The sequence below is a fragment of the Megascapheus bottae genome, chromosome 17 (genome assembly GCF_031878675.1).
Source record: "Megascapheus bottae isolate mThoBot1 chromosome 17, mThoBot2.hap1, whole genome shotgun sequence".
Classification (NCBI taxonomy): Eukaryota; Metazoa; Chordata; class Mammalia; order Rodentia; family Geomyidae; genus Megascapheus; species Megascapheus bottae.
In genome coordinates this window covers 26,584,710-26,727,353 of record NC_143525.1, presented here as the reverse complement: position 1 = coordinate 26,727,353, position 142,644 = coordinate 26,584,710, and the positions used below count along the sequence as shown (strand labels likewise).

The window sequence follows — 142,644 nt, the reverse complement described above, 5'->3', positions numbered from 1 at the left end:
GTCCTTGGGCTTTCTTAAGGCTAGCACTCTACCATTTGAGCCACAGCATCACTTCCAGCTTTTCTATGTATGTGATATTGAGGAATTGAACCTGGGTCTTCATGCATGCTAGGCAAGCACTCTACCACTAGGCCAAACTCCCAGTCCCTCTCATGAACTTTCTTGCCCAGGCTGCCTTTGAACTATGATCCTCATATCTAAGCCTCCTGAATAGCTAGGAATACATGCATGAGCCACAGTGTCTGGCTCCCACTTTATTCTTCACTGTACTCCCAGAAACTTTGAAGCAGTGACTTACTACTTTTAACTCTTCACACTATAACTAAAACACACTATTCTCTAGGGATGGATATATATATATATATATATATATATACAGAGAGAGAGAGAGAGAGAGAGAGAGAGAGAGAGAGAGAGAGAGAGAGAGAGAGAGAGAGAGTGTGTGTGTGTGAGATTCAGTTTTCTGAGAAAGGCCTCATTGTAGCTCAGTCCAACTTTGGTCTCAAGATTTCCTCTGAATGATAAGATTACAGTTATACACCACCAAACCTGGCTTATATCACTTGTTTTTGTTTGCTTGTTTTTGCCAGTTCTGGGGCTTGAACTCTGGGCCTGGGTGCTGTCCCTGAGCTTCCTTTTGCTCAAGGCTAGCACTCTTCCACTTAAGCCACAGAGCCACTTCTGGCTTTTTCTGTTTATGAGGTACTGAGAAATCAACCCAGGGCTTCATGCATGCTAGGCAAGCACTCTACCACTAAGCCATATTCCCAGCCTCTGCACATCAGTTTTAATTTCCTAACAACATTAACTTTATAGACCATCAGGAAACAGGGGAGTATAAAACTAGACTAGGTCCCAGTCCCCAAGAAAATAGCAAAGGACTATGTTTTCCTTTCTTGTAATTCTGAACAGAAACTAATAATAATAAAAATAATAACAATTTCAAGGGACACTGCTATATTAGGACTCTACAACATTATTCTGAGTGTCACAGTTGAAAAACACCCTGGGAAAGTAAGTCCCAGAGCCTCTTATCTACAATTAAGTTAGGTCTACCAACCAAAAAGTGGACTGTGGCTCAAGTGTAGAGCCCTAGCCTTGAACAATAAAGCTCAGGCACTAAATTCAAGCCTCAAGTCAGCACAACATCCATCCACTAACCCCCCCCCAAAAAAAAAACGCAGACCATATAGTTGGCACACATGATACCCTACACATATATGTGAAGCAAATTAAGTTAAAGATTGACAACTTCAGTTCATTTCCTACATTAGGTATTCTGGTCAAAATACATGAGGAATCAAAAAACCATTTGTTTGCTAAGTAACTCTTTGGGGAGGAGGGGCCTAGAGATTGAAACCAAAGACTCTTACATGTAAACATGAATTCTATCAGTGAGCTCCTACCCTGCAGCCTAACTAACTTCCTAATACAACTATTGAAGTTTTAGCTGACGCTGTCTCATGCGTCAGAGTTAACTTGGATATCAACTCTTACCTGGCACTCTCCACATTTCTCTAATGGAATTACTTAATCTTTTCTTGTTGCTCTAGCCACAGTGACCTCCTCCTTCCTGCCTCTTCAAGTCTGCCACATGCCTTAAGAGCTTTGCTCTTGCTGTTGTTTCTCAGTCAGTGTGGATTGTTCTTCCACCTCAAGTATAGACACTGAAGGAATGGCACCTCGTTCAGGCCTTTTTTCTTTTAAGAAAACGATCATGTTCTGCTTCTGGAACACCGAATTCCTCCTCCACAGATTTTCCCCTCCTCGATCCTGGCCCTCCTCCATAAATTCGACTTTCCCCCTCTAGTTCTGCCGGGCCTGCTCCGCAGTCCTTCCCACTCCTTCCCCCTCGGGAGCCTTCCCGCTTCAGCTTCAGTCGTCCCCTCAACGCCTGAGCACACGCTCGCTCCGGGGTCTCTCCTTCAATGCCAGCCTCCACTCTCGCCGCCAGCTCCGCCCACCAGCCCACCCCGCACACACGGCCCCAGGAAGCCCGCTCCGGACCCCCAAGTCGACACCTCACGGGCCCCAAATCTGACGGGGACGCCTGGGCTAACCCATTCAAGATGGCACCCTGCACAGCGACAGAGGCTAAGTCACCTACCCCTCCGGCGGAGATTCCCGCTCGACAACGACGGGCCTGACAGGGGGCTCGTTCAACTCCAAAACAGTGATCCCCGCAGCGCCCAGCTCTTAGAAACGCAGAAGCTACGCTCCCAGCGCGCCGCCATCTTGCAGCGCCGTCTGGTCTCGTGATTGGACTAGTCACTCTCGCGTGACCTCTAGCTTAGGGAAGGCGGGACGTAGCGGGGTGTTATCGCGATAACTGGAGTTTGCCCAGGCTTTGGCAGACCGGAAGGTGTGGGTGTGGCGTCTCGCCTAGTGCTGGTCCCTGTGGTACAGTCACAGTCTCCTCTGCAAGCTGCTGGAGAACCTGGCTTTTCACTGGGTTATTGTTGTTATTGTTTTGTTCTAGGATTTCTAGGCCCCCATCCTGACTTAGTAAATCACCTGTTTTGTGATTGAGGTGGGGGACGGGGAGGTGGGCATTTTAGGAGGAGGAGGAGGAAGAGAGACTTGGGTTTGATGCGGGCAATTAATGCTTGTCTGCAACAGGTCTCTTTATGCCATTCCACCTTTGATCATCACAGGTCAAACTGTAATGTGGAAAGTGGAAAAGGTTGTAATGTGCTGAATGTACTGTTGAAATTGTGGGACTAAGAACTGCTTAGAGCTTCCCCCCACCCCCATTTACCCGGACTTAAGACCCTTCCCCTGCCATTGTTTACCCAGACTAAGTCTGTAGAGGCATCTAGAAACGTCTTGTTATGAGTTGAATATACTGATTAAATTAACCCTGTAACCTATAGATAAAGAAGTATGGAAGTTATAGTTGTGGAGCCACCCCCCCTCCCCCAACATACTTGCTGGACTTACACAAAAACTTCTAAGACAAAAGGGCTCGCATGAGGTTGGGAGTTTAACCTGAGTTCAAGCCCCAGGACTGACAAAAAAGGGGGGAGGGGGCTCATGTGTAAGCTTCTACACATCAGGCTGCCCAACCTTGGGGTATAGTCCTGTCATGTCAGCTCCTGCCTTGCTCAATAAACTTCCCAATCGTGTTCTGAGTGGTCCAGAAAACAATCGTGTTGTGAGGTCTAGAAAGCAAACTTGTTACAGACGAACTGAAGATGTCAGGCCATTTATTCATTTGTTCTGGGTGTTTTCTGTTTGGTGCTAGTTCTAGGGCTTATGACACAGACTTATTCCTTAGCTATTTTCCTTAAGTTTGGCACTCTGGTACTTGAGCCACATCTTTTTGCTAATTGCTTGGAGTTAAGAACTTCAAGAACAGACGCTTGTAGTTTGGCTTAGTGGTAGAGTGCTTGCCTTGCATTCACGAGGACCTGGGTTCAATTCCTTGGTATCACATACATAGAAAAAAAAAATCCAGAAGTGGTGCCATGGCTCAAGAGGTAAATCTCTAGCCTGGGGGAAAAAAAAAAAAAAACCTAAGGGCAGTGCTCAGACCCTAAGCCCATTATAACAGCTGAGATTTGAAAATTAATGACTTCCAAAGGCTAACAGCTAGGGCTGGGGATGTAGCTCAGACTTGAGTACTTGCCTAGCATGCTGATGTGGGGATTCCATCTCCCCCACACTATAGGACTTCCCTCCCAAAGGCACACAACCAATAAGCTAGAACTAAGGGTTTCATGCATGCTAAGCAAGTACTTTACTACTATGCCCCTCAGCATACATCTTATGCAGAATCTGTATCCCAAGAAAAACTGATGTGCTTTAAGGTGTTACCCAACAAACCACCATCATAAAACCTATGAATTGACACAAGAACTATTTTATGTACTCATAGTTATGTAATCTGGGCTGTGATTAGTCCACTATTTGCTGTCCTTTTCAATGACTCTAGGACGTAAGTAGGGAGCTGCCTCAGCTGAAAGCCAAGTGCTGGTCTCCTTGTATTCCCAAGTCCAAACTCTGTGTAACTTTTCTTCGCAATCTCCCAAGAGGGCATCCAGACTTTTGACATGTTGACTTAAAGCTTCCAAAAGGGCAAAAGTGAAAGTCACTAAGCCTTTAAGTTGTATGCCAAGAACTGACACTTCCACCATATTCTGTAGGTAAAAGCAAGTCAAAGGGCCAATCTAGATAAAAGGGAATAGTTCCAAGATACCTTTCAGTTTGTAAAGGCATGGTTCTGTGGGGCCACCAATGTAACATAAGGAAATTGTGTTTATTCCTTTTAATTTTTCTTTCCTTTGGTACTGGGGGAGCTTTTCTAGTTTTTAAGAATTTTTTAATGATTTTTGGTAATACTATTGAAGTATGTGTGTACATATATATATATTTTTTTTTCCACTCCTGGGGCTTGCACTCAGGGCCTGAGCATTGTCCTTGGGCTTTCTCAAGGCTAGCACTCTACCACGTGAGCCACAGTAACACTTCTGTGTATGCAGTACCGAGGATCGAACCCCAGTCTTCGTGCATGCTAAGGCAAGCACTCTACCACTAGTCCATGCTCCGGTCCTATTTTTTTTATTATTGTTGTTTTTGCTAGTCATGGGGCTTGAACTCATATCCTGGCAAAAGCATCATTGCACTTTTTTTTTCTATGTATGTGGTACCGAGGAATCAAATCTGGGTCTTTGTGCATGCTAGGCAAGCACTCTACCACTAGGCCAAAATCCTGGCTCCTGACATTGAGCTTTTTTATAATTATTATTATTATTATTTTTTTTGCCAGTCCTGGGCTTGAGCTCAGGACATGAACCCTGTCCTTGGACTTTCTCAAGGCTAGAGCAAAACCACTTGAACCTCAACACCACTTCTGGCTTTTTTTCTATGTATGTGGTACCGAGGAATTGAACCCGGGCCTTCGTGCATGCTAGGCAAGCACTCTACCACTAGGCCAAACTCCCGGCCCCTAGAATTATTTTTTAATTATTTTTTTTGCCAGTCCTAGAGCTTGACCTCAGGGCCTGAGCACTGTCCTTGAGCTTTTCCTCAGGGTTAGCATTCTGCCACTTGAGCCACAGCACCACTTGTGACTTTTTCTATGTATGTGGTACCGAGGAATCAAACCTGGGTCTTCATGCATGCTAGGCACGCACTCTACCACTAGGCCAAACTCCCAGTCCCACAGTATCTCTTTTTAAAAAGCCCATCAATAGCTCAAAATACTGTAGTACCAAAAATAATCATAAAGGACCGAGAATTTGGCCTAGTGGTAGTGTGATTGCCTAGCATGCACAAAGACCCAGGTTCAATTCTTAGGTACCACATACATAGAAAAAAGCCGGAAGTCATGCTGAAGCTCAGGTGGTAGAGCTCTAGCCTTGAGAAAGCCAAGGACAGTGCTCAGGCCCTGAGTTACAGCCCTAGGACTGACCCCACCCCCAAAAAAATCATAAAGATCAGTTATATCTAATCCTAGAACTTTCAAGAACCCAAGATCAAGTCAAATGATAGAGAAATCAGAATAATTACGAAGTTTGTATCTAAATATACATGTCTAGCAGGGTTTGGTAGCTCATGCCTGTAATCCTAGCTACTCAGGAGGCTGAGATCTGAGGATCACAGCTCAAAGCTAGCCCGGACACTAAAGTCCATGAAACTCATCTCCAATTAACCACTAGAAAACCAGAAGTGGCACTCTGGCTCCACGGGTAAGGCAGTAGTCTTGATCTGAAGAGCTCAGTGACAGTCCCCAGGCCCAGAGTTCAAGCCCCACAACTGACAAAAACAAACAAACACATATGTGTAGTGCTCCAACAGTCAAGATCCTGGAGTAGAAATCTAAAAGTAAATCATCCAACTGGTCTAAGCAGGCTCTAAAATACTGTTATATACAAGTTGCCAGGACAACTCAGAAAACTGAAGCCCATAAATTCACAATGGAAAAGCCAACCAACCAGGCATGTCCATTTTTACAGTACTAGGCTCAAACTAAGCTGGAAATGCTGAATTTGTAGAATGGCTTAAGTAGCCTGTTCAATTTTATGTTTATGAAAGTTACAAGTAAAATGAGTCTTTAGCCCCCAGGCCTAAAGTCCAGTTCTAGGTCCAGCCACTCAACCCATATGCCAAATAGATGAGGTCAAAGACAGAGAAAGGAGAAATTCATCCCAGGGTAGCATGGCAAAATGGCTGCACATTTCAGCCATAGGTATAGATACCAGTCTCATATTAGGAAGAATCTGGGACAGGAAGTTAAAACTCAGGCCTGTGGCCTGCTTGACCATTTTCTGTCTTTTGTCTCTGTAGAAGGTGACCTTGAAGTTTTCCACTGGAGATGAAGAGCAAGAACCAGTGGCCTGGAGTGTAGTCTCTTGAGCTATTGACTGATAAGATATCCTGACCTGAGGGTTTACTCTCCTCTCAAGATATTTATTGTTGAATTTTGTTTTTCCTGGATCCTAAGGTGATTGTAAAGTGAGGACAGCAGAGAATAGGTCAGATCAAAGAACACAAATACAAAAGGGTTTCAGATGTCCAGAGTTTAGTCAATTCACAGGCCTAGCAAATGTAACTTTGTTATTTAGGTTTTTTTTTTTTAATAATCATAAGCTTAACTCTGCAAACAAGCTAGACTTGGTGGAGAATTAGGAAAACATGGAACCCAAAGAAACACGCAGTGAGAGCACAAAGTTACAGGATATTGCAAGCAGATAGGGTGGAAAAATGCTCCCTTGAGCTGCAGAAGGAATGGTCTGATGGTTATGATAAATCAAGGCCAATGTGTGTCAGAGTGGTCCATGGTCAGTCAGAGTGACTTTTTTGCCAGTCTGGACTTGAACTCAGGGCCTGAGTACTGTTCCTGGGCTTTCTCAAGGCTAGAGCTCTACACTTGAGCCACAGCACCACTTCTGGCTTTTTTAATGTATGTGGTACCAAGGAATCAAATCAGGGCCTTCATGCATGCTAGGCAAACACTCTACCACTAGGCCACGCTCCCTGCCCAATGGTGACCTTCTTGTTGGTCTTGCCATTCCTGCACCCAAAGCCCACACCTGTACTCCTACCTACTCAGGAGGCTGAGATCTGAGCATCACATTTTGAAGCCAGCCTGGGTAGGGAAGACCATGAGACACTTCAATTAACTACAAAAAAAAAAGGCACTATCCTGAACAACAAGAACAAAAAACGTCATAGAATGCTAGGCTTGAGAAAGCCCAAGGATAATGCTCAGGCCCTGAGTTCAAGCCCCAGGACTGGGAAAAACAAAAACAAAAATGTCTGGGACCCAAGTCGAGTTCAAGCACTAGGACCAGGATGAGAGAGACAGAAACAGAGAGAGCTAGCTCCACACTGCTGGTGGCTCACTCTTATAATCCTAGTTACTCTTAAAGCTGAGATCTGAGGACTGTGGTTCAATGCCGTCTCATCTGGAAAGTCCATGAGACTTATCTCCAATTAATCACTAGAGAACCAAAATGGCTCTGTGGATCAAAGTAGTAAAGCCCTAGTCTTGAAGGGAAAAAAAAGCTCAGAGACAGCACTCAATTCTAGGCCCTGAGTTCAAGCCCCAAGATCAAAAACAGGAACTAGGGAAGGAGGGAGAGAGAGTAGGAGAGGGAGGGAGGGGGAAGAGCTAGGAACCAATGAAGATGCTAAACATCTCTTCCTCTGGGCTGATCATCCAGCAGGCGTTGACAATGGCAATATCATAGAACAAGAAGTAGATGACATCACAGAGGTCATGCCATTCCCCTCACAATATTTGTAGCTGTAATCTGGCCGCTGTCTCAGTGCCTCATTCTATCAGCAGTAGGGACCAGCAGGTTCTGGGTTTGGCTGTGGAGCCTGGGTACACTTCCTGCACTTGGAAGGGTCAAGGCCTTCTTGGCCGATCCATCTGCGTGGGTGGCTGCTGGATGCCCTTTCTGCTCCTGCTGTTGAGTGAGCCTTAGCTGAGGTGCAAGGTTGATGCAAACCTAGGAGGTTGATCTCTTTGACTAATCTCAAAACAGCAACCCACTCAGTCAGGTGCAAGGTAGTCATTTAGCCTGTTAAAATATTTCAGGTGATGGAGGAAGCCAGGAAACTCATGCCAGTGTCACTCTAGCTGGGTTATATAAAGGGAATAACCTTAGGCTTTAAATCACTCCTGGAGTAAAAACACCAAGCAGAGCAATTCACCTACCAAAGCATCAGAATCCTCTGCAGGTGCCTGTTGGCCCAAAAGTAGCCATTGAGTCCTGCAGCTCCTATGAACAGCACTTATCTGGGAGGGAGCCCTGTGGCAGAGCAGCTGGTGTGTGTGTGGAGGGGTGCAAGCATGTGGACAGGTGGGCTGGGCAGTGAGGGAGGTGCCAGGTATTCTACAAGCCCTCAGGGGACATAGTACTACAGCAGACCTCTGACATTGAGGTTGATCTGGTGGCAGGTGCCACCTGACTCTCAACCAGACACTGAGACTGACATGAACAGGGAGAGAGACAACTTATTTGCTTTGATAATTGATTTTTCACTATCAAGGTTTATAGAATAATCTAAACAAAGTCCTTCATAGTAACTATCCAGCAAACACTTCTGAATGTTTTTATGATTTGTGTTTTATTTCCCAATTAAAAAGAACCTCATGTTTTTCTAATTATAAAAAAATCAATTTGGGGGCTGGGAGTTTAGCCTAGCATGCATGAAGACCTAGGTTTCATTCCTCAGTACCACATATAGAGAAAAGCCAGAATTGGTGCTGTGGCTCAAGTGGTAGAGTGCTAACCTTGAGGAAAAGCCCAAGGACAGTGCTCAGGCCCTGAGTTCAGTTCCCAGGACTGGCAAAAATAATTAATTTGTAGCTGGGTGAGGTAGCTCATGCCTATAATCCTAGCTACTTAGGAGGCTGAGATCTAAGGATCCAGGTTCAAAATCAGCCTAGGCATGAAAGTCCGTAAGAATCATATCTCCAATTAATCACTAGAAAATGGGAAGTGGGCCTATGGTTCAAGGGGAAGGGCAGTAACCTTGAGCTGAAGAGATTAGGGACAGCTCCCAAGCCTAGAGTTCAAGCCCCAGGACCCACAATTAAACAAATAAAATATACACAATACCAGAAACTGAAAATCAACATTTTTATTTATTTTGGTTGTTTTGGGGCTTGAATTCTGGGTCTGGGTGCTGTCACTGAGCTCTTCAGTTCAAGGCTAGCACTCTACCACTTGAGCCACAGCACCACTTCCTAAATTACTGAGACAGTCTTACAATCATCCTCAGCCTCTCAAGTGTTAGGCTTACGAGTATGCAGCACCGTTCCTTGCTTGACATGCTTTTTGTTTTTGGCTGTCCAGAGACTTGAACTCAGGGCCTGAGCACTGTCCTTGTGCTTTTCCAAGGCTAAAAGTCTACCACTTAAGCCACAGCACCACTTCAGCTTTTTCTATGTATGTAGTACCAAGGAATCAAACCTAGGTGTTTGTGAATGCTAGGCAAGCACTCTACCACTAGGCCAAACTCCTGGCCCCTTGAAATGCTCTTTACAAAGATTCAGTGAGGGGCTGGTAGAGTGCTTGCCTAGCATGCACGAAGACCCGGGTTCGATTTCTCAGTACCCCACATACATAGCAAAAAGCTGGAAGTGGTGCTGAGGCTCAAGTGGTAGAGCTCTAGCCTTGAGAAAGTCCAAGGACAGTGCTCAGGCCCTGAGCCTCAAGCCCAGGACTGGCAAAAAAACAACAAACAAACAAAAAAACCAAAGATTCAGTGGAAGTTAATATCTAATAATAATGACACAAAGGTACTTTTACTAATTGCATAGTGTTCCACTGGAAAGATGTACCATTAGATAGCTTCCCAGGCCACTAATGGCAGGCAGCTATTTTCATTTTTTTTCTTATAAACAATGTTGGATTGCATACTTTATATACACTGATTTTATAATTTAGGAACATTCCTTTATCCCTGGTAGGAGCAGAAGGAAGGAAAGGGAAAAAAAGGGGACTTGTTCTTCACAGAGGATCTGGTGGAAAGATGTCTCACCCTACATAGAGATGACCTTGGTCTGACTTCCTTGATAGCAGTGCCCAAAGCAGCAGCTCTTAAATCCCAATGTGCATGTCACTTGGGGAACTTGTTCAGCAAATGGTTCCCAAGCAGCATGTAGGGAGTAGGAGTAAATCTGGGGAATTAGGCACCCCATCAGATTCTGACGCAGGTCAGAATCTGGGACATACCTGGCTGTCTGCCACTTTGACTACCCTTAAATAAACATGGCTCACACCTGTAATCTTAGCTACTCAGAAGGCTGAGATCTGAGGATCAATTGAGGTTCAAAGCCAATTTTATGTCCAATTAACCTCCTTGAAAATGGGAAGTAGGGCTTGGCTCAAGGATAGAGCGGTAGCCTTGAGCTGAAGAGCTCAGAGAGAGCACCCAGGCCAAGTTCAAGCCCCATGATCCACACACAAAAAGAAGAAAGAAACCTGGATGTAGAGAGGAAAGGAGACAAATGGTATCTCAGTGGGGGAGGCTGTGGGGAATGATTGAGAGAAAAGTAATTAGGCATCTTCATTTATCCTAGGGGACAAGGATTCAGTATATTTTGGGAGCCCTAGTAACAACTCTACAAGCTGACCTTCATCCAATAAGAAGGTCCAGTGACTGGCACACATAGAAAGACCCAATGGTCAGGAGTTTGGCCTACTGGTAGAGTGCTTTCTTGTCTAGTATGCATGAAGACCTGGGTTCAATTCCGCAGTATCATATACACAGAAAAGTCCAGAAGTGGTGATGTGGCTCAAGTTGTCAAGCTTTAGCCTTAAGGAAAAGCCCAAGGACAGTGCTCAGGCTCTGAGTTCAAGCCCCAGGACTGGCAAAAAAAAAAAAAAGACCCCAGTATTCTCCAATCTATGTCTAAACTGGCATTTCCTCCTCTCCCTTGTGATCAGTAGGGAATTCAGGAGTACATAGAAATGTCTCAGAAAGTTTCCTGGGGTGTTAAAGAAGGTGTGAGCTCAAGCTGGGAATAGGAAAGCTGCCCTGAGGTCACAGCTATGATAGCCAAAGTTAAGAATGTTGCTGGACAGGGCCGGGAGTTTGGCCTAGAGGTAGAGTGCTTACCTAGCATGTACAAAATCCGGTTCATCTCTGCGTACTACATACATAGAAAAAAAGCCAGCAGTGGTGCTGTGGCTCAAGTGGCCTCGAGAAAAACCCAAGCATAGTGCTCAGGCCCTGAGCTCAAGTACAGGACTGGCAAAAAAAAAAAAGGATGTTACTGGAGAGGCAGTACAACAGAACATAATGGGTGGGACAAATATTAGCCCAACTATTCCGTAAAATAATTTAATGCAATTATTGCATTTCAGGATTATACAAGAGAAACCCCTATACATGAGCTCTAGAATATGTAACCATCCAGATGTTCTTTTTTTTCTGTTGTTTTTTTTTTTGGTCTGTTGTGGGACTTGAACTCTTGGCCTGGGCATTGTCCCTGAGCTCTTCAGCTCAAGGCTACCGCCCTACCCCTGAGCCACAGCCCCACTTCCTGTTTTCTAGTGATTAATTGGAGATAAGAGTCTCATGGTCTTTAGTGCCTGGGTTGGCTTTGAACCTCCATCCTCAGATCTCAGCCTCCTGAGTAGCTACAATTAATTGGCGTGAGCTACCGCGCCCTACTAACATCCAGATGTTCTTAGCAGGGTGGATCAAACAGTAAAAATTTGTAAAGGATTCAAATGTACTTGGACTGATCTTTAACTTATGGTTCATTCCAATAATGGAGTACTATGCATGGCACAAATGAATGAAGGATCACATCAAGTGGATGCATAATGGAAGCAAAATGAATGAAAAAAGATTAACAGAGTAAGTTACATGAAAATATTTCACATTAAGAACAAAGCCCAAGAAATAGAAACAAGAGAAAGAAAAAGAACAAAGCAAAACAAACATTTTACTGTCTGGGGACATTGCCATCTAGAAAAGATTGTAGAGCAAATTCAGAATAGTAGTAGAAATGGGAAAATTCGTTTATATGCAAAAATCTAATATCAAAAATATTTTTTTTTTTGCCAGTTGTGGGCTTGAGCTCAGGGCCTGAGCACTGTCCTTAGACTTTCTCAAAGCTAGAGCTCTACCTCTTGAGCCTCAGCACCACTTCCGGCTTTTTTTCTATATGTGGTACCGAGGAATCGAACCCGGGTCTTCATGCATGCTAGGCAAGCACTTTAACCACTAGGCCAAACTCCCGGCCCTCAAAAATATTTTTTAAGAATAGTCAAAATCTAAAGAAATAAAAAGTGAGGAAGGGTCGGGAGTTTGACCTAGGGGTTAAAGTGCTTGCCTAGCATTCACGAAGACCTGGGTTCGATTCCTCGGTACCACATACATATACAAAAAGCCAGAAGTGGTGCTGTGGCTCCAGTGGTAGAGCTCTAGCCTTGAGAAAGCCCAAGGACAGTGCTCAGGCCCTGAGCCCAAGCCCAAGACTGACAAAAAAAAAAAAAAAAAGTGAGGAAGACAGAAATCTCCTAGCTCTTACAGCAGTCTCAGGGAGCACTTATCTCTCCTCTAAAGGCACTAGGGTCCAGGAAGAAAGATTGAGCCTAAGAGGTCAGTGAAGGTTTTAAAACCCATCTTCATCTCCACCCTCCAAAGACTACAGCCCTCTTCTTACCTCTTGCTAGTTTATTGTCACTATGTCATGGCCTGATTTCCTAGCTAAGCTAATGCTTTCTCTAAGGACAACAAGCTTATACTCAGGACTTCCTTTTGTGTGTGTGTGTGTGTGTGATACTGGAATATCACTGGATATTTTGTTTTATTCATTTACTTGCTATTTTTCTGCTGTTACTAGAGCTTAATCTCAGGGCCTGGGCATTGTCCCATTAGCTTTTTTCATTCAAGACTGACACTCTACTACTTGAGTCACAACTCTACTTCTGTTTTTTTAGTGGTTAATGAACTTCTGTCTGGGGTGGCTTTGAACTTTGACCCACAGATTTTAGTCTCCTAAATATCTAGAATTGGTGTCTGGCTCAATGTTTTTTTCTTTTGGTGCCAGCCTTGGGGCTTGAGCTCAGGGCATGGGCACTATCTTTGAGCTTTTTGGATCAAGACTGGCACTCTGTAACTTGAACTACAGTTCCACTTCTGGCTCTTGGGTGATTAGCAGGACATGAGTCTCATGACTTTCCCTGGGCTGGTTTGAACCACAGATCTCAGATCTCAGTCTCCTAACTATCTAGGATTATAAGCATGAGCCACTGGTGTTGGATAATTATTTTAAAGTTATAGTATACAAAATAAGTGGTAAGTTTATCCCTTCCTGTCCTTTCCTTCCCTACCTCTTTTCTGCTAATACTGGGACTTAAGTTCAGGGCCCTCTACTAGGTTTTCCTCCTCCCCTAGGCCTGCCTTCAGTTTTGGAGTTTTGATTGTTACTCATAGATAAGAGTCTGGTAGATGTGTCTACCCCAGCTGCCTTTGAATCCCAGCTGGCTTTGAACCTCCATCCTCAGATCTCAGCCTGCTAATGCCCCAGGTCTAAGCATGTACTTTTTTACTTGGATTTTTTGTTGTTGTTTTTGGTCATGGGGCTTGAGCTCAGGGCCTGAGCACTGTCCTTGGACTTTCTCAAGGCTAGAGCTCTACCACATGGGCCTCAGCACCACTTCTGGCTATTTTCTATGTATGTGGTACTGAGGAATCAAACCCAGGTCTTCATGCATGCTAGGCAAGCACTACCACTAGGCCAAACTCCCAGCCCAGAATGTACATTTTTTTTGAGAGAGAGAGGGTCTGTCATGGGGGCCTGAACTCAGGGCCTGAACTCAAGGCCTGGATGATATCCCTTAGCCCTTTTTGCCCAAGGCTAGCACTCTACCACTTTGAGCCATAGTGCCATTTCCAGTTTTCTGGTGGTTAATTGGAGATAAGAGTCTCACAGACCTTCCTGCACCTGGGATGGTTTTGAACCACGGTCTTGAGATATCAGTCTCCTGAGGATTATAGGGATGAACCAACAACACCCCAGGCATATACTTCTAACAAGTCACTTCTAACAAATGCACCCTAATATGCACTTCTAAGAAGCCATTCTGAGACAGTGATCCCTATGCCACACTTTGAGAATTGATGACTTCAGATTCAAACTACAGGGGTTTCCTGTCTTTCCATGGAACAAGGATTCCTGTTCATGAGCCCATCATTTCTTGGCTCAATTTGTCTATGACCTCATCCACCACTTACCTGCCAGGCAAGAAGAATGAGATAATTGATGACTAACTTAAACTCACCCAGGAGGACAGAGTTATTAAGCAGGGCCTGGAAAAATCCTTGGCTCTTTTTTTTTTTTTTTGCCAGTCCTGGAGCTTGAACTTGAGGGGCCTGAGCACTGTCCTTGGGCTTTCTCAAGGCTACAGCTCTACCACTTGAGCCACAGCAGCACCACTTTTGGCTTTTTCTGTGTATGTGGTACTGAGGAATAGAATACAGGCCTTTGTGCATAATAGGCAAGCATTACCACTAGGACAAACTCTTGGGCCCAAATCCCTGGTCTCTTCTTCCTTCTTTTCTCTGGCCTCTGAAAAACCAGGGATCAAATCACATTGAAATAACACACACATCCCTATTTGAATAGGGACAAATAAAATATATCACACACGGGCCAGGAGTTTGGCCTAGTGGTAGAGTAGTTGCCTAGCATGCACAGAAGACCCAGCTCAGGGACAATGCCCAGGCCCAGGGTTAGGGTGGTAACCTTGAGCTGAATTGATCAAGGACAGTGGTCAGGCTGAACTCAAGCCCCATGACCCACTTTAAAAAAAGCCAAGAAAGGGGCCGGGAGTTTGGCCTAGTGGTTAAAGTGCTTGCCTAGCATGCATGAAGACCCAGGTTCGATTCCTCGGTACCACATACATAGAAAAAAGTCAGAAGTGGTGCTGGGGCTCAAGTGGTAGAGCTCTAGCCTTGAGAAAGTCCAAGGACAGTGCTCAGGCCCTGAGCTCAAGCCCAGGACTGGCAAAAAAAAAAAAAAAAAAAAAAGCCAAGAAAAAGTACAAGTCCTAGTTTTGGCACACACACACACACACAAAGAAGTAAAATGAAGTTTTATAGGAAATTAGAAAAATATATGCAAAAAAATAGAAGAAAAATGTACCTATAGTCTCTCAAAAACAGGCATGTCAAATTTGAAGCCAACATAGACTCCATTGTAAGATCCTGTCTCAAAAGAAAACGATATCAAAAACAAAAAGTGGGGCATATACTACTCATGCCTGTGATCCTAGCTTACTGAGGAGGCTGAGGTCATAGGAGGCTGAGATCTGAGGATTTAAAGCCTAAGAGACTCAAATTAATCTAAATAATTAGCAAAACACAACCAACAGAGTAAAGGAGAGCCTGAGGACCTGAGTTCAAGCCCCAGCTATCTATCTGACTATCTGTCTGTCTGTCTCTCTCTCTCTCTCACATCACACACACACACACACACACACGGAATTTTGAGAAAGATAAAGAATATACCATTGTTGTACCAAATTAGTGTCCTGTTTCATAAATAATGCAAAACAAAACAAAGCATGTGGGCATATATCACTGATGACCTTTGATATACATGGTAGGAAAGACAGCTGTGTCTGATCAAAGACCTGATGTCACTGAGGGAGATGAGGTGAAGTACTAGAAGCTGGGGGTAGAGAGAGTGCTGGAAGGATGCTTTCAAAACAAGAAAGCTACCAAGTGACAGTGTCTGAACAATGGTGGCACTGTGAACAGGACTGGAAGTAATCTCCTGCCCCTCCCCCTTCAGTGGTCAAAGATGGGGAGTTGCTCTGGCACGAGAACTAGTGTCTGCCGGGGACAGACAAATTGGCTGTGTAATTGGCTGACACAATAAAACCTATTATCTATCAGGCTACCAGCAGAAGCATTGTATGTATGTGTGATTTAGACAATTTCTTTAACAGTTTTTCTCATAGTTGGAATTACTGAGTTGATTACTTAAACAATTTTGATGTTAAAAAAGACAGGAAATGGGGCCGGGAGTTTGGCCTAGTGGTAGAGTACTTGCCTAGCATGCACGAAGACCCTGGTTCGATTCCTCGGTACCACATACATAGAAGAAAAAGCTGGAAGTGGTGCTGAGGCTCAAGTGGTAGAGCTCTAGCCTTGAGAAAGTCCAAGGACAGTGTTCAGGCCCTGAGCACAAGCCCAGGACTGGCAAAAAAAGAAAAAAAAAGACAGGAAATGGAAAGAGTTTTAAAAAAGAGAGGTACATAACAAAATGTAAAACAAAATTATTCCCAAACTGATAACTTAGACTTAGCTGATGAAGAATAAACTGGTATAATCTTTTGGCACAGAAGGTAATCAATGTGTATAGAAAAATCTTTGGTCAATCACTTCCACATTAGCAAATTTATTGGAGGGAAATAAGAAAATAATTTGGTAAGTCAGACACTGGTGGCTCAAGCCTATAATCCTTGCTACTCAGGAGGCTGAAATCTAAGGATCATGGTTCAAAGCCAGCCTGGGCAGAAAAGTCCCTGTGAGACTGTATACTCTAATTACCCACTCAAAAACCAGAAGTGGTACTGTGGTGCAAGTGGTCATTAACCCAAAGAGGCTCAAGGACAGTGCCCAGGCCCTGAGTTCAAGCCCTACAACCAACACACAAAAAAAGGAAAATAATTTGGACATATATGCCAAAAAATGAGAAAAGGTATGTTTATAATAGACATAAAAATAGATAGGAGATGGGTGCCAGTGAATCACGCTTGTATAATCCTAGCTACTAAGAGGTTGAAATCTGATGATCAAGGTTCAAAGTCAGCCCGGGCAAAAATTCATGTGACGTACTTCCAGTTAGGTAGCAAAAATTCTGAAGTGTGCCAGGCAGTGGCTCACACCTGTAATCCTAGCTACTTAGGAGGCTGAGATTTGAGGATCAAGGTTGAAAGCCAGCCTGGGCACAAAAGAACTTGAGACTCTTATCTCCAATTAACCTCTAGAAAATGGGAAATGGGGCTTGGCTCGAGGGTAGGGAGGTAGCCTTGAGCTGAAGAGCTCAGGGACAGCGCCCAGGCCAAGTTCAAGCCCCATGACCCACAAAAAAAAATTCTGAAGTGTAAGGTTTTAAGTCAAGTGGTAGAGTGCCAGCCTTGATCAAAAAAGCTAAGGGGCCAGGTGCCAGTATCTCATACCTGTAATCAGAATAGCAGTTTGAAGCCAGCCTAGGCAGGAGAGTCTGAGACTTTTCTTTCCAATTAATCACCAAAAAATTAGAAGTGGAGGTGTGGTTCAAGTGGTAGAGCATTAGGCTTGAGCCTGAGAATCAGCACAAAGAAGCCCCAGTCCTGGAGCTTGAACTCAGGGTCTGAACATTGTCCTTGGGCTTTCTCAAGACTAGAGATCCACCATTTGAGCCACAGCACCACTTCTGGCTTTTTCTATGTATGTGGTACCTAGGAATTAAACCCAGGTCTTCATGCATGCTAGGCAAGCACTCTCTCACTAGGCCAAATTCTCAGCCCACTACTCTCTTTCTTATCCCAAATTATTTCCAATCACATTGTGGAGCAGATTAACAGGCAAAATTAAGAATCCATAATAATACATAACACATTGTTTTGCTATTTTATGCATTGTATTATTCACATCAAGATCCTATGAGCAAGAAAATAGGATTTGTGAACTCCATGGTTCTTTTCATTCCACTCAACTTCAGCCCATCTCTTCCTATGTGGGTAGCTCCAGCATTCTCCTCTCTCCTTTGCCCTCCCCTCATGATTTCTGCTTCTTCCCACAAGCCACATTCCATAATGCCAGACTACTTTAGTCAACATTGTTTCCAAAAATGGTTACCATCATGATGACCCTCTGAGCTTGGTAATTTTCTTAGGAGGTCCTATCCTAACATTTACTCTAGGCAGACCTGGAAACAATTCCCCTGGGATACAAGGTCCCCTGTCCCTCAAGAGCCAAAGTGGCATTTGTGGGACATTTAACAAAGTCCACGGCCAAGTAGTCACTTGGGCTGGGCCATTCACAAACTCTGATAAAGTACTGATAAAGTCTGGTCTTCAACCCTTGGCCTCTAGCCATGGAGGACTCAGCAGAGCTCAGGGTCCAGCTCCCAACTTGGCCACAAGCCTTAGGAGTACAAACTCCTCACCTGAAATATGGACTTGAGAGTTGAGAGTAGATGGGAACAAATGGCAGGGAAGGAGCCCCTGGATTCAGGAGGCATGGTGTGACCACATGTAGTCTTTGACCTATGGGGAGCCTCTCCTTTCCCTTTCCAGTCCAATTTCCTTACCCAGCAAAAAATATTAGGACTGATACCTTGCTGACTGCTTCAGAACTGGAAAGCCATTAGAGATTATTTGTTCAAATCTCATCCTTTGTGGCCCAGAGAGGCCAAGCAACTTGTCCACTGATAATTTAGGACTCTATAAGTTTCAAACCCATTTCCTGATACCTGCCTCAGAGCTCTTGCTTTAATGTAACACTATTTTTCTTATTCACTTTCAGGCATTTTCTTTTTCTTTATATGAATTCATTCTCTCTCTCTCTCTCTGTCTCTCTCTCTGTCTCTCTCTGTCTCTCTCTCTCTGTGTCTCTCTCTTTCTCTCTCTCTGTCTCCCTCTCTCTCTCTCTCTCTCTCTCTCTCTCTCTCTCTCTCTCTCTCTCTCTCTCTCTCTCAGCTGTGCATGGTAGCTCACGTCTGTATCCTAGCTACTCAGGTGGCTGAGATCTGAGGAGCGAGGTTCAAAGCCAGCCTGGGCACTAAAGACCATGAGACTCTTATCTCCAATTAATCACTAGAAAAGGGGAAATGGGGCTGTGGCTCAAGGGGTAGGGCAGTACCCTTGAGCTAAAGAGCTCAGGGACAGCACCCAGGCCCAGAGTTCAAGCCCCATCTCTCTCTCTCTCTCTCTCTCTCTCTCTCTCTCTCTCTCTCTCTCTCTCTCTCTCTCTCTGTGTCTCTCTCTCTCTCTCTGTTTTCTTTCTTTCTCTTTCTTGTTCCAGTACAGGGTGTTGTTCCTTAGCTTTTTCACTTAAAGCTGGTACTCTACCACCAGAGCTACAGCTCTGGCTTTTTGCTGGTTAATTGGAGATAAACATCTGCCTGGTCTGGCTTCAAACTGTGATCCTCAGAGTTCAGCCTCCTGATTATCTAGGAGTATAGGCATTAGCCATTGGTACCTGTTTAGATACTCTTTCTTCATTAGCAAACACTAGTGGGGTTTCATTTAGCATTTCCATTCATTTATTTAACATTTCCATTCATGTATACAGTGTATCTGGATCAATCCCAACCCATTCCATCATTACAAGCTTTTTCTAAAGCAAACTGTCTTATGGTTTGGGTGATTTTACCCTCAAATCAGCAAGGACCTCTGATGTAGAACATCAAAAACAGGAAATGAGAGGTTCAAATCCATTTATATCACACATGAGAATCCAGGCCCAGAAAGCTTCCCCGGAAGGCACGAGGCTAATCAGAGTCAGCACCAGACAGTTCTCAATCCCAGCGGTTTCCATAATGGCCTGCCTAAGCCTTTGGCTGTTCTGGGGACTCCAAAGGCAATAGTTACAAAGAACTTCATAAGCAGCTTGCTCTGTCCCCTCTCCTCCCTATCCCTGCTCTTCCTTCCCTTGCCCTCTGCTCCCCTCCCCTTTCTTCCCCTCTCTCCTTTCTCTTCAGAAAGATAGTCTCTGCAGTTACTTCATGCAAATAAGGTAACATAACTTAAAGGATACATTAACATCCACTCTTCAAAATAATAGATTTGTTCTGGTCTGCTTTTTTTTTTCTTTTTTCTTTTTGCCAGTCCTGGGGCTGGGCACTGTCATTGGATACATTTTGCTCAAGGTTAACACTCTACCACTTGAGCCACAACACCACTTCCAGATTTTCTGTGTGTGGTACCTAGTAATTGAACCCAGGGCTCTATGCATGCTAGCTGAGCACTCTACCACTAGGCTACGATCCCGGTCCCCTAATTTTTTCCTTCCTTCCTCTTTATTTTCGTTCAGTGTCCATGTGATTATAACCTGGAGAGGCAAATGATCAAACTTTAGTGGATGGTGGTCCTTGGGAGAAGAAATTCTAACCTAGGAAGACTGAAAATGGGAGGGAAAATGCCTCCCCTCCTTGAGGAGGGAATGATGACAGGGACCGGAAGTGTAGCTCAGCAGTAAGTCACTTGCTACTACATCCTGGAGTCAATCCTTAGCACTAGGGGAAGGGGATAAATAAAAAAAAAAATAATGACATAGACAGAGTTAATGATATGAAGAAGAAACTGCACTGGGCACGGTGGCTCACGCCTGTAATCCTAGTTACTCAGGAGGCTGTGATCTGAGGATCTTTGTTCAAAGCCAGTCCAGGCACTAAAGTCCCTGAGATTCTTTTTTTTTTTTTTTTTTGCCAGTCGTGGGCTTGGGCTCAGGGCTTGAGCGCTGTCCTTGGACTTTCTCAAGGATAGCACTCTACCACTTGAGCCTCAGCACCACATCCGGCTTTTTTCTTTGTATGTGGTACCGAGGAATCGAACCCAGGTCTCTGTGCATGCTAGGCAAGCACTCTACCACTAAGCTAAACTCCTGGCCCAGTCCCTGAGACTCTTATCTTCAATTAACCACTAGAAAACTAGAAGTGGTGCTGTGGCTCCAGGAGTAAGATGGTAGCTTTTTGCTGAAGAGCTCAGGAACAACACCCAGACTCAGGGATAGGGCGGTAGCCTAGAGCTGAACAGATCAGAGACAGCGCCCAGGCCCAGAGTTCAAGTCCCACAATAGACAGAAAAAAAAAAAAGAAAGAGACAGAGAGAGAGACAGAGAGAGAGAGAGAGAGAGAGAGAGAGAGAGAGAGAGAGAGAGAGAGAGAGAGAGAGAGAGAGAGAGAGAGAGAGGGGGAGAGAAAGGGAGAGAGAGAGAGAGAGAAATTACAAAGTTGTGGATAGTCTGGTTCTCTGCTCCCATATGTTTGAATCTGTAATACTGCCATGATTGACTAACAGTTGCCATTATTTTGCCATTATTTTCAGCTTCAGTCAACTGTGGTTCGCTCTTCCCGGCTTGCCATGACAAGCCACAGAAGCACACAGCAGAGCCTAAGGATCAGAAGGCTCTAAGCAACCCAAGGAGGGGTAAATTCACAGGGCCACCCCAGTGATCCCCACCTAATCTACTGGAGTCAGGGCTCTAGGGCACAGGATGAAACCGCTGGGCAAGTCTTGAAGCCAGAATTTTATTATTTTTTTGCAAGTCCTAGGACTTGAATTCAGGGCCTGGGTACTGTCCCTGAGCTTCTTTTGCTCAAAGCTAGCACTCTACCACTCGAGCCACAGGTCCACTTTTAGTTTCTTTCTCTTTTTTTGTGATTAATTGAAGATAAGAGTCTCAGAGATTTTTCCTGTCTGGGCTGGCTTAGAATGGTGGACCTTATATGTCAGCCTCCTGAGTAAGATTATAGGCATGAGCCACTGGCACCTGGCTATTTTTTTTTTTGCCAGTTCTGGGGACTGAACTCAGGGCCTGAGTACTGTCCTTGGGCATTCCTCAAGGCTAGAGCTCTACCACTTGAGCACAGCACCACTTCCAGCTTTTCTATATATGTGGTACCAAGGAATCAAACCAGATCTTTGTGCATGAAAGGCAAGCACTCTACCACTAGGCCAAACTCCCAGGCCCCTGGCTTTTTTTTGTTTGTTTGTTTTTTGCCAGTCCTGGGCTTGAGCTCAGGGCCTGAGCACTGTCCTTGGACTTTCTCAAGGCTAGCACTCTACCACTTGAGCCTCAGCACCACTTCCGGCTTTTTTTCCTATATGTGGTACCGAGGAATCGAACCCGGTCTTCATGCATGCTAGGCAAGCACTTTAACCACTAGGCCAAACTCCTGGCCCCCCCTTGGCTTTTTTTTTTTCCACTTGAGTCAGGGTTTTATATAACCCAGGCTGACTTTGAAGCACAATCCTCAAACCTCAGCCTTTTCCAAGAGCTGGGATTAAAGGTGTATCACCATATCTGGATCTATTCCTCCTTGGGTAGTCACTTGAGTTACTTCTACCTTTGACTCTTGTGAAATGAATGTGGGTATCCACATACCTATTCAAGTCTCTGTGTTAAGTCTTTTGGGTACACATGCAGAGATGAGATTTTTTCCACAGCAAGTCTATGTTTATTTTGAGGATTCTCCATCCTGCTCTCCATAGCAATAGTACCATTTCCCATCTCCCTCGGCAAAGCAGGAGGCCTGTTTCCTCCATTCACTCTATCACCTTTACTGAGTTGGTTTTGCATTAGCCATCTTGAGAGATGGGAACACTGTTGCTTTCTTGTGTTTTCGAGCTTCTCAGTATGGCACTCCCTCCCTGTTGGGAGCCAGAGTGGAATCAAACTGTACCTTGACTTGCATCAGACGATGGCTTTATTGTCTTATTGTTTTCTGGCCCTATTCTATGTAAATGACCTGAGAATTACCATATGAATGTAACACCTGGAGGTTCCCTGGGTCTGGAGGAGGGAAGAAGCGGGAGTGAAAAATAAACGCGGCAGTCTTTACCTGGACTGCGGACATCCCGGACCCGGTGTGTCTGTCTCTCTTCTATTTCTTCCTAGTCCTTGCCCCCGATTTCAGGAACCCCAATCTGCGAACCCTGGTTTGCTGCCGGTTGGCCCCGGCACCTCCCTTAACTGGCAGACTCTGAGAGCTGAGTTAGCCTCCAGCGCTACCTAAGGCTGCTGTGGTAGAAGTTGAGCTGGACAGGAAGAGAAGTGGAATTTGCCATTTTGCAACCTGGGCCTCAGACATGAGTGATAGCTAATGACACAGCGCTGACAGCCCGAGTTTTGAATAAGGCATTAGCTCAAGTTCTCCATCTGGGCCTCATTCTCTGAAATCAATGGGATCATATCGAAACAGTCTCCTGAGTAGCTGGGATTAAAGGTTATGAGCCATCAGTGCTTGACCGTAAGCTTTAACTTTGTGCAAGTTCCTGTTGTTTTCGGGTTTTCTGATTTACAGGAATAACAGGAAGACAGGTGGTTCTATTCGCACGTATGACATAGAGTTAACCCAAACTGGAACTTCTCTGAGCAAGTGACACATAAGTTGAATTCGTCAGCAATGAAGTGGAAAACATTTCCAAGAAAAAGGGAAAAATCCTGTGCAAAGTCCCCAAGGGTGCAAAAGAGAAACAAGGGCAGAGTGGAGTGGACAAAAAAGCTAGGAGAGAAATAGAAAAAGGAGGTTGGGCAGGTGACCACACAAGGCTTCATACGCCAGCCAAAGCTGCTGGACTTTCTCCCAACAGTAATTACAAGCTATTGAAGAGGCTTCAGTGAAGGAGTTTCTGGATTAAATCCTTGACGAGTTGCTCCAGCCTCCTAGATACACTTGCCATCCCCAGTCCCAGCATATCTTCAAAGTTGGTACCAAATATTGTGTGCCTGTTGATAAACTCTTTGTTGTTGTTGTTTGTTTCTCAGTGTGTATGTGTGTGTAGTGTGTTGTGTTCTTGCTTAGGTTTTGTGTGTGTGTGTGTGCGTGTGTGTGTGTGTGTGCGCATGCATGCACGTGTGTGCACATGTGTGTACTGGTCCTAAGGCATGAACTCAGGGCTTGGACACTGTCCCTGAGCTTCTTTTGCTCAAGGTTAGAGCTACACTTCTTGAGCTATAGTGCCACTTCTGGCTTTTAAAAAATTATTTTATTGTCAGGGTGATGTATAGAGGGGTTATAGTTACATTCCTAAGGAAGTGAGTACATTATTTCTTGAATATTGTTACCCCTTCCCATTTTCCCTCTCCCTACCACCCAAGTTTGTAAAGTTCATTTCCAACATATTGTTTTTTGAACATCCCTGTTATACTTTGTCCTTTTTTTTCCCTTTTATCAGTTCTGGGGCTTGAACTTATGGCCTGAGCACTGTCCTTGTGCTTTCTCTGGGCTAGTGCTCTACCACTTAAGCCATAGCACCATTTCTGGCTTTTTCTATGTATGTGGCACCAAGGAATCAAACCTAGGTCTTCATGCATGTGAGGAAAGCACTCTACCACTAGGCCAAACTCCTGGTCCTGACCTTTTTTTTCATTATTATTATTACTATATATTATTGTCAGGATAATGTATAAAGGGGTTACAGTTACATTCGTTGGGTAGTAGGTGTATTACTTTTTGCACAATGATACTCCTTACTTCCAGCCTTTTCTGTAAGATAAAACTGAAGATAAAAATCTCACAGATTTTTCTTCCCTGGCTAGTTTCAAACTGTGATTCTCAGATCTCAGCCTCCTGAGTAGCTAGGATTACACATGTGAACCACCACCCCGGCTTATTGATTAGTTTTTATGTTCAAGGCAAGTGCTCTATCACTTAAACCACACCTCTGCTTTTGAGTTTCTGCTGGTTAATTGGAGATATGAGCCTCATGGGCTTTCCTTCCCTGAGCTGGCATTGAATTGTGATACACAATTCTCAGCCTCTGTAGTAGCTACAATTGTAGGAGTAAGCCACCAGTGCTTGGCTGTTAAATACTTTGTAAAACCTTTTAGAATTTGTAAAACTTGTTGGGGATTGAATCCAGGGCTTTGCACAGCCTAAGCATGTGCTCTGAGCTACACTTTCAGTTCCAAATATTTTATTGTGGTTAGATATGTTATTTTGCTGTTTTAACTTTTTGTTTTTAAAAACTGTCCTAAGGCTTGGACTAAATGCTAGCGCTCTATCATTTTGAGCCATAGGTCCACTTGCAGTGTGGGGGTGGTTAATTGGAAATAAGAGTCTTAAGGACTTTCCTGCCCCTGCTGGCTGCAAACCATGATCCTAAGGTCTCAGTCTCCAGAGCCACTAAGATTACATGCATGAGCCACTACCATCCAGCTTGTTTTAACTCTTTCTAAGTGTACAGCACAGTGACTCTCGCTTATACTCACAACATTATGCAAGCAGCATCACAGCTTGCAACATGTTTTCGAGACCAGACTTTAGCACTTATCAATCCCTTACCCATGCACATTGGGCTGAACACATCATCAGAGCAGTCACCTTGTGTGATTTCCTAGAAAGTGGGCTGTGGACTATGAGGAGATGACCTAGTCAGAGACAGCTGGGTCAGTCTAAGAAATGTCACACCCCAGCCAGCAGGTCTCAGCCTAAGAAATGTCATACTCTGGCCAGCAGGTCTAGGGAATTGTCAGCTGTCACCAGACAAAACATTTACTGAGCTTACTTAAGGGAAAAAATATCCCTTGAACTGGATCCAGGGTAGAGACTAAAGTTAACTGATCTCTAATTGTTCCCCAAATCTTAGGGAAACATTCTGACTCCATTGTATAACATGGAATGCCAGGAGATGGGAAACTAGTTTGCCTGTGTTTCTTGGCTCAGGACAAACAGTTCCCTGGATACACACAGTGATATGTCCAAGACATGTGATGTCCCAGGATAAACATAGGCATTTTTTTCCTGGAGTGTTTGTTTGAATAGATAAGGAATCATTTACTTTATTTCATTTTATTTATTTTTGTGCTGGTACTGGTGCTTGAACTCAGGGCCTGGGTGCTGTGCTGTCTCTTAGCGTTTTGTTTTGTTTTTTTTTTTTGGCCAGTCCTGGGCTTGAGCTCAGGGCCTGGGCCTAAACTCTGTCCTTGGACTTTCTCAAGGCTACAGCTCTACAACTTGAGCCTCTGCACCACTTCCGGCTTTTTTTTTTTTTAAATATATGTGGTACCGAGGAATCGAACCTGGGTCTTTGTGCATGCTAGGCAAACACTCTACCACTAGGCCAAACCCCCGGCCCCCACTTCTGGCTTTTTTCTATATATGTGGTATTGAGGAATCAAACCTGAGTCTTCATGCATGTGAGGCAAGCACTCTACCACTAGGCCAAACTCCCAGCCCCTGTCTCTTAACTTTTTTCACTTAAGGCTGGCATTCCACCATTTGAGTCACCCCCCCCAGGCTGGCATTTTGGTGATTAATTGCAGGTAACAGTCTCATGGACTTTCCTGCCAAGGCTAGCTCTGAAATGCTCAGCCTCTTTAGTAGCTAGGATTAGAGGTGTAAGGCACCAGTTCTTGGCTGCATTATTTAAGACAAAACAGGCATATATTATGAGACATTAAATATCTTTTTTTTTTTTTGCCAGTCCTGGGCTTGAGCTCAGGGTCTGAGCACTGTCCTTGGACTTTCTCAAGGCTAGAGCTCTACCACTTGAGCCTCAGCACCACTTCCGGCTTTTTCTATATATGTGATACCAAGGAATTGAACCTGGGTCTTCATGCATGCTAGTCAAGCACTTTAACCACTAGGCCAAACCTCCAGCCCTGAGACATTAAATATCTTATGACAAAGTTTAAGGCTAGTGTCAGTGGCTCATGGCTGTCTAATCATAACTACTCAGGAGTCTGATATCCAGAGGATCAAGGTTCATAGTCAAACTGGTCAGAAAAGCCCTTAACACTCAGTCTTCAAACTAATGAAGAAAAAACCCTGGCTGGGAGTATGGATCAAGTGGTAGAGTGAGAGCTAAACAAATAAGCCAAGTAGGTACAATTATCTATGTTTAAACCCTGGTACCGGGCCTAGGGGGCAGGGGAAGAGTTAAGCTTGAGATTTTAGCTAATTGTACAGGCTGCTTTGGACTTCCACATTTCCAGGAATTTGTTGTACATCCATCTCTACTGTCAGGCCAGGAGTTTGGCCTAGTGGTAGAGTGTTTGCCTAGCATGCATGAAGTCCTGGGTTCAATTCCTCGGTACTATATACACAGAAAAGGCTCGAAGTGGTGCTGGGGCTCAAGTGGTAGAGCTCTAGCCTTGAGAAAGGCCAAGTACAGTAGTGCTCAGGCTCTGAGTTCAAGCCCCAGGATTGGCAAAAACCAACCAACAAACAAACTTGCTCTACTGTCGACTGTTGTAATTTGGTATGGTTTAGTGATTATAGACTCCCAAGCCAAACAGCCCAAAATCTAATCCTTGCTCTGACCTTTCTTAGCCATATCCCCATGGGCAAATTTTGTAACCTTGCAATGTCTCAGTTTCCTAATCTGTAAAACAAGAAAGTAATTGTAGGTAACTCACTCAGTTGTTATAAGGTATAACTGTATAATAAACACATGTAAAATCATCAGCACAAGCCAAGGACTTTCACAGAATCAACTGTAGTAGCCATCATAGCATCACTAGAAATAATTCAGACTTTTAGCTTTTCTCAAACCTTTTACATACAAAATAGTGGCTGCCAATTGGGAAGTAACCAAAGAACATAGAAGTATATATACAAATCATGAATGCTTGCATGTCTCCTAATTCACAGTGAGCAGATCAGAGACAAATACATATTGCTGTTAAGCCTGGCAGGGGTGAGGGGGTGGAGGGGTGGGAAGAGTTGTTTCCTCTGAGAGTTGGTAGCTACCAGTTGAGGTTTGAAGCCAGTCTGAGCAGGAAAGCCCTTGTGACTCTTATTTCCAATTAACTACCAAAAAAGCAGAAGGGGAGCTGTGGCTTAAGTGGTAGAGCACTAGCCTTAAGCACAAAAGTTCAGGGACAGCCTGAGCCCTGAATTCAAGTCCCAGTACCAGCACACACACACACACACACACACACACACACACACACACACACACACACACACACACAAATGTTTGTGGTACTGGGGATCAGACCTAGAGTCTCTTATGCTAGCAAGCGGTCTGCTACTAAGTCAATCTCCAGCCCATGTTTTAAAAAAAAAAAAAAGTCCACAGTCATCCACAGGCACCCAGACTGTGGTAAGCCCAGACTGACCACTGTCGTATTTCCACTACCATTCACTTATTGTTTTAGGGCTTTGGCTTTATGATCAACCAGCCTCTTCCAGAAGCCTATGATAGCTATGCTCTTGAAGGCAAATGGATCCAAAGCCACTGCCCACAACCCTCCTCCAGAATCATCTCTACAAAAACCTTGGATAGAGCTCTACGTAAATGATCTTGGCATTTGGGCTTCTGTTTCAAGCTTCTGTCATTTTTGTTTGTTTTTAGTGATAGGATCGTGCCATGTAGGCAGGATGGCCTCAAACTCAAGATCCTCCTTCCTCTCAGCCTCTCAAGGGCTGGGATGACAGGGGAGGTGTCCTTCTTAATTTTGTGAGTCTATATACTTCAGGGCTGGAGGCTGATTGAAGCTCTTAGCTCTTTGATTTCATTTCTCAGTGTTTGCCTCCCCCCCCATTTCCCTATTCTACTTTGATTTCTTCATCTCTAGATCTTCCTCTGGTCCCCTCCTCCAGGCAGCCCATGCTATGCCCCTTACCCAACAAGGGTCATGTGCCCTTCTGCCAATTTACACATCATCCTCTAGACCCTGTTGTAGTTCCAACTGCTCTGTGCCACAATTCTAGTCCAGTTTCTTCCTATCATGCAATGTTAGTATATCAGATATTGAGAACACAAAATGTGCCTATGTCCCCTTATACCTAGGACCTAGTATATAGCACAAGATATTTACTAAACAAAGCCAGGCACCAGTAATCCTAGCTACTGGGAGGCTGAGATCTGAGGATCATGATTTGAAGTCTGTGGGCAGGAAAGTATGTGAGACTCTTATCTCCAATCAACCACCAAGAAGACAGAAGTAGAGCTGTGGCTCAAGTAATAGAGTGTTAGCTTTGAGAAAAAAAAAAAAAAAGCTCAGGGATAGCCCTCAGGCTCTGAGTTCAAGTCTCAGTACAGACATATGCACAAAAAGGTATGTTCAGTATGTTGATGGGTACACTTTCAGACTTTTTGTTACTGTGACAAAATGCCTGACCTAAACAACTTGAAGGAGAAAAGATTTATTTTGGCTCACAGTTTCAGAGGATTCAGTTCATAGTCTTAGGCTCTGTGGTTTCTGGGTTGTGTGAGGCAGAATATCATGGTGGGGGGGTATGTGGTAAAGGCTGCTCACTTTATGGTAGACAGAAAACAGAGAGAGGAAAGCTAGGAAGGAACCAGGAACAAGATACCTCTGCTCCTGGTAACCCACTTTCTCCCTGTCTCCTACATTTCCAGATCTTCCCAAATTATACTCTTTTCTGGGCACCTAAAGAGAATGGGAACCATTCTCTTTTTGGGGGGAGAAGGGAGGGGAAATGGTGGTGGTGGTAGTGGTAATGGTTCATCTCCAGACCATAACAATAGAAATTATAAAGTTGGCTGCAATAATTTTCTGTTTATGCAAATCCTTCCTACAATATAGTTTTGTTGTATCTTCCATCAAGGGATGTTTCCCTTCCTTCTCCTCTTAAAGATGAACTTGGTCATTGGGACAGGCAGAGGCTTGAAAGGCAATTAATGATTCTTTTTGGCTGTGGATGGAACCCTCAGCGGGGTGTATGAACAAGCCTGGGCTAGCCCAATAGAGAGGAAATGAATTTAGCCAGGGTCTGCTTATATCTGATTGGTCAATTACCAGTGATGAAATATTGTTAGACTCCCCAGCCCTGTGCAAGATGCTGGATGATTACAGTCCCATGAACAACTCCAGGGAAAACCAACTAAGAGTCATCTAGATGATACTTCCCAAATTACTGACCCACACCATCATGAGCCAGCCATGAAGTTTGGGGTGGTTTGTGATGTAGCAATAGCTAACTGACAGAAAAGGTTCTTGTTTTGTGAGGTTCTTGGGATAAATCTAACCTGGGTCTTTGCACATACTTAAACAAGTGCTTTTCCACCGAGTTGATTCCTACCTAGGAAGTTATTTACCAAGTGACAGCTCCTTCACCCAGTTTTTCTTCCTCTAGAGAGAGAGAATGTGAACACACATGCGCGTGTCCACGCAGGTACATGCACCTACCTGTTCTGGTCCTGAGGCTTAAACTCAGGGTCTGTGTACTATCTAGCTAGCACTCTGCCACTTGAGCCACAGCTCTGCCTCCAGCTTTTTGGTAGCTAATTGGAGAGTCTCACAGGTTTTCCTGCCAAGGCTGGCTTTGAACTATGATCCTCAGATCTCAACCTTCTGAGTAACTAGGATCACACATGAGAGCTACCGGGGCTCAGTTCCTCTTCCTATCTTATCTTTTGTAGCTAACTTTTGGCCTGTTCAGAATTTTTTTCGTTTTCTTGATATAGCAGAAAATAGATAATTCCTGAAGGAAAAAATTCTTCTTTCCTTTCTTTAGTCTCTCTCTTCTTTCTTTGTCTTTCTCTCTCTCTTTTTCTTTCTTTCTTTCTATCTTTCTCTTTCTTTCTTTCCTTTCTTTTTTTTCTTTTTTTCTCTGTTTGGTATAGTGCTTGAACTCAGAACCTGAGCACTGTTCCTAAGCTTCATTTGCTCAAGGCTAGCACTCTTCCACTTGAGCCACAGCGCCACTTCCAGTTTTTTCTGTTTATGTGGTCATACTGAGGACTTGAACTGAGGGCTTCATACATGATGCTAGGCAAGCACTCTACCACTAAGCCACAATTCCAGCCCAGAAATTTTATTTTTTGGGTGGGGGGGGGTCATGAGGCTTGGACTTGGCCTGGGCGCTGTCCCTGAGCTTTTCAGCTCAAAGGGTACTATCATACCCTTGAACCAAGTCCCACTTCCCATTTTCTAGAAGTTAACTGAAGATAAGAGACTCAGGTCCTTTTGTGCCTGGATTGGCTTTGAACCTTGATTCTCAGATCTTAGCCTCCCGAGTAGCTAGGATTACAGGCGTAAGCCACCGCACTCGGCAGAAAAATGTTTATAAATAAAAATACTGAGTTAAAGTGTAGTTGACATGATTATCTTTCCAATTTCCTCTCTACTTTCTCTTCAGTCAGCTATCCAGTTTGGGCAGTTCCAGGTGTGGGATCTATCTAAGTCTAAATAAATCAAGCAAATAACCAAGTCTATAGGATACCTGGATTTGAATAAGACTCTTATCAACAATTAAGCACCAAAAAGTTAGAAGTGGAGCTGTGGCTCAAATGGAAAAACAGCCTTGAATGAAAAAACTAAGGGACAGCACTCATGCCCTGAAGTCAAACCCCAGAACCAGCACACCCTCAGAAAGTATGAGAAAATCTCAGGCATTGTAGCTCAGGAGAAACCAGGGTACTTAGCAAGCATGAGGCCTTAAATTCTATCTTAGAAAGATAGGGTGGTGTTGGGGGTTGGGAGACATTAACATAAGCAAAAACACTTCTTGTTCACATACTGTTATTGTGATTATGAATCAGAACTCAACTCAAATGCCAGTATTTTCTTAATACAATTTCAGCAATAGTTCAAAATTTCTTGAGAAGTTTACAGTAACATTCTAAACATTTTTTCCAGAAAAGTGAATCTTGAAGGAACGAAAATCTCTGAAAATTTTGGCAAAGAACATCTAACAGGGACTTTGCCTGCCAGATAATTAAGTGTATAAATAATGCAGCCAGGACTAGAACAGTATGCTAAAGCACAGAGACTGACAGGGGAATCAATAGAACAGAAAAGAAAGAGAAGAAATAGACCTAAGAATTTATCAAAGACTATGACGAGATGAAATAGGCGCTGGTGGCTCCTGCCTATCTACTTAGGAGGTTGAGTTATGAGGATCACTATTTGAAGCCAATTGCAGGAAGAAAAATCTATGAAATTCTTATTTCCAATTAATCATTTTTTTTGCCAGTCCTGGGGCTCGAACTCAGGGCCTGAGCACTGTCCTTGGGCTTTTTCCTTAAAGCTAGCACTCTACCACTTGAGCCACAGGGCCACTTCTGGCTTTTTCTATGTATGTGGTACCAAGAAATCAAACCTGGGTCTTGTGCATGCTAGACAAGCACTCTGTCACTAAGCCAAACTCCCGATTAATCTTTTTTTTTTTTGCCAGTCCTGGGCTTGAGCTCAGGGCCTGAGCACTGTCCCTGGACCAGTGCCCAGGCCCAATGTTGGTGTGCACGTGTGCACATCACACACACACACACACACACACACACGGGCACACAGGCACACAGGCACACAGGCACAAAGAGAGGAGGCTACCTTTTATGACTGTGAGAATGAAGAGGCAATGGTGTAAGAAAGATAAAAGTACTATGCCTTCCACAGAAGCTGCCTCCTTAAGGCAGTTATTATTATTTCTACCTTAAGCTACACACAAACTAATGTGCAAAATGAAGCCACAAACATTCTAAAAGGAAAATAAATGAGAGTTATTATGATCATGTAGAGCATAAGGACTTCCTAAATATGTCTCTGAGGGGAGAGAATATGAAGGAAAAGAAAATAATTTCAAAAAAAGCAAAAGATAAGCAAAATCAACCAAACCACAGCACCTTTTAATGCCAAAAATCACTCCATAAACTCAAAATACAAATGGCAAAGTGGGGGAAATATTTGCAGTGTATGTAACAATGTCCTTCGAATCCACATGGAAAAGATAGACAATAGAAAAATGTATCAGGGACAGGAACAAATACACAAGCAGAAAATGATTTAAAGCTGAGTAGTCAGCCATGAGGGAAAAGACTAAGTAAGAGCATGAGGGTCTGAATTCAAGTCCCAATACTTCCCCCCCCCAAAAAAAAAAGAAAGCTGGGAACTTTAAACGGATAAAAAGGTGCTTTCAAAGCATGAAGGGGCTTGTTTGTATCAAGGCTACTGAAAATATTTGAAACTAAGGACAGCATAACATCTGAGTTTCTAGTCTCCCCTTCCTATTCCCTGCTTCATTTATTTTTTGTCTCTACCACTTCCTTTGTCTCTGCATTTTCTTCCTCTCTCTCTCTCTCTCTCTCTCTCTCTCTCTCTCTCTCTCTCTCTCTCTCTCTCTCTCTCTCTCTCTCTCTGTCTTTGTCTCTCCTGAAAGGCTGGGTGCTACTTAGTAGCTTCCAGTCCAGATGTTAACATTTTAGCTGCCTGAATACTACATAAGATGGTTCTCAGTTCAGTCCTGCATTCCCAAAGAAGCAATCTAATGATCAAGTGATGTGCCCATTCTGGTCCATGGTAATGGAGGCAGTCAGTGGTAGCAAAAAATGGTTCCTGAGAGCCACTCCAATGAACTGGGGGTGGGGGGACTACCCAGAGAAAGGAGAGTAATTACTAGGCTGTCTAAATGTCTTAAATTAGACCAAATCAGCTTTTTTGGATTATTTAGTAACAGATCTTTTTTTTTTCTTATTGAAGGTCAGGAATATTCTAAAGGAAAAGTTTTGTGCAATGTGTGTGTGTGTGTGTGTGTGTGTGTGTGTTGTTTTATGGTATGGGTTTGATAGTCCTGGGGCTTGAACTCAGGACCTGGGCACTGTCCTTGGACCCTTTCTACCCACCGCTGGTGATCTACCACTTGAGTCACAGCGCCTCTGTGTATGTGGTAGGTACCGAGGAATTTAACCTAGGGCTTTGTGCATGCTGGATGAGCACTCTACCACTAGGCTCTGCTCCTGGCCCCTGGGTAGGGGGTTTTAGCTCAGTGCCTCTCAATTCCTGGACAGGTGCTTTAACCACTTGATTCCGCCATTTCCCATTTTCTAGTGGTTAATTAGAGATAAGTCTCCCATTTTTTTTTAGTGCCTGGGCTGGCTTTCAACCACAATTCTCAGATCTCAGCTTCCTGAGTAGCTAGGATTACAGGCATGAGCCATCACACCCAGCTTGTGTTGACTGTCTTTTGAGAGTCTCCCTTTATGCCTGGGAAAGATAGCCTAGACATGAACCCTCTATTTGTGCTTCTCTGTGTTGCTGCATGACAAGCATGTGCCACCTTACCCAGTCATTGCTTGAGATGGACTCTTGCAAACTGTTTTTTCCTGGGCTGGCTTGAACCTCATTCCCCTAATTTCTCTATTCCCAGTGGCTAGGATTACAGGTCTGAGCTACTGCTCAGTCATAGCCATTCCATTTCTTTCTCTCTCTCTCTCTTTTTTTTTTTTTTTGCAGGGGGAGCATTATTTTTCAGGTAGATTCTTGCATTTTGCTTAGGGTGGCCTCAGACCATGATCTTTCTATTGTCAACCTCCTGCAGAGCTGGGACCACAGACGCCTACTACCATGCCCGGTTTATTGGCTGAGATGGGGGTCTTGCTAACTTTTGGACTCTGCTGCCCTCATACTTCAGTCTTTCTGATCCCTGCCTCCTGAGTATATGAGTTATGAGTTTATAGGCATAAGCCATCTCATCTGACCTCAGTCTCTTATAAGCTCACCTAAGAGAGTTTCTGTTTCTTATAAACAGTTTTGTTGGTCATATCATGGAGGAGAAAGACATAGCTCAGATATGGCCTATGAGGATTTAAAAAATGCAGTTGTCTTGTGGGCACTAGGTGTCTTATGTTTCATAAAATGTATGAACACCACTTACATGTACAGTGTGAAGAAGAATGAGTGTTAGTCAGACAAAATTACCATTTCTTTTTGTGTGTGTGTGGGGGGGAGCCATGAAGCTTGAACTCTGGGCCTGGGTGCTGTCCCTGAGCTCTTCAGCTTAAGTTTACTGCCCTACCCCTTGAGCCACAGCCCCACTTCTCATTTTCTAGTGGTTAACTGGAGATAAGAGTCTTGAGGTCTTTAGTGCTCCAGCTGGCTTTGAACCTTGATCCACAGATCTCAACCTCCTGAGCAGCTAGGATTATAGGCGTGAGCCACCACCCCCAGCTAGGAAATTGCCATTTCTTTCCAGCTAACGCAAGAGCACGGCGTACAGGACAGAGAAAAACTGGGAAGGAAATAACTGTTCATTTCTTTTTTTTTTTTTTTTCCCCAGTCCTGGGCTTGAGCTCAGGGCCTGAGCACTTTAACCACTAGGCCAAACTCCCGGCCCCAGAACTGTTCATTTCAAACAGATAAGGGTGTCAGATCCAGGAAATGTTTGTACAGTCATGCTTGAGACTCCTTTACCTGTGGATGACAAATTCCAATTCATTGCCAAATATTACTTTGCAAGTTAGATGCTCATAAAATTAGCTGATACATTTGTGGCCATTTTTCTGAAGCACCCTAGAGAAAGCCTGGTTCTCTTTTTTTTTTTTTTGCCAGTCCTGGGCTTGAGCTCAGGGCCTGAGCACTGTCCTTGGACTTTCTCAAGGCTAGAGCTCTACCACTTGAGCCTCAGCACCATTTCTGGCTTTTTTCTATGTATATGGTACTGAGGAATCGAACCTGGGTCTTCATGCATGCTAGGCAAGCACTCTACCACTAGGCCAAATTCCCAGCCCAAGCCTGGTTCTCTTAAAAGCAAAATTTAATGCTGTGGCCTGGCTTTCCCCTTAGCTAAGTCCAGTTTCGGTTTCTCGGCCCTGTCCCTGCCTCTGCCTTAGCTGTAACACATACAACGAATGATGCTCAGAGCCAGAGGGATAATGGAGTCGATTCATGGTTTGAGAAAACAGGGAATTGTCACAGAACAAACACTGGCCCTCCTTTTTGCTGGGGACATTGCCATGTTTAGCTGAAAGCATCTTGTTTGGACTCTTCCAAGCACTGGGTAAGCATCTAAATGAGAGAGGCAATATGGGACTTCCAGGGTTCTCTAGGAGGCTTGAAACAAACTTGAGACACCCTGTAAAGCTGTAGTCTTCCTAAGAAACAGAGCGAGGGAATTCAAATAGCTGTAAATTTCATTACGAAGCCTCATTTTAAAGTCCCAGGACAGGCGTTGCTTTTTTTTTTTTTTTTTTTTTTGCCAGTCCTGGGCTTGAGCTCAGGGCCTGAACACTGTCCTTGGACTTTCTCAAGGCTAGAGCTCTACCACTTGAGCCTCAGCACCACTTCCGGCTTTTTCCTATGTATATGGTACCAAGGAATTGAACCCGGGTCTTCATGCATGCTAGGCAAGCACTCTACCACTAGGCCAAACTCCCAGCCAGGCGCTGCTTTTTATATCAGGATTACCTCTGAGCTTTGTATTCATAGCCATTCTTGTTCATTTGGCTTGAATGTCAGGTGTTAGACTTACATGTATATAGGACTTCCAAAAAAGGTTTTACTTTCTGTATATACACACACACATACACACACACACACATATATGTACACAAATACATATATATACACATAAATGTATATATACATATGTAATTTTAATGTTTCATGTATAAACAATTTTTAACCTTTTTCATTGCAATCTAGGAAATAAAAAATATGGTCAGCATTTTAATTTATAACTTCTGACATGAATGTAGCTTTTTTTGTTTTATTTTTATTTTCCTACCAGTCTTGGGGCTTGAACTCAGGGTCTGGGCACTGTCCTTGGACTTTATTTTGCTCAAGGCTAGCACTCTGACACTTGAGCCATAATGCCACTTCTGGCCTTTTCTTTTTTCTTGCTAGTCTTGGACTCGAACCCAGGTCTTCGTGCAGGCTAGGCAAGCACTCTACCACTAGGCCAAACTCCCAGCCTACTTCTGGCTTTTTCTATGTATGTGTTACTGGGAATCAAACCCAGGGCTTCATGCATGCTAGGCAAGCACTCTACCACTAGGTCAAACTCCTGGCCATACTTGTAGTTTTTGACTTTATGAATGAACCAGGCTTTGTGTCTCTGTCTCTCTCTTCTTCTGAGACAGTCTTGTAATGTAGCCTTGTATGGCCTCAAATTCCTGATCCTCCCTCCTGTCTCATTCTCCAAAGTACCTATCTATGAACCAGTCTGTTGTTGCTGCTGGGCAATTATATTTGTTTTAAAATTTTCATAAACTATTAAGCTCAGAACAGGAAAAAAATAAACAAACAAAAACTTGCCATAACTATGTTTGTATACTTTCTCATTTCCCTAGGGGAAAAATTATATACAGATATATATTTATATTTTTACAAGTGATGTTCCTATCTCGGCCTCTTGTGTGCTGGGACTGTAAGAATATGACTGAATTCTACATTTCTCATAGCTGGAGCAGAAGAGATGAATCCTTTTAATGTTTTTGCTTCATCATGATTTTTCCTCCAGAGTACAATTTAAACTCTCATCAAGTATAAAATTGCTTTTCCCCTTATATTCAACTCTCCAGTTTAATATAATTTCATTAATTAATTACTTTCTTTAGTTAAGTTTCTTGAATTTTCTAGTTAAGTGATAATACAAATCTATACATAACTTAAAAAATCTACAAATAATTATTTTCTTGTTTTGTTTGCTAGATAAGCATGAGCAAAGGTTGCAAGAATTTATAGTAATTCAGTGCTTTTTTTTTTGTGGGTCACAGGGCTTGAACTCAGCCTGGGTGTTGTCCCTGAGCATCTCAGCTCAAGGTTACCACCTTACCCTTGAGCCAAGCCCCACTTCCCCACTAACCCACGTTCTCAGTCTGTGTTGGTTATTTTTAAGATAGGGTCTTAGTTCCTGCTTGAGTATTTGCCTGGGCTGAGATCCATCCCATCTATTTTAGGATTCCTATCATTGCTAGGAGACTTGATGTCAAGCTTTTGGTTGACAAGGGGTCTTTTGACTCCTTTTCTTGGGCTGGCCTTGAAACTTGATTCTAACAAAGTAGCTAGGATTACAGGAGTAAACCACCAGTACCTAATTCACACATTTCTTAATCCAATCAAGTTGACAATTAAAATAAACATCATACAACTGTCGTTTATTTTGCTTCTCTCCCTCCCTCTCTCTCTCTCTCTCTCTCTCTCTCTCTCTCTCTCTCTCTCTCTCTCTCTCTCTTTCTCTCTCTCTCTCTTTCTCTCTCTTTCTTTTTGCCACTGTGGAGTTTGAACACAGGGCCTGGGCACTATCCTTGAACACTACTTTTTGTTCAAGGCTAGCACTGCCCACTTGAGCCACAGTGCCACTTCTGGCTTTTTTTGTGTACGTGGTAACGAGGAATCAAACCTTGGGCTTTGTGCATGCTAGGCAAGTACTCTTTACCACTAGGCCATGCTCCTGGCCCTTGTTTTTTTTTTTTTTTTTTTTTTTAGATAGTTTCATTATTTAAGCCTAGGGTGACCTGGAATTCCTTATGTATTCCAAGTTGGCTTGAAACTCTCCATGCTCCTGCCTTATCCAGAGTGCTGGGATTACACCCTCAGCCCATATTAAACTATTAATAGCGGAACTAATGTGATATTTAGTATGTGCTCCCAACCACTACTGAAGGAGGAAATGGGTGAGTATAGATGATACAAATTAACTACACATTTATAATTGCCAAACCTGGCCATGGGAATATAGGGTTTCATTATTTCATTGTCTACTTTTGTATTTGAAATGTGTTACAATAAAAAGATACAATAACAGTATGTTTTTTTCTTTTTTCTTAAATCTTTAAGATCAAAAAGCAAAGACAATATATATTTATATATGTTAATATATAAGTATATATTTACATATACTTTTTACACATTGATGTATTATTTTTGGCTGGTCCTGGTTGAACTCTGGGCCTGGGTGCTGTCCCTGAGCTTTTGCTCAAGGTGAACACTCGACCACTTGAGCCACAATGTCACTTCTGGTTTTTTGAGTAGATTATTGGAGATGAGTCTCACAGTTTACTGCCCAGCACTCCCTGCCCGCCAGTCACGGAGCACGAACTCAGGGCCTGAACACTGTCCTTGGACTTTCTCAAGGCTAGAGCTCTACCACTTGAGCCACAGCATCACTTCCAGCTTTTTCTGTGTATGTGGTACTGAGGAATCGAACCTGGGTCTTTGGGCATGCTAGGCAAGCACTGTGCCACTAGGCCAAACTCCTGGCCCCGGTGTTTTTTTTGGGGGGGGGAGGGGATCATGGGACTTGAACTGTAGGAATAGGCGCTGTCCCTGAGCTCTTCAGCTCAAGGCACTGCTCTACCCAGTAAGTCAAGGCCCTTCTTCTAGTAGTTAATTGGAGATAAGAGTCTCTCAGTTTTTAGTGCCTTTGAACCTTGATCCTCTGATCTCAGCCTCCCGAGTAGCTAGGATCACAGCCTTTACTCCCAGCTCCATTTTTGTTTTAAACCTAATTTTCAGCTACTAAAACAAAACAAACAAACAAAAAATACACCCCCCCCCCAAATCCCTGCTATTTTCTCAAAAACTTGCTCCATTTGATTTTGACTCCGGTTTTTGATTTTGCCTTCCCATTACTTTTCTCTGCTGGGCTCTTCAGAGAATAACATGACTGATGTGAACCCAGGCAGTGAGGCCTAGAAACCTTCCCCCTTCCTACATTTCTTCCTTTCAGTGCTATTGATTGCCTATGTATCTTGGTCACCAGTTCTTTGGGTATCACTTTTTTTGTTGTTGTTGGTTATAAGGCTTGAATTCTGGGCCCGGGCACTGTCTTTGAGCATTTTTTGTGCGAGGCTAGTGCTTTACCACTGTGATCCTCAGTACCACTTCCAGTTTTCTGGTAGTTAATTGGAGATAAGTGTCTCCATGACATTTTTCTACCTGGTCTGGCTTCAGACTGCAATCCTCTGATCTTAGCTTCTTCAGTAGCTAGGATTACAGGAATGGGCCACCAAGACATGCACCTGGCTCTCTTTCTCTCTCTCTTTTTTTTTTGCCAGTCCTGGGGCTTGAACTCAGGGCCTGGGCACTGTCCTTGGGCTTTCTCAAAGCTAGCATTCTATCACTTGAACCACAGCATCACTTCCAGCTTTTACTGTGTATGTGGTACTAAGGAATCAAACCCAGACCTTCATGCATGCTAGGCAAGCACTGTGCCACTAGGCCATTCTCCCACTCTCCCCTCCCTACCTTTAAAAAAAAAAAATCAGTGTCATCTACAGATTATAAACTATGATCTCAGGAGATTCTTTTTATCACTTAACATAGGGGTTGACCTGAGCAAAGCTCTCAAGTATTTGTTGAATAAATGCATAAAAATATTAGCCATTGGGCCGGAAATGTGGCATCGTGGTAGAGTGCTTGCCTAGCATGCATGAATTCCTGCGTTCAATTCCTTAATACCACATAAACAAAAAAAGCTGGAAGGAGTGCTGAGGCTCAAGTGGTAGAACACTAGCCTTGAGCACAGAAAGGCTCAGAGATAGTGCCCAGGCCCTGAGTTCACACCTCAGGATGGGGGAAAAAAAACTAGCCATTTATAGCTAGGTGCCAGTGTAAACCTATCTTAGGAGGCTGAAATCTGAGGCCCATGATTCAAAGCCACTGGTCAGGAAAGTCCACAAAACTCTGATCTCCAACAAATTTCTCCCCAAAAGCCAGAGTTATGGTTCAAGTGGCTGTAGACTAGCCTTGAAAAAAATAAATAAATAAAACTCATGGGGGGGGGCATGAGTTTGGCCTAGTGGAGGAGTGCTCGGCTAGCATGCACAAAGACCTAAGTTCCATTCCTTGGTACCACATATATAGAAAAAAGCTGGAAGTGGTACTGAGGCTCAAGTGGTAGAGCTCTAGCCTTGAGAAAGTCCAAGGACAGTGCTCAGGCCCTGAGCTCAAGGCCAGGATTGGCAACAAAGCAAAACAGAACAAAACTCATGGATACCCAGGCCCTGAATTCAGGATTGACACACACACACAAAAGTTTGAAATCACTCCCATAAATACTTGTGTATATTCTCCACTAGACATTTCTTTTACCCAACTACATATAGTAATAGGCAGCATGTTTTACTCTGCCTAGTCTATGTGGTGACACAAATTCAACATATCCTTTTGTATTGTTTTTTTTAATATTAACACTCTAAAATCTCTCAATTGAAACCTCTTTGTACAACTAAAGATAAGGAAACAAGAAAACTTCTGTATGATTTCAGATTACCATTGTTTTTTTAAAAAAAACTCTGTACATACAGGCTGAGAGTTTCACTCTGGTAATAGCCTTTAATTTGTTTCTGTGGCCTCAATCTTCATGACACATGAGGCTGTCATGAAGAGTGACTGGTCTAGTTGGATTGCTCTCTTTGACATATCAGTGCTTTGTAGAAAGGCACAGATACAAATTAGTTATGTAAAAAGTCTTTAATGAAGCTAGATGCTAGTGGCTCATGCCTGTAATCCTAGCTACTCAGGAGGCTGAGATCTGAGGATCCTGGTTCAAAGCCAGCTAGGGCACAAAAGTCCCAGAGACTCTTATCTCCAATTAATCACCATAAAACTGGATGTGGCCCTGTGGCTCAAGGGGTAGAGCTATAACGTTGAAGTGGAGAGCTCAGGAACAGCACCCAGGCCCAGCATTCAAGCCCCACAACCAACCAACAAACAAAAAGTCTTTGATGAGTCTCTTGTCTCTTGCCAGTTGGGTCATGGTTAATCTTTTTTTTTTTTCTTTGTGCTGGTTAAACTCCAGACCAGGGCACAGGACCCCGAGGTTTATTTTGCTCAAGGTTAGTGTTCTACCTCTTGAGCCACAGGTCTAGTTATAGCTTTTTGGTAGTTAATTGGAGATAAAAATCTCACATAATGGGTCAGGAGTTTGGCCTAGTGGTCGAGTGCTTGCATAGCATGCATGAAGACTCGGGTTTGATTCCTAGGTACCACATACATAGAAAAAAGCCAGAAATGATGCTGAGGTAGAGCTCTAGCCTTGAGAAAGGTAGAGTGCTTGCATAGCATGCATGAAGACTCGGGTTTGATTCCTAGGTACCACATACATAGAAAAAAGCCAGAAATGATGCTGTGGTAGAGCTCTAGCCTTGAGAAAGTCCAAGGACAGCGCTCAGGCCCTGAGCTCAAGCCCCAGGACTGGCAAAAAAAAAAAAAAAAAAATCCCAAACCCCTGCAAGCTCACATAATTTCCTGTCCTGGCTGGCTTCCCCCTGTAATCTTTAGCATTCAGCCTTCTTCTGAGTAGCTAGGATTATACAGACTTGAGCCACCATGCCCACCTAAGGTTCATTTCCTTTTCTTTTTTGCCAGTCCTAGGGCTTAAACTCAGGGCATGGGCACTGTCCCTGAGCTTCTTTTGTTCAAGACTAGATAGAGCTCTACTACTTGAGCCACAGAATCTCCGGCCTTTTCTGTTTATGTGGTACTGAGGAATCGAACTTGGGGATTCTTGCATGCTAGGCACTCTACCACTGGGCCACATTCCCAGCTTTAGGTTCATCTTTAAATGGGACCTGGATTCATATAATTTGTGCAAAACTTTTCTTCTCATTTGCCACTTTTCTATTGAGTTTGCATGAACAACAAAGTACATTTGCCTGTAGACTGACTACAGAGGTCAGTTCCATTCCCAAAATAATACTTTCACTCTTTTTTTTTTTTTTTTTTTTTTGCCAGTCCTGGGCTTGAGCTCAGGGCCTGAGCACTGTCCTTGGACTTTCTCAAGGCTAGAGCTCTACCACTTGAGCCTCAGCACCACTTCTGGCTTTTTTCTATGTATGTGGTACCGAGGAATCGAACCCGGGTCTTCATGCATGCTAGGCAAGCACTTTAACCACTAGGCCAAACTCCCGGCCAATACTTTCACTCTTGTATTCATTGTAAAGTTTTTTTTTTACCCTGTCAGTCCTGGAGCTTGAGCATTGCCCCTGAGCTCTTCAGCTCAAGGCTATTGCTCTACTCTTTGAGCCACAGCACCACTTCTGTAAACAGGATTTTTTGGTCTGGAGATCGTTGTAGAAAACATTTTGTTCTCTCCCAAACAGCAGTATTTTTGGAGTGTTTCTTCCAGTCAGCTTATTTGCAGAAATGTTTAAAGTAACACTAATTTTACTGCAGCAAATGAAACAAATGTTTCCATTTTGAAAATGTCTGCTGGAAAAATAAAGATTTGCAATTCAAATGAATGGGGAGATTGTTAGATTGGCTCAAAGAAGGCGGATGTTTACTCTTTTTTTCTTCAAGAAACATCATTCAAAATATCCATTATTAATGGATAGATACAGTAGATTTTAAGGCCTTATTATGACTGATAACATAGGTGTTTTAATTCTCCATTTATTTATTTATTTATTTTGCCAGTCTTGGGCTTGAGCTCAGGGCTTGAGCACTGTCCTTGGACTTTCTCAAGGCTAGAGCTCTACCACTTGAGCCTCAGCACCACTTCCAACTTTTTTCTATGTATGTGGTACCATGGAATCGAACCCGGGTCTTTGTGCATGCTAGGCAAGCACTTTAACCACTAGGCCAAACTCCCGGCCCTAATTCTCCATTTATAGTAGACAAATATTTATTGACATGGAATTATAATGGTAGCAACTGAAGGTCAACTGCACCAGTGGCAGCACATTGCTGCAACCAAACTAAGCCTGTAGTCCAGTTTTCTGTTCAAATTATAATCCAGAGAGAAAAATTTTCTACTTTCTCTGAATAGTGTTTACTGTCCTTTGAAAGATGCTATTGAAAGTGAAATCTGATCTTGACATAACGCCACAATTCATATATTTTTTTTGCTAACTATAAGTCAGTGAATTCAAAGTTTATAGAAGTGAGGAATGTTTGTATTAAATTGGCATTTATCAATGTGATTGATTTCTAAGCAATTTTGTTGACTTTTAGAACATTCATTAAGAAATAAATGAGGCCGGGAGTTTGGTCTAGTGGTAGCGTGCTTGCCTAGCATGCACAAAGACAGGGGTTTGATTCCTTGGTTCCACATATATAGAAAAAAGCTGGAAGTGGTACTGTGACTCAAGTGGTAGAGCTCTAGCCTTGAGAAAAGTCCAAGAACAGTACTTAGGCCCTGGGTTCAAGCCCCATGACTGGCAAAAAAAATAAAAAATGAGTCACTCAGCTTATTAAACATTAAGCACCTTGTTATCTAACAGTACTAAATATTTTAAAAGGTAAAAATGAAAGCTAAAATTTTAGAGCAAAGGATATTCTCAGTGATTGTGTATCTGTTGCTTGTTACTGGATGTAATAACACCTGGAAACTCTGTTTCTCTTCTTTTCTTTGTACAGCTCCTGAGGCTTGAACTCAGGGCCTGGGCACTGTCCCTGGCCTTTTTTTTTTTTTGCTCCACCCTGATGCTTTACCATTTGATCCAGAGATCCATATTTGTCTTTTTGGTGATTAATTGGAAATAGTCTCACAGCCATCAGGCACTGTGGCTCAAGCCTGAAATCCTACCGGAGGCTGAGATCTGAGATCAAGGTTCAAAGCCAGCCTGGGCTTTAAATAAAAGGCCCTGAGACTCTTATCTCCAATTAGCCTCTAGAAAATGGGAAGTGGGGCTTGGCTCAAGGGTAGGGTGTTAGCCTTGAGCTGAAGAGCTCAGGGACAGTGCCCAGGCAGAGTTCAAGCTCCATGACCCCCCCCCAAAAAAAAAGTGTTACAGCCTTGCCTTGCCTGCCTAGGCTAGCTTCAAACCTGGATTCTCAAATCTCAACCTCCCGAGGAGCTAGAATTACATTTGTGAGCCACCAGTGCCCTGCTTCATCCTTATTTCTAACTAAACTGTTACAGAAGTATAAAACTTGGACAAGACCTTCCAAAGACAATTTGATCTAGTTACTTGCTTTCTGGAAGGTAAATAATCAATCCCCATACGCTTGTGTTTTGTGCACATGTTCAGGGATAGAGACAATCTTTCCTGATAAAAGGAAATTTGTTTTGGTTCTAGGCAACAGTTTTGTACTTGAGGTACCTGAGAGTATCCACTAATGTGAGATACATTATGATGCAGTATCTTTGTATTCTCACAAAAGCCTTATAAGCTAGTGATTTATTAGAACATTTGGTATAAATTATCATATCATTATTATTAATTGTTTAAGAAATGGGATCTTGATATCATCACCTTTGGGCAGTCTAAGTTTCTTGGATTCTCCTGGCTGACCTTCACAATTATTTGTGATTATGTGCCATCAAGTTTATTCTATACAGAAACCTGGGATAGAATTATGGGTAGTGTTGGGAGTTTGGCCTAGTGGTAGAGTGCTTAACTAGCAAGCACAAAGACTGGGGCTTGATTCCTCAGTACCACCTATACAGAAAAAGCTGGAAGTGGTGCTGTGGCTCAAGAGGTAGAGCTCTAGCCTTGAGAAAGTCCAAGGACAGTGCTTAGACCACAAGTTCAAGCCCGGGGAAGAGGAAGAGAAGAGAGAGAGAGAGAGAGAGAGAGAGAGAGAGAGAGAGAGAGAGAGAGAGAGAGAGAGAGAGAGACACACACACACACACACACACACACACACACACACACAGACTATGGATAATTTCCTCAAGGTCACACCTCTGGCAAGTTGGGTAGCACTATGATTCACACCAAAGACTGACTTTATCTCTGCTGCTTCACAAGAGAATAGGTATGTGAATAAAATCAGTAAACAAACAGAAGCCTTAGCTATGTTTCAGAAATTTTCTTGAAATACAAGTGAATGATGAAGTAATCCTATTCAATATCTCTGGTTAAAACTGTATTCTCTGTATGGCCAGGTACCAGAAGCTCATGCCTGTAATCCTAGCTACTCAGGAGGATGAGATCTGAGGACCACAGCTTGAAGCCAGCTTATGGGACTTTTTTTTTTTTTTTTGCCAGTGCTGGGCTTTGAACTCAGGGCCTGAGCACTGTCCTTGTGTCCTTGGATTTTCTCAAGGCTAGAGCTCTATCATTTGAGCCACAGCACTACTTCTGTTTTTTTTCTAGTTATGTGGTACTGAGGAATCGAACCCAGGCCTTTGTGCATGCTAGGCAAGTACTCTATCACTAAGCCAAACTCCCAGCCCATCCATGGGGCTTTTATCTCCAATTACTCAAAAACTGGAAGTGGTGCTGTGGCTCAAGTGGTTGAGTGCTAGGCTCGGGTACAAAGAGGCTCAGAGACAGCACCTAGTCCGAGTTCAAGCCCTACAGGCCACAAACAACAACAGAAACCTGTTATTCTTTATTGAATTACTCAAGAACCCTAAACCTAGCCTTCCCCCCCCAAAAAAAAAATGCGTCGACGGGACAAAAAACACGAGAAGGGGTATCGATGTGTGAGACGTAATGCACCTACCATCTGGCGAATATAACTGCAATCCCTCTATACACTGCAATAAAATTACAACCCTTACTTTAGCACACTCAACACACACAGCCCTGGGTTGGGGTACACGCTCCAGGTTGTCTTTCGAGGCGTCAGTTTGGAGACCTGGCAGCCTCTGACAGGAGACTAAGGAAAAGAATAGCTGAACCGCATCTACACGCGGGTTCTCCAAGTGAGAAGTCTGGAAAACCTGGGCTACGAAGACAATGACGGCATTCCAGGGGCCTAGTCCCCCCGCTCCTCGGGGGCCGGGCCGGAGCAGCGGCGGTGGTCCTACCGGGGCCTGGGCCGTCGGCCGGGAAAGCCGGAAGAGCGCAGGGAGAGCAGGGCGGGGCGCTCGGTGGAGCCCGAGCGCGTGAGGGCCCACGAGCCAGACGACGGTGCAGGAGAAACCAGGCTCCGGTCAAGGTGACAGCGGCGTGAGAAGCCGCGCCTAGCGCGCACGCACACACGCACACACGCACTCCCGCGGGCGGGCGGGCGGGCTCGGCCGTCCACCCACCTCAGTCGCCCTGGCCGCCGGGCCCCGCTAGGCGGAAGGCAGGGCGACTCCAAGCTGGGGGCCCTGCCCCCGCGCATGCGCAGCAGCCCCTCCTCGCCGCCTCTTTCCCTCTTCCTGGCGGGTCTGGGGCGGCGGCGGCGGCGGCGGCGGCGGCGGCAGCGGCGGCGGCGGCGGCGGCGGCGGCCGCGGCGCGGTGACGTCAGGGCGTTGGGGCAGCTCCTGTGACAGACGGAGCTGGAGCGGCGGGGCGGCGGCGGAGTCCGGCGGCCGAACGTAGCTAGTGAGCGGGCGGAGGAGCAGCGCCCCCGGGGCCTAGGCAGCGAGAGCGAGAGCGAGAGAGAGAGAGCAGGAGGAGAGCGCTCGGGCGCGAGCGAGGATCACCGCGAGCGCCGGGCGAGGGCTCGAGCCCCGGAACGGCCGAAGAGCCCGCCCGCTGCCCTCCCCTCCCCCTCCCCGGGCCCGGGCCCAGCGCGCCATCCTCCCCCTCCCTCTTTCCCTCCCTCCCTCCATCCTCCCTTCCCTCTCCCTCCCCCTCCCCCGCCGGTGGATGGGAGTGAAGGACGGAAGAGGCCCTGCGGAGGCGGCGGTGCAGCGCTCCGGTAAGACGACGCGGTCCGCGCCCTTCCTCCCCTCTGTGTGCTCGGCCGCGTTCGGGTGGCTGGGGGCCCGGCCCGGCGGCCTGACGATGTGGCCGCGCCGGGTCCCCTCCCTCCCATCCTCCCCTCCCCCTGCCGCTGCCGCCGCCGCCTCCTCCTCCTCCTCCTTCTTCTTCTTCTCCTCTCCTCGCTCTCAAAATGGCGGCCGCGACGGCCGTTGAGTGAGTGGCACGGAGGAGGGGGGCCCGGCCGGGGAGGGCGCTGCCCTCGCTGGCGTCCTCCGGCCGGGGATCCGCGGTGCCGGAGCCGCCGCAGCTCCACCCGCGGCCTTCCTTCCCCACCCCTCACGCGGGATCGCCCTCCTCCCGCCGTGACTTAGCAGGAAAAGTATTCCTGGGTGGGAAGGGCGTGGAGACCAGGTCGCGCCGTGATCTTGGGGAAAGGGCTCGGCGCCCTCCTCCGGGGCCGCAGAGGCGAGCTCCGCAGTCCCCACCCTTCCGCGGTGTCGGCTCGGGGCCCGGGCTCCAGCACCCTCACGGCCTTCCGGGCGTTCCGTCTCCCACCTGGCCTTAGGATGAGGTTGACCTGACCGGGGTGCCCCCCCTCCGCGTCCTCCCCAGTGTAGCTTCCTGAGCGGACGGGGCGGCCCGACCCCCCCGATCTGCAGCATCCATCCAGCATGCCGGGCAGGGTTTTTCTTCCTGCCACTGGCTCCTGGGACGGGAGTTGTCTTTGGACGTTGTTCACCCTGAGCTTCGAGGCGCCCCCCTGTTCACCTAATCTCATCTCTCCACTCTTTTTGGGGAAACGCAGTGCTTGTCTCCATTGACCCTTTAGCCTCCCAGGTGAGACATTGCCTTTTGATTCTTCTCAGTCCGAACAAACACCACAGCCGAGAGGAGGAGGCGATTTTCAGTGTCTGGAATAGGAAATCGCTAGGTGCCTGGCTTTATTTGTTATTCTGCCTTTCTTCAGTGACTTAGCAAGAAACTCTTTGGGAGGAGGGCAGGAGATTCTCCTTTGACGTTGGGATGTGGGTCTAATTCATGTCAGCCCTTTGGTTAAGAAATGGTGCTTTTGAAGAGAAGCACCAGATTTGTGGTCTCTTCTCAATGGGCGATGTCATGCCAAGATTCCCCTCCCCCTTTCCTTCAGGAGTAATCGGGAGAAAATAAAGACATTACTGTAATCCCAACTTCTAAACACACAATCCTGAAGAGTCATAACGCTTTAAAGGCAAAACAAAAAAGAAAATGAGCCGTTTTTAGCAGTTCCATTTTTGTTGGAGGTGGGTTGTTTTGTGTGAATTTCTTTTTGAGGCTAGGGTGGAGAGGACCATGGGCCTTTCATACTAGTAATATTGTCATCCCCTTTTACCACCATAGTGTTTGCTTAAATATCTCCCCTATCTCACCCCCTTGAGCAGAACTTGATTACTACTGCAGGAATCAACCCCTTAATCAGGAATATTTCCTACTTTGAGAATGCCTATTTGGATACGATGTATGTGTATTAAAAAACTCTTAAAACATTCAGATTTGGTTTTGAGGCATAAACTAGCTTTTAATCTCTAGTGGGTGTCTTTCCGGACATACTTTTGGAAAATAATTGGCAGTTGCCAGTTGCAGTTTTTATTAAAACAAATGTAATCTGTATTTGGGGGTATTTTATTCTTTCTTGTTCTATTATAAATGATCATTGTTTGGATTGTTCAGAGGTTATTTCCTAAAACAAATTTGAAACTGGTATGTATTTAAATCAGAAAGGAACCGGTTTTTCATATAACATTTCTGCATATGTTTGATTTAATGGAGCAAGCCGTATTTGGGTACATCCTCCCACACCACCTTTTTAAAAAATGGGCTAATATTTGTGGATTCCGAGAACAGCCATTGAGCTGAGAAGATTGGGTGGAGTTAGGGAGCAGAAGCCGTGAAATGCTAGATTGCCCTTTCATAGCATTTTCTCTCCCTTGTATTTTGCAATGTTATTTCATACTAATTAGAGCCAAAACAAAAACATTTCTCTGTAGTAAATCTTAATGTCTCATGTCTTATGTTTTCTACCTTCCCTCCCCCCCCCCCTGCAATATGGGCATTGAGTAATTGGGATTAAAGCAGACAGGCACTTATTGTCTATTTTTGTGTGTGCATATATATGTAAACTACCTATACACAAATTTAAATTCTTGTTAATGTCTTTGGTTGTTCTGGTCTAATAAGTGTAAATTAATAAATGTCAGCAATAATAGACAAGAAATAGTACACTATTTAAAAAATCTAGTAAGAATACAACAGATGTTTTACTTTAGTTCACACTGAAATAGTAATGTTTTTTATTTTTAATAAGCATCAAAGATGAGAAAATAAAGGACAAGGTGATTTGCATTAAAGATTACTTAGTGTTAAAGACCTCAAAAGGGACCTTTTTTTCTGAAACATTATCTCAAGGTAGGGAAGGTCCTTTAATTTGAGCAAGCTTTTTTTTTTTTTTGCGCCAGTCCTGGGGCTTGAACTTAGGGCTTGAGCACTGTTCTGGGTTTTCTCAAGGCTAGAGCTCTACCACTTGAGCCACAGCACCATTTCCAGCTTTTTCTATGTATGTGGTACTGAGGAATTGAACCCCAGTCTTGGTACATGCTAGGCAAGTGCTCTATCGCTAGGCCAAACTGCCGGCAATCATTTTTAAAAGAGTTTTAAAATTGTGTAGTAAATGTGACTTTGAATAGCCTTACAAGTGTTTGTCAATTTATAATTTTACATTTTGTCTTTAATATTATTAGAAAGTTAAAGGTTAAAATAGGAAGGAATGAGTCAGTTGGGAATATTAATTTGCTATATCATGTGTTTGACATATCCCATCCTTACTGTTCATAGTTACAAAAGCAGCATACTGAGTGGTGACTTTTTAGTGACTAGGAGCTTAGGGTAATTTGGTCTGAGTAAGAGACCAATGTATGTGTGGGCATGTTTCTGGCATATATGACAAAATATGACAGAATCTTTTCTTATTTTTTGCCAGTCCTGGGGCTTGAACTCAGGGCCTGAGCACTGTCCTTGGGCTTTTAAAACATTTTTATTTTATTTATTTATTTGTTTGTTTGTTTTCCTTTTTGCTAATCCTGGGGCTTAAACTCGGCCTGCGTACTGTTTTTGGCCTTTCTCAAGGCTAGAGGTCTGCCACTTAAGCCCAGCACCACTTCCAGCTTTTTCTATGTATATGGTACTGAGGAATGGAACCCGGGTCTTTGTGCATTCTAGACAAGCACTCTGCCACTAGGCCATACTCCTAGCCCCATGACAGTCTTTTGCTGAATTTTGAGATCAGCTACTTTATTTTATTTATTTATTTATTTTGCCAGTCCTGGGACTTAAACTCAAGGCCTGAGCACTGTCTTTGGGCTTTCTCAAGGTTAGTGCTCTACCACTTGAGCCACAGCATCACTTTCGGCTATTTCTTTTTTTTTTTTTTTTTGCCAGTCCTGGGTTTGAGCTCAGGGCCTGAGCACTGTCCTTGGACTTTCTCAAGGCTAGAGCTCTACCACTTGAGCCTCAGCACCACTTCCGGCTTTTTTCTATGTATGTGGTACCGAGGAATCGAACCCGGGTCTTCATGCATGCTAGGCAAGCACTTTAACCACTAGTCCAAATTCCCGGCCCTTGGCTATTTCTATATATGTGGTAGCAGGGAATGGAACCCAGGGTTTTGTGCATGATAAATGAGCACTCTACCACTAGGCCACGCTCCTGGCCCCCCACTATAATTTTTTACAATCTCATATTTATAAACTCCTACTGTGACTGGAATGAATTTCATTTCTTACTAGCAATAGCGTTTTGAAATCTATTTTTAAATTGTGTAATTTTCCAGATAAAGTATTTCTGGTGTGGAAGAGATTTGAAGATGGTTTAAGGAAGGAAAGAATTAGTATCTCACAGTGTTTGCCTTTTTAATTTAGAGCATCTTCTTGAATTGTCTATATTAAAGAAAATAATTAGTTCCTTCGGTTATAATCTGTTTGCGTATATGAATATCCAGGGAAAAGTAAGACCTTTTGTTTACATGTGGCTCATATTCAAAATTTGTCACCTTAATAAATAAGCTGAAAATTAGAAATCAGTATTAAGATAGAGCTGTCTTAATAAACAAGCCCAAGGCAAACTATTACAATATATTTTCCAATTCTTTCCATTAAGTTCTAAAGCAGTGAGTCATGCATACTTTTGCCAAAGGAACTTGAGGCTCACTTGGTTTTAAGTGGATCTAGCTTGTGGTATTATCTAAAAGAGAGATTGTCTTTTGATGGAAGTAGTAGGGTGGATGGAGCCTATGAGATTATGGTATATGTGTGTTTGTTGTTTGTTCCTGGGCCTTTGAACTCATGACTTTGACACTGTCTTTGAGTTTTTTGTTTTGTTTTATTTTAGCTTGAGGATAACACTTGAACCACCACAACTCTACTTCCAGTTTTGGGGGTGGTTAATTGGAGATAAGAGTCTCAACCTGCTTTCCCTGATCCTTTGATTTCAGTTACCTGAGTAGCTTGGACCACAGGCATAAGCCATCCATCCATGCTGGACCCCAGACAGATTTTGTAAATGGAGCTTTCTTTGTTATGAAAATATTTAACAATGATGGGTAACTTTTTTTTTTTTTTTTTTTGCCAGTTGTGGAGCATGAACTCAGGGCCTGAGCACTGTCCTTGGACTTCTGTCAAGGTTAGAGCTCTACCCTTGAGCCACAGCACCACTTCCAGTTTTTTCCTGTTTGTGGTGCCAGGGAATCGAACCCAGGTCTTCACACATGGTAGGCAAGCACTCTACCAGTAGGCCAAACTCCCAACCCATGATGGCTAACTTTTGACATTGTTCTTTTGTGAAACAAAAAAAGCCACACAACTACCTCTTGACAGATTGCTTTATTTAAAATAAAACTAATGGTCTACAATACAAATGCTGACATTATTATACTATCCTGAAGATCTTAGCTGTAGAATGAATTCTAGTTGTTGATGATTATTTTGAGAAATTTTTACTTCATGAAGATGTTGTATTATGTAAACTTAATATAGTTAATTATAGTGAAGGCTTTTTGTATTCTGGCATTACTGCTGGTTTGGTGTGATACTTGGCACAGTCATTTAAATGAAACTTTAACTTATGCTAGATATGTAATTTTTATCCTTAATATGGTATTCAGACAGATTTTAATTGATATTTATACTTTATACTCATTGGATTCAGGCCTCATGAAAGCTTACTTTGATTTATTGTTTTTTTGGGTTTTTTTGCCAGTCCTGTGCTCAGGGCCTGAGCACTGTCCTTGGACTTTCTCAAGGCTAAAGCTCTACCACTTGAGCCTCAGCACCACTTCCGGCTTTTTTCTATATGTGATACCAAGGAATTGAACCTGGGTCTTCATGCATGCTAGGCAAGCACTTTAACCACTAGGCCAAACTCCTGGCCCTGATTTATTGTTTTTAAAGGATAAGGATAGTGGTGTTTGGTCGAAACATGTAGCTGCATTTGTCAAGGATACTTTTAGAGTGGTATTGTCTATAAAGTGTTACCATTTAACATTGTCATTAAACATTCCTGTAAAGCCTTGTTAATATCAAGCTTATCCATTTTTATTTGTTCTCTCATTATTTTTTGAGGTAGATTAGTATACTTATGGACGATAAAACAAAAACTCTTAACATTTCTTTTCCTAAGGTCACCTGCTATCTTAGTGGCCAAAACGAAATACAGACACTGAACCATTTGGGTATTGGGTTATATGATAAAATATGCCCTTTTCTTTTTCTTTCTTTCTTTTTTCCTTTTTTTGGGGGGGGGTGGGTCATGGGGTTTGAACTTGGCTTGGATGCTGTCCCTGAGCTCTTCGGCTCAAGGGTACTGCACTACCCTTGAGCCAAGCTCTACTTCCCATTTTCTAGAGGTTAATTGGAGATCAAAGTCTCAGGTCCTTTTTGTGAGTGGGCTGGTTTTGAACCTTGATCCTCAGATCTCAGCCTCCCGAGTAGCTAGGATTACAGGAATGAGCCACCATGCCCGGCCCGGCTTGCCTTTTTTTTTTTTTTTTTTAATGATTTAAGAACTACTTCTTCATCTTTTTCCTCTTCCTCTTCTTTGTCTTTGTCGTCGTCATCGTCTTCTTCTTCTTTCTTCTTCTTCGTTGGGTGTGGGGCTTGAATTCTGGGCCTAAGCACTGTTCCTGAGCTCTTCAGCTTAAGGTTAGTGCTCTAGCACTTGAGTCATAGCACCACTTCCTGTTTTCTTGTGGTTAATTGGAGATGAGCATCTCTTGGACTTTCCTGCTCAGGCTGGCTTTGAACCTTGATCTTCAGATCTCAGCTAGAAGGCTTAACTTATTTTTTTAGTCATGTAAATTGACAGTTATTCATTAAAGTTTTGTGCTTACTATTTTGCATGTGTAAAGCCTTTAGCATTGGAGTAGAACCACAGAAAGTACTTTAAAAGTAGTGATAAGATAAAGATTTTTTTTTTTTTTTGCCAATCCTGGGGACTGAACTCAGGGCCTGAACACTGTCCTTGGGCTTTCCTCAAGGCCAGAGCTCTACCACTTGAGCCACAGAACCACGTATGGCTTTTTCTATGTATATGGTACTGAGGAAATGAACCTGGGTCTTAAGGCATGGTAGGCAAGCACTCTACCACTAGGCCAAACTCGTGGCCCAAGATTGCTTTTGATTAAATACAGATTTATGTGAAAAGAAATTTGCTACAGCTTAATGGTAGAGTGGTTGACTAGCATGAATCCAGGCTTGGGCTCCATGGGAGGTGGGAATTTATTAATTTGTTATTCTGATGTTCTTTGTTAAAGTTGCCATCCATCCAGAGTTAAGGCGGAAAGGAAACTGTTGATACTTCTTCCAGAGATATTACATTGTCCTGGGACCAAAATCAGATTTATACAAAATTCTTACCTGTAAGAAGTGAATTAATCCAACTGGATAATTCTGTGTACTTTTTGTCATTGTTTTTTGTTTGGTTGGTCATGGGGCTTGAACTCAGGGTTTAGGTGCTGACTCTGAGTTCTTTCTCTCTAGGCTAGCATTCATTGTACCACTTAGAGCCACAGCTCCATTTCCAGTTTTTGGGTGGCTAATAGGAATTGAGTCTCAGGAACTTTTTTCTGCCCAGGCTGGTTTCGGATCCTGATCCTCAGATCTCAGCCTCCTGAGTAGCTAGAGTTACAGACGTGAGCCATTGGTACCAGATCAGGGCTTTGAACTCAAAGCCCCAGGGCTGTATCTGAACTCTTTCACCCAAGACTAATTAGTACTCTATGCTCCACTTTCAGATATTGGTGGTTAATTGTAGATAAATATCTCATAGACTCTCATTTTCTGGCTGACTTCGAACCTTACAGGCATGAGCCACTCGTGTCCAACTGCTTGGGTTATTTTTGAACTAGAGTTTTAGGTTTTTTTTTTGTGTGTGTGTGTGTGTGTTTTTTTTGCCAGTTCTGGGCTTGGGCTCAGGGCTTGAGCACTGTCCTTGGGCTTTCTCAAGGCTAGAGCTCTACCACTTGAGCCTCAGCACCACTTCTGGCTTTTTGCTATGTATGTGGGGTACTGAGGAATTAAACCCGGGTCTTCGTGCATGCTAGGCAAGCACTCTACCACTAGGCCAAACTTCCAGCCCCTAGAGTTTTAGTTTTTGTGTAGACTAGTTAATCTAGACCATGAACCTGGTTGTACTTTCTACCTGCTTTTTTCTCTTGAGAGGGTCTTGGCAAACATTTCCTAGGCTAGTCTTAAACCTCAGTCCTCTCCATCTTTGCCTTCCAAGTAGAAATGGGAGCCTATTGGCACTAAACTCATTTTTTTGGGGGGGGTGGCACTCCTGGGGCAGGAACTCAGGCCCAAGCACTGTCCTTAGGCTTTTTTTTCCCCCTCCAAGGCTAGCACTCTACCACTTGAACCACAGCACCACTTCTGGCTTTTCATGTGTATGTGGTACCCAGGAATCGAACCCAGGTCTTTGTGCAACTAGGCAAGCACTTTTGCCACTCCCTGTCGGCTAAACTCATTGTAGAAAGCATTGTAGAAAGTTTGGTGTTTTGTACATTGTGGGTTAATCTAGTTTTAACTTCGTCAAAGAGGGATATGTTTATTTTTGTTTTGGTGGGACTCTGGGGCTTTATAGTCTCTGCCTGAGCATTGACCTTATCTTTTTCACTCAAGGATAGCATTCTATGAGCCACAACTCCACTTCCAGCTTTTTGATGGTTAATTGGAGATAAGAGTTTCACAGACATTCCTGCCTAGGGTTGCTTTGAACTTCAGACCTTAGATCTTATCCTCCTGAGTAGCTAGAAGCATAAGGCACAGGCACCCAGCAATTCTCCTAAATCCTACCTGGAAAACCCATCTTGGGCCTCTTAGGAGGCACATACCTTTTTTTTTTTTTCCTTTTCAGTTTTGAGTGAGCCTTGTGGTCACTCAGCTTCCTTGCTGTGCTAGTGCTCTTCCTTATGAACGATATCTCTAGCTCTAAGGTTTTTTTTCTGGGGGGAGGGGGGGAGGGGGGGGAGGGGAGGGGGAGAGAGTCATGGGGCTTGAACTCTGCCTGGGCCTGGGCGCTGTCCCTGAGCTCTTCAGCTGAAGACTACCACCCTACCCTTGAGCCAAGCCCTACTTCCCATTTTCTAGAGATTAATTGGAGATCAGAGTCTCATGTCATTTTGTACCTGGGCTGCTTTGAATCTTAATCCTCAGATCTCAGCCTCCTGAATAGCTAGAATTACAGGTGTGAGCCACTGAACTCAGCTTCTAATCCTATGTTTTGTTGATCCTTTTAGATGAAGTCTCACTGACTTTTCTGTTCAAGCTGGCTTTTTTTTTTTTGGCCAGTCTTGGGCTTGAGCTCAGGGCCTGAGCACTGTCCTTGGACTTTCTCAAGGCTAGAGCTCTACCACTTGAGTCTCAGCACCACTTCTGGCTTTTTTTTCTATGTATGTGGTACTGAGGAATTGAACCCGGGCCTTCATGCATGCTAGGCAAGCACTTTAACCACTAGGCCAAACTCCTGGCCATCAAGCTGGCTTTGAAGTCTAATCCAGATACCTGCCTCTGAAGTAGCTGGGATTATAGGCAAGAGCCACTGCATCCAGTCTTGGATGTATAGTGTAATACTAGTGTTTCGTATGCATAATGCACACATCTTTGTGTGTGCATGTGGGCAGATACACACACACACACACACACCTATTTCTGTGTCTGTCTCTTTAGCTTCAATGCTGGGATTATAGTCCTAAGCACTAACATTCCTGGCTTCTTTTCTTTCTCCTTTTTTTTTTTTTTCTGCCAGTCCTGGGCTTGTGCTCAGGGCCTGAGCACTGTCCTTGGACTTTCTCAAGGCTAGAGCTCTACCACTTGAGCCTCAGCACCATTTCCGGCTTTTTTCTATGTATGTGGTACCAAGGAATTGAACCCGGGTCTTCATGCATGCTAGGCAAGCACGCTACCACTAGGCCACACTCTCGGCCCTCTTTCTCCTTTTTTTAAAGTAGATCTTCAGTCAGGGCCTCAAGTATGCTAGGCAAGGTCTGTGTGTTTTGCTTTTTCCACTCTAGGCTGGCTTGTATACAAGTTGAACCACATCTACTTTGTTGGTCACTTGGCCATCAGAAAAGTCATGGACTTTTTTGCCCAGGTTGCTTCAAACCTTCATCATATGATGTAGTTTCCTTAGTAGCTAGGCTTACAGGCATGAACCCTCAGACCCCAGGTAGGACTCTAACTTACACACATACACACACACACACAGCTGTGTGCTAGTGGCTCACATCTAGCTACACAGGTAGTTAAGATCTGAGGATCATAGTTCATAGCCAGCCTAGGCAGGAGATTCTTCCCCTGGTCCTGGGGCTTGAACTCAGGGCCTGGGCACTGACCTTGGACACGTTTTACTCAAAGCTAGTGCTTTGCCACTTGAGCCACAGCACCACTTCCATCTTTTTCTGAGTATGTGGTACTGAGGAATTGAACCCAGGGTTTTGTGCGTGCTAGGTGAGCACTCTACCAGTAGGCTACACTCCCAGCCCTTGGCCTGAGATTCTTATCTCTAACTACCAAACACTGGGAAATACAGAAGTGAAGCTGTGACTCAAGTGGTAGAGTACTAGCCTTGAGCAAAGAAGCTCAGAAACAGTGCCCAGGCCTAAGTTAGAGTTCAAGCCCCCGGACAAACACACACACACACACACACACACACACACACTACACATTGCACTTACTGTCCTTGGGCCTTCTTAAGGCTTAGTGCTCTACCATTTGAACCATAGCACCACTTCTGAACCCAGGTTTTCATGCATGGCAAGCACTCTCACCATTAGGCAAAACTCCCAGTCCTGCTGTCAGGTTTTTTTGTTTTGTTTTTTTGCCTGTCCTGGGGCTTGAACTCAGGGCCTGCGCACTGTCCTTGGGTTTTCTCAAAGGTAGAGCTCTAGCTCTTGAGCCACAGCACCCCTTCTGGCTTTTTCTATGTATGTAGTAACCAGGAATCTAATGGGGCCTTTGTGCATGCTAGGCAAGCACTCTACCACTAGGCCAAACTCCTGAACCCCCTGCTATTAGTTTTTGTTTGTTTGTTTGTTTGTTTTTTTGCCAGTCCTGGGCTTGAGCTCAGGGCCTGAGCACTGTCCTTGGACTTTTCTCAAGGCTAGAGCTCTACCACTTGAGCCTCAGCACCATTTCCAGCTTTTTTTTCTATATGTGGTACCGAGGAATCGAACCCGGGTCTTCATGCATGCTAGGCAAGCACTTTAACCACTAGGCCAAACTCCCGGCCCCTGCTATTAGTTTTTGAGACATGCATTCTCAATGTGTAGTGAAGGCTAGACTTACCCTCCTGGAAATTTCTGAGAAATGCTTGTTTATTTATTTTTTGTTTGAAACTGATTTTTGTTACAGAGCCCAGGCTGGCCTTAGACTACCTCTACCTTCTGAATGGTGGGATAACAAGTATGTGCCACAATGCCCAGACTAGAACTTTTTTTTTTTTAAGCAAAGAGATCTGCCTAACATTCAGTTTAACCATATAACTAAAGGCATTAATCCATTAACATAAGTCTTATGCTTTAAAAAAAAAATTAGGGGCCAGGAGTTTCGCCTAGTGGTAGAGTGCTTGCCTAGTATGTACAAAGATCCTAGTTTGATTTCTTGTTACCACGTACATAGAAAAAAACCAGAAGTGGTGCTGTGGCTCAAGTGGTAGAGCCCTAGCCTTGAGAAAACTCAGGCCTAGGAACTGGCCAAAAAAAAAAAAAAAAAAGTTTTTTTTTTTTTTTTTTTAAGAGTGATCTACAGAAAGATTAGTTATTTAAGTAAGGTACTGAGTACTTTTTTTTGTCTAACATTGTTAATCCTCCCTCTTTTTCTCCCACTTGCCTCTCCAAGTTGTAAAGTTCATTTCCAACATAGTGCCTTGTGAGTATCCCTGTTGCATTGATTCACCCTTTGTCCTTTGGCTCACCATTTTATTATTCCCCTTCCCTCCCCCAGATCAGATAAGCATATGTATAAGACACCAGGTACTAAAATAAAAAGCAGTGACAACAGGGGATAACTCAAAAGGAAAAATAAAGAAAAAACAACAACAAAAAAAGTGAAGGGAAAAAAATAGCTTCACACAGTACTTTAAAAACAAACACCTCTTGTTTCCATATCTTGAAGTTCATTTCAATTAGCATCATTTTATATAGATAGATGAACAAAGTGGGTGAGCTATTGTGATCCTCTGCTATCACTGTCCTATACATATACTAATAGAGAAAGCAAGGAGCCCATGGTTCTTTGGGTCTGGCTTACTTCAGTTAATACAGTTTTTCCCCCGTGTCTGTTTCCTTACAAATAGGTCTATGTCGGGCCGGGAGTTTGGCCTAGTGGTAGAGTGCTTGCCTAGCATGCATGAAGACCCAGGTTCGATTCCTCGGTACCCCACATACATAGCAAAAAGCCAGAAGTGGTGCTGAGGCTCAAGTGGTAGAGTGCTACCCTTGAGAAAGTCCAAGGACAGTGCTCAGGCTCTTAGCTCAAGCCCAAGACTGGCAAAAAAAAAAAAAAAAAAAAAAAAACAACAACAACAACAACAAAAAACCAAATAGGTGTATGTCATTCTTTCTGATGGAAGGCTAGAATTCCGTGGGGTCTTACACTTTTCTTTTGAGACAAGATCTCACAGCTATCTTCTCCCTTTTAAAAAGTAATCTTTTTCATTTTAGAATAAGTTTAGATATACCACAAAGTTGTAAAAATGATGTAGAGAAAGTTCCTGAATGTGCTGGGCACAGCGGTCCTCATATCTGAGCTTCCTGAGTAGCTAGGATTGCAGGTGTGAGCCACTGTGCCCAGCCTCCATTCACTTTTTTTTTTTAGATCATGGGGCTTGAACCCTGCCTGGGCACTGTCCCTGAGCTCTTCAGCTCAGGGTGGCTCAAGGCTACCACCCTTCCTTTGAGCCAAGCCCCACTTTCCATTTTTGTGCTGGGCTGATTTTGAACCTTGATCCTCAGCTCTCAGCCTCCTGGGTAGCTAGGATGACAGGAGTGAGCCATCAGCAACGCCCAGCTTCCCCCCAAAAGAAAAAAACATTTGATTGAAATTGAATTGGTTTTTGTTTGCTTATTTATTTTATTTTTTAATTTTTTTGTGGGTCATGGGGCTTGAACTGTGGTCCTGGGTACTGTCCCTGCACTCTTCAGCTCAAGGCTGTTGCCTACCCCTGTAGCTACAACCCTACTCCCATTTTCTAGTGATTAACTGAAGGTAAGAGTCTCAAGTTATGTAGTACCTCGCCTGATTTTGAACCTCAGTCCTCAGATCTCAGCCTCCTTAGGTCCCTATGTAGTCCACGCTATCCTCAAATTTGAGAACTTTCTGACTTAGCCTACCATTGGCTTTTTGTAGATTCTTGATAAAATGATTAAATGAATGGGAGATTCAGTGTGCTTATGTGTTATTTTAAATCTATGCCATGAGTTGTTTATGTACATTGAGCATGAAGTGTTTTACATTATTGCAGATCTTGGGCCAAGAGTTTGGTCTAATTGGTAGAATGCTTGCCTAACATTATTGCAGAGTTTGTCAATTATTCCTACTTAAAGAATTGGAAAGACATTAGCTGAATTGAATCTTGCACATTGAGTAATTGTCTTGGATGTTGGAGAAGGTCATTTTATTTTATTTTATTTTATTTTGATAGGTTGTGGGATCTGAACTCTGAGTCTTGGTGTTATCCTTGAGCTATTTAGTTCAAGGCAAGTGCTCTACCATTTGAGCCACTCTGCCACTTCCTTTATTTTATTTTTTGCTAGTTCTGGGGCTTGAACTTATTTTTTTATTTTTTAATTAACTAATTAATTATTATTTTTTTTTTTTGCCAGTCCGGGGACTTGAGCTCAGGGCCTGGGCACTGTCCTTGTATGTTCTTAAGGCTAGTACTCTTCCTCTTGAGCCACAACACCACTTGCAGGTACCACTTGCACCACTTGAGGTACTAAGGAATTGAACCCAGTGCTTCCTGCATGCTAGGCAAGCGCTCTAACACTGGGTTATCTTTTTTTTTTTTTTTTTGTCAGTCCTGGGCCTTGTACTCAGGGCCTGAGCACTGTCCTTGGGCTTTCTCAAGGCTAATGCTCTACCACTGGAGCCACAGCACCATTTCCAGCTTTTTTCTTTATGTGTGGTGCTGAGGTTCGAACCTCGGTCTTTGTGTGTGCTAGGCAAGCACTCTTACCACTAGGCCAAACTCCCGGCCCCGACTGGGTTATTTTATATAGTTAAAACAGCAACATATTTGGTCACAAAAGCATGAAAAACTGTGGTGTGTATATGGGCCAGATTTTGTAGAGGGCTTTATGTGATAGGCTCCAAAGGTATAGGGACCAAATTGATAATCATCATATATTCTGTATAGCTTGTAGGCAATTTGGGGAGTCATTCAGTAAGTTGAAGCAAAAGTAACATTTTCATCAAATGTGTACTTGGAATAGTGTATGTGATGGCAGTAAAGAATGTAGATTAGGGGCTGGGAGTTTGGCCTGGTGGTAGAGTGCTTGCCTAGCATGCACGAAGACCCGGGTTCGATTCCTGGGTCCCAGAGTTCTAGCCTTGAGAAAGTCCAAGGACAGTGTTCAGGCCCTGAGCTCAAGGCCCAGGACTGGCAAAAAAAAAAAAGAAAAAAAGAAAAAAAAAAGAGTAGATTAGTTTGGAAATAATGATTAATGCTTAAAATGAGACAGTGACAGTGGAGATTGTTTACTAGATAATGATTGAGATGGTAGAATTTTGAATAGTAAGAGTAGAGGAAAAATTTGCGAATTCATATTTGTAGCTTGGGTGACTACATGGAATTGAGAAACTTTTTTTAGAATAGTAGAGAATAAGAAGAGGTGTGTTACTATTACATAAGGCAGTTAGATAAAATTTTCCTGGACCACATGAGGCTTGAACTCTGGGCTAGGCCACTGTCTCTGAGCTCTTCAGCTCAAGGCTACTGCCCTACCCCTTGAGCCACAGCCCCACTTCCCATTTTCTAGAAATCAATTGGAGATAAGAGTTTCACATTCTTTAGTGCCTGGGCTGTCTTTGAACCTTGATCCTCAGATGTCAGCCTCCTGAGTAGCTAGGATTACAGGCATGACCCATGACACCCAACACCCCGGCTAGACCAAAGTTCTTGTCTTTTTATTCCATGTCACTTGTTTGTTTGTTTGTATTTGCATTTGTTTTTTCCAGTACTTTGGACTCAGGGACTTACATTTACTTGTGCTCAGCTGGTGCTCTACCACTAGACCCACAGTCTTTGCTGGTAAATTGAGTTTGTCTGATTGAGTTTATCTGGCTTCAAACCTCAGTTCTTAAATCTCAACACCCTGAGTGGCTAGGATGAGCCATAGGTGCCTAACTGAACTCTTATTTGACTGCAACTTTCGATGTGGTAGGGTATCAAAGTTCTAAGACTGGTAGGGAATAGCTTCACATTTGTGAACCCACCTACTTATAAGGTGAAAGCAAGAGGATCCGAAGTTCAAGGCCAAGTCTGGGGGTGGGAGTGGGGATGGCAATCCTCAGATGTCAGTCTCCGCAGTAGTTAGGATTGCAGGCTTGTTTGTTGCTCATGCAACAAACAAATCTTAGTAAGCTAAGATTGGGAGGATCATGGTTCCAGGCCAGTCCCATAGAAAAAGTTGATAAGAAAAAGCTGGCTGCAAGTATTAATAAATGAACTATGGTTCAGGCTACCACACCTGAGAAAATGCAACCCTATCTCAGAAATAACCAGAGTAAGCCGGAGTGGTGGCACACATCTGTAATCCTAGCTACTCAGGAGGCTGTGATCTGAGGATCATGGTTCAAAGTCAGCCTGGGCACTAAAGTCCATGAGAATCCAATTAACCACTAGGAAACTGGAAGTGGGGCTAGGCTCAAGGGGTAGGGTGGTAGCCTTGACCTGAAGAGCTCAAGGACAGTGCCCAGGCCCAGAGACCCAGCTTAATGACCAACAACAACCCCCCCAAAAAAAAGAAAAGAAAAGAAAGAACCAGAGCTAATAGGACTGAAGTTGTGCCTTAAGAAGTAGAGCTCTTGGGGTGGGAGTTTGGCCTAGTAGTAGAATGCTTGCCTAGCATGCATGAAGACCTGGGTTCTATTCCTCAGTACCACGTTCATAGGAAAAAAAAAAAAAAGCCAGAAGTGATGCGGTGGCTCAAGTGGTAAAGTACTAGTCTTGAGAAAGCTCAAGGACAGTGTTCAGTCCCTGAGCTCAAGCCCAGGAGTGGCCAAAAAACAAAACAAAACAACAACCACGATAAGAGGTGGAGCTCTTATCTGTGGAGTCTGGTTAAACCCAAGTACCATCAAAAGAAAAAAAAAAGTGTTATAGTGTATCTTTACTTTTTGAGAGCAAAGTAAATTTTGATCTCAGTTGTATACTGTCATGTATGCAGTAATTTAGGGATACTAGGTACCTACTGTGTGCTAATTACCGTGAATTTATTTTAGAGCTGCAATGAAGAATATGTCAAAGTTGCAGCTTTGGAAGAATGTTGTTGAGGAGACAATATCACAGCAGATAATTACAATGCAGTGTAAGAAGTGTTAAATATGTGTATTCAGAATACTATGAAATCACAAAAGAGGGAGCTAACTCTGCTTAATTTTTTTTCTGTCAAAGCTTTATAAAAATGGTAAATAAACCTTCAGGTTTTGCTCTTTCTTAGCTGCTGAGAATTTTGCCTCTTCTATTTAAATATCATTGATAAATATTAGGTTGAATCTGTGTAATTGCTGTTACTGGCAGGTTTTTTTGTTTGTTTGTTTGTTTTTTGCCAGTCCTGGGCTTGAGCTCAGGGCCTGAGCACTGTCCTTGGACTTTCTCAAGGCTAGAGCTCTACCACTTGAGCCTCAGCACCACTTCTGGCTTTTTTGTATGTATGTGGTACCAAGGAATCGCACCCGGGTCTTTGTGCATGCTAGGCAAGCACTTTAACCACTAGGCCAAACTCCCAGCCCTGGTTTTTTTTTTTTTTTTTTTTTTTTTTTGGTGCCAGTCCTGGGCTTGAGCTCAGGGCCTGAGCACCGTCCTAGAGCTCTACCACATGAGCCTCAGCACTGGCTTTGTTCTATGTATGTGGTACCGAGGAATTGAACCTGGGTCTTCGTGCATGCTAGGCAAGCACTCTACCACTAGGCCAAACTCCCAGCCAGTTACTAGCAGTTTTACAGGGTACAAACTATAGTATTTTATGTGACAATTTATAGAAAGTAATAAAACTTTTTTATCTTTTGCTAATTTGTTGAATAGTTTATTATTTTTTGGTAAGACTGGGATTTGAACTTAGACCTTTGAACCTAGAGCCTTGTGGTTTGTTAAGCAGACACTACTTTCCTGCTTGGACTTCAGTCTTCATATTTGTGGTCCTTTTTAGGAAGATAATATATATGAAATAATTTTATTGACTATAAAATACCATTAATTATAAAGTATTTTACAAGTGCTTAGAATTGGAAATAATTATTTAAAATTTGCAGAATCTTGTTTTCAGAGTTTGAGTCCCTTCAAACATTTGTTGAATGTGTCTGGCATTATAGTTGGAAGACTCAATTTAGTTTTCCCTCTAAAGAGATCAGTCTTATTTTATAGATGTTTCCAGTTACAATGAATGTGAGAGGTAGCACAGTTTAAAATCAGCAATATTTCAAATTTATGTTAACAGGAATGTTTCCCTAAACTGTGCCAAAGTCCTATATGTAGCAAATAAAAATGGAATTTTGTCTATTTGCCTCATTTCTGTCCTTTTGCCTACTGTTTGAAAATCATCTGTTTAGGAATCAAGTGGTAGACTTTGAGTAGCATGGATGAGGCCGCTGGGCTTTTATCCTAGCACAGATACACATACATCTTGATTTGAATAATAATCCTATGACTTCTTCTTTTCTTCTGGTTCTGGGCTTGAACTTAGTGTCTGGGCATTGTCTGTGGGATTTTTTTTTTTTTTTTCCTTAAAGCTAATACTCTACCACTTGAGCCACAGAAAAGAGTCTCATGGATTTTCCTGCCCACACTGGCTTTAAACCACGATTCTCAGATCTCAGCCTCCTGAGTAGCTAGGATTGCAGGAGTGAGACATGGGATGACTGTGTGACTTTTATTTATTTATTTATTTATTTATTTATTTATTTTTTTGCCAGTCCTGGGCTTGAGCTCAGGGCCTGAGCACTGTCCTTGGACTTTCTCAAGGCTAGAGCTCTACCACTTGAGCCTCAGCACCACTTCCGGCTTTTTTCTATGTATGTGGTACCGAGGAATCGAACCCAGGTCTTCATGCATGCTAGGCAAGCACTTTAACCACTAGGCCAAACTCCGGCCCCTTCTGTGTGACTTTTAATTTGACTATTTTATCTTGAATATATGACCTAGGTTTTAGAACCTGTATCAGTTAATGGTACCTATGAAGGTTATACTTACATGACAACAGTAAGTCTATAAAGAAGGTGGTGCTGGTCTGCCATTTCAGCTGACCAGAAAAATTACCAGGCATGGATTAGAACATCTAGCAATGAAGATTTTGGAATATGGTTCTCTTTTCTAGGGGAGAATAGGTTTCACTTGAGTTCTAGCTTTTGTTTTTCTACTAGTACTGAGGAGTTATTTCCACTATCAATTGAACTTAGGGCCTTTTGATTGCCAGGCATCTCTGCACTTGAGTCACGTACCCAGTCTTCTTCCCCTCTCATTCCCGCCACCCCCAGTTTGTTTTTCAGACAGGTTCTCATTTTTACTCAGGCTGACTTCAGACTGAGATCCTCCTATTTTTACCTCCCAAGTCCCAGACATCTGTGTATTTGATTTATGCTTTAGATTCCTTCCTTCCTTCCTTTCTTTGCTTTTTTTTTTGGGGGGGGGGTGGGTCATGGGGCTTGAACTCAGCCTGGGCACTATCCCTGAGCTAGCTCTTCAGCTCAAGGCTACCACCCTACTCATGAGCCAAACCCCACTTCCCATTTTCTAGAGGTTAATTGGAAATAAGAGTCTCAGGTCCTTTTTGTGGCTTTGAACCTTGATCCTCAGATCTCAGCCTCCTGAGTAGCTAGGATTACAGGTATGAGTCACCGTGCCAGCTTTCTGTCTGTCTGCCCACCCATCTGGGCTTGAACTCAGGCTCTGTCCCTGGACTTTCTCAAGGCTAGAGCTCTACCACTTGAGCCTCAGCATCACTTCTGGCTTTTTTCTATGTATGTGGTACTGAGGAATCAAACCCAGGTCTTCGTGCATGCTAGGCAAGCACTCAACCACTAGGCCAAACTCCCGGCCCCAAGGCTAGTATTCTTCCACTTGAGCCACAGTTGGCTTTTCTGTATATAATAGTGGTACTGAGGAATTGAATCCAGGGCTTTGTGCATTCTAGATCACACTCGTGGTCCAGAGTTCACATTTTCTGATGCTGATGATTTCTGTGTTTTCTTTCCTTTAATACTAGCTATAGTTTGTGTTGCTGACTGTATGGGTCTTCAGTGAGGAAGCCCATTAGAATCACATGGAGAAATTTTTTTTGGGGGGGGGTTGGTCTTGGGACTAAGCCCTTGTGGATGAGGGTGGTCTTCAGTACCTCTTGTAGAGCAGTATTAATGTCCATTACACCTCCAGCAGCAATGCTTTTCCTCAGCCATGGTGGTGGGTTACAGGTAAAGCTGAATCTTGAGCACCCTGGGGCCTCCATGCACCTTGGCAGGGGTGGGGAAAGAGCCATTACTTTTTTCTTTTCTTGAAATGTGAAGATCTGGGTCATCTACTTTGGTTCTGTTTTGTTTTTGAAAATATGATCTTATTGTATATTCCAGGTATGTCTGGAACACCCTGAGATCATTATGTATCAGCTTCCTGGGTGCTGGGATTATAGATATATATCACCTTGCTTGACTGCATCATTTGGTTTTTTTGGACATTTTTGTGTAGATTTTGCTGCTTATGTACTTTTTTTTTTTTTTTTTTTTTTTGCCAGTCCTGGGCTTGAGCTCAGGGCCTGAACCCTGTCCTTGGATTTTCTCAAGCCTAGAGCTCAACCACTTATGCCTCCACACCATTTACAGCTTTTTTCTATGTATATGGTACCGAGAAATCGAACCCGGGTCTTTTTGCATGCTTGTTAGTAAGCACTCTACCACTAGGCCAAACTCCCGGCCTACTTATATACTTTTGATATCATTAACATACTCCGCTGCTTTTTATACTTCTTGTAAATTGATAGTTGGAGTCAGAAACTTAGATTCAGATTATTTTGTGGTTAATATATTTCATAGATAGGGTTTTCTTTCACCTTTACCAAATATATATACAAACTATAATTATATAAGTATATCATGTCTGGTTAGTTGCCTTTTGTTTAGAGAGTGAAACAGTGATATAAAGCTCTTCATATTTGGGGGGCCGGGAGTTTGCCCTAGTGGTAGAGTGCTTGCCTAGCATGCACAAAGACCTGGGTTTGATTCCTCGGTACCACATACATAGCAAAAAGCCAGAAGTGGTGCTGTGGCTCAAGTGGTAGAGCCCTAGCCTTGAGAAAATCCAGGGACAGTGCTCAGGCCCTGAGCTCAAGCCCAGGACTGGCAAAAAAAAAAGAAAAAAAAAAAAAAAAAAACCTCTTCATTTTTGTCAGGCACCAGTAGCTCATACCTGTAATTTGGCATACCTGTCTGTAATCTGAGCTACTCAGGAGTGTGTCTGAGGATTGCTGTACAAAGCCAGCACAGACTGTGATATTGGTCTGTGATATTAGTCTCCCTTGCTCTTCCTAGACCCAGTCAGTATTCAACTGGCTCTTTACATTCTCCATGGCTTGTCTTAAATTGTTTTGGTGTTATTGCCTAAGTGAAAAGTACCACCACTGCTCCATTTTGTTTGTTTTGTTGATCTGTTCTCTTCTGAGCTGGCTTGTTTTGAAAAGACAGACAGGCATGATGGTATAAGCCTGTATTCCTAGCTACCTGCGAGACTGAGAACGGGAAGCTTACAGTTTGAGGCCAGGCTGGGCAAAGAAGTCCAGGAGACTATGGTATTTGGTGTGGAGCTGAATGAGACGATGTATGCCTATCAACCCAGAACTATGAGTCGATTGTGGTCCAGATCTGCACCCAGGCAGGAAATGAGACCCTATCTCAACAATAAACCAGTAAAACATAGGGCTCGACTTGTTGCAGAGTGATAAGAGTGCTTGCCTAGCAGACACCAGACCCTACATTCAAACCCTTGAACCACAAAGAAACAAAACAAGAAAAAAACAACACCCCATTTCCTGGATCAGAATAACTATTCTGTTTATATGTTTGTTGAAAGAATTAATTGTTCACTGTTTTCAGTGATTTATACTTTGCTTAATCCTACTATTCTAGTACATTCATTTTTTTCAGTCATTAATTTTTAAAAATCTGAAATAATGCATAGATTTATGTGTCATGAACTGAGAATGTAGTTTAGTGGTAAAGTGCTTGCCTAGCATACATGACACCCTGGGTTCGATTCCTCGGTACTACATAAACAGATAAAGCTGGAAGTGGTGCTGTGATTCAAATAATAGAGTGCTAATATTGAGCAAGAAAAGTTCAGGAACAGTGTCCAGGCCCTGAGTTCTAGCTGCAGGATTGCCCCCCCCTCAAAAAATTTGGGTATAATCTTCATGCATGGGTCATGCTACTCTCTGTCTTTTTAGCTTTGCTTGTTTGGCTAGAGGTAGCTTCTCCATAATTAAGTTGGACCCTGTACATAGGTACTTTAGTAACTTTACCAAAGCAGGATTTTTGCTATACCCACCTCCTTTTTTTTTTTTTTTTTTTTTTTGCTTTAACTTAGATGGATTAACTCTCCTGTCAGTAGTTTTGTCCCAGACAATAGAAGCTTGTAGGCTGACTTCCATCCTCTGTTCTGTAGAAATCAGGTTTTGAAATTAAGACATTAATTTTTCACAGTTCTAGGGTTTGAATTTAGGACCTTGTACTTGTTAGGCTGGCACTTTATGTAGTTAGCCACACCTTTAATCTTGCTGGTTAATTTTGCGATACAGCCTCACATTCCTTGTATGTATATACACACCTGAGCTTCCATCCATCTGTTTTGATACTTCTCATTATTTCTGACATCATAGGTATATACCACTAGATCCAGCTTCCTTCTATGAAGTCTCCTAGACTTTTTTTTTTTTTTTGTCTGTTGTGGACCTTGGACTCTGGGCATGGATACTGTCCCTGAGCTCTTCATCTAAAGGCTACCATCTTACCCCTGGGCCTGGGTGTTGTCCTTGAGCTCTTCAGTTCAAGGCTACTGCCCTATTCCTTGAGCCACAAGCCCACATGTGGTTTTCTAGTGTTAATTGGAGATAAGAGTATCTTCTTTAGTGCCGAGGCTGGCTTTGAACAGCGATCCTCACATCTCAGCCTCCTGAGTAGCTAGGATTACAGGTGACATGAGCCACTGTGCCCGGCTTTCTTAGACTTTTCTGCCCATACTCATCTGACACTGAACTGACATGGAGATTTTCCTTGTTAGCTTCCCCTGTAGCTTGGGATGACTGGCCGTTGCCATTGCACTCTGATATGTATTGAGAAAGGGGTCTTCGGAGTTTTTCTGCCTGGACTGTTCTTGAACCATTCTCAGCTTCCCAAGTAGCTGGAATTTCAGGCATAAACCACCAGAATCAGCCTAACTTAAGTTTTAATTAGCGTACATTGATAGTACAGAGAGAAACTGGATACTGGTGACTCATGTCTTTAATCCTAGCTACTTGAGGCTGTGATCTGAGGGTAACAGAGCCAAGCCAGCCTAAGCAGAAAAATCTCAGAAACTCTGATCCCCAATTAACCAGAAAATGCCAAACATGAACTAGTGGCTCAAGTGATAGAGAGAGCTAGCTTTAAGCTTAAAAAAAAAATACAAGCAGGAACATGAGACCCTGAGTTCAAACTCCATTACTGGCACCAAAACAAAACAGAACTACAACAGAAATCTCCCTGAACTCAAGAGCTGAAATCTGAGGGATGTGGTTCAAAGCCAGCTTGGTCCTTTACGTCTCTTGTATCCAATTAATGACCAAGAAATTGGATGTGTCACTGTGACTCAAAGAGTAGAAGGCTAGAATTGAGTAAAAGAGCTCAGAGATAGTACCCAGGCCCTGAGTTTCAAGTCCCATGGCTGACAAGAAAAATAATCTACCTAAAAAACATGGTACAAGAGGATTTCATAGATTTGCACAGTGTACTTTGAGCAAATTTACCTAGTCTGTTGTATTTCTGTATCCTCTCATTTCTTTTAAATAATGTTTGGTAGGTTTTATTATGCTGTCTTCATACATACATAACATGCCATTCCCAACTATCAAAGTCAAGGGCAACACATAATATATATGCTCATAAGGGCTGGGAGTTTGGCCTAGTGAGAGTGCTTGCCTAGCATACAAGTAAGCCCGGGGTTTAATTTCTTGGTACCACATGTATAGAAAAGCAAGAAGTGGTGCTGTGGCTCGAGTAGTAGAGCGATAGCCTTGAGGAAAGCCCAAGGACAGTGCTCAGGCCCTGAGTTCAAGCCCCAGGACTGGTGGAAAGAAAGAGAGAGAGTAAGAAAGTAAGTTTAACCCACAGACATGGTTAAACCAATGATTGTCCTGAGGCTAGCTTGTGGGAAATTAAGCAGAAGGACCCATTCCAAGAGACAGATTACCTAGAAGTCAGACAGTACTAAGATAAGAATATACAGGGACCCCCCCTCTCATTTAACAGAATTAATGCCGAAGGTGAGACACTCATAATCCTGTTGTCTTTACTTAGACATAGAAAATGGGGGGCCGGGAGTTTGGCCTAGTGGTTAAAGTACTTGCCTAGCATGCACGAGGACCCTGGTTCGATTCCTCGGTACCACTTACATAGAAAAAAAAAAAAGCCAGAAGTGGTGCTGAGGCTCAAGTGGTAGAGCTCTAGCCTTGAGAAAGTCCAAGGACAATGCTCAGACCCTGAGTTCAAGCCCAGGACTGGCAAAAAAAAAAAAAAAAAAGAAAGAAAGAAAGAAAATGGTCCTTATTTCCTCTATTCATGATGTATCTTGAATTTCATTTCATTTAGGTGCTGATTTTCTATTGCTTTGAATACTCTTTTTGATTGAATTTTGTGTATGTTAGTATTATAAAGTAAGGGATTTGAAGAATGCATTCCTCTCCACCCCCCCCCCCCCCCGGCTTAAATAGTAGTTTCTTATATTGCCCAGGCTGGTCTTGGTCTTGAACTCCTAGTACTCCTGCTCAGCTTCACACATCACTGGGAGTACAGGTGTTTCTCACCATACCTGGTCTTAGGATTTTTTTGGGGGGGTGGGTTCGGATGTGGGACTTGAACTTTGGGCCTGGGCGCTGTCCCCGAGCTCTCCTCAATTCAAGGCTACCACTCTAGCCCTTGCACCACAGTGCCATTTTCAGTTTTCTGGTTGTTAATTGGAGATAAGAGTCTCACGGACTTTGGTGCCTACTCTGGCTTTGAATTGTGATCCTCAGATTTCAGTCTCCCGGTGTGAACCACGGGATCCCAGTCTCTCTCTCTCTCTCTCTCTCTGTCCTCTCTCTCTCTCTCTCTCTCTCTCTCTCTCTCTCTCTCTCTCTCTCTCTCTCTCTCTCTCTCTCTCTCTCTCTTTAATTTTAATTTAAGAATCAGAAACTATATTCCAGGCTGGCCTTAAACTCACAATCTTCCTTAGCCTCCTCAGTGCTAGAACCAGTAGCACCTGACCTCCCTAATTTAGCTCCACTTATGCTTATTTGTTTAATGCCTTTAAAATGTTGTTTAGAAGCTGGGCACTTGTGGTTCATGGCTGTATTCTATATATGTAGTAGGCAGAGATTAAGAGGATTGTGGTCCTAGGCCATCCCAGGATATAACTGCATTCTTATTGCCCTAACTACATGGAAAATGAAAATAGGAAGATCAGGGCCGGGAGTTTAGCCTAGTGGTTAAAGTGCTTACCTAGCATGCACGAAGACCCGGGTTCAATTCCTCGGTACCACATACATAGAAAAAAGCCGGAAGTGGTGCTAAGGCTCAAGTGGTAGAGCTCTAGCCTTGAGAAAGTCCAAGGACAGTGCTCAGGCCCTGAGCTCAAGCCCAGGACTGGCAAAAAAAAAAAAAAGAGGAAGATCACAGTCCAGCCTGGACATTCACCTGAGATTCTATTTGACCATATAAATTGGAAAATAGCTGAGAAAGTAGACCTTACCTCAAGGAACCTACCTCAAGCACTACCTAGCAAGCACAAGGCCCCAAGTTAAACCCTAGTGCTCTACCCCGCACCCCCCCCAAAAGTTAACTTTTTATGATGTTACACATATGTGAAGAAAGGACTCTGAAACTTTAATAGTGTCCAAAAACTACATTAGAGAAGTAGATTATTATCGAAGCATATAAAATCCAGGAGAGAGGAGGAGGAGGGTGTGTGTGTGTGTGTGTGTGTGTGTGTGTGTGTATGTGTGTGTGTGTGTGTGTGTGTGTGTGTGTGTATATGCATGCATGTGTGTGCGTATGCACGAGCGTGTGTGGGGTTTTGACTTGGGGTTTTGACTTTAAGCTTTCTTGCTCATAGTGCTCTACCACTTGAGCCATGCTTCCAATCCATCATTTTGCTGGTTGATTAGAGGTGGACCTTCTGAAACTTCTGCCATGGCTTGCTTTGAACAATAATCCTCCAGGTCTCAGCCTCCTTAATAGCTAGGATTACAGGAGTAAGGCTGATGCCTGGCTTAATTTTTTGCTTTTGAACACATCCTTCTGAGAGTTAAAAAGTGAATTAATCAGCTACTCAGGAGGCTGAGATCTGAGGATCAGGGTTCAAAGCCAAGCACTAAAGACTAAGAGACTCTTATCTCTAATTAATCACTAGAAAACCAGAAGTGGCTCTGTGGCTCAAGCAATAGGGCGGTAGCCTTGAGCTGAAGAGCTCAGGGACAGTGATGAGGCCCAGAGTTCAAGACTCACGACCAAAAAAAAGGGAAAGAAATATTATTAAATCAGTTTTTGCTTAAGTGTACTGATTAAGACTACAGGATTGCTAAGAAGTTTGTCTAAATAAATTCTAGCCACTTAGGTTATTGATCAGTTAACAGTCAACCCTGAAGGTAACATGATTTTTTTTTAGTATAACAGGAGAGAGGTAGGGAGAAGTGGAAGTAGAAATAGAAAATAAGGAAAATCATTTCTGAATAGAGATTAGAGATTTCAAATGGTGATCCTTATTTGTGACCTGAGCTAGGAGAATGCCTTAATTCTTAGACTGCTTGGGGGTGGGTAAAATGGTTAGAGATAATACCTAAACACAGAGCCCATAGAACTTGCCTTTGCCAGGCTGTTATTTTCTAGTTCCATGGCACTTTACCTATTCCCATTCTAGAGTTTATAGTTTTTATCATCCCAAATCCAGAGCCTAAAAATTTTGAACAAATGTCAGATAATTTCTGAAATTTTACTCAGTTGCCTCTCAGGAGTTTTGGACCCTAAAGTAACCTAAGAGTAAGCTGGGCATGATTTTCCTGCTACTTGGAAGAATGAGGATGGCAAGTTACAAGGCTATTTTCAAGCTTGAGTGAGATACTGCCTCAAAAAAAACCATAAAATACAGAGCTGTGAATTTGGTCTAGTGGTGGCATACTTGCCTAGCATGCAAGAAGCCCCTGGTTTGATTTCTCTGTACCACATACATAGGGAGAAAAAAAAAAAAAAAGCCAGAAAGTGATGCTGTGGCTTAAGTGGTAGAGCCCTAGCCTTGAGAAACCCCAAAGACAGTGCTCAGGCCCTGTGTTCAAGCCCCAGGATTGGCAAAAAAAAAAAAAAAAAAAAAAAACCTGTGTATTTTGACATTGATTTTTATAGTAGATAGAAAATGTTATTAGCATCATAGTAAACCTTTTAAATGTATACTGAGAATTTTAAGTCAAATCTTATTTTCTTTTCAGGTGGAATGAACCTTACTTGCTGACTACTTCCTGATTACTGGATTCATTTGCAAAAGAATCATTTCCTCTGTGTGGAAGCCACTTAGTGGCATATTTAATTATAACTCCAAGGATTACAAAGCTTCTTGATTTCCTATAGGAGGGACATACCACTATATCAAATAAGCTTCACATTACAGCCAAAATGGTGCTGTCCCAGAGACAACGAGATGAACTGTAAGTTTCTCTGTTTTGTGTTGTTTACTGTAAGGATAGGGGAGGTGACTGGATGTGTGGGGTAGGGTAGGTACTATGCCATCATAGCTACTCAGAAAGTGGAAGTAGGAGAATTAAAGTTGAGGTAGCCCCGCCTGAGGTTTGGCTCAGGTGATAAGAGTGCATGTTTGTCTAGCAAGTGTGAGGTCCTAAATTCACTACTCAGTACCAGTTGGGAGAGGAGAAAGAGGAAGGAGTAGAGGGCAAAGGACATCAGGTATTGAATTAAAGTACAGGACAGGCTGGGAGCTTGGCTTAGTAGTAGACTGCTTGCTTATCATGCACAAAGCCCTAGATTCAATTCCTTAGTACCACATACACAGGAAAAACTGGAAGTGGTGCTGTGGCTCAAGTGGTAGAGCACTACCCTTGAGGAAAGCCCAAGGACAGTGCCCAGGCCCAGAGTTCAAGCTCCATAACTGACCAAACAAAATAAGAAACTGTTACAGAAACAAAAACAAATGAAGTTAACATTAAATTCAAGAATAATAAGGAACTAGAGGGTGTAGCTCAAGTGATAAAGTGCCATCTTAAGAGTGAAAAAGCAAGGTGAATAAGATGCTCTGAGTTCAAACTAGTATACGCATACTCCCTCTATTCCTCTCTCCCCTCTCCTCCCTCCAACACACACACATGCACACACATGCACACACACACCAGGTAAGAGGCATGGGTCAAATAGTCAAGCATCAGCTGAGCAAGCTCGAGGCCTGAGTTCAAACTGTGGAACCAGCTCCCTTCTGGTGCTACTCAAAAGGAAAGGAGTAACAAGTAGGACACAAAAGATTGTGAAGCCCTGAGTTCAAATTCCAGTACTACCAAAAGAGAAAGCAGAACTATTTTCAGGGTTAGTGAGTGATACAACATAGTGCTAGAGTTGGTGCTCTGCCATTATTGACTCATTTATTGACTCATGCCTTCAGCCCTTGAAAATAGTGACCTTAATACCCATTCTTGTTTCTTTAAAACCTCTTAGAAAATAACTGGGTCCTGGGAGCTCATGTCTGTAATCCTAGCTACTTAGAGGCTTGAGAGCTGAGGATCATGGTTAAGAATCAGCCCAGTCAGGAAAGTCCATGAGACTCACCTGCAGTTAACCACCCGTAAAGCTGAAATTACAGCTGTGGCTCAAGAGGTGATAGTCCTCAGATCTCAGATTCCTTAGTATCTAGGATTACAGGCAGACGAGCAAAAACAAAACAAAACAAAACACAACAAACCAACCGTAGTCAAGCCAGGTTCTAGTAGCTTATGCCTGTAATCCTAGCTAATCAGGAGACTGAGATCTGAGGATTACAGTTCAAAGCTGGCCTGGGCAGGAAAGTCTGAGAATCTTATCTCCACTCGAGAATTAGAAAACAGAAAATAAAGAACTGTGGCTCAAAGTGCTAGCCTTGAGCACAAAGGGGCTCAGTGATGGTGCCTAGGCCCTGAGTTGAAGCCCACAACCAACAACACATACACATACACACACACACACACACACACACACACACACACACACACACACACACTTGATACATTTACATATTCAAATATTCTAATTTGTGGACAAAGATTTATACTACATTGAGTGAAATTACCAGGTTAACTTGTTTTAAAAAATAAGTTTGGGCCTGGGCACCACTCTCTCATACCTCTTATACAGCTACTTGAGAGGCTGAAATCTGAGGATTGTAGTTCAAAACCAGCCTGGGGCAGAAAAGCTTGTGAACATCTTATCTCCAGTTAACCACCCAAAAGCTGTAAGTGGATGGAACTGTGGTTTAAGTGGTTGAGCCCTAATGTTGAATAAAAAAGTTCAGAGACAATGCCCAGGCCCTGAGTTCTAAGTCCCAGGACCAGCACACATACACACAGATGAAGTTGGAAGCTTAGTTAAGTAGTGAATTGGAGGATCTGGGTTTTCTATCCAGTGTCCCCAAAATGGAAAGTTTCAGATACATGATTTTTAGATACAAGGATGCTCAAGATCTAATCTCAAAATGTTGATATTTGGTTTGTCATTACTAGGTCCTAACCACCCCCCAAAGTCCCAGGGCTTGAACTCAGAGCCTGAGCACTGACCCTGAGCCTCTTTGTGCTCAAGGCACTCTACCACTTGAGCACACAGCACCAATTCCAGCGTTTTCCATGTATGTGGTACTGATGAATTGAACCCAGTGCATGCTAGGCAAGCACTGTACCACCAAGCCACATTCCCAGCCTTCATTACTTGGGTTTTTACCACTGAGCCATGACTCCAGTGTTACTAGGGTTTTTTAATTCATAGCCTGATTTGATAGGCATTCTACCATTATCACTTAAGCTATTCTTTTCTAGGAATTGTCATTGTTGTTCTGGTCCAGGGGTTTGAACTCGGAGCATGAGCATTTTTGTGCTCAAGTCTAGTTCTCTATTCCTGGAGCCACAGCCCTACTTCCAGCTATTTTGGTAGTTTATTGGAGATAAAAGTCTTGGACAACAGCCCAGCACAGTGGCTCACAACTGTAACCTTAGCTACTCAGGAAGCTGAGATCTGAGGATCAAGGTTCAAAGCCAGCCCAGGCACTAAGCATAAGACTTTCTTTTCTTTTTTTTTTTGGCCAGTCCTGGGCTTGGGCTCAGGGCATGAGCACTGTCCTTGGTTTTTCTCAAGGCTAGAGCCCTACCACTTGAGCTACAGCACCACTTGTGTCTTTTTTCTGTGTATGTGGTACCAAGGAATCAAACCGAGGTCTTCATGCATGCTAGGCAAGCACTCTACCACTAGGCCAATCTCCTAGCCCTAAACACAAGACCTTCATCTCCAATTCATCACTAAAAAAACAGGAAGTATGGCTGTGATAGGGCGGTAGCCTTGAGCTGAAGAGCTCTGGGAAGTACCCAGGGCCCAGAGTTCAATCCCTATGACCCACAAAAAAAAAAGTGTTGTGGACTTTCCTTCACCAACTGACTTTGAACCTCAGATCTCACCTTATTTAACATTTAGCTATTTTTCAGATAGAATTTACACTTTTTTTTTTTTTGGCCAGTCCTAAGGCTTGTGCTCTATCCCTTGAGCCATAGCACCACTTCTGGCTTTTTCTGTGAATGTGGTAATGAAGAATTGAACCCAGGGCTTCATGCATGCTAGGCAAGCACTCTACCACTAGACCCCACTCCCAGCCCTATACTTTTTGTCCAAATTGGTCTTGCATTACTACCTTAATGCCTTTACCAACCCATTATCTGTAATTACAGGCATATACTACCATGTAACAACTTGTTCTTTGATTTGAGATAAGATCTCACCAACTTTTTTTTTTTTTCCTCCAGTCCGGGGGTTTGAACTCAGGGCCTGGGCACTGTTCCTGAGCTTCTTTTTCTCAAGGCTAGCATTCTACCATGCGAGCCCACAATGCCACTTTCAGTTTTCTGTGTAGGTGGTACTGAGGAATCGAACCCAGGGCTTTTATCCATATTAGGCAAACAGTACCAGTAAGCCACATTCCCAGACCAACTTTGTTGTTTGTGGGGATAGATACTGATGGTTGAAATTAGGGATTTTAGCTTGTTGGATGTAAGGTCTGCTGAAAGTAAACTCCACGCAGTTCAGGAGAAGAGGGTTTATTGCGTGAGGAAAGAGCAGACTCCTGCTGCCCAAGATGGAGTCCGGCGTGCAAGAGAGCTTATGGCAGGGAAGTGAGAGATTATATAGGGGGAGGGGTATAGCCATAGCAGAAGTGGATGTGATCTCAGAGGATGGGGAAATGCCTCAGACTGGGGGACCTCCCACTGCCCCCAGGGTTACATGCCAGTTGCCAGGGTTACAGGTGCTGGGCGGGGATTTCCAGGGTGCAGGGGGAGAGCCAAGGGAATAAGTCATTTCTTCCAGGTGGACCTGTCATTAGGCAGTTACAGTACAATTGAGGCATACCCTCTTTTGGTTGAAGTTAGTTTTAGGCAGGATGTATGTCCATGTAATAAGTTACAATAAGGGAAAATGGAGAAGAGAAACATTCCGTTTCCCTTTAAGGAAGTAAGACTCCTCCTTGTAATTTTTTTTTTTTTTTTGGCCAGTCCTAAGGCTTGAACTCAGGAAGGGCCTAGACCCTGTCCTTGAACTTTCTTAAGGTCTAGCACTCTACCCTTGAAGCCACAGCACCACTTTTGGCTTTTTCTGTGTATATGATATTGAGGAATCGAATGCAGTACTTCTTGCATGCTAGGCAAGCACTGTACCACTAGACCATGCACCTGGTCCCCTTTTTAACATATGTTGTTTTTTTGGGGGGGGGGCAGTCAGTCCTAGGGCTTGTACTGTTAGGCCTGGGCGCTGTCCCTGAGCTCTTCAACTCAAGGCTCCTGCCCTACCCATTGAGACACAGTGCCACTTCCCGTTTTCTAGGGGTTAATTGGGAGATAAGAATCTCGGGGTCCCTGAGTGCTTTGGCTCATGCCTGAATCCTAGCCAGCCCAGTCACAAATGGACCTGAGACTCTTATCCCAAATTAACCTCTAGAAAAAGGGAAGTGTGGCTTGGCTTAATGGTTGTGCTGTAGCCTAAAGGGACAACACCCAGACCCAGGGGTAAGGCAGTAGCCTTGAGCACGGTCTTTACTGCCTGTGCTGGCTTTGAACCCCGATCCTCAGATCTCAGCCTCCTGAGTAGCTAGGGATTATACGCATGAGCCACTATAGCCAGCTCTAACATTCTTTTTTTTGCGGGACTTGAGCTCTTGCCTGGGTGCTGTTCCTGAGCTCTTCAAGGCTACTGCCCTATCCATTGAGAACACAGAGCCACCTCCCGTTTTCCAGTGATTAATTGGAGATAAGAGTCTCATTACTTTGTATTGCCCAGGCTGGCTTTGAACCATAATCCTCAGATCTCAGTGTCCTGAGTAGCTAGGATTACAGGTAGGCCACAGTACCCGCCCGCCCAGCTTCTTTAATATTCTTATATTGAAAATTTTCACCATTTATTGTCTTTCCTTATTTTTTGTTTGTTTGTTTGTTTACTTATTTATTGTTTATTTTTGGTGGGTTATGGGGCTTGAACGGCCTGGGTCCTGTCCCGAGTTCTTCAGCTGAAGGCTACCGCCCTACCCCTGGGCCTGGGGGTTGTCCTTGAGCTCTACAGCTCTAGGCTACCATCTTACCCTTTAGCCAAGCCCTACTTCTGTTTTCTAGAGATTAGAGATAAGAGTCTCAGGTTCTTTTGTGCCAGGCTAGCTTTGAACCTTGATCCTCAGATCTCAGCCTCCTAAGTAGCTAAGGATTACAGGGGTGAGCCACCACACCCAGCATCTTTCCTTATTAAAAATACTAAGATTGGCCGGGAGTTTGGCCTAGTGGTTAAGGTGCTTGCCTAGCATGCACGAAGACCCGGGTTCGATTCCTCGGTACCACATACATAGAAAAAAGCCGGAAGTGGTGCTGAGGCTCAAGTGGTAGAGCTCTAGCCTTGAGAAAGTCCAAGGACAGTGCTCAGGCCCTGAGCTCAAGCCCCCAGGACTGGCAAAAAAAAAAAAAAAATACTAAGATTGTAGTTCTTGCAGTGTGTAACATGCTACACATCCATATCTGCTTATGAACTTCACTGAAAGTTTTGTGGTTATATGTTCAAAAAAACCTCTGTTTTTAGGACTGGAGTCTGGGATAAAAGTAGAATAGAATAGGAACATGAAATATTTGAAGTAATATAAATGATTTGTTTATTCTTGACACTTCCCTTACATCTGCCTAATGATTGTTTTCTACATTTAGAGAAGAAAAGATAATTAAATAGTATATGAAGGCGTTTTGTTTGTTTTTTGTTGTTGTTTTGTGCCAGTATTAGGTTTTTAGCCATACCTACACTTCTAGGTTTTTGCTGGTTAATTGAAGCCTGCAGTCCAGATTGGCCCATCAAGAATCCTTCCTTGTTGGTGGTATATGTTTATGATCCCACCTGCCAGGGAAGCTGTAGGTAGGATAATTGATCATAGTCTGGGGCTGCCATTAGGCAAAAATGAAAGGTCCTAACTAAAAAATAAAGCAAAAAGTCCTTAGAGATGTGGCTCAAGTTGTAGAGTACCTGCCTAAAAAAACCTTGAGCTCAAATGCCAGTACAAATCGCATCACACACACATGCTCACAAACACACCCTAAATAATCAACTATTTTTTATTGTAATTAAAAGAAGGGTTGCATTATATTTACCAGATAGAAGGTGCATTACTTCACAAACATTGATACCCTTTCTCATGACCTATTTTTTTTTTATCATTTGAGACTTAAGGTTCAAAATATTGCAATATTGAGACTTCTTGAAATAAGTTGATTTAGAAGGGTAGGAAGAGTTTCCTATGTTCTGTCAGAGAAGAATGGAAGAATAGAATGTAAAGGTATCTGTCAGTTTAGCTGTTCTATCCTTGAAGTTCTAATACTAATATCTCATTCTATGACAGTACAGTAAGTTTATAATTTGTGGAGGTTTAGCCCATTCTAATAGTTTTAAGGTTGTTGTTGTTTTTTTTTTGCCAGTCTTGAGCTTAGGCTCAGGGCCCTGAGTACTGCCCTTGGGCTTTCTCACCACTTGAGCCATGGCACCACTTCTGTTTTTTGTTTTTTTTTTTTTCTCTATGTACGTGGTACTGAGGAATCGATCCCAGGTCTTTGTGCATGCTAGGCAAGCTCTCTACCACTAGGACAAACTCCAGGCCAGTTTTAAGTTATTTCTAATGTAAAAATGTTTCTTAATAACATTGTTAACATCAGATTATATTCTTTTTTTTTTCTTTTTTTGGTCTTTTTTTTGGGGGGGAGGGGGGCTTGAACTCTGGGCCTGAGGTTGTCCCCAAGCTCTTCAGCTCTACTACTCTACCATGTTGAGCCACAGCACCATGTCTGGCCTATTCTATGTATGTGGAGTCTAGGGATTGAATCTGGGTCTTGGTGCAGTCTAGGCAAGCACTTTACGATTAGGCCAAACTCCCAGCCCCTAGATTATCTCTATTCTTAAATGTGTATACCAAGTTGTAAGAGAAGGGCAAATATAAACAGGAAAAGTGATGGTTACTGTTATTAATTGCTACTTCATTATATAAGTCCTATCTTACTCTATAAGCACCCACCACTTGTTAGGTAAGCAACAACTTAGAAAGTTACAGAAGCATAACACCTACAAGTACAGTTTGGAGATAGAATACTTGCTGATACTTGCCTAGCATACACAAGGGCTTGTGTCTGGTACTTAAGTTCTTGTGCACATGCGCATACACACACATCCATACACATGTGAGTGCATGAAAAAAAGGAAAGAAGAAAAGAGAATAATAAAAAGTTTAAGAACAATATATGATGGATATACTATAATAAGAGCTGAATATTCTAGAGGCATTCTTTCTTGCTATACTTGTATTTTTGAAAGAGAATCTTTGTAGAGTATCTTCAGGCTTAGGAGATTTTAAATAAAATTTTAATTCCTTCAAAGGAGATATACAGTGTTTTTAGGAATTATTTGAATTTATTTTATTTCAGAAATCGAGCTATAGCAGATTATCTTCGTTCAAATGGCTATGAAGAGGCATATTCGGTTTTTAAAAAGGAAGCTGAATTAGACATGGTATGTTTGACATTTTTTATAATTATTCATGGTAAAATTAACAAATGGATTTTACTCAAATGCTAAAAGCTAATAGTCTAGCCACTGGTAAATCTAGTTTGTTATTGTGGTTTACTTTACATTAAATTTGGTTTTCAGACTTTTAGTAATTAGATTCTTAATAATACTTAGGCATAGAGATGCTTCCTGTGGCTTGAAGTGTCATAGTTAAAAAGTCCTTTCCTTTTGTAGAATGAAGAATTAGATAAAAAGTATGCTGGACTTTTGGAAAAAAAATGGACATCTGTTATTAGATTACAAAAGAAGGTGAGTCTCTTTCAAACAGTATTGTGTGTGTGTGTGTGTGTGTGTGTGTGTGTGTGTGTGTGTGTGTGTGTGTGTGTGTGATATTAGGATGCCTGTAAACCCCCAGCCCTCAGGGAGGCTGAGGCGGGAGGAATTTATGATCAACCTCCATTTACACATTGAGACCCTATCTCAGAACTAAAGCAGTTCAATTGTACTGACTTTTCCCAGTTTTTAAATTGGTCGCTCTACTTATTTTATATTTTGGTGATATGTTATATTTTGGTGATATATTTGACTGACTTTTTTCATTTAAGCCAATCAAATGCTTTGCTGATTTAGTGCAGTTTTGTCTGGTATCTAACATATTTAAGTATGAAATAAAAGCAGCTATTAAAGAATGTTAAATATATTATTTCTTAGAATCTTATTTATATTTAACTACATGTTCTTTTTCAAGGTTATGGAATTAGAATCAAAGCTAAATGAAGCAAAAGAAGAATTTACATCAGGTGGTCCTCTTGGTCAGAAACGAGACCCAAAAGAATGGATTCCCCGTCCACCAGAAAAATACGCATTGAGTGGTCACAGGAGTCCAGTCACTCGAGTTATTTTCCATCCTGTGTTCAGTGTCATGGTCTCTGCTTCGGAGGATGCTACAATTAAGGCAAGCCTTTACTAAAAGTAGACTTGATACTCACTAGATGAAAAAATTCAAGATCATGGTAAAGAGAACCCCTGTAGAAGGACAAGGATAAGCTGTTTTAATATTGTAAATTATTTAATTCTGAACCTGGTTATTTAATTCTGAACCAGGTAAGGTGGTATATGCCTATAATCCTAGATACTTTAGAAGCAGAGGTAAGAGGATCATGGGTCCATATGTTATCAAAATAAATGAGTGGAAGGGCTAGAAGCTGTTGTTCAAGTTGTAGAGAACATTGAGAGGACCTAAGTTCAATTCCCATTACCTCAATAACAAAAAAATGCTTGTACTTCATGAGAAGCATGCTGCTAGTATATCTACTGATGAACTCTAAAAAAATGAATTGGTGTGATTACATATATTTCTTTTATATCAGTACTACTATTATTATTATTTTATTATTTTTTTGCCAGTCCTGGGGCTTGAACTCAGGGCCTAAGCACTGTCCCTGGGCTCTCTCAGGCTAAAGTTCTGCCACTTGAGCCACAGCACCACTTCCAGCTTGTATGTGGTACAGAGGAAGTGAACCAGGGGTCTCCATGTATGCTCGGCAAACGCTCTACCACTAGGCCAAACTCCCTGCATCAAGTCTGTGACATTCTTATCTCCAGTTAACTACCAAAAAGTTAGAAGTAGAATTGCTAGCAGATAGTTGCCTGTACCATGACATCAAGCCCAAATAATAAGTAAATAAAATATGAATGCTATTTCAATTTTTAAATGCAAAATGGCATGTGCTTTTGTTACAGCAATTTATAGTTTATAAAATCTTTCCTTGGCAATGTTATGCAGTAGACAGGATATTGAAAATGAACTATACAACTTGTGGTGGGGATGTGAGGGAAAACTGGGATAGAGCAAAGAAAGGGGTTACATTGTCACCCCCGCACCCCTGTACTCACACTGGTATCAGTGACTCACGTCTATAATCCTAACATCCTAATTACTCGTGCAGCTGAGATCTGAGGACCACTGTTTGAAGCCAGCCCAGGCAGAAAAATACATGATTCTAATTTTTTTTTTGGAGGGGCGAGGTGCTTGACCTGAGGGTCTGGGTGCTGTCCCTGAGCATTTCAGTCAAGGATAGTGCTCTACTACTTTGAACGATAGCACCATTTCCAGTTTTTTTTTGTGGTTAATTGGAGATAAAGAGTCCTTGCCTGCCTGGGCTGGCTTTGAACCATGATATTCAGATCTCAGCCTCCTAAGTAGCTAGGATTACAAGAATAAGCCACCAGCACCCAGCCATGAGACTTATTTTATTTTGCTGTTCCTAGGGCTTGAACTCAGGGCCTGGGCATTTGTCCCTGAGCTGCTTTTTGCTCAAGGCTAGCACTGTATTACTTGAGTCACAGAGCCACTTCTGGGGTTTTCTGTTTTTTGTGGCATTGAAGAATCAAACTCAGGGCATGATGCATGCTAGGTAAGCACTGTACCACTAAGCCACATTCCCATCCTGCCACGAGACTCTTACTCCAATAAAGTACTCAGAAAAAGCCAGAAGTGGGCCCAGAGTTTGGCCTAGTGATTGAGTACTTGCCTGGCATGCATGAAGACCCAGGTTTGATTCCTTGGTACCACATCATAGAAAATGCCAGCAGTCGTGCTGTGGCTCAAGTAGTGGAGCTCTAGCCTTGAGAAAGCCCAAGGACAGTACTCAGGCCCTGAGTTAAAAAACAACAACAACAAAAAAAACAAGCCAGAAGTTTCACTGTGGCTCAAGTGGTAGAGCATTTATCTTGAGCACAAAGAGGCTCAGGGACAGTGCTTAAGCCCTGAGTTCAAGTCCAAGGAGTGGCAAAAAAAAACCCAAAATGTTCTCATGCCAGGCACCAGCAGCTCATGCCTATAATCTTAGCTACTCATGAGGCTGAGATCTGAGAATTGTGGTTTGAAGCCAGGCTGTATAGGAAAGTCTGCAAGATTCTTATCTCCAGTGGAAAGTGGCACTGTGATTCAAATTGATAGAGCACTGGCCTTGAGTACAAAAGCTCAGGGACATCTCCCAGACCCTAAGTTCAAGCCCTATGACCCACAAAAAAAGAAATGTACTCATTACCTGACTATGAATTGGTAACTCTACCTCATCTCATCAGCTTATGTCTATCCCCCCCTCTCCCCACCCCACTGCTTTTTCTCCCTGGGTCATGGGGCTTGAAATTCAGGCTCTGGGAGCTCTCCCTGAGCTTTGTTGCTCAAAGCATTCTACCATTTTGAACCACAGTGTCACAATTGCAGATCTCAGTCTCCTGAGTAGCTAGGATTACAGGTGTGAGCTACAAGTGCCTGACTTCTTACATCACTTTTATAATAACATTCTAATGTTAAAAGAAAAAAAAAGAAAACCTTTCTTTGACTAAGATATATGAACTCTACTACTGTCTATTATCAAGGTTTGAAGCCAGAATAGACAGAAAAGTCTGAGACTCTTATCTCCAATTAACTTAAGAAAAAGCCAGAAGTAGAGTTTTGGCTCAAGTGATAGAATACTAGCCTTTAGTATAAAAATAGTTCAGGGATAATTCTCAGTTGGTTAATTGAAGTCCCAGGACCAATAAACAAAAAAGAATTGAGCATTTTAATTTACCATTTCTGCATATAAATTCTTGTCATAGTACTCTAAAACGTGGGGGGGGGGGCGATACTTTATTTGAACTAAAGGTCTCATGTTCTCTTGGCTGGCTTGCTTAGCTAGTGCTCTACCACTCAAGCTATGTCTCCATTCAGACTTTTTGTTGGTTATTTTGGTGATGGAATGTCACAGATTGTTTTCTTCCCTGGTCCAGTCTTGAACCACCAACACTCAGCCATAAAATACTTTTCTTGTTGTTGTTGGTCATGGGACTTGAACTCTGGGCCTAGGTGCTATCTCTGAGCTCTTGAGCTCAAGGCTACCACCTTCCCCATTGAGCCATAACATTACCTCTTGTTTTCTGGTGGTTAATTAGAGGTTAAAAATCTCATGGATTTTTTAGTTTCTGGGCTTGCTTTGAACCTCTATCCTCAGATGTAAGCCACTGCACCCTGCTCATAAAACATTTTTACACTTAAATTTCATTATTTTTATTGGTTGCCTGCCTCAGACTAGGAAAGAACTGAGCCTTGTGGATTTTATGTTAAGTACTTATTGTGGTAGTGGAAGTCTGTTTTAATTAATAAGACACCAGTTTGGGCTAGAGAAACTGTCATCTCATCCATTTATTATTTCAGTTAATTAGTAAGATGTCAGAATGATGGCTGAGTATAAATGTGAAGTGAAAAAGTAACTGTGGTTTGGTATTAATCTGTTTTCTTCCTCTATAGGTGTGGGATTATGAGACTGGAGATTTTGAACGAACTCTTAAGGGACATACAGATTCTGTACAGGACATTTCCTTTGACCACAGTGGCAAGCTTCTGGCTTCGTGTTCTGCAGATATGACCATTAAACTATGGGATTTTCAGGGCTTTGAATGCATCAGAACCATGCACGGTAAGGGGGAGAAGAGAGTGCGTTAGCAGTGATTTCTTGCATTGCAGATGTCCTGCGTCCAACTCTAAATCATTTATCTGCATTGCTAGAGGAACATCTGATGTGTATACATAGTCCATAGATAAGCTAAAGTGGTTGAGAATTGCTTGTATGAAGGTTTAAGTATTATACTGACATAAAATACTTAATTTTCATAAATATTTTTAGTTTTTTGTTGTTGTTGGTGGTGGTGGTTGTAGGACTTGAACTTTGGGCCTAGGTGCTGTCCCTGAGCTCTTCAGCTCACAGACTTTTCAGTGCCTGAGCTGGCTTTGAACCTCAATCCTCAGATCTCAGCCTCCTGAAACTACCCTGTCACCAATTTATCTGAAGGAAGAAATATAGTTATTGAGAATTTCTTCTTTTCATCTATTCAGTTGAGAAACTGAAGTTCAGAGAACATTGGTATTATGAAAACTATAACCCAGGTTTCTTGTCTCACTTCTCTAAGTGTTATACACTCATTGTCAGCTTTTTAGCCAAATCTTGCTGTGGAGACAAGGCAGTATACTTATTTTGGACTAGTCTCTGAAATCAGTTATTTGGGTTCATATTCTTTTTTCTTAGGGCATTAGAAATTTTAAATTCTTTCATCTGTAAAATAAAGGTTGTGGGAGCTAAGTAATAGAGTTTCTTGAGAATAATAATGTGTGGTCATGTTTAAATAATACAAGAGTGATGACTCAATATACAGGTACTCCAGGTCATTGACATGAATTTGGAGATATAAGTATATCTATATAGACACGTAAGTCTAGAATAGGATATATAGTCCATAGATATATATTGTTATGAAGATTGATATGTATCTATGACATACAAAGATTCAGCTTAGTTTTAATTATGTCCTTAAATTTATGTGCCAGTGATTGCATATAAAGATTTTTTCTTAAATACTTGTTTGTAGAACATGACATTTGAAGTACAATGTAAAAACTCAGTTTTAATATAAAAAAGAGCATATGGTCATGATAATATATATACTTAAATCATTTTGGTATGTAGATGTTCATAAAATAAGGGTGTTCTTTTTTTTTTTCTTTTTTTTGTGGGTTATAGGGTTTGAACTCTGGGCCTGGGTACTGTCCCTGAGTTCTTCAGCTCAAGGCTATCCCCCTACACCTTGAGCCACAGCCCCACTTCTCTTTTTCTAGTGATTAATTGGAGATAAAAGTCTCACAGTCTTTAGTGCCCAGGCTGGCTTTGAACCTTGATCCTTAGATCTCAGCCTCCTTAATAGTTAGGATTACAAACGTGAGCCACCACACCCTGCTGGGTGTTTGTTCTTAAGCATAATGGAATAGGACTATTGAAATTTTGTGTAAGGATCATAAACTTTATTAGTAATTTTAAAAATACAATTACCAGAAGGGTATAATTGGAATAGTGTGTCTCCCCCTAAATTAAATGCAATAGAGAAGTTCACTCAATTCTAGGCATTTTGGTAAATCTATTGTTTATGTTTATTTCTTTCTAACCATTATCTATTCCTTAAAAAAAAAAGGTAAGGGGTCAAGAGTTTTTGGCCTAGTGGGCCTAGTGGTAGAGTGATTGCCTACCATGCGTAAAGACTCGCATGGTTTGATTCCTTGGTACCACATGCATAGAAAAAAGCTGGAAGTGATGCTGTAGCTCAAGTGGTAGAGCTCTAGCCTTGAGAAAGCCCAAGGACAGTACTCGGGCCCTGGGTTCAAGCCCCAGGACTGGAGTATGCGGTGTGTGGGGGGGTGATATTTATTTAGTTAGTCCCAGTGGTTTGTGCCTCTAATCCAAACTATTGAGGACTTGGAGATTGGGAGGATCTTGGATGAAAGCCAGCCTGGATAATAGTTGATGGGGCTCTACTTCAGAAGTAAGTTGGTGGTGTGTGCCTATGGAATTAGCTATTGAGAAGTATAGGTAGGAGGATTGGCTAAAAGTATAAGACTGGCTGGGAGTTGGCCTAGTGGTGGAGTGATTGCCTACCATGTGTGAAGACTTGGGTTTGATTCCTTGGTGCCTCAAACAGAAAAGGCTTGGAATGGTGCTGTTGCTAAAGTGGTAGAGCTCTATCCTTGAAAAAGACAAGGACAGTGCCCAGGCCCTGAGTTCATGCCCCAGGATTGGCAAAAAAAACAAGCCTGAGACCATATCTAAAGAAAAGTTAAAAATAAGAGCAGGCATGGTTCAAATGTAGAGTACCTCTTGGCAAGTACATGACCCTGAGCTTCAGGCTCCACACACGCGCGCACACACACACACACACACGGGGGGGGGGGGCGGTGCCACATGTTTGTAATTTTTTTTTTTTTTTTTTTGTCATACATGGGACTTGAAAACCCTTGGCCTGGGTCCTGTCCCTGAGCTCTTCAAGGCTACTGCCATACCCTTGAACTAAGCCCCACTTCCCATTTTCTAGAGGTTAATTGGAGATAAGAGTCTCAGGTCCTTTTGTGGCCAGGCTGGCTTTGAACCTTGATCTTCAGATCTCAGCCTCCTGAGTAGCTAGGATTACAGATGTGAGCCACCTCGCCTGGCTCAGCTGTAATTTAAATGTATATATATAGCATACCTAATTAGACATGTGAACCAAGTTTATGACCTTCCTTTTTTGAGTAGTTATTGACATTTGAACTGGGGTTCTATTAAGTAGGCAAGCATTCTGTTCCCAAGCATTGCCTCCAGGTGTGTCCCCTGTCCTTTTGTTTTTTGTTTGGTTTTGGGTTTTTTGTTTTTGTTTGGTTTTGTTGTTTTTTGTTTTTGTTTTTGTTTTTGTTTTTTACTTGCTGGTCCTATGGCTTGAATTAAGGGCATGAGTGATGTTCCTGAGCTTTTTGGCTAAAGGCTAACACTCTACCACTTGAGCTGTAGTTCCACTTTTAGCTTTTTCATGGAATTGACTGCCTGGTCTGTCTTTAACCTCAGTCCTCAGGTCTCAGCCTCCTGGTTAGCTAGGATTACAAGTATGAGCCACTGGTACCCAGCTGCACTGGTTATTTTGAGATCAGGTTTCATTTTACGATGGGCTAACCCTTCTACCTCTTCCATCTCCCTACTCTGTATGCTCCGTTGTAGCTATGATGACAGGGGTTCCATCTGTTGGTGAGAAGGGGATTGTGTGTATTCCCAGTATGGAACCATAATCTTGCTTGTTTCAACCTCCTAAGTAGCTAGGTTTACAGGTATGAGTCACCAGTATCCTGCTGAAATGATGCATTTTCTAAATCTCCATAAGCATAACAGCATAAAGATAATTCTCGAGCACTACTTTATATTTTACTTTATTTTTTTCAACTACTGTTTTAGAGAACCAAATCTTTTCCTGACTGCTGTTTTTCTGTATGTTGTATACACTCAAGCATATTAAGCATATATTTTTTTTTACATTGTCACTTTTTTTTGCACATTCTGGGGCCTGAACTCAGGGCCTGGGTGCTGAGTTTTTGTGTTTAAGGCTAGTATTCTACCAGCTGAGACACAGCTGTAAGTTAAAAGTCTCAGGTTTGTCTGCCCAGGCTAGCTTTGAACTGTGATCCTCACATCTTACTTAGCCTTCTGAGTAGGATTGTAGGTGTAAACTACTAGCACACAGCCAGTCTTACTTTTTAGCCTTGGCTAGCCTTAGAAACAGGATCCTTTGATCAAGATTTTGTCTCAGTCCTTACAGGGTACAAGCACATCTGTCTGATCACAATTTTTTTTTTTTTTTTTTTTTGCCAGTCCTGGGCTTGGGCTCAGGGCTTGAGCACTGTCCTTTGGCTTTCTCAAGGCTGGAGCTCTACCACTTGAGCCTCAGCACCACTTCCGGCTTTTTGCTATGTATGTGGGGTACCGAGGAATTGAACCCGGGTCTTTGTGCATGCTAGGCAAGCACTCTACCACTAGGCCAAACTCCCAGCCCCTGATCACAAATTTTTTTATTGATTCTGTGAATTGTATCCTGTAAGTCTTATTTCTTATCATTTGTAATCAATTTCTGAACTTTTTTGTGTAAATCTTACCAAACTTTCTTTAAAACTCAGTGAATGAAGAACTTGATGTGGCCAGGCACCAGTGGCTCACACATATAATCCTAGTTACTCAAAGGCCAGGATCTGAGTCAAGATTCAGCAAAAAGCTGGAAGCAGAGCCTTAGCTCAAGTGGTAGAGAGCCAACTTTGAGCTCGAGGAAAGCACTTAAGTCTTAGGACCTGAACATACAAAAAAGTATTTGCTGTGGCCTTTTAAAATACCATAGAAAAATCCATGATGAAGTCAAATTATCCTTGGTGGTATATTGCTGAATATATTACTGTGTTTTGTGTTTTAGGCCATGACCACAATGTCTCTTCAGTAGCCATCATGCCTAATGGAGATCATATAGTGTCTGCCTCACGGGATAAAACTATAAAAATGTGGGAAGTGCAAACTGGGTAAGTTTACTTTAAGAGGCATCAGCTAAAAAGAAATTTAAAAACAAAACTGTATTCTTGATGGTTAGTGATTTTTTTTTTTTTTTAGCTTAATCTAGAATGCTCATCATGACAGTCGTTGTTCTGTTAATGTTATGTACTTTGAAAGTAAGTTTAAAGGCTGGAAGCATGTGAGTTAAGAGATAGAACACTTGTCTAACCCTCAAGTCAATCAAAAAACAGTGGCTTTTTAGTTCCTAGCACTACCCCTCCTCCCCAAAAAAACAAATTCCTCCTGCCCTCCCCAAATCCATTAAGTAATCTTTCTGTGGGTTTACATTAAAATGCACCATTTGTGTTACTATGTCCCTGTTATGCTGAGCTTAGAATTATACATAGTAGTTATAGAAAAACTTTGACTGGTTTAGCCCAGGTTAGTAAACATATTGTTTTTCCAGAATCCCTAGAAACATTTTAAAGCATTTTATTACTCTGTATTTTGCATTCTCCGATTTTATTGGTTTGTTTAGCTCTGACCCCTGTCAGCCTGTATTATCTGGTATTTTACTTTCTGTCCTATGTTTATCCTTATTAATCAAGGTATTACATTTATTCTGTTGACTTAGGTATGATTTGTCTAACTTGATAGTATTCTCTTAATGCACAGCTATTTTTGTGTCACTAATGAAAAGTATCCTGATGATTGTCACTCACAATGTAAATTATTACTTACGTTGACAGCTACTGTGTGAAGACATTTACAGGACACAGAGAATGGGTACGTATGGTGCGGCCAAATCAGGATGGCACTCTGATAGCCAGCTGTTCCAATGACCAGACTGTGCGTGTGTGGGTCGTAGCAACAAAGGAATGCAAGGCTGAGCTCCGAGAACACGAGCATGTGGTGGAATGCATTTCCTGGGCTCCAGAAAGTTCATATTCTTCCATCTCTGACGCAACAGGATCTGAGGTATTATATAATATACATGACATTTCATGATTTAGTTGCTGGAATAAATCTTAGAGCCTTACATAATGTTTGTTTTTAAATTTTTATTATGTATATAATATAAATTTATTTTTGTGTATGTGTGGGGGTCATGGGACTTGAACTCAGCCTGGGCGCTGTCCCTGAGCTCTTCAGCTCAAGGCTACCACCCTGCCCTTGAGCCACAGCCCCTTTTCTAGTAATTAATTGGAGATAAGAGTCTCACAGTCTTTAGTGCCAGGGCTGGCTTTGTCTTTGAACTGTGATCCTTAGATCTCAGACTCCTGAGTAGCTAGGATTACAGGCATGAACCATCACACCTTGCTGGACTTCTATTTATTTATTTATTTATTTTTTTTTTTGCCAGTCCTGGGCTTGAGCAGTGTCCTTGGACTTTCTCAAGGCTAGAGCTCTACCACTTGAGCCTCAGCACCACCTCTGGCTTTTTTTCTATATATGTGGTACCAAGGAATCGAACCCGGGTCTTCGTGCATGCTAGGCAAGCACTTTAACCATTAGGCCAAACTCCCAGCCCCAAGGACTTCTATTTTTTAGCCAGTGATTATTATTGCCATGAGATGAGATTCTATTTGATGGGTGTTGAGGCTGAGGATTCTCTTGAATGAAAGTGATCATTTGAAGCCAAGCATTGTGGCACATAGTTGTAATTTCAGCATACATCAATCAGAGCAGAAAAATCTTGAGTTTAAGGCCAGTCTCTGCTATACAGCAAGACTTTGTCTCAAAACAAATAGCCAAAAAATTACAGAATATTTCATTAAAAGGTATATGAATCAGAATGATGATCCATATAAGTGTGAATATAAAGATGATTATGTATGTAATCACTCAATATCAATAAAGAAAGATATGGTTTATGATCCAAGATTTCATATTTCTTTTTGTAGAGACTTTCTTATCCTGGATTTCTAATATTGCATCTTAAATTGAAGAAGAAATCCCCCTTTCCCACCCCCTGCTTCGGGCCTTAAAGCATGCCAGACAAGTGCTGTAACATGTGTTTATATCCCATTCAGCCTTTTCAAATTCTTTATGCCACCCTGTGGTGGTCATTACCTTACCATGTGGACCTATCTTGGTTGGACTTTATGTAAAAAATAAAGTTTTAGAGGCCAGGAGTTTGGCCTAGTGGTAGAGTGCTTGCCTAGCATGCATGAAAAAATAAAGCTTTGAAATCTTTTTTTCCCCCCTCCTTTTTTTTTTCTTTTTTAAATACTGAGATTTTAACCCAGGGACTTGTGTTTGTTAGGTAGGTACTCTTACCACTCGAACCATGACCCCTGGTCCTTTTCTTTGGCCTTAATTTTTTAGATAGGGTCTCACATTTTTGCCCAAGTTTAGTTTCAGACCTTAGTCTTCCTCACAGATTCCTTTGTACTGGGTTCACAGGCATTCATTACACTCTTTGCTTATTCAGATAAGGCCTTGCTAGCTTTTTGCTTGGCTATTCTTGAACTGAGATTCTCCTGATATCTCTGACTCTCCAAGTGGTAGGAGCCACTACACCTAGTCTTAAAATCCTTCTTAATTATAGACATAGTGCTGGGGCTCAAAACGAGTGCCTAGTGCTTTAGTAGACAATTGCTCTATCACTAAGCTGTATCCTCAGTCCTAATTATAGAGATCTGTCCCAAGCAGTAATACATCATCGATTGGTGTTTACTACATTCATAGTGTGCAAAGACTTACATATTTTAATAGATAAAAACAAATTGCATTTTTGTAAAGTATTGGAAATACTCTACAGAGAAGCCATTTAAAATACCTACCTTGTTGCATAGGAAAATAAATTTTTTTGTTTTCTATAGACTAAAAAAAGTGGCAAGCCTGGGCCGTTCTTGCTATCCGGATCCAGAGACAAAACTATTAAGATGTGGGACGTCAGTACTGGCATGTGCCTTATGACTCTTGTAAGTTTGTGTGATCTCCTTGCTTCATTGACATCTTCATTTTTTTTAAATGCTTTTTTGGATTAGATACTCTATGATATCTTATTAAGTAACCTCAGTTACTCTACCACTTTAAAATAACTTCTTTATAAAGATGCTTTTCCTTATGTTTTTGTAAACCCACTATTGCAGTAACATGAAAGTTATTTCTATAGAATGCCAACTTGGAAGTATGTATTTCCCCCTAGTATTGATCCAGTTGGGAGAACAGAGAAGCCACCACTTTAAACACCAAATTTGAAGTCTTTATTGGAACACTAGTGGACCACCCTAATGAATATTGTCAGTTGTGTGGCTTAAACTCAGGGCCTGGGCACTGTCCCTGAGCCCTTTTGCACAAAGCTAGCCCTCCATCACTTTGAATCACAGCTGTACTTCCTGCTTTTGAATGGTTAATTGGAGATAAAGAATCTAAGGAGACCTTTTCTGGGACTGGCTTCAAACCACCATCCTCAGATCTCAGCCTCCTGAGTATCTAGGAATATAGGCACGAGTCACCAGAATCTGGTGGCTTACATACCTAAAACCACACAAGATGTAGTTTTCTTAACAAAGAAGAAAACAAATCAGATGTGAACACAAAGTAAATAAAAAACCAGTGAACAGAATGCACTAATCTAACAAAGATGTTAAAGATAAGCTAAAACAATTTGAATGTGGATATAATCAAGAGAAATTTTTTTAAAAAATCAACTAAGGAGAGTAAGACTTTTATGGAACTTAGCAACTCAAAACACATTTATAAACTGAATAATGTCCTCTATTTTCAGTATTTTTTGCTTAGACCCAGTCTCCGTACTTCACTAGGAGCATTGAGATCTCCAGTTGAGGATATGCAAATGTGAAGAGACACTGGTTTGCCTAAAGGAATTCCCAGAGGAATTGTGGATAATTTGGTTTCCATGTTTGTTTAGAGATTGTATAGATACTAACCATATCTCTAAGTGGCTGTCTCCATAGACTATGACAGACACATGTAGACACATCATCAGGAATTGAAAAGAGCCATATGTGTAAATGGAGTGATGGACACTTATGCTCAGCTTTTTTATTGTCCCTTTCTTGAGTTCTAATAAGGGTAAATCACCCTCTTTTCCCCAAAAAAATGACAATTTAAACTATCGTAATGAGTTAAACTTTGGGAATTGAGTTCAGGTATACTATGTTAAAATCGTTTGTTTAAAATCAAAAAGTAAAAATAAAATCAGAAAGCAGGCAGGTTCTGGTGGCTCATGCCTATATTCCTAGATACTCAGGAGGCTGAGATCTGAGGGTGGTGGTTTGAAGCCAGTCCCAGTAGAAAAGTCCTCCTGAAATTTTATCTCCAATTAACCATTCAAAAACAGGAAGTACAGCTGTGATTCAAAGTAATGGAGGGCTAGCTTTGAGCAAAAGGGCGCAGGGACAGTGCCCAGGCCCTGAGTTTAAGCCACACAACTGACAAAAATAAATAATTGAGTAAGTCAGAAAGCAAGTTCATCATGAATTTCTCCAGAATTCTGCCTCCTATTATTCAGCTGAAGTGGGCACTGCACTTCTTCCATGTTTGATGTGGTCAAAAGAAACATGGTTGGATTTCTTAGTGAAGCTTCTATAAGAAAGACTTCTGTAATCCTAGATACTCTGGCGGCTCAGTCCTGGGAACTTAGAGCCTGGGTGCTGTCCCTGAATTTTTGGGCTCAAGGCTAGCTAGCTCTCTTAACAGTAGAGCCATAGCTCCACTTCTGGCTTTTTGGTATTGAGATTACCATTTGGTAATTTTCCTATGTATATAGGTACATTTATTTTGTATGACAACTTCTTTTGTGTGTGGTACTGTGGCTTGAACTTGGGGTTTGGGGTTTGATTAACTTGCTTGATCACCCATGTGGCATACTACGTCTTGAGCCATACCTCTAGCCCAGAGGTTGCTAGTTATTTTGGAGAAGGGATCTCAAGGACTTTTCTGCCTAGAGTAGCCTCAAACCACAATCCTCCAGATCTCAGCCATCTGTATAGCTAGGAATTCATAGGTGTCAGCCACCTACTGGAATCAAATGATCTATACATTTTATTCTCTCTCACTCTCGCTCTTTCTCTTTTTCTGTCCCTCCCTCCCCCTTCTCTCTATCTCCATTCTCCCCCTCCTCCTCTGTCCTAGGTGCTTAGAACTTTTTTTTTCTTTTTAATTCATTGTCAGGGTAATGTATAGAGGGGTTACAGTTACATTCATCAGGTTGTGGGTATATTACTTCTCACCCATTGATACCCCATCTCATGTTTTTGTCCCCCTTTCCTTCCTCCTCCCCCCTCCCAACCATCTTGTTTCCTCTCTGTCCTAGAGCTTTTTGTACTCGGGTTAACACTACTGTTTGAGCCACTTCTGACTTTTTGCTGGTTTATTGGAGATAAGTCTCATAGTCTTGCTTGCACAGGCTGGCTTCAAACAGATCTCAGATCTCATCCTCTTGAGTAGCCAGGATTACAGGTCCAAGCCACCAGCACCCAGCTATACATTTTATTTTCTCTTTGTAAGATTTTACTAATTTCATTTCTTTGGAAATTTTTATTTTTTCTTTTATGACATTCCTAATTTTGGTATATAATTTTGGAGGTTATTTTATTTGCTTATTTGTTTCAAGAAACAAGGTTTATGACTTTGGTATGGCTCAACTCTATAGTACTTGCCTAGCATGCATGAGACTTTGAGTTTTATCTAGTGCTCTTCTTAAAGAGAAGGAGAATTTTGGGGACTTGGAATGTGGCTTAGTGGTAAAGTGCTTGACTAGTATGCATGAAGCCCTGGGTTCAAATTCCTCAGTACTACATAAAAAAACACTGGAAGTGGCACTGTAGCTCAAGTGGTAGAGCACTATTCTTGAGCACAGAGAGGCTTAGGGATAGAGCCCAGGCCCTGAGTTCAAGCCCTACAACTGGCAAAAGAGAGATTTTTTTTTTTTCAACTAATTATCAAAAAGCTGTAGCTTAAGTGGTAGAGCACTAGCTTTGAATATAAAAGCTAAGTGATCTGGGTGCCAGTGGCTAACAACTGTAATCCTAGTTACTCAGGAGGCTGAGAGCTAAGGATTGCGGTTCAAAGCCAGTTAATAACAGAAAAAGCCAGAAGTAGTACTATGGCTCAAGTAATAGAATGCTCAGGGACAGCACCCAGTCCCTGAGTTCAGGCCGCGTGCGCACGCACGCCCTGAGTTCTGGCGTGCGCTCACACACACACACAAACACAAACACACAAGTGTCTTCAAGGTTTCTAGGGTAACAGGTTGATTTGTCATACTAGAGATAGTTAGCATTTTTGTCCTTTGACAAGGGACGTTCTCATGTTATTTTTCAGGAATGCTGGAGTATCTGGGCAAAGTGACTCACACGTGGTATCCTAACTAGTCAGAAGGATTACAGTTTGATGCCAGTCCGGGCAAAATGTTTGAGAGACCCACTCTCAGTCCTTGAAAGTTGGGCATGGTAGTGTGCCCAACCATGCAAGAAGCATAAAAAGGAGAATTTGAAGAACACCTAAAGCAAAAGGCTGTGGTATAGCTCAAGTAGATAGGTCAAAGCCCTGAATTTAAACCCCAGAAATGGTGGGGGGAGTTGCAGTAACATTATTGTATAGATGCTGTTTAAATAATTTACCTATTTGCTAAGTCAGATACCTTTTTGTCTTTAAGGTGGGTCATGATAACTGGGTACGTGGAGTTCTGTTCCATTCTGGGGGGAAATTTATTTTGAGTTGTGCTGATGACAAGACCCTACGTGTATGGGATTACAAGAATAAGCGATGCATGAAGACCCTCAATGCGCATGAACACTTTGTTACCTCCTTGGGTATGTATACGTCCATCCTCATGTTTCTGAACAAGTATAGTGTGGAGAGCCAGTTGTAAGGAAAGTATTAAGTAGCACGGGGACTTTTCCAGGTAAGAGAAAAAATGACCATGCTAGGCTGGGAGTGTGGCCTAGTGGTAGAGTGCTTGCCTAGCATGCACAAAGCCCTTGGTCAGATTCCTCAGTACCACATGCACAGAAAAAGCAGAATTGGTGCTGTGGCTCAAGTGGTAGAGTGGCTAGCCTTGGGAAAGCCTAAGGACAGTGCTAGCACCAGCACTGGGGGGGGGAAAGGAAGAAAAAAATAAAAAAGAAATGACCATGCTATTCCAGGGAAGAATGGAGAAGACATGTTCAAACTCCATGGCATTCCTACGAGTTCTTTCCCACCATTAGCTTCATAATAAAAACATTGAGGTCCAGGAGGCCTAGTGGTAGAATGTTCACCTAGCATGCATAAAGCCCTGGGTTCGATTCCTTGGTATCACATACACACAAAAAGCCGGAAATGCTGCTGTGGCTCAAGTTGTAGAGCACTAGCCTTGGGAAAGCCCCAAGATTGGCAAACAAAGCAAAAGACAAAAACCATTGATTTTGAAAACTGGAATCTTGAGGGGCTGGGAGTTTGGCCTAGTGGTAGAGTGCTTGCCTAAACAAAACAAAACAAAAAAAACTGGAATTTTGAAAAGGATACCAACCAACTATTCTGATAAGTTTTCTCCCCTATTAGTACATAAATTTCTCAATATGAATATATATATATATATTCAATAGTCTAGGCTACAAAATAAAAAACAAGATTTCTGTGTTTAGAATGTATGATAAACGTTTTTATCTGGCAGATGTCTACTGTCATGTATTTCCAGTAGGAACTCCAGAAATTACAAGTTTAGTAAATGTCATCAGCATCATATGAATATGCTTGTGTGTGCTAGCACTCTACCACTACCACCTGAGCCACAGCTGCTCTACTTCTGGCTCCCTACCCCCATCCCCTGGTCTGGGGCTTGAACTCAGGGCCTGAGCACTGTCCTTGGGCATTCTCAAGGTTAGAGCTCTACCACTTGAGCCACAGCACCATTTCTAGCTTTTTCTATGTATATAGTACTGAGGAATCAAACCCTGGTCTTCTGTGCATGCTAGGCAAGCACCCTACCACTAGGCCAAACTCCCAGCTTCTATTTCTGGCTTTTTAAATAGGTCTCTCCCTCCCCCAGTCCTGGGTCTTGAACTCAGGCCCTGGGCACTGTCCCTGAGCTTCTTTCTATTGCTCAAGGCTAGCACTTGAGCACCACCTTCACTTTTGGCTTTTTCTGTGTATGTGGTACTGAGGAATTGAACCCAGGCTTTATGCATGCTAGGCAAGCACTCTAACCTACCACTAGGCCACATTCCTAGCCCTATTTAGAAGTTTTTATTGGAGATAAAAGTTCATGGGATGCTGGATGCCAGTGACTTATGCCTGTAATCCTAGCTACCTAGCTACTAAAGAGGCTAAGATCTGAGGATCATGGTTTGAACCCAGCCTAGGAAGAAAAGTTCTCCAGAGACTCTTATCACCAATTAGCCACTCAAAAACTGGGAGTAGGGCCAGGAGTTTGGCTTAGTGGTAAAGTGCTTGCCTACCGTGCATGAAGACCAGGCTTCAATTTCTAGGTACTACATACATAGAAAAAAGCCAGAAGTGGTGCTGAGGCTCAAGTGGTAGAGCTCTAACCTTGAGAAAGTCCAAGGACAGTGCCTAGGCCCTGAGCCCAAGCCCAGGACTGGCAAAAAAAAAAACAAAAAAACCAAAAAAACATAGAGTAGCACTATGGCTCAAGTGAAAAGAGTGCTCATCATGAGCTCACAGAGACTGATGAACCGTACCCACGCCTTACAATCAACAAAACAGGGTTCACAGACTTTCCTGTCAGGTCTGGCTTCAAACCAGTGATCTTCAGATCTCATCTCAGCCTCCTGAGTAGCTAAGATTGCAGGTATGAGCCACAGGCACCAATGGATTTAGTTTTGGGGGTTTTTTTTTGGTCGGTTGTGGGGCTTGAACTCGGCCTGGGTGCTGTCCCTAACCTCTTCAGCTCAAGGCTATTATTGTTCTACAACAATGCCACTTCCAGTTTTCTATATGTTAATTGAAGATAAGAGAGAGTCTCATGGACTTTCATGCCAGTCTGGCTTTGAATCATGATCCTCAGATCTCAGCCTCCTGAGTAGCTAGGATTACAGGTGTGAGCCACCAATGCTAGCTGGAATTTAAGATAATGCAGTTGTAGTATACTACCATGTGGTGGATGTAATACTTAGGAAAACTTAGTGAAATGAGTTAATAATTACCTTAGGAATATTTGAAGGATCAAATATAAAGCATTAGTAATAAACCTGGACCATAACTGTTCAAAAAATAAATATGTTGATACTTTCCATTTTTATTAGATTTGAGCATCATTTTGAGATAAAACTAATTGTTTGGGCTTGCCTTTTTTTTTTTTTTTTTCTTGAGCTTGAGCTCAGGGTCTGAGCACTGTCCTTGGGCTTTCCTCAAGGCTAGAGTTCTACCACTTGAACCTCAGCATTGCTTCCAGCTTTTTTCTATGTATAGGGTACCGAGGAATTGAACCAGTGTCTTCATGCATGCTAGGCATGCACTCTACCACTAGGCCAAACTACTGGCCAAGGGCTTGACATTTTTATTGAGGTGTTAATTTAGGACTTAATCTTTGAGTTTCAGCCTCTAAGCCAGGTGGTCAGCTTGGTAACTTGTGGTGCAGATAGGTATGTATAGTGAACATGGTTTTATCATCTTCTATGTGGTGGTGTTCACCACCATCCCAGCACTGAAGAAGCTGAGGCACAAAGATTGCAAGTTCAAAACCAACCTCTAACAATTTTCTTTTCTTCTTTCTCTTCTTTTTTTTTTTTTTTTTTTTTTGGTCATGAGGCTTGAACTTGGTCTGGGTGCTGTCCCTGAGCTTTTTTTGCCCAAGGCTGAGCACTTTGAGCCAGATTACTTCTGCTGGTTAATTGGAGATATCAGTCTGCTCGGACTGGCTTTGAGCCATGATCCTCAGATCTTAGCCTCCTCAATAGCTAGGATCACAGGTGTGTGCCACTGGTGCCCAGCTAAAATTCTTGACACGTGGACTTGGCTTCTTATTTTATAACTCAGTAAAAATTAGGCCTGTCTTAATCCGATTTGAAAACCAGCCTTTTCTTTTTCTTTCAGATTTCCACAAGACGGCTCCCTATGTGGTTACTGGCAGTGTAGATCAAACAGTAAAGGTGTGGGAGTGCCGTTGATTGAGTCTCACTTGGCCCTTCCTCCCTTTTTTCCTCTGGATGCACTCTGATGATACCATGGTTACCCCATTGAGCTCTGTTTAAATAAATATTGTCCTTTCATGTAAATTATTCTGGATGTAGATTGAGCTTATTAAATGTTACACACAAAGTATTCATGCATGGTGAATCCAAATTGTATACTGTAAATTTACATACGTTGTCTAGAAGTACCATAGGGTTTTAAAACCTGGGCTGGCATTGATCACACCAGGCCTACAAGGGCAGAAGTTGAATAAATTGGACTAGGGCACTAAACTGAATAGTTGACAGTGTCATTTATGTTGGATTATAATTCCTGTTTTTCTTTCTGCTATCTGTTGGTGCCTGACTTGATGGCCTCATTTGGGGGGAAAGTGGTGGTTATTAGGGCTTTTTCTGAAATGTGTATCTATGTAACATCACTTAAGTGTGCTTAATAAATCTAAAGATGTTAGATGATAAGAATACAGTTCTAAATCTCCAGAACCATCTATGTAATTTAATGGGGATTACACATTGGAATTTTTGTTATGACCCATTTGCCAAATCAATAGGATATGTTTGTTTTGGCGGCCTATCAAGCAAAGTATAGTGGTATATTTATGTAAGAAAATGATTGTAAATCTCAAATAAGAAAAATCTCAGCAGCTCATAGCAAATCATTTCTTCCACTTGGGTCTTAATGCTTTGTAAACAGGTTGATAACACTGTCATAGTCTAAGCTTCTATTTTCCACACTAGACCTGCTTCTAGTTGTATTCTCCATACTATTAGACTGTATAGTGATGTGACTTCCAAGTAGAATTTAATCTTCCCATTAAGTGTCATGGTATAAATCACTATTTGTTTATGATGTTTTTTAGGGATGTGCAATGTGCATTACATAATGACAAATATTGAAAAGGTTTTGTTTGCCATTTTTAAAGAAGTGGGAGAAATACAGCAGTTTGTTTTTCAAAGTGATTCTGATAACATTTCGACTATGTTTCTTTTTACAAGTTAAAAGAAGACAGGGTTTAATGGAGTATGCATAAAAATGTACTGGTTTTTTTTTCACCTTTTGTTTATATAGAAATGTTTGTAAGTATACGGGCCTATCTATAAATGGATAAGTCTGTATATGTAGATCACACACAACCGCCATGTCCTCGGGTCTTGAATTTTTGAAGAAGCTCTAAACTGTACAAGTAAAATTAATCTTGCTGTGGAGTACCACAACTATGCTTTAGAACAAGCCCTTTTTGACCCCTAATGCTTCAGAAAACCAAGCTGGGGGAGGGGTTCCAGCCGAAGGAAAGCCACTTCCTTTGTCTCCTCTCATGTCGCCCTGGAACACTTTACACACCCCAATAGAGCATATATTTTGATCCAGAGTTACTACCAAGTAGATTAAGAGAATTTTTGTCCATGACTTTTGGAACACTATTCCATTGATGTTCATTAATAAAGAATTCATTGCTTAGCTAACCAACAGGTTTTTTTTTTTGTTTTCTTTTTAATGAGAGTCATTTGGAAAATTAACAGAAGCAATGAAATAACAGTGACAGTTTAACAAGATACTTTTTTCTGAATAGCATTTTATTCATTTTGTGTAATATGTGAATTTTTTAAGTCCCCTTTTATGTATTTAATGGAAATTTGATTCCTGGAAAAGACAAAGGGTGAGAGTTAATGTCCTGTACATACACACACAGAATAGGCAACCTATTAACTAGAAGCAGCTTAATGTTTATATTGTGTCTTTATGTTTGTTTGCTTGTTTGTTTTTAGTAATTCCTGAGAGTTGTCTCTGGAAGGGAAAGTGTTTTTGAGAAGTAATGGCTATTTTTGAGGACAAAAATTACATCTTAAGGTAGTTCCTTAAATTCAGTAGGTTAACATTCAGGACAATATTGCCTCGCAACCCTGCTTACATTGAGGAGTCTTTTCCCTCTGGCTATTCTGACTAGATTTTTCTCCAAAAGCTATGGAAAATATCTTTGTCTTGTTTGCTGCTATTTCGTGTCCTATTTCAAGAAATATAAATACATAGAAATGGTGCATCTTAACATTTGTTCATGTATAAATGTCTTTTAATTCCATTTTAGCCTGTAGCAACATGAATTGTTTCAGGGTAAGCCACAGCATCTAGAAACCCCTCACAGATGTAAACGATGAAAGGAGGAATGGTAGCGAGGTGGAGGAACAAAGCTACTGTCCACCGGGTTGCTTGCCCTGCAGCTTGAAGTGACTTTTAGTGAGGAGGGAGAACGGTTCCTCTGTACAGTTACCCTTGCTTGGGAGATTGCCACAGCGTGCTGCTTCGTTGAGTTACCTAACACCCTCTATTTAAGAAGCAGCGGACGTTGAATCTCAGGGATGGTCCACAACTGGATCCAAACGTGTAAGGAGCCCTGTTTGACTAATGAAGTGGGGTGGGGGAGAGCAGTCCGTCCACAATTGAATCAGATTTGCAGTTTCCTATCCTGTTGATGCCCTTTCTTTCTCTGTGTTCCCTCTCTGTCTGCTGTCTAACCTGTGCCTTGCCTGGGATGAGGACAATGATGAGGTTACTGGTTTGGATTGTTAAGTAGAGGATTTATTCATTGGTTTAGAGGTTCATTGCTGCTTTGTCACTTTCTCAATCAAATTGGCCATTTAAGAAATAAAAAGCTGGTAGAATTGCATCCTCAGATGATTCTTGTGTGTGTGTACACGTGTGAGTGTGTGTGCCCCCCCCCCGTGTGTGCAAACAGACATTCCAGCACCACCTTAATATGCCCAAGAAGTCCTGGTTGCGTTCTGAGAAGGAAAGCACGGAAACGGGCATACACATCACCTGAAGAATAGTTGCTTTTGACATGGCGTCTTGCACTTTAGGAGACTAAGACCATCCTGTTTTGTCTGTGTGGTGTGACCAATGGTGTCCCCAGAGCACTACCCCAAATCACTAGTGTTAGCGAGCTGTCCCAGGCTGTGGAGCACAGTAGTCTTTTGGAAGCTTTGACTCACCAAGCCAAGTCTCCTCACTGTCAGTGCCCTGTTCTCCTATTTGCCTCTTTCCTTTTCTGTGTGAACTTTCAGATAATATCACTCATTAAATAGCTTTTCTTCTTTTTTTTAACTTAAAACCTATCCTAAAAGACCATTTGTGTTGGTTGGCAGTGGTGGCTTGATAATCCTTAAAACAACTGAATTGAAAAGGAAGGAAAGGCACTTGAGGTGGTGACTTCCCGTCCAGCTGTATATAAGTCCAGTGCGCTCCTCTAGATGATCAAAGAATCTCCTGGTAGAGAAGCGATTTGTACAAGATTGGTGGGGAAAGTTTTGTTTTGTTCCCGTGGGGTGGGTGGGGGGAGGAGGGCGAGCTGGATTGACAAGTCACGACCGGCCTGGTCTTTTCATCTTTCCACTATATCATGAAGTAGCTGCTTTCTTGTCCTACTATCCTTCAGGCATCGCTAAAGCTCACTCCGAAGATCTTAGAGATCTAAACACACAATCTTCGAGTTAGCCATCAGTTCGGACAGACAAGAAGGCCAGCACTGATTCCAAATGAACATTGCAGAGGTGGTAATTGGAGAAAACAGTTCCCAGATTGTAAGAGTTCACTGAAGATATTGACACAACTAAAAAAAAAAATCAGTAAAGGAATGTATATAAAACTGCTCTTGTGTTTTACAGTAAGATTTGTTGCTCTCAGACTGTGTAAAACAAAATTTATTCATGTTTTCTGCATATTAAAAATCTTATTGTACCAATTGGTAAACTATTAAATGCCTATAAAACTAGATGTGAATTTTTTTTATCTTGTGTACAGCTCCTGTCTTAATTAAAAGGGACATCTCAGAGCAAGACTTCAGTTGGTCTCAGAGCAGCAGGGCCTTGAAGGAAGGCTTTTCGTGAGGACAGTGCCAGCACTGGCCTGGCAGTCGTCTTCCCCCAGCTCAGAGGAAGCCAGGTGGTTGCTTACAGAACAGCTGGACAGCTGCTGCTCAAGAGCTAGGAGCCAGGAGTGGTCCGTGACAGGCCTGCAAAAAGCTCAGAGAAGTGCCTGCCCTCTAGAAGCAAGCACTCTGCCACTAGGCCAAACTCCCAGCACTGTTAGTCAATGAGCCTCTTTAGATTCACGAAGCTGCTCTATTATTTTCAAAAGGAGCCATCTTGAGGCTGGCAGTTTGGCCTAGTGGTAGAGTACATGTCTAACACGCATGAAGACTGGAACTCGATTCCTCAGTACTGCATATATAGAAAAAGAAGCCAGAAATGGTGGTGTGGCTCAAGTGGTAGAGCTCTAGCCTTGAGAAAGCCCAATAATACCACTGCCCAATAATACCACTCAGGCCTGGAGTTCAAGCCCCCAGGACTGGTGGCCAAAAAAACAAAAGCCATCGTTTCATACTTTTCCCCAGACACTTCTGGCTCCTCCCCCATCTGGGCAGATTATTGCTATGTTCTACTTCACCTGCATTTTGGAATCTCCAGTTGTGTACAAACATATTTACTAAGTGGCTCTTCTCTTGCAGCCTAGCTGTTTTCCTGCTGCCTCTCCCCAGAATGGAAGTTGGGCCCAGAATGCCCTGTGTTCTTACATTTTTGCCATTTCCTTGGGCTCTACTTTGTCCCTCGTCCAGGACTGAGATCTTGGTGTGGGATCTGACCACACTCCTGAGGGGTAGAGATCTAGCCACAGTGTCACTGTTGTGATAAGCAACAAGCCTATGTCACAGTACACACACTATACCACATGTCCCTGCAGGATGTATGGCCTTGTTTGTCCCTGGAGGAAGGTGAGGGGAATTAGGATTGCTAAAGTAAAAGTGCTGCATCTTTTTTCAATATATGTGGTACCGAGGAATCAAACCCAAGTCTTTGTGCATGCTAAGCAGGCACTCTACCACTAGGCCAAATTCCCAGTCCCAATTTGCTTCATTTTTCAAGCAGAGTTGTAAACTCTGCTAGAAGATCTCCTAGGTGGCTGAGGTTACAGGCTAAGCCATCTCATCCAGCATTATTAGTTGAGACAGGGTTGTTGAGCATGTTGGCCTTGGCTGACCTGGAACCTGGAACCATAATCCAGTTTCTGCCTCTCAAGTACTGGAATTAATGGACCACTCACTGTACCTGACTCGAGCTACCTGTTTTTTTAACCTGCCCTCCAGATGCTTTATGCAGCAGGCTCAAGCTTGCAAATCACTTTTTTTTTTTTTTTTTTTTTTTTTGCCAGTTCTGCACTTGAGCTCAGGGCATGAGCACTGTCCTTGAGTTTTTTTCTCAAGGCTAGAGCTCTACTACTTGAGCCTCAGCACCACTTCCAGCTTTTTTTCTATGTATGTGGTACCAAGGAATTGAACCCTGGTCTTCGTGCATGCTAGGCAAGCGCTCTACCCCTAGGCCAAACTCCCAGCCTGAAAATCACTTTTTAATATTGGGCTTCTCACCCAACAAATTTGAGCAGGTCCCCTAATCTGATTTGATTTGTTCCCACCTTTCTGGCTGAAACGGTCATTCTTTCACCAGTGTCCTATGGCAGCCTTTTTCACCTGGCCCTCTTTATGAGCATGGACACCTAGCCCAAAATACCATTTTGAATGCCAGAAAGATCGCCTCCCATCTGTGTGCCTACTGTTTCACCACATCATGTCCTGCTGCTCTGCCATTCTGGGGTTGGGGCTAGTAATAGATCAGCAAGACTGGTGCTGCCCAAACTTGCCCAATCTTCCAGTGAGGTGACAGTATTTATTGTGCCCTCAACAGCCTGTATGTATCTGATTCCACTTTTAAGTCAGTTATTACCCCACTAGTGGGGTATTTTACCTCACAGGTGAGGCTGCCCACCTGACTTGATGTGAACCCGGGTGGGGCTGAGGAAATGATCTGAGCACATAAGATACCTTCAGGTACAGGATGTGTAAACTTTCCTCCACTGATAAGATGAACAGCCTGGAGAATGCAAGTGGGCACGTGAGACTTTAAAAGTTTAATTTAGTCATTAACTTTGCAGTGAAAATCAAACCCCAAGTCTCATGCCAGGCAAGTGCTATTATCACCAGTTCTTAAGTTTTAAATTGTTGAAGTCTTATTATGCAAGTTGAGAAATCCAAAGTAGGCACTGGTAGCTCATGATCATAATTGTTACTCAGGAGCTGACATCTGAGAATTTCAGTTCAAAGCCAGCCTGGGCAGGAAAGTCCATGAGACTGATCTCCAGTTAACCACTAACATATGAAAATAAAACTTGCACAAATGGTACAGTATTAACCTTGCACACAAAAACTCAGGGGCAGTGCCCAAGCCTTGGTTTAAAGGTCTAGAACTGGCACACACATGGCATGGTGTCACACACACACTCCCAAACATGGGTAGGAAAGTTGAATTTAGACTATGGTAGGGATATGGAGGTAACTGGGGGGTGTCTCAGGCAATTTGAAGAGCTTCTGTTTTCCACTTTGAACATGTGCCCATCCTCACCACAGCCAAACCTGACACACGCTAGGTCTTATGTCTTTGGATACCACTACTCACTGTTTTAACAACAAAATTGAAGTCGGCTAACAAAGGCAGAGGGTAGATTTCATACTATTTCTTTATACTACTATAACAAGGGATCACAGGAAAAACAGACCTTAAGTGACAAGCGCTGTGACACGCTCTCAACTTTACATGAGGGCCTTGTCTTGTTGGCAGGAGTGCCACCAAAGTCCTGACAGACGACAAAGGCTCTGATACCTTTCCTTAGATGTCACTTTGAATTGTAAGGTCCCTAGATCGCTCAGGAAGTATTGGGCCTGTTTACAATTCATAGACCCTCCAAGTCTCCAGCACCACAAACCTAAGAAGGCTTTTCAAGTGCATGAGGGCCGGCTAAGCAGTACCATCCAATGAGCACCCCCTCCTCTGCTGGGAGCCGAGTAACGCCATGTCTAATAACTTTCTGCTGAGACAAGAGGCAGGGCGCAGGACTTGATTACCATTATTACAGATGTGTTACGCTTTCATCACTCTCTGCTGGGACCTAGAGTGAGGGTATATTAGCTGGAGGGACTTCCTCAGGAGGGGGGTTTTTGGAGAGAGAGATTTTCCTGCCCTGATGAAGCTGTGTGGCGTCTCTGTTCGTGCTCCGGGGAAGGAAAGCTGAGTGCGGGACGTCAATGGGCCTTTTCCTCTCACAGCTCATCCCGGTCGGGGCGTATTTTTCCCCATCCCTCCTGCTGATCGAGAGAGGCCAGGGAAGAAGGACCCCGAAATACTAGCACCCAATGTGGGGCACAAAAAGGGCATGAAACGGGGCATGAAAGGGGCACGACGGCAAGTTGAGCCAAGCGAGAGATATATGGAGGAGGGACTGAAGGGCCAGGGAAACCTGAAGGGAAAATAATGCAGGCTGGAGTTGCTCACAGGGAGGAAGACAAGGAGAATGAGAGGGACGAAGAGAAAGACAAAGAGAAAGAAAAGGTTAGGCGGGGAGTTTGGCCTAGTGGTAGAGTGCTTGCCTAGCATGCACGAAGACCCGGGTTCGATTCCTTGGTACCACATACATAGAAAAAAGCCAGAAGTGGTGCTGAGGCTCAACTGGTAGAGCTCTAACCTTGAGAAAGTCCAAGGACAGTGCTCAGGCCCTGAGCTCAAGCCCAGGACTGGCAAAAAAACAAAAACAAAAGAAAAGGTGGTAAACAGGAGAAAGGGAAGCAACTACCTGCAAAAGTCAAGTAAGAAAAACTCAAAGACTGAAAAACCAGAGAAACCTGAAAGGCACAAAGAATAAGAAAAAGGGACTGAAGGGACAGGGAAACCTGAAGGGAAAACGTAGGCTGGAGTTGCTCACAGGGAAAAAGAAAAAGACAGGGAGGGGGACAAAGAAAAAAAGAAAAAGCCATAAAAAAAAAAAGCAACCCACAAGGAGAAAATTGAGAAGAAAATGAAAAACTCCTCTCAAAGCTAAGGAGAAAGACAAGCTGCAGCTGTGTCAGAGCAGAAAGGTGTTCTATGTTGGACAAGACACAGACAGACTCAAAGTAAAACAGATGAAAAAGGCCAAAATCAGACTACAAGTAAGCATAAAAGACTTGCACAGATCATTCCCAGTCCGCCTCCGAAGCGCAGGTGACTTCAGCACGGTGGGCAAACACTGAGGAGCCTCGTGGAGTCTCTGGCAGAGCGGTAAGGGCGAGGCAGAAATGGGTTCAGAAGCTTCCAAGAACCGGATGGTTAGTCGTAAGATTTACTTGAAGCTAATGGTACTGCAGTAAAAGAAGCCACGGGTGAGGCTTATGTGGATGATAGCGGAAAAAAAAGATGGGCCGATATTTTGCGCGCTTTAAGATCTTTGAGTATGAATGAGTGTGAGTGAACATGTTCAAGGTTAAATTGTCAGCATGCTGTGTAAAATAATGGATGAATTTATACTTGAAACACAAAGGCAATTGGGTAAACCTAAGTCTAAATTATGTGGCAACTTATATGGGAATGCTTGCTTTCGACCAAACAAAGAACAGGTGGAAAGAAGCAAAAAGACACCTGGAGAAATACTTGAGAAAGAGGAAGAATTAAGTGGTAGTGATTTAGAAAGCCTGTGCCCGGGTGCAGACTTACAAGATAGGGAACCACCGCTTGTAGTTGAAAATAGGCTAAGCTTTTTAGGGTCCCTAGCTAAGTATGGAGACGACGCCCGAGTCAGCCTGAAGAAGTTATAGATGAATCTTTGCCCATCAACCCCCTAATAAATTAGAGGGATGGGAGACAGTAGTTTAAAACAAGGAGGGGAGATTAGAAGACTCCCAAGGAAAATAATGCAAAATCAATGTAGACAGTGAATGCTAATACGACAGGTATCTGCTCCCATGGAAATAGGTGCATCCCCTCAGGTCTGATTTGCTTAAGTGGACGGCTGGTAGCCAAAGACCGGCAAGTCCCAACTATTAGCCTATCAACCTAAGATAGGAGCCAAGTAAAAGGACTTAGTGATCCCATGACGGGTTAAGAAGACTAATAAGCTTGGAGACACCTAAGACAGGCACAATCCATCTGGTATGATGGTAGTCCCACATATCCTAGGTTTTTTCTTTTTTCTAAAATACAGGGGAAATGCTGGGAGCCGAGTAATGCCATGTCTAATAACTTTCTGCTGAGACAAGAGGCAGGGTGCAGGACTTGATTACCATTGGTTACAGATGTGTTACGGTTTCATCACTCTCTGCTGGGACCTAGAGTGAGGGTATATTAGCTGGAGGGACTTCCTCAGGAGAGGGTTTTTTGGAGAGAGATTTTCCTGCTTTGATGAAGCTGCGTGGCGTCTCTGTTCGTGCTCCGGGGAAGGAAGGCTGAGTGCAGGAGGTCAGTGGACCCTTTCCTCTCCTGGCTTGTTCTGGTCGGGGCGTGTTTTTCCTATCCCTCCTGCTGATAGAGAGGGACCGGGGAAGAAGGACCCCGACACTCCATCCACCTGCAAGCTTCATTCGCCCTCTAGGAATTGCTCCAAGATGGACTTGCATGATCAACGCACCACACCTCCGGCTGGTGCCACCCTATCTTCCTACAGCAAGTGGAGGGTGGCAGCAGCCAGTGTCCAGCCAGTCGAGTGACTGCACAGGCCTAATGTGCCCAGGCCCTGTGTGTGCCCCACCTGTGTGACAGGCCTGTGACCTCTCCCCACGCCCCGCCCCACTTGAGCTTCACCATCAGCGGCTTACAGAGTACTCTGGTGAAGCTGGCACAGCAGGTTCCAAAAACTCACTTTATTCCAATGTGAAATGAAGACGTGATGGTTTAAAAACAAGAAAAAGTTCTTGCTCGGCGTGGGGATGCCTGGCTTGCTAGCGCACACCCACTCCCTTTCAAACAAGGTGCCTGCTGGGACCGTGAGCCCCCATGGAGCCAGAGCGGCTCCCCTGGCTTGCAGGACAGCAGGCACAGGGAAGTGACATGGCAGGCAGGAGAAGGAGGCCGGGGCAGCGAGGACCGACCACAACCACCCCAGACCTACTCTGTAGAAGGTGCTTGTGTGGCAAGGGCCAGGTCAGGAGCTGGGCTCCACTGAGGCGACAATCACTTCCATACCTGGCAGCAGTCCCCAGACACCCTCCCCTACCAATGTGCGTTAGGCAGCTCAGGCTAAAATGGGGAGGATACATTCAATTTCGACAGTGGCTCCCAAGGTTATCCCCTTACCTGGGGTGCAGGGAGGCAAGTTGGAGGGAGCCATGGCAGTGCCTCCTGCTGGGTCCAAGGGTGTCTGGGGGTTCTACAATCTCTTCCCCTCACACTAGAACTTACGGCCAGGCCCAATCGGGATTAGTAAAGCTACCAGTTTTCATCTTGTCACCAGACTAAAGTGCACCCCAACTATCCAGCCCTGCCCTACAGCTCTAGCTCCCCCTTCAAGACACAGGAAAGCCCCCCCCCCAATCTTTTTTTTGGCTTAAACCTGAATTGTAAGCCAGGCTGGGCCCAGGGGAGGTGGCAGCAAAAGCAGCAGCCATGTCAAACATACAAATGACCTGAGAAGTGGCATCTGCACGTCACCCACTCAGTGCTGACGAGGGCTATGTACAGGCAAGGAGGGCAGACTGGGACACACTCACACACACCTGCCTGAGGCTGGGGCCCAAGGGGCGCCTGCCCCCCACTGAGGCCCACACACTCCATTCACGTGTCTTCAACTAGGTCTCTGTATCGTGTATTCATTGAACCAGTGCAAAAAACATCTTTGGGGGAGAGGGGACAGGCAGGCCAGGCTGGGGTCCCAGGAGAACGCTGGGGTGGGTGGGGTGGACGTGGAAGAAGAGGGGCTGGCTTCCTCTCCGATCTGCAGGGAATGCCCCCTTTTCCTGGAGTCTGGATGGCTGGGCAACGGGGCCGGGCCCGCTGACTGTCCGTCTCCCTTTCTATCCTTGCAAGCTCAGGGAAGAAGGGTCCTTGGCAAGCTGGGGCTGGGCGCCCACGTCCTCTGGGACCCTCGCTGGCTCAGGCTCAGTGGCCATGGGCTCCTCGGTCTTATCCCTATTCTTGCTGGCCTCCTGGAGCTGGTGTCGCCGTGCCACCTCAGCCTTCAGATTCTCCAAGTCTTTTTGGCTGTGTGGAAGCGGGGGTGAAGGGAGGGTCAGGGTAGCCACTGTGCTGGCATTAGTTACACACATACTTGGGGAACCTAGGTTCCCCGCCCCAAAGCAGAAAGGCTCCCAGGCATCCTGCCTAGTATGAGCTGAGTCCTGAGCACAAGCCCCAGAACCACAGAAAATAGTTCTGCACTTGCAGAACCAGAGGAAGAATGACGCCACTTCTATCTATATGTTGGATAAGAAAGACAGGGTTGCTAAACAAGTATTCTACTGCTTGAGCTATGCTCCAGCCCCAGGATATCATGTGACAAATATAGTTTGTGGCACAAGTTTGCATAAAAAAAGAATGTTAGTGGCTCAGGCCTATAATCCTACTGAGGAGAAGGAGATATGAGGATTATGGTTTGAAGTCATCAGCCTGGGCAGAAGGGTCTGTGAAACTCTTATTTTCAATTAACAACCAAAAAGCCAGAGTGGAGCTGTGGTTCTACTGGTGAATAGTAATCTTGACCACCAAAGATCAGAGACAGCACTCAGCCCCTGAGATCAAGACTCAGGACTGGCACAAAAACACAAGAAAAGGAGGAAAAGAAGCTTAGCTATTCACTTGCTGACTTATGTGATTTCTGGCAGGAATCAAGGCAACTTCTTATCACTGCAAACACTTCTCAACTTAGGTACATCCATGTGTGACTTTAGAAGAAAACCTGAAAGCCAGGCTCCAGTGGCTCACACCTGTAATTTTAGCTACTCAAGAGGCTGAAATCTGAGGCTCATGGTTCAAAGCCAGCCCAGGCAGGAAAGTTCGTGAGACTCATTTCCAATTAACCATCAGAAAACCAGAAGTAGAGTTATAGCTCAAGTGGTACAGTGCTAGCCTTGAGCATAAATGCTCAGGGATAATGCCTAGGCCCCCATGACTGACACTGACAAAAACACAAAAACCTATGGGGCTGGGAATGTGGCTTAGAGGTGGAGTGCTTGCCTAGCATGCATGAAGCCCTAAGTTTGATTCCTCAATATCACATACACAGAAAAAAAACTGGAAGTGGCAGAGTGCTAGCCTTGAGCAAAAGGAGCTTGGGGACAGTGCCCAGGGCCCTGCAGTCGAGCCCCAGGCAAACAAAACAAAACTCTCTACCAGCCAATTGCCAATGGGGAGGGACGGCAGGCCTTACCTGAGAGGAATGAAGAGGATGCCGTTGATGACGTTGAGCTGCTCCAGGACACTGGTCATGCTAGGGGCTGTGAACTGAGTGAGGGGTGGGAAGGCGGCTGGTGAGCATGGCCAGGAGGCTGGGATGGGCCCACCCCCACGGTCCCCCACTACCTTCAGGGGTGGGATGTTGGCGCTGGAGCCATTGCGGTAGATCTCATTCATGGTGCGCTGCAAGGCCACAGCCTGCTGGGTCAGGCACTTGAGGTACTCAGAGCTCTCCTTGGTCTTTTCATGGTCCTCACCCAGCTACAGGGGACAGGAGACCGTACAGGAGGGGATCAGGGCCCCAGGCTCTGCATGGCCCCCAGGCCCAGCCTGCCGCCCGCCACGCCACCTGGGTCTTGTAGATGGTGTAGCCTTCTTTCTCGTGCTGCAGGGCTGACCGGAACTCAGCTTTGCTCTCATAGACTCGAGCGACCAGGTGGTGGCTGTGAGGAGGCAGAACAAAGATTTGAGGGGCAGTGGCTTAGGGGCTCTGCAGGGTGAGCAAGTCCACAGCCCCAGCCCCTTCCAGGGTGCAGGGAGGAGGCTGAGCTTGAGAGAACTTTCCCCCCGAGTCAGGTACACACACAGCTTGGGCCCCTAACTGACTGCCCCCCCAAGAGTGTGCTGGGTACTGGGGGTCTGGCCAGCTCGGCCTCACCTGAGGGCCACCTTTAGGGCTTTGGGCCCGTGGTACTTGATGCTGACGGCCAGCGCGTTCTCCAGGAAGCGCAGCGACAGGTCATACTCCATCACACCATGCAGCACCAGCCCTATGTTGTTCTGGAGGCAGGACAGGTATGAGGACCAGGTCCGTGCCCACTCCCCTGTGCCGAGGCTGGTCCCGGCAGCCCAGCCCACACTCACGTCCAGAAGTGCCATCTCAGGATGGTCCTCCCCGAACACAAGCAGCATGAGGTAGCGGGCACGGTACAGCAGGCTCAGGGCGGTGGACAGCTGGCTGCTGGCGAAGCAGTACAGGGCCAGGTGCATCTGTGGGTGGGGCCATGGTGGTCAGGGCAGCTGTAGGCCCTGTCCCGGGCACCCCAGGTCTAGGTGGCCACTCACGTATTCCTGGATGGTATTGGGGTGCTCGATGCCCATCACTCGCTCGCTCATCAGCACTGCCTTCTGTTGGTTACTCAGGGCCTGGGAAAGGGCGTGTCGATCCCAAATGGGCATCCCCTCACTCAAAACACCATGCTGCCCTGCCATCCAGATCCGTCCTGGCTGCACCCTGTGCTCTCCCTGCTGCTGGGACTGTAGCATCTGAGCCCCACTGAGACCACCCAGCCCTCCTCAAACCCCACGCAATACACACAGGCAAAGCTAAAGCTACGGGAAAAACACACTTAAAAAAAAGAATACCTGAGGAGTATTGGGGGCATAAATAAGGCACACAGACCCCAGAAATAATCTCTCAATGCCCAGGAGCTGGCGAGGCAGCCTGAACACAAGGCGGCAGAATATCAAAACAACAAAAGTGCTGGACGGCCATCCAGCATCATGGGGGCGAGGCCAGACCCTGGCCAGTCCAGTCACAGGAACTCAGTGTTTACCCTTGCTACAGTCCCTGAAAGGGGAGGTCCTACTGCCCCTTATCACAACACAGGCAGCTCCCTCACTCCCCCAGGCTTCAGGAACAAGCAACCTCTATCTCACTCGGTTCCCTGCACACCACTGCCACCCACTCTGCCACAGTCCCACAGGCCTGGACTCTAGCTACGGCATGGCCCCACAGCCTGCGACACAGATGGGTGTTCCCGCCTACCCACCTCAGCATAGTCTCCCATGATGTAGTGGAGGCGGGCCAGGAGGCGCAGGCAGGCACAGATCTCCACGTGCATGGCCCCGTAGACATTGTTGAACAGGTTCAGGGCCTCGTTGATGAGCTCGCAGCCCTCTTTCAGAAAGCCTGCAGGGCAGCAGTACCGGGCAGCAAGGTCAGGGCTGGGTGAGGGCGGCCCTTGTGTCCCCCAGCCTGCCTGGCCACGCACCTTGCTGGACTTTGGCCTGTCCGCTCTGGAAGAAGTGGAAGGCATCCGAGGCTTTGGGGTTGACATGCTTGACCACAGGGAAGATGTTAAGCACGTCCTCCTCAGTGAAGGCAGGCTTGTGGCGGCTGTCGAAGCTGTATTCCTTCAGCAGGATCTGGGAACAGGACCCGCACCCAAAGCAGCTCAGCCTCGGGGCTAGCACGCTCTCCCCAGCAGCCACTGGCTCTGGCCAGGAGGACCCACAGAGCCAGGGCAGGGCAGGGACAGTGACCTACACCCACCTGGATCCCAGTCTTTAGGGAGATCTCCCGCAGCAGCGTTATCTTCTGCAGGCCGTAGGTCTCCAGAGCCTGGTCCACAGAATCACTGGGGGAGGAGTAGGAGCTCTGAGCAGCCCAACAGCCATGTCTGTCCCTCTGGAGAGCTGCCTCTCTAACCCAGGAGCTCAGAGCAAATGGCTCCCAACCCTGCACCCCACTGCCAGTGGACCACCAAAAGGCTCCTCCCAGCTCTCCTGGCTCCACAGCCACCTTAGAGCAGCAGTGCTGCCTCACCTGCCTGACCCACTCCCGGGGCCCCACCCTTCCCAGCCTGCATCCCCCGTGTCGTATGCCCGCACCACTCGAGGTTAAAGTCGAAGTAGTTCTTAGCCTCCTGGCAGATGTTCTTCCAGAGCTCCTGGGGGGTCATGACGGCCCAGGCGGTGTTGTCCAAGGCCCCTGGCGGTCGGTTTTTCCTCCTCTTGCTCCTCTTTTTGGAGACCAGCTCATCGGCAGGCAGGTGGGCCACAGGGTTGGGGTAGGAGCTCAGGAAGCAGTTCAGGAAGTGACTGATGGCAGCTGAGAGGCCTGAGAGCTCGACTCCCTGAGAGGGAGGTGTAACCAAAGTCACAAGGGCCCTTGTTCCCAAACCTAGAACTTTTCCCGATGCCCCTGCCACCCAGGAAGGCCCCTGCCAGGCTGGGGAGGAGTGGTGGCACCTGTAAGTAGGTCTTGAAGATGTGCTTGGCGGAACGTGTGATGAGCTCTCCAATCCCAATTTTCTGATAATTTAAAGAAGTCTTGGTCAGGCCCCGTGCATCCGCCCTGCCCATCCCTCTCACGCCTCACCAAGCCCCACTCACATGGATGTGGTCCAGCTGGTCGCGGGCTGGGCTCCGCAGCACCAGGTGCAGCACCTTACCCAGGTAGCGCATGTTGATGCCACGCTGGTGCATCGCGTCAGCCAGGGTGGCTCCATCCATGGGCAGCACGACATGATCTATGCAGTCCTTCACCTGTGGGCTGAAGCAGGTCAGGGCCTAGCCCAGGCCCTGGACCTCCACGCCCCACATCTTCCCAGGAAGGCCCTGTCCTAAGGCCCCAGCTTCCCACAGCACAGAGAGTGGGGGAGCAGCCCTCCTCTCGGGAAGCAGGGCCTATGGCTCATGGGGGAAGAGCTGAGAGCCCACAGGTGGCACAGGCTGGTCCCTGACCCCATGCGAAGCATCACAGGTGGCCAGGTGGGACCACAGCATTTCCCCCACCTGAATGCCTAGCTTTGGAGGCTCACCAGCATGGCACACAGGTGTACTATCTGACACGGCTGCCTGCCGAGGAGGACCAGGCACAGAGCCTGCTACACGGGGCTCAGAGGAAAAGACCTCCAGCCTCAGCAGTACAGCACCTGTGCTTGACACTTCCACGATCACTTGGGGTCAGCTTCCCCATGTATAATGGGGACAGTCACTTGGCCACACCTCCTCACGGGCCAGGAGACGAGCCAGCAGCTGCCCAAAAAAAGTCCCACAGATGTCCAGAGACAAACGCAGGGGCACCAGAGACAAATACAGCACCCTCCCCTTCTTTCTGGCAGCCCCTCCCTCACCAAGCCAGGGATCTGGCAGGAGAGCAAGAAGGCAGCAGCATCTTTTAGCAGTTGCTTCTGGTCCCGAATTTCATCCTGGCAGGACTCGGGGAAGCGAACCCCTGGGGGGAGAGTGGACAAGCTTGAGCAAGGCAGTGGGGAACAGTAGTTAAGACAGATGCTCCCTAGAATTGATGGATGATGCTCTCGGCAGGCCAGCCAGCATTCACCATGCTAAGCCCACCCCACAGCGCTCTGCCCACTCACAGGGCTCGGGATGCTGACCCCCTGCTGCTTGCCTGGTGAGAAGATGTCCGGGTTGAAGCGAATGTCAAAGGCTGAGTTGCTGATGGAGCCCACGGCCTTGCATGCGTTGCGGATCACCTCCCGGCTCCGGGGGTCTGCTGTGGAAATAGCACAGTGGAGGTGGCATCCTGCTGCCCTCAGTCTCTGCCTCTCCAGCGCAGTCATGAGCCACACCTGGCAAAGACTAGCTGCCAGGGCAGCTCATGCTCTCCAACATGCACAGCAGCCCCACCTGTGCCGTCATCTGAGGCGATGGTCTCCGCCAGCTCCTTCACCTTGGCCAAGCCACTAGCACCACTGCCCTCCTCCTCGCTTCCTGCTTCAGCTCCAAGTGGGTCTTCAGGCTTGGACTCTGAAGCAGGCCCACCATTTTCCAAGGGGGTGGGGTTTTCCATCTTGGCCTTCTGCTGCATCAGCTGCAGGGCAGCCAGCTTCATGAAGAGGAGATATCTAGAACACAGCACAAGGGTCAAAGTAAAAGATGAGCAAGGAACATCTGACAGTATCCTGCTGGCCACAAGGTCCAGAGGATGGCCTCAGGTTCCTGGCCCACAGGGTTAAGGGGCACCCTGAAGGCACAAGAACGTATTGTGGACAGTGTGTGCATGTAAATGCACGCATGCTTATGCCAGCCCACCAGCAACATAACAGATAGGAGCCCCTCACAGTACCACAGCAAAACCAAGCTCAAGCTGGGTGTGGTGGCTTACATCTGCAATCCCAAGATTTGGGAGGCCAAGGTAGGAGAATTGTGAGGGGAGACCAACTAACAATGGGCTAGTGATGGGCAAGCCCTCAACAATACAAGAATGCCAGCAGGAATCCGGAGGAACAGTCGGTCACTATGTGGGAGGTGGTATGACCAAGTCCTAAGCACTCAACAGCAGCAGCACTGATGCCCTGAGCCCCAGCCTGGCAGTGACATTCTAAATCACCACTTCACTCAGCGGTCAGTCTGGCCTCTTCCTACTTCACAACCAACACAAAGCTCCTAGGTTTCTACATCCAGGAGCCTGAGGCTTCCTTCCAGGAGGGGTCCTCACAAGGCAGCCCACGGGTGCAGCGGCAGCTCCTCACCTGTGCTCCACGAAGGCATCTACCAGCTCCTGCCGCAGGCAGCACAGCTTGTGCCTGTGGGCCCGGGGGAAGCCGGCGCGGCTGCACTCCTCGGGCAGCTCCTCGCCAGGCACGGGCAGAAAGTTGAGGTCGGGCGGGAAGGTGCGCAGCAGGTCGAGGATGTAGTGGCGCCCGTCGTTGCCAATGATCCCCTTGCACTCCACAGAAGAGCAGAGCTCCACCTCCTCGTTCCGCTCGTTGAGCACCCGGTGCCGGAGGATCTTGAGGGGCCTGCTGGTGCGCTCCAGCAGCTCCAGGTACTTCGGGTGTGACACCACTGTCTTACCAAAGTCAATGGAGCCATAGATGACACTCTGCTCCTGGTCCCGCTCCAGGATGCCAGGGATGATGGACTGAGCTGTGACGCGGTAGCCACGGTAGTCCACCACCACTGTGCCCAGCGTGTACAGCCCCTCTACATCCACCGCATTGTACGTGCGCACCCCATTCAGGTCATTAGTGGGGGCCACATAGGCCGCCACATCCCCCCCAAAGTCTTTGTAGTGGTCGCGCACGTCGAAGCCCAGGCTGAAGAAGATGTTGTTCCAGATGAACATCTGCATCTTTGTCTCCTCGCTGGGGTTGATGGCCATCACGTTGCCGTCAATGACGGCCATGGCGCCCCGGGTGGCCGCTGCTGTGAAGTCACTGTGCACCTGGGAGGGGTGGGGCGGGAAGGGTGAAGACTCCATGCACAAGAGCTTTGAGGAGCATCCTGCCCAGCTCACCTAGAGGGTGGGGTGGTAGGCCTCCCCTGGGAGCCAAGGAACCTTAGCCTCAAATTGCATCCTTTAGGAAAGGCAAAAACATTGGTTCAGAACAAACTAGACAGCTGGTCACCAGTTAGCTCACCCATCCTAGCGACTTGGAATGCCGAGATCTGAGGATTAGGTTCAAAGCCAGCCTTGGCAGGAAAGTCTGTGAAGATTCCAATCAACTACCAAAAAGTCAGAAGAAGAGCTATGGTTCAAGTGGTAGAGCACTAGGGCTAGGAGTGTGGCCTAGTGGCAGAGTGCTTGCCATGTGTGAAGCCCTGGGTTCAATTCCTCAGTACCCCATACACTGAAAAAGCCAGAAATTACCCTGGCTCAAGTGGTAGAGCACTAGCCTTGTGCAGAAAAGGTCAGGGAGGCTGGGAGTTTGGCCTAGTGGTACAGTGCTTGCCTAGCAGGCACAAAGACCCTGGTTCCATTCCTTGGTACCACATACATAGAAAAAAAGCTGGAAGAGGTGCGGTGACTCAAGTAGTAGAGTGCTAGCCTTGAGAAAGCCCAAGGACAGTGCTCAGGCCCTGAGTTCAAGCCCCAGGACTGGCGAAAAAAAAATATTTTTTTTTTAAAAAAAGAAAAGCTCAGGGACAGCAACTTGGCCCTGAGCTCAAGTCCCAGGACACACATTAACTCAACATTCCTACTTAGGCCAGTTTAGGCGCTAACAAGGACTATAAGGGCTGGCTGGTTTGGGAGCCACCAGCTAGCGAGGGCTGGGTGAAGTGATGCAGGAAGCTCTGGCCCACTTTCGGCATCCACAAACTGACAAGAAATGTACTGAGTGGACATGTCCAGGAAGGGCATAGATTAGCAGATAATGCCTTTAAAGCACTTAGCATGACCCACTGACTAAGTTAGTACCCAAGAAATGACAGCTTTCATCCTTGTAACTGTTTCTCCTTATTTCTAGTAACAAGAGTACTGACATTGTTAAACCTAGGCAAGCTCAAAGTGCTATGCAAACATACTAGACCCAGAAAGATGAGGGTCCAGTGTGCCCAGGCAAGGACCTCTGCAGTCAGCAGAGGGCAGGGAGCTGGTGGATCTTGCTATCTGCTTACTTACATGCATTTATTTGCATGTAGATGTGACAGTACTAGAGCTTGAATCAAGGCCTCAAGCACTTGCTTAGCTTTTTTTTTTTTTTGGTGGGTCACGGGGCTTGAACTCAGCCTGGGTGCTGTCCCTTAGCTTTTCAGCTACGCCTGGGCTTGGGAGTTGTCCCAGAGCTCTTCAGTTCAAGGCTACTTACTGCCCTACCCTTGAGCCAAGCTCCACTTCCCTCCACTTCCCATTTTCTAGAGGTTAACTGGAGATAAGAATCTCAGGTCCTCAACCATACAACGGACAAAGGCCTCTTATCTAAAATATAGCAACAGCTCAAAAAATTGAATCACTCCAAAACTAATCTCCAAAGTAACAACCATTCCATTAAAAGATGGGCCAAAGACTTAAGGAGAGTCTTCTCTGAAGAAGAAAAAAAAATGGCCTATAGACACATGAAGAAATGCTCAACATCTCTGGTCATAAAAGAAATGCAAATCAAAACAACTCTAAGATTCCACCTCACTCCAGTTAGAATGGCCAGGATCAAGAAAACTAATAACAACAGATGCTGGAGGGGATGTGGCCAGGAGGGATCACTACTACACTGTTGGTGGGAGTGCAAACTCGTTCAACCATTATGGAAAGCAGTATGGCAGTTCCTCAAAAGACTAAACACAGAGCTCCCCTATGACCCAGCAATTCCACTACTAGGCATTTACCCAATTGTCCAGAAACAAGGATATACTAAATCCATTAGCACAACGATGTTCATTGCAGCACTATTCACCATAGCAAAGATATGGAACCAACCCAGATGTCCCTCAGTTGATGAGTGGATCAACAAGATGTGGTATTTGTACATAATGGAATTCCATGCAGCTGTCAGAAAGAATGACATCGCCCCATTTGTTAGGAAATGGAAAGACTTAGTAAGCCAGACTCAAAGGAACATAGGCTCAATGGTTTCCCTCATTTGTCATAATCAGTAGAAACCTTGGGCTCTCCTAGCAGAGACTTACAATGGAGCAAAACCTAGATACATAAGGCCATATAGTATGACGCTAAATGAAAGGACCTCTAGGATATGGAAACAAAAGCCATATAATGAGTGATTGTTGTCCTTAATGTACTATGTTATCTCTCATCTCTTTTGCTGTCCCTTAGTTATCTCATATTGTTACAGTATCTCACTTTGTTATCTGATATATTGGACATATTTGTATTTGGTTATTTGAAATTGGATAGGGAAGGGGGGAAAACAAGATGAGGGGTGGGGGTGGGGGGGAGGGAAATGGGGACCAAGACATGAGAAAGGGTATCAATGTATGTGAATTAATGCACCTTCTATCTGGCAAATGTAATGTAACCCTTCTATTAATTACAATAAAAAATATATGGAAAAAATAAAGAATCTCAGGTCCTTTTGTGCCTGGGATGGCTATGAACCTTGATCCTCAGAACTTAGCCTCCTGAGTAGCTAGGATTACAGGTGTGAGCTACCATGCCCAGCCTTGCTTAGTATTTTTGCTCAAGGCTGGTACTGTATCATTTGAGCTACATTTCAACTTCTGGAAATAAGAATCCCATGGACTTTTGTGCCCCAGCCAGTTCTGGGGCTTGAACTCACTTGAGCTAGGCAAGCACTGTACCACTAAGCCATATTCTCGGCCCCAACCAGCTTTGAAGACCACTCTTCAAAACTTAACCTCCTGAGTAGCTAGGATTACAGGCATGAGCCACCAGTACCCAGCCTTCCTATGCTTTTAAAGCCTCAAACAAGCTGGGAGTGGTGGCTCACACCTGTAATCCTAGCTACTCAGGAGGCTGAGATCTGAGGATCTCGGTTCAAAGCTATCCCAGGCACTAAAGACCACGAGACTCTTAGTTCCAATTAATCACTAGAAAATGGAAAGTGGGGCTGTGGCTCAAGGAGTAGCCTTGAGCTGTAGAGCTCAAGGACAGCACCCAAGCCTAGAGTTCAAGCCCCATGACCCATAAAGAAAGAAAGAACTAAAGAAAGAAGCCTCAAACAAGACAGAAAAGGGAGTTGCGGGGCCGGGAGTTTGGCCTAGTGGTAGAGTGCCTGCCTAGAATGCACGCAGACCCAGGTTCGATTCCTTGGTACCACATACATAGAAAAAGGCTGGAAGTGGTGCTGTGGCTCAAGTGGTAGAGCTCTAGCCTTGAGAAAAGCCCAAGGACAGTGCTCAGGCCCTGAGCTCAAGCCCCAGACTGGCAAAAAAAAAAAACAATTAAAAAAACGTTTTTAAAAAAAGGGAGTTGCTAGGAGGGCAGAGGCTAAGGATACCCTGTTTCAGGGCAGTTGACAGGTCTGGGCCATGCTAGTTATCCTTCAATTCCTTCTGCCTATAAGACCAGCCAGCAGGTAGCAGGAGGGCCTGAAACTGTCCACAGGTCCCAAGAGACTGAGCACCTTGAATATGGCTCTTTCTCGAAGCAGCCGTTCAGGCAAGTTCTTTCGAGGCAGCTCCCTCGTCGTCTGCAGCTCCTCGTTCCAGTCCCGCGTCTATAGAGAGATCAGAAAAGAAGTGTGAGCTCAGTCTGTGTCTGGGCCTGCTTTGGGGAGCGCCACCATCCCCCTTCCCTGTGGACAGCCCAAGCAGATGGCGCGTCCCGGTGGTTCGGGGCAAGCAAAGGGGGCAGGGCTGGTAGCACCTGTCCAGGAATGTGCTCCTCATAGCCCAGCCTGGACGTGTAGGCATCCTCTGCACGCACGCAATCCATTGCGTGTTCCGCCTGGGGGGCAGTCCAGCTATACACCTGGAACGGGGTGGCAATCCTCTCGAACGGGTGACGCTGTACCCTGAAGCAGGTAGGAGAAAGGAGATGGGGCACCCCACCAACCTCAAAACCCAGCTGGGGTCTGTTCTTCTCCAAGGCCCCTACTGCTCCAGCACCTTCCGGTCCTAAGATGCCACCTGATGCCACAAGCAGGCAGGCACCTCTTCCAGGTGCCACCCTGACACAGTGCTTGGCAGGCAAAGGCACTGGTGTTCGTGCCCATGGGCGCATGCACAGGCGGCCTGTGTGACAGGAGGCAGGGCAGACAGCACAAGGCACTACCTCTTCTTCTGTAGCACAGCAAAGTTTTTTTTGAAGGTTGGGCTGATCTGGTTGAGCAGCTCCACTAGGGAATGGCTGAGGAAGCGGGGGCTGGCGGGCTTGGGATTGAAGTGGTAGGCTGTGGACCTGCAGAGAAGGAGGTCACTGAGGAGATGTCCCAAGCATTGGCCCTCAGGACTAGGACATGGAAGGGGACAGCGGGGACTCACTGGTTAAGGTAGAATCCCCGTGTGGACGCAGTGATGCTGACTTGCCGGTCCTCGGCTGTGATCACAAACAGGTACATGAGGTCCCCATGCATCTTACGGTTCCCAGGGGGTGGGTTCCAGCCACTCATGGTGAGCACTTTCAGACACTGCAGAGGCTGCAGGAATGGCCAGGCATGAAGGCATCAGTCCCCCTCCCACCAGGGGACCTTCCTCTTTACTTCCCACTGAGTCCCACCTTCCAGTCACGGTTTTGGGGCTGCAAGGGACACAATGGCCGCTCCCGGCTCCCTGGTAGGATGTACTCAGGTGGCGTGCAGTCGATGGGGTCCATCTCCAAACCCTTCTTCCGCTTCCCACTATCTGAGAGATCCAAAGCTGGTGGTCAGCCAGAGCCAGCTGTGTCCCCTACTCAGTGTAGGCCTCAGGCCTAGCCTTTCAGTGGGGGTGATCTGACTCTCAGTCTCTTTGCTATCCCTGCCTCCTTCCCCAACCCCCAGCATCAATGCCTCCTGCACCTCCCAGGTCGCCATCCGTGAAGACATTCAGGAAAGACAAGGAGTTGCAGTCAACCCCATTGAAGGCATCAGAAGGATCCAAGCTCTTGAGCAGGTCTCGGACATGGCGCACATGGATGCGGGCCTCACGCACAGTGTACGGCTCTGAGGAGAGGAGGAGGTAGGGGTCACCAGGGCCCTGCTGGGAAACACCAGGCTCACGGGGGAGTTTTAACAGGTGGACTATTGCAGGTGCTATCATGAATGGACTTTTATTCTTTTTTCAATGCTGGTGTGGAACACAGGGCCTCTGCATGCTAGGCAAGTGTTCTACCACTGAGCCTCATCCCCAGTCTTTCACAGGTTCAAAATTTCAACTTCAAGCTTCTATTTGGGTGGCATTTTGCCATTGTGAGTGGCTCACACTTGAAATCTTATCTATTCAGAAGGCTGAGACCCAGACAATCGAACATTTTTTTTTTTTTGCCAGTTGGGCTTGAACTCAGGGCCTGAGCATTGTCCTTGGACTTTCCCAAGGCTAGAGCTCTATCCTTCAGCCACAGCACCACTTCCAGCTTTTTTCTATGTATGTGGTACTGAGAAATCGAACCTGGGTCTTCGTGCATGCTAGGCAAGCACTCTACCACTAGGCCTAACTCCTGCCCCACAATCGAACTTTTCAAGCCAGCCCTTATAGAAAAGTTCAGAAGACTCCATTTCCAGTAAATGCAGCAAAATATATAGGATTGGGCAAGCCAGGTGCCTGTCAGTGGCTCATGCCTGTAATCCTAGCTACTCAGGAGGCTGAGATCTAAGGATCATGGTTCATAGACAGTCTGGGCACAAAAAGCCCATGTAATTTGTATCTCCAATTAAGCATCAGAAAACTGGAAATGGCACTGTGGCTCTAGTGGTAGAATGCTATCGTTGAGCTGAAAAGCTCAGGGACAGTGCTCAGGTCTAGAGTTCAAGCCCCACAACTGACAAAAAAAGCTGGCCAATGGGCCCGGGAGTTTGGCCTAGTGGTAGAGTGCTTGCCTAGACCAGGGTTTGATTCCTTGGTACCACATACATAGAAAAAAGCCAGAAGTGGTGCTGAGGCTCAAGTGGTAGAGCTCTAGCCTTGAGAAAGTCTAAGGACAGTGCTCAGGCCCTGAGCTCAAGCCCAGGACTGGCAAATAAAAAAAAAAAAAAAGCTGGCAGGTGTGGTGGCTCACACCTGTAATCTTAGCTATTTAGGAGGCTGAGATCTGAGGATCAAGGTTCAAAGCCAGCCCGGGCACAAAAGGACATGAGATTCTTATCTCCAGTTATCCTCTAGAAAACAGGAAGTGGCGCTTGGCTCAAGAGTAGGGTGGTAGCCTTGAGCTGAGGTGCTCAGGGACAGTGCCCGTGACCCACCAAAAAAAAAGCTGATCTGGAAGCATGGCCAAGCATTGAGCAAGAAAGTCAATTAAAGGGCTGGACAGTGGTGGCTCACACTTGTAATCTTATATGCTCAGGAGGCTAAGATCTGAGGATGACAATACTAACTAGCTGGGGCAGTAAAGTCTATAAGACTCATTTCCAATTAACCACTGGTAAAGGGAAAGTGGTGCTGTGGCTCAAAGTGGCAGAACACTAGTATTGACTAAAAATCTCAGGCAAAGTCCCGAGTTCAAGCTCCACAACAACAACAAAGAAAAAAAGAAAGAAAGAAAGAAAGAGAGAGGGGGGGTTGGGAGAGAGAAAGGAAAGGAAGGAGGGAGGGAAAGAAAGGAAGAAAGAAAGGAAAGAAGAAAGGAAGAAAAGAAAGAAAGAAAGAAAGAAAGAAAGAAAGAAAGAAAGAAAGAAAGAAAGAGAGAGAGGGGGTTGGGAGGGAGAAAGGAAAAGAAGGAGGGAGGGAGGGAAGGAGGAAGGGAAAGAAAGGAAGAAAGAAAGGAAGGAAGGAAGGAAGAAAAGAAGAAAGAAAGAAAAGAAGAAAGAAAGAGAAAAGAAAAGAAGAAAGAAAGAAAGAAATCCAGCCAGCCAAGAGAAGGTGGGTGCTGGTGGCTTATACTTATAAGCCTAACTACTCAGGAGGCTGAGATCTGAGTATTGTAGTTCAAAGGCAGGCCAGGCAGGAAAGTTTGTGAGACCCCTCTCTTCCAATAACCACAAAAAGCTGAAAGTGGAGCTATGGCTCAAGTGGTAAAGCATTAGCCTTGAGTACAAATAAGGGCAGGGACAGCACCCAGGCACTAAGTTCAAGCAGGGCCCATTTCCCCTACACCCCAACCCCATACCAGCAGAAAACCAAACCAAACCAAAAGTGTAGGCACTAGAAATCTCTGAGCACCCTCAGAAGTTGACAAGCAAATCAGTCGTCTCACTATTCTAGAGTCGATGGCCACTCAAGAGCTGTGAAACTTTGAGGCTTCACATTTGTCTGTACAGAACATGATAGAACTGACTCCAAAGTCTGGTGTGGACTGGCTGGGGTTTTAGAATGCAGACCCTAGTCTTTAACCTGTGGGCCAAGCAACAGAGGTCCACTGAGTTAGAGGCTGACAATGGCCTGTGCTCCAGTCCCTATGCTCAGGTGTGACAGACCCTACCAGCAATGGGTGGAGTGCTGACTGCCCTTCCGCATAGGCCCTCCCTCCCCAGCCAGGCTGCCAATGCCCAGACCAACCTTCCACCACGCGGAGCACCGAGCCCTCCTGGAGTCCCTCAACACTGCGAAGCTCTGAAAAGTGGTCTAGCATGTTGCCATCCAGATGCAGGGAGAAGCAGGTACGGTGACATGTGTCCTCACGGTCCATGAGCACCTGGTGGATCTCCTGTACCATCTCCTGGGGAGACACCTGCCACAGAGAAGGACCCAACCCTCTTGGTGAGATGTCACATCACCACCCCCAGACCAAAGCATCTGGATCTCTACAATAAATGCCTCAAATACTCAGTTTCCCACATTTTGGCTTTTAAATTCCAGGCCTATCCATAGATACTATGTCTACCTGTACTGGGTGTGTGTGAGTGTGTGGGTATGTCCCTACCCACAAGGAGTCCAAAGCCTGGCCACACTGCCTCAGGCCTGAATTATTACTACAGACCACAGTAACCCGAGCAGGACCATGGAGAGAGAACAGGAAGAGCAAGGGCCAGGGGTGTGGCCTAGTGGTAGAGTGCTTGCCTAGCATGCACAAAGCCTTGGGTTTGATTCCTCAGTGCCACATACACAGAAAAGGCCGAAAGTGGTGCTGTGGTTCAAGTGGTAGAATGCTAACTTTGAGATAAACCCAAGGACAGTGCTCAGGCCCTGAGTTCAAGCCCAAGGACTGGCAAAACAACAACAAAAAATGCATTTAAGCTGGGTGCCAGTGGCTCACACCTATAATCCTAGCTACTCAGGAAGCTGATATCTGAGGATTGTGGTTCAAAGCCAGCCCCTACAGGAAAGTCCGTGAGACTCTTTATCTCTAATTAACCACCAGAAAACCAGAAGTGGCACTGTGGCTCAAGTGGTAGTACACTAGCCTTGAGCTGAAGCGCTCAGGGACAGCGCCCAGGTCCAGAGTTCAAGCCCCACAACCAACAACAAAAAAAAAAAAAGAAAAGAAAGAAAGAAAGAAAAGAGCAACGGCAACACTAAGATACCCAGGGCAAATGGCCTCCAGCTTCTGGAGTACTCTAAGCTCTGAGCCTATGGGTACAGAAGACATAAGACAACCTGGCCTAGTTCCCTAGAGTTACCAGTGTGCAAAACCTCTGGTTGATTCTACTCCTGGAGATCACCCAATAGCATCTACTCCTCAAGCACATGGTAAACCCATGCCTCAGAGAAGACTCACCAGAAAGCACAGGGCAAGAGCCTGGGAAGTACTAGAAATACTACCACCCAGCCAGCACCACCACTCTGCCTCAATGGCACTGGCAGTCCCTACTGGTTCACTGCTGCTCACTAGCAGTGGCATAGCAACATGATTCTGAATTGATTGCCTTACCCACCACACCAAGACCCTGGGCAAGACCCAATAAGAATCCTTAGCTTCCTGCCAAAATGAGCAAGGGCAGGACTTGGCTTTCTGGATCAGTCCACTCCCCCCCCCCCCACCAGCCAGCTCAATCTTGCTCCGAGCACCTCTTCCTCCATCTTACCTGGAGGGAGAAGGGCTCAATGCCAGGGGCCAGGATCTTCACAGAAAAGCCTGTGTCCTGAATGACAATGACTTCCTGTCCAGTGGTCTCATCTCCTGGCTCACCTTCATCCAGCCCATTTTCCCTGGGTGGCTCAGTCACCCCTTCCTCCTTCTTCAGGCTTTCTGGGCAGTCTCCATTCACCAGCATAACGGAGGGGGCTTCTAGGGGTTATAAGAAAACAGAGTCAGATGGGCCTAGGTGGGTGGGTGCCTTCTGGAGACTCAGCCCTAACCCAGACTCCAGGATCATCCAGCCCTATAAACCTATGGGCTTTTCCCTTCTCCCTCCTCATCTCGAATCCTCAGCCCATCTGTCTGAGTATACTCTCCCCAGAGTCATAATACCACATGTGGGGTCAAGGTCACCGGCCTTCTCCAGCGCTAACCATTTACCTATTCAGCAGCAGTCATACTACTGTTCACTTCCTCTTCTCTACCTAACACCTCTTGTCCCTTCCTCCAGTCCCATCATCTTCCCACATAGCTAGTCTATGTCCATTTCTCACCTTACCTTCTCCTATGCCCTCAAACATGCTCTACCTGGAAGCATCCATGGCCAATCCTGGCCTTGCTCAAGCTTTTCAAAGCAGACTACTATCACCCAGTTCTTTAGACATTACCAAAACCTCATCCTGACAAGATGAGCCTATTCTGTGAAGTGCCCCTACCTCCCATCCAGTCCCCCACCCTGACCCCGGGGCTCCAGCCTCTGCAGCCATAGCCCTTGTCACAAATTTAGGACAGCATTTTTTTTTCTTTTCTTTCTTTTTCTTTTTTTTTCTTTTTTTTTTTTGGCCAGTTCTAAGGCTTGAACTCAGGGCCTGAGCACTGTTCTTGGGCTTTCTCAAGGCTAGAGATCTACTATTCGAACCACAACATTGCTTCTGGCTTTTTGTGTATGTGGTACTGAGGAATCGAACCCAGGGCTTTGTGCATATTAGGCAAACACTTCTACCACTAGGCCACGCTCTGGCCAGGACGGCCTTCTACCTAAAGTCAGTCTTAGCTCTGCAGGCCTCCCTCTGTACTCTGGCTTATGCTTTCCCTGCTGCCCCTGTTGAACCATTTTACTGCTCTAGATATCATTCAATTGCCCCTGCTAGAACCAGTTTTCTGTCTCTGCTGTGGACTGTTTCACTGCCCAATGAATCTCTCCATCACTCCAGACAGACCTTCCCATTGCCCATGATATACCATTCCATCAACAACTTCAACTCAATACTTGCAGGCAAGGTGAAAGCTGCCCAAATGATCCTGCTGATTTTCACAAGACATGCACTGCCTCACAGAGCAGCCATTCTGCTGCATTCTGGGTGACTATTTACACCAGCAGTTCTACCATTTTCCACCTTTTGCTTTGCCCTGCCTCAAAGAAAAGATAGCAAAGTAATGAATTAATTACTGCAAATCTATAGTCATATCTAGTATTTGTGAAGAACACCCAATTTACATGCTGTGGGGAAAGGGAACAGGTGACAGAACTTCCTATTTCTCCCCAGGCCCTAGAGGGAACAAAGGAAGAATGCCCTCTAATAAGGGCAAATCATAAGACCTCCTCTCAGAAAGCCAGCTACACACCAGCTTGCTCAGTGTCCATTTGGGAAATGAGGACTTTGGCCTAGCATCTGCCCAATGGCCATCTTGGCTTAGAGTACTACAGTCTCTGCTCAGGGCATGGATGTGCCCCCTCCAAACAACACAATTTGACTCTGCTCTAGATGCCAGCCATCTAATCTAGCCCTCTTTCCTACCCAGCCATCAAGAGTAGAGATGGCACACCTGTAATCCTAGCTACTCAGGAGGCTGAGATCTAAGGAGAGTGGTTCAAAGCCAGCCTGAGCAAGAAAGTCTGTGAGACTCTTACCTACTCAGGAAAAGCTGGAAGTAGGGCTGGGAGTTTGGCCTAGTGGTTAAAGTGCTTGCCTAGCATGCATGAAGACCCGGGTTCGATTCCTCGGTACCACATACATAGAAAAAAGCCGGAAGTGGTGCGGAGGCTCAAGTGGTAGAGCTCTAGCCTTGAGAAAGTCCAAGGACAGTGCTCAGGCCCTGAGCTCAAGCCCAGGACTGGCAAAAAAAAAAAAAAAAAAAAAAGCTGGAAGTAGTGCTGTGGCTCAAGTGGTACCAAGTCCTAGCCCCAGGTATATACATGTGTCTGTGTGTGGGGGGGGGGGGGGGAATAGAGATGGAATACTGCTTCATACCTGTGTAGTCTCTGAGTCTCCATAAACATGGAGCAGGAATCTAAGGGATGGAGGCTGGCTCAGCAGAGGCAGGCCAGAAGACTTCAGGAGACTCTACTCCCTTATTCCCGTACCACTCAACTTGATGAGAAGTAGGACCTCCAGGAGCACAAAGCTAGACCTCATTTTCTTACCCCAAATTAGTGTATCTGAGGCCCAGGAAAGCTTAGAGCCTGACTCATGGTTATACCAAGCCAGGATGGACTTCAGATTCCTATATCCTGCAAACACACACCAAAGTATTATCCTTAACCTTGACCACTGTGGGCTTCCAATGATGATGTCCTGGCCCTTCTGGTCCCAGAGTATAGCCTGAGCTAGGCATGGTAGCATACACCTGGAATTCCATTACTTGGAAGAAGATCAAAAGTTCGATGCCAACCACACACTAAGTTCCAGGCCAACCTGGACTACATAGTAAAACCCTGTGTCAAAACAACAACAAAAACAACAAACCACAAGATGCACCAAGGCCTAGGCCTTGCAGTGACCCAGCAGCATGGAGGCAGTGACCAGGCAGTGCAACCCCTAGAAATAAACAGCCCTACCCCAAAATGTAAATTTGCCTGGCACTACGAGCACAGATAAGAGAGCAGGAGTTGGTCAGCTTTCCAAAAGCAGTAAGAGGGACAGCAAGTGGGAGGAACTTTCCCCTCTGGGTCCCTGAGAAAGGCTTTGGTGGCTGACAAGATCACAGACTGAAGGGAAAACAGGAAAGGCTCCCACCCAACATGGAGCAATAGTTTTGAGCTTTGAGGTCTCAGAAGTAAAAAGTCAGCACTGGACCCAGAGTAGCAACCTATGCTTCTTGGGGGGAGGGGGAGGGGGAGGGGGAGGTGTCAGGAATGGATGAATCAGAGAGACAAGAAGATAAGGAAGACAAGACAAACTGGCCACAGTTCCAACCCACCCTTTCTCCAAGCCAGAGACCTCACCAGGGGTGGTGACAGAGTACCTAATCCTCGGTCAGATTCCAAGATAAAGGGCTGGTCCCAAGGGCTGCTTTTCCCGTAGTGCTGCCAGCCTTGCCCCTCCCCTCCACTCCCAAAGGGCCCTGAAGGTCCCCCTCTAGGCCAGCAGGTCCACTCAGCCCCAAGGCCCACCTGGTGTGCTCAATGGCTGTGTTCTTCTTGGCTCTGGAGTCTGGGGACTGCCATGGCAAGGCACCCAGGTCTGCAGCCTCGGCCCAGTGCTGCCTGTGTCTCTTGTTCCGGCTGCTGCTGTTACCCTTGCCCTAATGCAGCTGGTAGGCCCAGGGCTGGAACTCCAGCTGGCTTCGGGTTTCAGTGGGGCCAGGCCTGCCTGGGCGGACCTGGGAAGGGCACACTCCCCCTGCCTCTGCCTTGAATCCTGCTCAAGGTCGGCCAGAAGGACGGCTGTGGAACAGGAGGCCTCGGTGGCTTCAGAACCATGGGGGGAGCTTTGATCAACACTCAGGCTCACCTCCTCAGGCCCCCCAGCAAGGAGGCCATTGCTGATGAAGCTGTCTGGGGAGCAGATCCCAGCATGTGAAGTACCTGGACCCCTGAGGATCGAGGGTCTTGAGAAATGGCTGGCAGGGGCAGAGCCCAGCAAAGGGGTCCTCTCCTCAGCTCCAGTCCTGGTGGGGGTAGGCAGGACTGCTTCCGCCAGCTGGCGGCAACAGCTGGCACAGACCCAGGCCCAGGCCATGAGGTGTCCACCCTCAATCCACCAGTCTCAGACACTGACCACTCTGCCTGTCTCCAGGGTGGAGGGACTAGCTGGGGCCTCTGGCTCCTGCTGCCCCCTGCAGGTGACTTGGCAGCCAGCCCTTTCTGACACTCACTGGTTCTAGTGAAAGGGGGAGGGGACCAGAGTCTCCCAGAGGACAACTGCACCCATGCCCCAGGCTTCCAAGCTCCACCAAGAAACTGGCAGGCTCCCTCTTTCCTTCCCAGCAGCCCATGCGCTTCCAGGAGAAAAACCAAATGTCTCCCTTAGGGAAAACAGAGCTGGCAGCAAGAGGCCGAAGGCCATTGGAGAAGGAGCATGCCCAGCCTCGCCAGGATGCCTTCTCAGGGCCTCTGACTTGTTGCCAGGGCCCAGTCAGGACTGCTCTGGCATCCATACTAACCAGCATGGGGGCAGAGAGCCAGGATCTTTCTCCAGGAACCCTCTCCTTCAGCTCAGGGACCACTGAGCAGACCCTAGGCTTTGTTTCAGCTGCACAAAATGTCCTGGGTCTCATTTAATAATCATATGACAAAAAAGGCCAGACTCATAGAAAAATTCCTCTCCCCTTAGCCTGCTGGAGGATGGGAACAGGGAAAACTGGTAATGATTCCCCTAGCAGGGAACTCAATTAGAGGTCTTATTACTCCAGAAAAATGAAGTTCTACAAGGCTAGTTTAAAAGCTGTCCAAAGTCAGAGGCAAGACAACCAAGTGTATGTCAAATGTATAGGCCATGCTCCTGAGTGCCACTTCCATAGAACACAATCCGCTATTGAATGCCCTGGGGGCGCAGGCTGCAACACACCCTCCTGGATGCCTCTGGACTTGGTCACTGGACACAGCTCTATCTCTAGCAATAAAGTTCCCCAGGCCTCAATACCCCTGTGTTTGTTTCCTCCCTGTCTCACATCCCAGGAAGGCACGGAGAACTAGGGCTTCAGAGAAAGCAAGAGAAGCCAGTTCTCCGCTGAATGTGAACAGGTTGTACAAACAACACACAATGCACATGCCAACCTTTTCCACTCACTACTACCACAAACCTTAATGTGACAGATCAAAGTGAAGAGATAGCATACTTAGTCCTAGCCTGGGATAGGGATGCCACCTGCCACAGATGAGAGTTGGAAAACAGTCTTAGGTCTACCCAAGTGGCCCATGTGGCTCTCTAGTCTGGCCTGGTCTCACTCAGGAGCCAGTGCCAGAGTCAGGCCACACCCCAGTCAAGGCCACAGCAGATGAGGCTACAGCAGAAAGTAGGGTCCCAAAAGAGACCCAGCCCATATCTCAGGAACCCAGGGGTTCAAGGCAAGGGGTAGAAAACAGGCAGGCAGCCTATGGAGGACACTTTGGAGAAACCAGAACCTATTTGTCTCTTTCCTGTCCTACCCAGGCTGGGAGATCTTGAAAGGCCCAAATTGTGTTCAGAAGTTCCTATGCAGTCCGCCCAGACCTTATCCAAAAGAATTAGGATATTTTCGGAACTGGTAAACCCCTTAACTCTTCCCCATTCTGTTAGTCCCCCTTTCCTCCCACTTCAGGGCCTCAACTCCAGAGAGCCCTCCCCCAAGGAGAAGGAACTCCACATACCACTGTGAACTTGAAAAACCTGCCTGTTCTCTTATCCCCTAAAAGCTGCTTTATTCCGAAGAAGGTAACCTACGCTAGCCAGCTCCCAAGGCCATGATCACCTCCTCAAGGTACAGGAGACCCTTCCAGAAATGGGATCTTGGGCCAGTGGCTTGGGAATCACATGTCCAAATGGACCTGCTCAGGGTCCCTAGTAAGGGTCCTTTTAACAGATCCAGGCTGGCTATAATGTGAGGCACAGATATCTACACTAGCTTCCAGGGACAAGGAAGCCAAGGTTCCTAACCAATACACTGCCCCAAATTTCTCAAAGCTGTGCCCTACCCTGCCCCACTTACCCCCCCAAAAGATCCCCTCAGTACACAGATGAAAAGAAAGCTTCACTCACACTCTCACAGAAGTCCTCCAACACTCTCCCTCCTCAGTCCCCTAGTTCTCAGCATACAATCCAAACAAACATGTGATGTGTGTTCCAGCTTCTTCTGGGTTAGGTTTAGGTAGCCTTGATATGCTGACCATGAGCTAGAAAACTACATGTTCCCCTCCACAACTAATAGCTGTGACCTTGGGCAAGTCACTTCATCTCTCCATCTCTGCTGGAGGGGAAAACTGCCAGCCCAGACCTCCTCTTATCTAGTCAATGCAATGATTCAGAACCACATCAGGGCAAAAAAGCCTGTTAGAATGGAGTTTTTAACACTGCTTTTTCTGCTCTGGCCTTGTCAGAGCAATCAGCAAAGCTACCTCTGAACCAGCTCCTACCAAGAGTTAAATCTACTGGCCAATGCTTTTCCACTCTGACTCTAGTCAGCCCCAGATTGCTTAATGAAGCTGGAAAAGGAGGTGGTGACAATGAGCTATGACCACAAGCCCTGAGATAAGGGTGGGTTTCCACTCCCATTACCACTCTAGGCAGAGAGGGCCATAGTCTGGCTCTGAGGAAGACTTGAATAGCAGAAGCCCTAGGAAGAGGCTTTACAGCCTCAAGGCTGTAGCCAGAGACTGGATGAAAATAACAGGAGCCTGAGTGAGAGGGAAAAGCGGCAGGCCACACCCCTGGACAAGCCTCAGCCACTCCCAAAGCCACTATACAGCCCCCATGGGGCAAAGCTGGGAGCTCCACTCCACACTAATGACCTTTGCCTTAAAAACAGCAACTCTGGTCTGACCCATTTTTCGCAATAAGGCAGGTTAATGATCAAGTTCTGGCACAAATACTTCCCCCAGCCAAGAAGGTTGGCTTTGCCCCCAATACACTTGCAGGACCACCCCCCCCACTCCCCGAAGGCCAGATGACTGGGTCAACACTTATAAAAGGACAAAGATCACAGTATGAGGTCCTGAGACTAACTAAGCCAATGTGTCGGGATGAACCAGAGGACACACACACACATATACACACAACCACCCCCCCCCACACACACCCAACTCCTGCTCTTCCCACGGAACAAGCCAGGCGAGGAGCGTTACAGCGGAGTCTCACTCGCAGGGCTGCCGTCGGAGTGCAAAGACGGGAACACCTGAGATCCTGACGCCGAGGGGTGCCTAAGGGAGGCGGGGCCCAAAGTGTCAGTGACCCCGGCCCAGGGGGCTCCCCGCGCCGGGGGGAGGTGGAGGGGGGTGGGGCCGCCGGTTCCATCCGTCGGAGGCGGCGGCGGCGGAGGAGGAGGCAGCGCACCGTGAAGCCGCGTGTGCGCGCACGTGTCCCAGCGACCCGACGCGCGTGAGTCCGCCGGGGCTGCCCTTCGCGGGACCCCACGTGCGATGCCCCGGCAGCAGCCGGGGGCGACAGTGAAGGTGACCTTCAGAGTGGGGGCGACCCAGGGGAGGGTCCGGTGAGGAGTCCGCCAGCCGGCGCGCCCGGAAGGCGTTGGTCCGCCGAGTTCCGAACCCTCCCGCCCGGCCCGGTCCCACGTCCCCGCCCGGCTGCCCCCGGCCCCGGCCTGCTCACCGGCCGCGCTCGGCCGTCCCTTGCCACCGGCCTGAGAGCCATGTTCCCGGGAACTGTCGGTCGGGGCGGTTGCCGGCAACTCATCTGTCTTGATGACCATGGTGGCGGGAGCGGGCGTCCGGCTCCGCTGTCCGCGCCGCCCGCCGCGCCACTAACCCGAGTGCCCTGCGCGCCGCGGCCGCTGCGGGAAGGACGGAGTCACCGGCCCACGTGGTGCGCGCTGTACCCTTTGACCCCACCGCCCCTCCCCTGCCCCGCCCTCGCGCCCAGCCCTGCCCACGGCGGCCCGCGAGGGACAAAACACGCTGCGCTTCGGCGTCGGTCCACCAAGTGGATGCCTTTCTGGAGCGCCTTAAAGGCAACGCATCCTGGCTCCAGAGTTGAAAGTTTCGCCCCGCCCTCTCCGAGGGGCGTGGCTTCGGAGGGACGTCTCGGCCGTTTGCGGCCGCCCGTTGGGCGGGCGGGCGCCGTGACCTTGGGTGGGGACTGATCTGGGACAGCAGAGCCTAATCTCCCCTCCCCCAGTGACCCTCGGCTTCCCGCTGCCCAGCCGCCGGACGGCTGCGCGGCCGCCAACGTGCGGGGCTGGCGGGACCCCCCCCACCTCCTCCTCGCCGAGGAAGGACTGGGGCTGGGGTGCGCCTGGATTGTAGATAGAGGAGAAGGTGCAGAGACCAGCCGAGAGCATGGTCTCCAAAGGCGGGGATGAGGCTGGTAGTCCCGGAGAAAGTGTCAGAAACAGACACCAAACTTTGTCCCGAGCCACCACGCCCCCCGCCTTTTACACACACACGCGCACACACACGCGCGCGCGCACACACGCACACACACGGGTTCTCTCTTCCAAGCTATTTTCCTCATTTTACAAAGGAAGCTGGGACCAAGGTCACACAGAAAGCTGGATTCGAGACAAGGCAGTCTACATCCACAGCCTTCACCCTGTACTGTAATTCCCATTTTTCTGTTCAGTTGGCTTCGTGGGGACCGAGTGAGAGCAGAGATTGATGGTGGATTGAACTCAGGACCTCAGGCGTACTAAGCATGTCTGTGTCCCTGAGCGCCCAGGCCCAGAGAGGACACTGGCACCAAGTCTTGCTGGACAGTAGTAGGCTAGGCTGAGGGTGGAGTCCCCTGCTGCAGGCACAGGAAGTCCTTGTGAAGCCATTTGCCAGTATCTAATGGAAAATGAGGATCTTAAACTGCGGAGTGGGGGAGGCCTAGGTAACTAGGCCTCTGTACAAACTGCAGAGGAAAGTAGACTTTGCCCTGGAGTACAGTTGGTGAGAAGAGGTGCCAGGGAAAGGAGGAAGCCTTTAAACTGGAGGTAGGGAGGTAAGAAGCAATAAGACTCATCGTTCAGAATGAGCCCTCTGGCTGAATGGGGGAGGGAAGAGGGCCAGGTAGACAGGGGAGCTGGATTAGGACCATTGCCTAAGAAGGCTGGATATGAGAAACAGGTCTCACTACTGGGTGTATGCAGACAGGTTGGCAGATAAGGTGCTATGTGAACCTAATGCTGAATTGGACTGGAAATCTGTATCCAGCAACTTTTTTTTTTTTTTTTTTTTTTTTGCCAGTCCTGGGCCTTGAACTCAGGGCCTGGGCACTATCCTTGGGCTTTCTCAAGGCAAGAGCTCTACCACTTGAGCCACAGCACCATTCCTGGCTTTTTGCTATGTATGTGGTACCGTATGTGGTACCGAGGAATTGAACCTGGGTCTTTGTGCGTGCTAGGCAAGCACTCTACCACTAGGCCAAACTCCTGGCCCATGTACCCAGCAACTTCTAACTTGTCTTTTTTTGCAAACTTGAGCAAATCACTATAATCTTACTTGAATCTCAGGTGCTTCTTCTTCCCCCTCCCCTCTGGTGTGTACCAGTGTGTGCTGGTACTGAGGTTTGAACCTGGGGACTCTGCACTTTGCTTTTTTTTTTTTTTTTGGTGGGTCATGGGGCTTGAACTCAGCCTGAGCACTGTCCTTGAGCTCTTTAGCTCAAGGGTATTGCCTTACCCTTGAGCCAAGCCCCACTTCCAGTTTTCTAGAGGTTAATTGGAGATGAGAACATCAGGTCCTTTTTGTGGCCAGGCTGGCTTTGAACCTTGATCCTCAAATCTCAGCCTCCTGAGTAGCTAGGATTACATGCATGAGCCAGCACACCCAGCTGGATTGAGTTTTTAAGGTTGATGAGCAAGTCAGAAAATTTGATGGGCAGACACAAAATGACTCTGAGAATTCACTAGTTTATTTTAATTTTATTTAGAATGTGAGTGTGAGTGTGTGTGTGTGTGTGTGTGTGTGTGTGTATGTGTATAAAAGGCGGAGAGGCTGAGATATGAGAATCATGGTTCAAAGCCACCCTGGGCAGGAAAATCCATGAAATTATCTCTAATTAACCAGCAGAAAACCAGAAGTTGTGCTGTGTCTCAAAGTGGTAGCCTTGAGCTAGAAAACTCAAGCCCCATAACCAACAAAAAGTTAAAAATATAAAATAAACTTAGGGCCTATGTGTTGCTCCTGAGCTTTTTTCACTTAGGCCAAGTGCCCTACCACTTTGAACCACAACTCCACTTCTGGTTTTCTCCAAGTTAATTGGACATAAGAATCTTAGGGACTTTCCTATTCTGGCTGGCTTTTCAAACCTTGATCCTCAGATCCTCTTGAGCAACTAGGATTTACAGGCATGTGCCACCGATGCCCAGCTCAACTTTGGCTTTTTGGTGGTTAATTGGACTATCTTGTCCAGGCTGGTCTCAGAGCTCAGTCTCCTGAGTAGTTAGGATATCTGGCACAAGCCCCATCAGTACTTGGCTTTACTTAGAATTTTGAATGTTTCCATGATTCATAATCCAAAAAACATTACCAGTATTTTTATACTTTCTTAGAGATATGTTCAACATATAAAGTTTATATGTCCACATATTCCCTCTTGTCTGTGCTCTTTTTTTGGTCAGTCATGGGACTTGAACTCAGGGCCTGGGCACTGTCCCTGAGCTTTTTTTGCTCAAGGCTAGCATTTTACCCCATTGAGCCACTGTTCCACTTCTGGTTTTCCGGTGGTTAATTGGAGATAAGAGCCTCACAGATTTTTCTTGTCTGAGCTGACTTGGAACTTTGATCCTCAATTCTCATTCTCTTGAGAAGTTAGGAAGCCACCAGTGCAGTGACCACCTCTCTTTTCCCTCTATCAGATAAATGATGGTATATTTGCCCGACATGGTGGCTTATACTTGTAATCCTAGCTACTCAGAAGGCTGAGATCTGAAGATCAAGGTTCAAAACCAGCCTGGACACAAAAGGACCTGAGACTCTTATCTCCAATTACCCTCGAGAAAACAGGAAGTGGGACTGGTCTCAAGAATAGTCTTGAGCTCATGAGCTCAGGGACAGCGCCCAGGCCAAGTTCATGCCCCATGACCCACCAAAAAAAAAAAAAAAAAGATGGTCTACTTTACATCTCATTCTCCATGCTGATTGTGTGTGTGTGTGTGTGTGTGTGTGTGTGTGGTGTGTGTGTGTGTGCGTGTGGTGTGTGTGTGTGTGCAGGGGCATGTGCTGGCACTGAGGCTTGAAATCAGAATCTACTATCCTGTGGCTTTTTGGGGGGAGGGGGAGAGGGTCATGAGGCTTGAATTTGGCCTGGGCACTGTCCCTGAGCTCTTCAGCTCAAGGCTTCCGCCCTACCTCTTGAGCTACAGCGCTACTTCCAGTTTTCTAGTGGTTATTTGGAAATAAGTCTCAGGATCTTTAGTGCCCAGGCTGGCTTTGCACCACGATCCTCAGATCTCAGCCTTCTGAGTAGCTAGGATTATAGGCATGAGCCACCCTGTCCGACCTGTAGCTTTTTCATTCAGGTCTGGTGCTTTACCACTTGAGTTACAGTTCTTCTAGCTTTTTGGAGTTAACTGGAGAGAAGAGTCTGATAGACTTCCTACTACTTAGGCTGGTTTCACCTTGGGTTCTCAGATCATCACCTCCTGAGTAGTGGGATGCAGGCTTGAGCCACTGACACCCAGTGGCTGCTGCTGTTCCTCTTTCTCCTCCCCCACTTCTATCAGTTGTAGAACTTGAACCTCGGCACTATCCCTGAGTTTTTGTGTTCAAGGATAGTACTCTATCTTTAGAGCTATAGCTCCACCATTACCTAGTCTTCTCCTTTTTCCTCCTTCCCCCTCCTCCTTTTTTTTCTGATAGGGTCTCACAATATAGCTCAAGCAGGCCTTGAACTCTCAATCCTCCTGCCTCTGCCTTCTAAGTGCTGAGATTATAGTCATGTGCCACCATACCTAGCTTTGGTGGTGGGTATTCCTTTTTCTTTTTTAATATGCTTTTACATATATACATAATTTTATGTTATTATTAAAATATTGTACAGAGAGGTTACTATCTCATAAGTCAGGTAATGAGTACTTTTTTTGGACAATGTCACCCCTTCCTTTAACTTTTCCCCAGTTTCCTCCTCACATCCCTGCCCACAAAATACATAGTTCATTTTCCACATCGTGTATACCGAAGAGCATGTTCGCTTTTGTTCATCCTTCCTTCCTCAAAACCAAACACACCACCACCAACACCATCGAGGGCACTTCTTTCTTGTTGGCAAGAACCATACCTGATGGGTCCAGGTATTCCCAACATCTGCCGTGATGCTTAGGGAGGTACATAATGCATACTTGTTGGTAGAGTGTATGATCCAGATGTGCTTAGCCAACAGGAGAGAGCAATCTTTTTGAGGGCTCCCCACGGTCCTGAGTGGAAGCTTTGCTGGAGGCCCAAAGTGCCACCTTTGATCCTCATAGTTGTTTACAATACCTAGGCCTTTTGTACAGATAGTCCTTTGTGTGTTGTGGCCTTAACCTATGTATCCAGAACATTTTCATACTACCTGATTGACACCCACCAACCTCAGTCCACAGAGGCTGAAGCTCCTCGGTAACCATTCATCCACGTGCCTGATGACTAACCAGTCTCAGGAGCCACTTTATTGTAAGAGCCCATCCCTTGCTTTCCATTTAACATACACACACACACACACACCCCATATGAATTTTTATCCAGGCATAATTAGCCTGCTCAAAGCCTCCCACCTCCCTAATTATTATCCTGATGGATCCACCTACTCAGCTGGCCAAGCCTATTTCCCCTCCTCTCCAAACTCCCCAGGGAGCTGGAGAGGTTCAGCCAAAATCCAAAGTCCTCTGGCCTGTAGGAGGGAGGCTCCTTCCTCCTGCCTCTGAGAACCCGGGAGAAAGGAAATGTTCCACACTGTGTGGACAGAGCTGCCTGGAAGACAGGATGATGGCAGGGAGAGGACCTACGCCTCAGTTTCCCTAGCCTTAATGAGAGGGTTACAGAGATGATCTCTGAGACTTCTCTGGTCCTGACACTGCACATTTTCACCTTTGACTCCCACTGTGGCTGAGGGCTAGGCTCCTCCAAGAAGACCCAAAGTCAAGTTCTTTCTTTCTCTTCCTTCTTTTTTTCTTTCTCTTCCCATTCCTTTTTCTCAAATTGTACATGAGACCATAGAGCTTTAGGCAGATATTTATCCAGAGCTGGGCCTTCCTTCCTCTAATTTCTTCCAGAGATAAAAGACCTGGAACAAGTAGAGGTCTAAGCTGAACTTTCTGGGCTAGCTACAGATCCTTGTTGTTTCCTGAGCACGAACTTGAGTCCCAGAAGCTGAAGGAAAGAGCTGATTGCAAACAAATTAGAAAATGGATATGGTAGCCAAGCAGTGGTAATAGCTATTGCCTGTAATCCTAGCTACTCGAGAGGTTGAGATCTGAGGATCGAGGTTGGAAGCCAGCCCGGGCAGAAAAGGCCCTAAGTTTCTTATCTCCAACTGACAACCAGAAAACTGGAAATAGTGCTGTGGCTCAAAGGGGTAGAAGTGCCCTAGCTTTGAACAACAGAGCTCAGGGTTAGCACCCAGGCTCAGAGTTCAAGCCCTACAACTAACAAAAGAATAAGGAGGAGGGGGAGGAGGATGTGGTAATAGATGCCTTATAGTACTGGCTGCTTAGGAGATTAATACAAGAAGATTGCTTGAGCTTGAGTTTGGGGCCAGCACGGGCCCAAGAGAAAGAGGAAGAGGTAGAGGAAGAGGAAGAGGAAAAGGAAGAGTTGGGGGAGGGAAAAAATACAAATCATTTGGGCCTTGGTGACTCATATTTGTAATCTCAGCTACTCAAGAGGCTGAGATCTGAAGATTGAGGTTTGAAGCCAGCCCAGGAAGAAAAGTCCTAGAGATTTTTATCCTCAACAAACCAACAAAAAGCAGAAAAGGCCTTGAGCAAAAAACATGCCAGGGCCGGGAGCTTGGCCTAGTGGTAGAGTGCTTGCCTAACATGCATGAAGACCCAGGTTGATTCCTCAGTACCACATATATAGAAAAAAGCCAGAAATGGTGCTGTGGCTCTAGTGGTAGAACTCTAGCCCTGAGAAAACCTAAGGACAGTGCTCAGGCCCTGAGCTAAAAATCCTAGGACTGGCAAAAAAAAAAAAGTCAGGATGCTGAGGTCAAGTGTACACGTACACACACACACACACACACACACACACACACACACACACACACACACACGCCAATGCTGATTACTTCAATGCAAAAGTAAGGAAGAGGGAGATGACCTACTGTTACATATATTATGGAAAAGGGCAGAGATGTGGAGCTTCACGCATAGTTCACCAAGCTTAAGTATTAGACATCATCTCTACATCTTCTAGTCCTCTTATTCTCTGGCTGTCCTACCCCTTTGTGTGGCCTGCTCCTAGCTTAATGATCTGCCAGACTTTCTAGCAGATAGACAGCCATTTTAGTTGCTCAAGAGTTTGTCTTTGTCAATATCCCTCTTTTGTTCTTGTCTATAGCCCTAATACCTAACGTGAAACTTTGAATGAATGGTCCTATGATTGACTATGATGGACTCTCAAGTCATATTATTGACTATTTTATGAATGAGTCTACCTATTTTCATCCCATTTAATGTGACCTTCCATACCTAGGTCACATGAATGGGGTCGGCTCCTCCTAAAATAAATGTACTAAGATCTGGCACTGTTGTTTGGTTCATGCCCATAAGCCTACCTATTCAGGAGGCTGAAATCAAGAGGATCACAGTTCAAACAAGGCCTGGGAAGAAAAGTCCCTGAGATTCTAGCTCCAAAATAGCTGGTAAAAAGGTGGTTACAGCCAGGCGTGGTAGCTCATACCAGTAATTCTAGCTACTCAGGAGTCTGAGATCTGAGGATCACATTTCAAAGCCAGCCTAGATACTACAAAGCTCATAAGAGTCATTTCCAATTAATCAACAGAAAACCAGAAGTGGTGCTGTGGCTCACGGGGTAGGGTGGTAGCCTTGAGATGAAGAGTTCAAGGACAGGGCCCAGGCCCAGAGTTCAAGTGCCACGACCGCAAGAAAAAAAAAAAAAAGCTGGTTATGCTTGACATCAGTTGCTCACATCTCCAGGATTCTGGGTTTGCTGTAGTTACATCAGATACTGGCAAGAAAGCAGGCAGCCAGAGATGCCCAGGTCTTCAGAATTCCATCCAGGACAGAACCATAAACAATCGTAGACATGGGGTCCTTCCAGTCTACCCCACCTCAGCCTTGCCAGTGGCTCTGCTTTAAGATTTTGTTCATTCATTTGGATTGGAGGTCTTAGATGCCAGCCAGAACACTTCACAAAGCACCTTCTGCCCTATCTGAGGAATATCTACTGAGGCACAACCCCCACCTTACTCCCCAGTCTCA

At 45.0% G+C, this 142,644-nt stretch overlaps 3 protein-coding genes across 8 annotated transcripts in view; 1 reads left to right on the top strand and 2 right to left on the bottom strand.

Annotated features, from left to right (window-relative positions):
- Mettl16 (methyltransferase 16, RNA N6-adenosine) overlaps window positions 1–2,207 on the bottom strand; it is a 46,391-nt gene extending 44,184 nt beyond the window's left edge. The window contains exon 1 of the mRNA XM_090351653.1: window positions 2,108–2,207. The gene's annotated coding sequence lies outside the window, so the exon portion shown is untranslated. The remainder of the gene's footprint in view (window positions 1–2,107) is intronic.
- Window positions 2,208–46,490: 44,283 nt separating this feature from the next.
- Window positions 46,491–100,238, top strand: Pafah1b1 (platelet activating factor acetylhydrolase 1b regulatory subunit 1). The gene is made up of 11 exons (XM_090350410.1): window positions 46,491–46,854; window positions 73,357–73,572; window positions 81,094–81,178; window positions 81,410–81,484; window positions 81,924–82,130; window positions 85,473–85,641; window positions 89,969–90,071; window positions 90,792–91,020; window positions 92,868–92,969; window positions 96,674–96,830; window positions 100,054–100,238. Exons 2-11 carry the CDS (start codon window positions 73,541–73,543, stop codon window positions 100,125–100,127), a joined length of 1,233 nt encoding a protein of 410 aa, XP_090206536.1. The 5' UTR covers window positions 46,491–46,854; window positions 73,357–73,540; the 3' UTR covers window positions 100,128–100,238.
- Window positions 100,239–109,841: 9,603 nt separating this feature from the next.
- Window positions 109,842–135,092, bottom strand: Cluh (CLUH binding protein of NUMT mRNA). Of its 6 annotated transcripts, XM_090350402.1 has the most exons (27): window positions 134,889–134,942; window positions 128,636–128,775; window positions 127,373–127,575; window positions 125,907–126,078; window positions 123,275–123,418; window positions 122,995–123,119; window positions 122,760–122,914; window positions 122,551–122,676; window positions 122,143–122,290; window positions 121,901–121,993; window positions 117,611–118,305; window positions 116,766–116,983; window positions 116,527–116,631; window positions 116,249–116,349; window positions 115,506–115,658; window positions 115,362–115,424; window positions 115,002–115,246; window positions 114,664–114,748; window positions 114,383–114,536; window positions 114,161–114,300; window positions 113,454–113,534; window positions 113,253–113,378; window positions 113,047–113,168; window positions 112,738–112,831; window positions 112,515–112,649; window positions 112,363–112,436; window positions 109,842–111,197 (listed from the first exon to the last, which is right to left on the bottom strand). In XM_090350402.1, exons 3-27 carry the CDS (start codon window positions 127,559–127,561, stop codon window positions 111,011–111,013), a joined length of 3,930 nt encoding a protein of 1,309 aa, XP_090206528.1. In that variant the 5' UTR covers window positions 127,562–127,575; window positions 128,636–128,775; window positions 134,889–134,942; the 3' UTR covers window positions 109,842–111,010. The 6 variants fall into 6 exon arrangements, with proteins under 6 accessions (XP_090206528.1, XP_090206526.1, XP_090206527.1 ...); XM_090350400.1 differs by lacking the exon at window positions 128,636–128,775 and having other exon boundaries at window positions 134,889–135,092; XM_090350401.1 differs by lacking the exon at window positions 128,636–128,775 and having other exon boundaries at window positions 116,527–116,628; window positions 134,889–135,092.
- Window positions 135,093–142,644: the final 7,552 nt, after the last annotated feature.

What these genes read in the sequence shown, in the direction of transcription:
- Pafah1b1 (XM_090350410.1), top strand. Translation starts at nt 73,541, where the DNA reads ATGGTGCTGTCCCAGAGACAACGAGATGAACT. An exon ending in TTATTAGATTACAAAAGAAG is followed by an intron (nt 81,485 to 81,923) that starts GTGAGTCTCTTT and finishes TTCTTTTTCAAG; the next exon opens with GTTATGGAATTAGAATCAAA. An exon ending in GCATGTGCCTTATGACTCTT is followed by an intron (nt 92,970 to 96,673) that starts GTAAGTTTGTGT and finishes TTTGTCTTTAAG; the next exon opens with GTGGGTCATGATAACTGGGT.
- Cluh (XM_090350398.1), bottom strand. Translation starts at nt 131,327, where the DNA reads ATGGCCTGGGCCTGGGTCTGTGCCAGCTGTTGCCGCCAGCTGGCGGAA. An exon ending in GGTGCTCCGCGTGGTGGAAG is followed by an intron (nt 123,419 to 125,906) that starts GTTGGTCTGGGC and finishes TCCTCTCCTCAG; the next exon opens with AGCCGTACACTGTGCGTGAG. An exon ending in CGCCTCAGATGACGGCACAG is followed by an intron (nt 116,632 to 116,765) that starts GTGGGGCTGCTG and finishes CTATTTCCACAG; the next exon opens with CAGACCCCCGGAGCCGGGAG.